This window comes from Podarcis tiliguerta (genome assembly GCF_965153285.1).
Source record: "Podarcis tiliguerta genome assembly, chromosome: 5".
Classification (NCBI taxonomy): Eukaryota; Metazoa; Chordata; class Lepidosauria; order Squamata; family Lacertidae; genus Podarcis; species Podarcis tiliguerta.
In genome coordinates, this window is record NC_139538.1 from 293,137 (window position 1) to 421,189 (window position 128,053).

A 128,053-nucleotide genomic window follows, 5' to 3' on the forward strand; every position below is an offset into this window, starting at 1 on the left:
ACAGCCCGCTTGCGCCTCTGGAGCCAAGGCAACCGTCCTGCAGTGACAGCTCTCCCAGGAGGGCGCGTCTGTCTGCCACCCGCCCCTCCCCCGGCTTGCACTTGCGCGATATTTTTAGCCCGGGCGCTTCTGGAGAGCGGCCAGGTCCCGCAGAGCCGCCCGCCTGGTTTCCTCTTCCTGCAGGTTCCAGATCTGCAGGAAGTCGCGGGGGGCGGAGCGGAGCCCCACGAAAGCCTTGCGCGATGGGGAGAGAGAGAACTGGCCTGGCTCTGCCACACGTTATGGGGAAGTGGAGGGCGCAACTGCACCCCCCCCCCGGGTACAGATCCGCAGGTCCCTGTGGGGTTCCGGCCTCCCTTGGCAGGGTGCAGCTCCTGGCGCGGCCCCCGTGGCTCTGCAGAACCCACGTCGACCCCATAATGTATGGGGCAGAGAGGAGGAGAAAGAGCGAGCAGGGGGCAAGGCTGGGTGGTGTGTGGGGCCTCTCAGCCCGCCTCGCCCTGTCAATCTCTTGTCACCCCTGAATCTCCAGCCAGGCAGCTGAGCGGAGTGGCAGCCCCCCCTCCAGGTTCAAGGCATATGAGAAGCCCCCTCGTCCCCCGTTTGTCGCAGCAACGGGTCTCGCTGCAAACTTAGTCTTTAAGGTGTTGCGAGGGAGCGAGAGAAAAGCTTTTCTCCACCCGCTTTCTCCGGGCCATGAGAAATGCTATTCACCTCGAGCGCGGCGGCTGCGCCCTTTCCTCAGCAGGGAGTCGCTCCGACCCTCCATCACTCGGACTGCCATTCTCATTTCCCAACCTGCCGCATCCTTTTTGAGGCGAGGCGACCAGAACTGGACACACATCTTGGCTGCGGTCGCGCCAGGGAGCTGCGCGCGAGATGGGCAGTTTTTTTCCAGCTGTTCCTGGCGCTCAGGCTGCCTGCTTTCAGGGCCCCGACACACAAACCAAGGTGGCATCTTGCCCAAGGGCTCTACCGGGACCCCCAGAGGCCTCTGAGACAGGCTGGGGGTTGGTGCCAGGGGGCCCCCCTTCTCGGCCTGCCTCTGCCCTTTCATCCCTCTCTGTGAGCCTCATCCTGCCCAGGATAAATCTGCCGGCTGGAAAGGAAGCTCTGGTCGCCTCTGCTGCCCACGGCAGCCCGGGGGGGGGGGGGGAGGCGGTTTGCTGTCGCTGCTGCGAGACTCCGCTCCCCTCGCCACCCTCCCGCAAAGGGCAGAGCCCCCTCCCCGCCAGTCCCGCTGACGTGGCTCCCCAGGGTGCCATCGGGGGGCCTGGCTCTTGACATTTCCCGCTGCGCTCAAAATAGCTTTGCCTGAGCAGCTGCTGCTCCCTCCTGCCCCCCGCCCGCCAGAGAATGCGATGCGCCCCCAAGGCGGCTGCTCTGGCCTGGCGGGTTGCAAAGCCGGCTCCGCTTCCTCGTGGCCGCCTTGGCAGGTCCCCGCGACCCCGGAGAGGAACGAGCGGCAAGCTCAGGCCCCAGCGCGGGTCCGCCAGCTTCGCTTTCCTCGCCTGCCTGCCCCATTTCCAGGGGGGTATCGTGAGCTGCGCCCCCTTCCCAGGCCGCGAGAACAGATATCATTCAGAGGACGCTTGTTTCATAGGTTGATCTGTGAAATGGGCACCTCGCCGCCTTCCCTGGCAAAGGGCAGGAATAGACTCTATAGGGAAACTCAGCAGCGAAGGGGCGCGCGGGCTTCCGGCAGATCAGGATCCTGACCCTGCTGTGTGTTGAGGGCCGAGGGCTCCCTGAAACTGAGCTCTGCCCCCTTATTTTCTTCTCCTGGTCAGGGAGACCCCCACTCGGCAGGCAGCAGCTGAGCTCGGGATGCTGTCCATGGTACTTACTTATTTTATTTACAAAACTATTTGTATGCCGCTGTGCCATAGAAATAGACACAAAACATAAAACTATACACTAAAATCACGAAAAGCTAAAAACAAGTTAAAAGCAAAAGAATTGAAAGCAGACATCAATTAGCCACCGGGGAAGGATGCAGTCTTCCTCTCCCGCTTAGGCCTGACAGAAGAGATTTTTTTTCAGCTAGTGGACACAGAAGGCACCTGCTGACTCTCCTGTAGCAGGGAGTTCCACAGGCTCGGCTCCTCCTGGTCCAGGAGGGCTCCCTGGTGCTTCCAGCTGCCCGTGGCATGCCTCAGAGGGTGAGCAAAAGAGCTCAGGGGCAGAACAGCTGCTTGGCATGCAGAAGGTCCCAGGTTCGATCCCTGACACATCTCCAGGAACAGCCGGAAGAGACTCCTGAGTCTGAAGCCCTGAAGAAACGCTGCCAGTCATACAATCCTAGAATTGTAGAGTTGGAAGGGGACCCCCAAGGGCCATCCAGACCACCCCCTGCAATGCAGCAATCCCTGTCCCTCTGCTGCTCTTAAACACACATTTTCACACCATTATATTTTTCAAAGGAAATCTGCAGATAGTCTTGACATGACCTGCAGGACAAAAAAAAAAGGGGGGGGGAGGAAAAAACAAACAAACAAAAAAGCAATACAAAATAAACAGAAGATTGAAAACAAGAAAAAGCACCCAAAATCATTATAGACGAAACATCAGGCAGAAATGCAGATTGTTATAATTTATTCCATTTATATCCTATCCATGCCTGCAAAGGAGCCCAGATTAATGCAGTCCTGATATGGGGAGGGGGGGTGAGACTTATGAGTGGAGATGGGGGGGGCAAAGGGGCCTGGGAGGAGATTCCCCCCCCCCGCTCCCTGCTAGAGCCCAATCCCCCCAAGGGCAGCTGCCTGAGAGAAAGCCAGGGCACTCTCCTCTTTCCAGAAGGACAATAGTCCTTCTCTGCGATCTCGATGGCTCACTGCTTCCTGTGGCTGCTGCTCCTGAGAGGCAAGGGGGGTGCGCAGCTAGATTGCTATGTTCCCATCTCAATTGCAGCCTCCAAATCTCACCCAAGGGTCAGGTTTATTTTTAGGAAAGGTTCCTTGCAGAGTTCTCTGCTTGACAATGAGTTTGCTTTCTGCTGCCAACCCTGGCCGGTATTCTTTTCCCAGGCAATGTGGTCCTTCAGAGAAGGTGCTCTTTTTAGGGGGGTGGGGCTGTCATGGAATCGCAGGATTGTAGAGTTCGGACCCCCAAGGGCCATCTAGTCCAACCCCCTGCAATGCAGGAGCCAGAGCTGAAGAATCCCTGATGGATGGCCACCTGACCTCTGTTTAAAGGCCTCCAGGGAAGGAGAGTCCAGCCCCCTCAGGAGATGGACAATCTATGAAACGCACAACTAGAGTTGCTGCTCAGTCAATTCAGGGCACGCCAGACCCTCGCAGGGGGAGAAAGGAGCCCCCTCGCCTCTTCTCACTTCCTGCAAACTAACTCCCCCAACCGCCCTCTTCTTCTGCCCATTTGAGAGGAGCAGAGGCCAGAGATGCTTCGGAAAGGTTGGAAAACAACAAGACAACAGGCAAAGCGTGGCATGCGGGGGGGGGGGCAGGGAGGGACGGCTGCCCTCCTGAGTTTTATATAAGTCCCAAAATCAATTTGTTCAGCTTCTTGCTGACCCCTTTAATAAAGTTTATTAAAACAGACAATCCCTGGATCATGGAATGAGGCAAGAACTATTGCAGTTACCGAAGTCACGAAGGAGGAGGCCCCAGGGCTCACTCCCCCCCCCCCCCGCCAAAACAGAGAGTCAGGATCTTCACCAGCCAAATGCAAGTCAAAGGAAGTGGATGTGAACCCCTGCATTTAGGCTCAAGGGGGGGGGGAGGCCTGGCTTGGCAGAAAAGGATCCAGGGGTCTTAGTTCCCAGGAAGCCCCCCCCCCACGCCTCCTGATGGGACCCCTCCCTTCCACCCCCCCCCGAAAGAGCTCCTTCCTGCCCCTCACTCCTCCCCCCTTTGGACTTGTTTTCTTTCTTTGTGGGTGGCAGAACAACTGGAAGAAGCAATGGTTCATTTCATCACCCCCACCAATATCGTTACTACTTGTTTTCTGGTTTGCCTTGGAAGAAACAAGTCCCAACCTCCAGCTGTCCGATAACAAATTTCTGATAGATTTCTGCTGCCTGTGAGAGATTTCCGGCCCCTGAAGAGACTCTGAAACTCTGAATTCCTAACTGATTTGCTTTCTTGTCATCGGGTTAAGGTTGTGTTTTTGTTTTAACATATGAATGATATATTGTGGCGGTTTTGGGGACTGGACATGGCTTACAGAATTTTGAAATATTGTTGTTGTTGTTTAGTCGTTTAGTCGTGTCCGACTCTTCGTGACCCCCTGGACCAGAGCAGGCCAGGCACTCCTGTCTTCCACTGCCTCCCACAGTTTGGTCAGACTCATGCTGGATGCTTCAAGAACACTATCCAACCATCTTCGTCTTCTATCCAACCATCTTGAAATATTAAGCAGTTTATAAATGCTTTTGAGTGATATAATACAAATGAATGAATATCTGGCCTTAAAGTGTCTGGTCATAAATGGAGGAATGAAGGCAATGGGAAAGCTCTGAATTATAATTCATCAAGAAGCTCAGGGCTCTTACTTAGGGACTGAATTGGCCTAATGCATATTTATATTTATATTTATATTATTTATATTTATATTTATACCCTGCCTTTTTTCCTGGTGGAATTCAAGGTGGCTTACAGATAAAGAAGAGAAAACAATTACTTAAAAAAATAAACACTGATAGTATTAAAACTCTCCCTCTCTCTAAAAAAATGTGTTAATTGGCCTAGCAATGCTGGGATCTCTGTGTTATCAACAAACAACATTTTCTGAATAGTCACTATTAATTACTTAATTATTACTTTCCACCTTTCATTTCCACCTGCCCTCCCGGTTTACGCTTCTGCCTCCACCTGGCAAATTGCAGAGCCGGTCAGGATCTGGTGCAGCTCCACACCTCCCTCTGTTCCCGCCTGCTCTGAATGCCTCGTCTGCGCTTTCTCCCAAAGAGCAGCAGGCACCTCCGGGATAAAGCCATGCCATGCACAATAAAACAAAAACCATGAAAAAGCAATTAAAATGTCTCAAGCAACCACTGACATTTGTTCGTCTTTGAGGTGCCAAAAGAGTCTTTGTTGGTTCTGCTGCAATTTCAAGGTTGTAGCCAACTAAGTTCTACTTGTGAGTAGGCCCACTGGAATTAATAAGCCTGGTTAGCCAGGTCCATTCATTTCTGTGGAGCTGCTATGGCGGAGGTGGGAGGCAACTTTCTCCTGCAGAGGCAGGGCCCTTTGGCTCTCAGATGTTGCCCAATTCCATCTCCCCTCAGCCCCCAGGAAGGATGACCAGGAGGGAGGCTGGGAACTGTAGCTCAGCGGCACCTGGGAGAATGTCGATTCCAAGGGAAAGAAAGGCCCTCTGGCAGAGCAAGCAATTGAAAAATGTTTGACCGACATCTTTCCACATTTGACGTCTCTTTCAGTCCATATTCCATGCTTCTTTTTCATATTACAAACATTCAAAAGCTAAGCAACAACATGCTTAAAAACGACACACAGAGAGAAATACTATCCTTTTCTAAGGAAGAGGAAAGTGAGGCGCAGCGGAGGAGGAAAGGGCGAGGTGCCTGGGCTCTTCCTTCCTCACTAGCAAATAATCAGAATTCAGCAGCACAGCAGAGAGGCAGGAAGGGGACATTTTCACATGGTTTTCATCAGTCTGCTCCAACAGAGAGCGGCTGGCAACACCTCACATTCATGGCTTGACTCAGACCAGGTGGCCAAGGAAGGGATCCTCAGAGATCACAGTATTTGCAGGGAAAGCAAATCTGAGCTTGCCAGAAACCGCAGGAGGGGAGAGGGCTGCTCTGGGCTCACCAGGTTCTGCTTGCTGGTTCCCCACAGGCACCCAGTTGGCCACTGTGAGGAGAGGATGTTGGGCTGGATGGGACCCCTTTGGCCTGATCCAGAAGGCTCTTTCTATGTCCTGCAAGAGCTCGCCTATGACGCCCGCAGAAAATGGCAGCCAGGCAGGGAGAAGAGGCCTGGAGCGGCAGAGGGGCAGAGGGAGGGGGCAGGTGGGACTTCTGGCCCTAAACCTGCCCATTTGTCTTTGGACAGTGACACATTTACACCAGCCCCCTGCTGTGCTTGTTCTCCTCCTCGACCTTTTAATGAGGCCATTAATATTTGTCTGATTGGCCCAACTTCCCTTTTCTCATGGGCTGGCGTGAGAAAAACGGTGGATCAGGCCAGCAAAGGTGTGTCCAGGGGCCCTGAGACCACGGGGGCTTCTGTCCAGCAGGTCACCCTGTTAGTTGGTCAAGAACAAAATCCCGCCGTGGGGTGCCCCACTGTCGGTCTCCTCTCTCTCTTCCAGATGGAGCAACATGCCAGATACGTGGGCTGCTTCTCAGGGTCTTCAGCGGAGAACCACAGCACAAAAGCCTTCCTTCTCTGTGGTTCCATCGAGGTTCAGTCAGAGAGGGTTCAGTGTGTGCCAGGCGGTGAGGGGGGCAGTGAGGACGGGTTTTTCCTGCAGCAGGAAAGGATGGAGCCAGCCGGGTTTCCTCTTTGGAGAGAAGAGGCTCTGCTCTCCCAGGGCTCCTGCTGCTTCTGCGGAAAGTGCAGAAACGGCTGCCTTGGCACCAGGAGTCTGAGTCCACAGCCCCCTTCCTCAGGCCCATAAAGAGCCCAGACCCCCTGCCTCCTTCTGGCTGGGGGGGGGGTGAGACAGTTGATGGGGGGAATCCTGGGGTGTGGATTTACTCCACTGCCCAGCTCCTTGGGGTGCCACTCCCCGTGGGTCCCTCCAGTCAGCCAAAGGAGGAGTCTCCCGCCAAGTTAGAGAAGCAAAACAGCAGTCAGTAGACCTGACCAAGGTTCAAACGCAAGAAGAGTAGGAACCCCGAGAATGGGGTGGCCTCAACTTTTAAGACTTCCTCCCCTTTCCCCATAGTACATTTCCAGCGGCAGCATCAATACATCACAGATATGTCACAGAAGAGGAGTCTTCGGCATGAAGAATCATGAAACTGTCACCCACCCCGTCAATCACCCCAGTTCCCAACGCCTTTTAACTACCCTCTTGCCCAAAGAACAATGGCAGCATTTACACATCCCCTGCACTTCTCCTCTGAAAGGATCAGGATTCAATCCACCATCCTGGTGGGTTTCCACCTGGGGTATGTGCTGCCCTTGACTGGCTCCTGCCTCCCATTGTGTGGCTAAGTTCCCACCTTGTGGAGGGGAAGGAGAATGTTACGCTTAAGGGATTATGGAGGCAGGTGACACCTGGCTTCCCCTCTTCCAGAGGAACCAAGGAAATCAGTCAAACCGTTGAATTCTGGAGATTATTTGTGAAGTTTCTACAGTTTTCTATATTGGATAGTCAGAGGAAACAGTTTGATACCTGGTATCTGCTTATGGCTACAAATTTAGACTGCTTTTCTGAGCCTCTTTGCTGTTGCCTATCTATGGTGCCTGTGTCAATGGTCATTGTCCTGGTCTTAGTTCGAGGCTGTGGTGGGGACCTGGGTTTTTGGGGGAGTCGTTTAACACAGCTAGGCCTCCTAGCTGAGCAGGGAGCTGGAACTGGGGGTGGGGGAAAGCTCTTGCAAGCCTGGAGTGAGGCAGGAGAGCCCTTGTGGGCAGCGTGGGTGGAGGGGAAGCGCCACCAGCCATGCGCCCAGGCCAGGCGCGTGACAAGGAGGCCTCCCCGGTCTTCCTCAGCCCCAGCGCAGCCGGCCAAGCAGCGAGCTAAATATAGCCTGGCCCCAGAGGGAGAGACAGAGCCAGAGCAGGGCAGGCTGAAGGAGGCAGCAGGAGCAGGCAGGGAGCAGCCTCTGTCGCCAGCCCCCGTCAGGCAGAACAGGCGCTTCCTCAGATGGGGAAAGGGGGCTCCCCCCCCCCGGCAGGCACCCAACCTCCTTCCCCTGCCTTCCTTTGGCCTCCCTCAGCATCTGGCTGCCCACAGAGGAGTCTGCCCTGGTGGTTGTCCTTTAGCACCAGGCTGGGCCAGATCCTGCACCTAGCGGGTCTTCCCTGGGCTCCTGAGGACAGGGTCTGGGCCGAGGGGACCCTTGGGGTCTCTTGCTGCTCTGTGGTTCTATGAACTGTGGGGCTTCCTGCAAACAGAGAGAAAGTCCAGAAAGCGACGTCTTAGTCTTGCTGGAGCCACATGCCAAAAAGGTTCCTTTGCCAGAGAGTGACGGAGGGAGCAAAGGAGCAGAGCAAAGGTCTGCACCTTGGTGCCCTGAGGCTCCTGACTGTCCCAAGCAGGAAGGGCCTCCTCCTCCTCCTCACCCACTTCCCCAGGATGCTGAGCCCCCCCCCACTAGCAGCAACTGCATCAGACATGGGGGGGGGCAGCAACGGGAGAGAGGGGGGGCTGCAGGAGGGGTGATGTGCTCAGGTGCAGGGGGGGGGCTTGTTCCTCTGGCTGCCAAGGTGCCGTATCCGCAGCTCCTGGGCCCCTTCAGAAGGGAAGGATGGCAAGCCACAGGGAGTTACCTGGCTAAGGCAGGATGGTGTGGGGCTGTGAGGAGCCCTGGCCTGGCCAGAAGCCCCTCTCCTTATGCTCCCAGCAGGGGCTGAATGGCTGGTCTGCCCCCCCGCCAGACATTTCACACACCCCTTTGCTTGAGTGATGTGCGCCAGGAGGCAGCAATGTGTGCAGAGTTCCCTGCTTGCGCTCCCTGGCGACACGCACGCACGCACTGCTGCGCAAGATGGATCTGTGGGTGTCAGAGGTGCAGCCAGAGAGAAGAATGGGCAACTCCATCCTCCGGCAGGAGAGAGAGCGAGCTGCTGATGCAATGAAGTCAAACCCATCATGGAGAATATGTTCTGACTCTGACTCTCCCTCTGCCGCCTCCCAAGCGCTTCCTCAGCCTTCCTGTGACACTTTCATTTTGCAATGCCTGGCCAGGCGGTTGGGGCTGGCTGCGGCTTCGCGGCTTCCTCTGGCGCTTTCCACCAGGCCTTTCCTCTCTGCTGGCTGATGGGATGAAGGCTGGGGAGGCTGCCCTCTTGCAGTGGCAATGGGGGCGCAGGATGCTTGTCTAGCAAGAAATCCGTGGAGCGCAGCCTGCCCTGCTCAGGCCTGTGCAGTGCTTGTCTGAGGGCCAGGGAGGGAGTGCCCAGTCAGCCGGGAGGCACTGGGCATTCTGGGCATGACAGCAAAAGTCCAGTAGGGCCCTGGCAGAGCTCCCTGGCCAGCTTGGCCTTCCAGGACCCCCAGCTGCAGCCCCCTCTGGACTTGCCTTTACTCAGAGACACAGGGAGAGCAGCTGGCTGGTGAGGAGCTGGTTTCCTACCAGCATTAAGGCCGTCAGAAGACCCCAGGAAGACCCCTATGATCCCACCACAGTAAGAGCTTTCCCTCCAAAGGGGAACATAAGAAGAGCCTGCTGGATCCGGCCAATGGCCCATCTAGTCCAGCATCCTGTTCTCACAGGGAACAACCAGAGAGCAGGAGCAACACTCCTCTCCTGTGGTTTCCAAACGCTGGATTCAGAAGCCCGGCTGCCATCGATAGCTGCCTCCTCCACAAATGTGTCTACGCCTCTTTTAAAGCCACCCAAGTTGCGGGATGTCTCCACCTCACTCTGAGCACAATGCAAGCATGCTGAGCCTTGCCTCTTCCACAGCGGCAGAGCATTGCGCACGGCCACCAGAGCAGCCTTTGGACCCCAGAGAAAATAAATGTGCGCCACACAGTACTATAAACAAGGATGCCTTTGTCCTGCGGCCTTGCATTCCCAGTGACATAGAACCACATAATTGCAGAGTTGGAAGGGGAATCGAACCTACAACCTTGGCGTTATCAGCATCACACTCTGACCAGGGCAGAACAGAAGAGTCCTGCAGCTGGATCAGGCCAAAGTGGCCCCATCTAATCCAGCACCATCTCTTCACCATGCCTTACCCGATGCCTCCAGGGGAAGCGCAGAAGGCCTGAGCAAAGCAGCAGCCGCAGCCCCCTCCCCTCCTGGGGTCTCCAGCAGTTGGGACTCAGAAGCATCTCTGCCCGCAACTGTGAAAGAAGAGCTTCTTCTTCTTCTTCTTCTTCTTCTTCTTCTTCTTCTTCTTCTTCTTCTTCTTCTTCTTCTTCTTCTTCTTCTTCTCCTCAAAGCCGAGTCAGATTGTCTTCCATCAGCACAGTCTTAACAATGAGTCCGTAAGTGACTGTGGAGGCCAATTCTGGATCCACACGTCCTTCCACAGTGGGGACATTGGTTCCTGGGCAGGAGTTGATCACGGTGTGGATTTGCCAAGCCTGCCTTCCTCTTAGCACATTTCTCCCTTGCATCCTGAGTTTGAGTGTCTTCAAAGCCCACGGCACCTTTGGTCAAGGCTGTTCTCCAACTGGAGCGCTCACAGGCCAGTGTTTCCCAGTTGTCAGTGTTTATACTTCATTTTTAAAGATTTGCCTTGAGAGAGTCTTTGAACTTCTTTTGTTGTCCACCGGTATTTTGCCTTCCAATCTTGAGTTGGGAATAGAGTAGCTGCTTTGGAAGATGATAATCAGGCATCTGCACAACAAGACCAGTCCAACAAAGTTGATGTTGGAGAATCGTTGCTTTGACACGGGTGATCTTTGCTTCATGGCCATCCTGGCCAGGAGCCCTCGGTAGCTGGTTGGTTGCTGCTGGCAGCCTGTGAGGAGAATACTGAGCAAGGCAGACCAGCAGCCCGGCTCCATATAAGGCTTCCTGTGTTCCTCTGGCTTGAACCTAATTTCCCTTTCTTTCTTTCTTTCTTTCTTTCTTTCTTTCTTTCTTTCTTTCTCAACTCTTTATTGCTTGAATATAAAATTGATTCCATCATGATAACAGAAGTTATTGCAACTAGCACACAAGTTTAGAGAGGCAGATTGCAAGAAGTTTGACCAGAGTAGTGGTATTACTAGTTCCAAGTTGGCACATTTAACACAAAGTTTCTGTGCAGATTCCAGGTCCCTCTCCTTCACTTCCATATTCACCAGACCCACAACAGATTGTAGGTCACAAAGTTAGAGAAATGAACAGACTTTCTGCGGCCTCAATGGATTTGTTCTTGAAGAAACTCCTGTCCGCAGGGGATCGTGATGCGTGTTCTGCAGGCAAAACTGCTTCAAGTCAGCTGCAGCTTGTGAAACCTTCACGCGTCTCACTCTGGCCTCCAGGTGCAGCTGCTGCACGACCTTCTTCATGGCCGCCACGTTGGAGGAGCCGGACACGGTCCCCTCGCTCCAGGATCCCGCTTGCTTTATGGGGCAGCCAAGCCAAAGAGGCTCCTGGCAATTCTCCCAATCCGTGAACCTAGTTTCTGACGGGGCGAGGACTGGAGAGATGGAGTTGTGCTGAACCGTCCTCTCAGCTCATTTCCAAATATAAATTGTAATTGGGAACTGGGAGCTGCAACCAATAATATTGACATGCTGCTCAGCGAGGTCCCCTTTCCAGGACTTAAAGGCTCCTGAAGGGCTCAAATGAGTTCACAGCAGCCAGACAGGCAGTGCTCCAAGCACACCCACCCTCCGCTGTCCTGGGCATGGGTGCAAACTGCCCCTCCTGCCCCCCCTGCCCAGACGCACCTCTGCCGTGGGGCTGCTGCTCTGCCGTGCAGAGAAATTAATTCATCGGTGCTTCCTGACCTCCTTGTGTTTGGCCCCCTGCCTGGGCTGGAGAAACCCAGATCGAAATTCAGTTTTTAGAGGACAAGAACCAGCAGGTATCCTGCTAATTTTTGAAGCCAGTTTTTTTGCTGGGGGTGGAGGGGGGGGGGAGAGGCAACTCATTATCAGCCCCACCAGGAAGCTTTCTGAAGAAGGCTCCTCTCTGGACCGGGAAGAATCCACGCCCACCAGAGGGGACTTTGTTTTTCTGCAGCATTACAGACTCTTAATTGATAATAAGTGACAAATACTAACTGCCACCCAGCTTTAAGAAGGTAATGGACAAAAAACCAAATGCAGTTGCGTAAAAGCATCAGAAACTGAGGTCCATGCACAGGCCCTGCCCCAGAATGACTCAGGCCCCAAATACCCTACGGCTGCCTCCTTCCCTCCAGGCCCCCTTGGGAGCAAGACTGGCAGGGGGACCTCCTGGCAATCCATCCACCCTCAGAGGTCCATGGGGGGTGGCCCAGGGGGGAGAGTCTGCTGCTGGGCTCTGATGTGCCTTTGCATGCACAAGCCCAGTTGTGAGACTTTTAGTGATTGTTTGGAGTGGCTCCATTTATCTACAGCCACGCAGCCTGTCTGTGTGTCTTTGTGTTCCAGAAGTCTCCTTTGCTTTGCGATTGCACAAGAGGAAGTTGGGCAAAAGGCGAGGATTAAATGGCGTGAGAACTCCAGCAGAGTCTGGAGACTGGGAAGTCCAGAGATAAATGTGTCAGCAGCAGCAGCAAGCAAAAGGCAGCTCTCATTTCCAGGCGCCCACAATGCCCCAGAGCCAAAGGAGGAGGGCCTGGTCTCCGAAGCAGAGGGAGCCAGGGGGCAACTGGGCACCAGAGTCAGACCGTCTGCTCTACTGCCTGCACTGTTGCCTGCACTGACTGGCAGCAGCTGTCCAGGAAGGCGTGGGACTCTGTGTTTAGAAAAGTATTAAGAGCAGTGGCTGGCGGCTTTCCTCACATGCCAGCTTCCCACTCCAATTTCCCCCTTCCATAGCTGCTGCTCCTTGTCCTGGGGGGAAACTGACCACAGTGGCTGCAACACAGATATCTGGTGGGAAGGAGTTTCCCCGGTCCAATGAAGCAGATGCAAGTTGAGAGGTGCCCGTTTTGTAGGGTTTGAAATAAAAAAATTAAGGTCTTATGTATATAATAAAGGTTCATAAATGTACCAGGCAAACACGTACATAGATATATAGGCCACATGTCTGAAGCTCCACAGGAGAGCAGCCATGGAGCCATTTTGACTCCCAGGCTGACCAGGTGTTTTCTCTGCAAGGTCAAATGGAGGAGCCTCCCCATTGCCTTTTCCTTCACAAATCCTGTCTTAAGGGTATGTCTGTGTATGAATAGGGTGAGCCTGTGATCTGGCTCAGGAACTAAGTAGTTATCATTACAAAAGACTGGCCAGGCTCCCCAGGGTATCCCATCCAGTAAGCATTAACAGGTAACTTGCCAGACAGGAGGTAAACAACCCACTCAGATTTCTGCTTTAGCCCGCCCTTTCTGTGATGTAGGTATGATGTATCTGGGGGTGGTCTTGGACTCCAGGGTGGGCAATTTAAAATGTCTATATGAGGGCGGACACACTTTGGTTCTGGGTCTTCCTCCTTCTCCTGCGTGTGAAGGGGGCACCCTGTTGCAACAGTTCAATAAAGATCAGGCTTACAAGCTGCTTGGCTTCTCAATATTCTCTGCTTAGCCTCTGTTTTTTTCCTCCAACCGATGGAGAACCTACAAAGGACTCTATTAGGGCTCTTGTGCCCCCCATAAGGGAATAAGGGCAGATTTTCGTTTATTACATTGGGTTGCCATATTTCCTCTTTTTTGAGGACATACCCTCTTTTTCAGGATTTTTAAAATTTGGCAAAATGTCTGAGTTTTGTTTGTTTGTTTTTGTTTACAATAGCTCAAGAATTTTTTTCTAGTGCATTAGACTCAGATCTACGGCAGCCAGCTAAGCTAGTCTGCAGCAGAGAATCACAACGGAGCAGCATCTTAAACCAGCTACATCCTGTATAAATGCCTTCTCTGTGGCTGAACTAAAAGTCTGCTGGCTCAGCTACAAGATCTTGGAGAAGGAGTCTGGGAGGGCAAGAGTTAACATCCCTCTGCCCTTAAGGAGAGTCCATATGTGCATGTTAAACAGTTTAATAAATTGTTCTGTGCACACTGATGTTCACAAAGATGTGAACATGAGCCCAAATGCTTTCATGTGGCAAGTGAGGGAGCAATAGGTATTATTATTATTATTATTATTATTATTATTATTATTATTTTGAAAGTTAAGAACATTGCTGCTAGCAATATATCACAACTTCTATATATATAAGAGGGGTATTTAAAATGGGAGTCGTCATAGCGATCTGTAGCTAACAGTGGAAGTCAGCAAATCTTTTTTGCTCTTTGAAATATGTTTGGGTCACTGGTGGCTGTTTTGCTCTCAGGCTCCCTTCCTGGGTGATGCGGCCTCAGGCGGCCCAAAGGCTCAGGCTGCAAAGACCCTGAAACACTGAGCAGGGACAGGTGCCCAGGTGCCCAGGGTGGGGATTCAGGTATTGGCAGAGATGCAGGAAATGGACTTGAAGGCGTTCAGTTCCTCTCTGGGAAGGCCAAAGCAGCTGAGTGGGGCAGAGAGCCTGTTTTTCAGGCCGAAGGTCCCTGCTTGGGACCCCCTTCCTGAATTCGGGAGAGCCACTGCTGCCAGCCAGTGTGGGCAACACTGGTCTGGCTCAGGATAAGGCAGCTGTTGGATGGTCTCTTTAAATTTGAAGGTTCATTATTGTTCCACAAGATGTGTATTTCTTTAAGGGCCAGAGCAAATAACGTGACCTGGTTCTACAGCTGTGAAGCAGTATAGCAGGTGCTGTTAAGTTATGTTAATTAAGCTGTTGGGTATAGTATATAAAGAGCAGCATGTCACTCTCTCAGTACCCTGGTGGTGGGGTTATGCTTATTGATTATAATTAATGTAAAAGGAGTTTTTGTTTTTGTTATTAAAACCTAGCTAAAGTTATTTTGCGTTCCTTGCAATGTGCGGTCTCCCCAGCAAGCTCTCTGCAGCGCAACTAATCTGCAAATAGCCAACAGCAGCTTCCTCACCTGATGGTCCAGCTGAGGGAAGCGGAGGTTGTGGCCGAGGCTTTTTGGCCTGCCCTGCTCAGCGGGTGCAAGGAGCTCCTTCCTGTCTATCCAAGGGGCGTGGAAGCCTTTTGAGAGGTTGGGGAAGGAGGGAGACAGCATCGCCCTGGACTGATGGGGGCGCAGCTTCACAGCGCCCTCCTTGCAGGAGCACAACAGGGGAGGGAGCAGTGATCCACCAAGACCACTTGGGAGACAAAAGACCTCGACGGGGATCAGAACCAAGGCCCCCCCCAGGAATGGCAGGCGCAGGTGGGAGATGCTCCAGGAAAAGCCCCCCCCCCACCTGCCCCGTCTGTTTGCCCAACCGGAAGAGCAAAAGCTGTTCAGATACAAATGCCTTTGATGTTCCTCCTCTGGGATCCTGCCATTGGCATTACAATGAAGCGATATTTCATTGTACAAATAAACCTGACAAGCAGACATTTGAAAGGACTTACCAGGCAGGCAGGCTGGCCTCTGTTTACAAGTCCTTTCCGCTGGAGATATTCCCCCCCCCCCAACTCCTATGCTCCTGGGTCATGTTTACAGCAGCCGGTGGCTTCTCAGGGAGCTCAGAAAGGATGCAGAAGTCTTCCGCGAAAGGACCTGCATGGGCGAGGAGTCTGGCTGTTGCCCTTCTCAGTCCTGTGCCGGGGAATCCATTCCACAGTGCAGAGAACTCCATGGAACTGTGGAACTCCCTCCCACTGGAGGCAGTGATGACACCAACTCGGATGGCTTTAAAAGAAGATTGGCTAAATCCATAGAGGTGCAGAGAGCCAGGATGGCTCTGCCTGTTCTGAATGTCTGTGGCTGGAAACCACAGGATGAGAGTGCTTTGTGCTCAAATCCCACTTGTGGGTTTCCCTTGGGATGCGCCATGGGCCTGATCCTGCAGGCTCTGCTTGTGTTCTTACTCCAAGTACGGGGGGATCCGAGGGGTGCACCCAAACGAGGAGCCAGCAGGGCCTGCAGGATGCGGATCAGCCATCACCCACCTGCTGCCATCCAGCTGTTCTGCACCACAACTCCCAGCCAGCGCAGCTCTGTGACGGGGCGGATGTGAGCTGCATCCCGGCATATCTGCCTGGCACCTGCCACTCTGGGAGTCAGGAGGCTGGAATGGCAGGCAGCTTCTCTGACGCAGGCTGGGCAAATTCCAGGTGGCATGGGCGAAGGCAGTGGGCCTTAGCAGAGACCCCTGCTGTGGAGAGAGATGGCTGTGCTTCCTCCTTTCATTGCCATAGAATCACAGAACTGTAGCACTGGAAAAGGTCCCAGGGCCATCTAGTCCAACCCCCTGCAATGCAGGAATCACAGCTAAAGCATCCCTGGCAGAGGGCCATCCACCCCCTGCTTAAAACCCCCTGGAGTTCTCTTTCAGTGCACCCAATTGCACAGTTTTGTGTTGGGATTGTACGCAGCTGCCTTTGCCAGGGAGGCTCCTGGGGGTGGCAGGGGCTCACCAGGGACTGAACCTGGGCCCTCCTGCAGGCGAGAGAGAGGCTTCGCCACGCAGACAAGGGCCAGCGCAAGGCAGTGTCCTCTGTGACTGACAGGCTTGCCAGCTGCCTGCGTTTCCAGGTTGGCATCCCTGAAAAGGCTCATGTCAAGGGGAGCAAAGGAATGCAGTGTTTCCTGGGGCTGTTTTTTGCTCCAGCCTCTCTGGAATGGCCAGGCAGACTGGCTTTCTGCTTGCTTTATTCATCATCCCAACATCTGCTGTGATGAGGCTTCCTGGCGGTTGCCACTGGGGGCCTGGGGTGGGGGGTTCAGGCATCCCCAGGGCTTCCAGACTGCAGAGGATCATGACAAACAGGCCTGGTGGCCTCCTGGGCACCATTCAGCAAGGCCCAGAGCCCGGGGGCGGGGGGGGGGGCGGGGGGCGGAAGGAGTTACAAGGAGAAGGTGGGACGGCCCAAGGCAGAAACCCAAAGGCAGCCTCCCCAGGGGGGCAACTTGGAACATGAAGCATCCCTGATGCAACAGCAGTGCTTAGCGTGGGACTTGTACTGGCCACCCACACATCATTCCCCTTGCTGTGTGTGCTAAATAGGGGAGGGCTAATTTCCTTCATTCCACCCCCCCTCCCACAAGCCCAAGGGGTCCAGCTCAAACCATGTTGTGTCTTCTGCCTCCTTCTTTCCTTCCCTTGCTGGGCTCTTCCTCCTCTGGCTTGACAGCCTCTGTTCCCTGGAAGAGCTCTCCTTGCACAGCCCAGGCGCTGACGCCACTTGGCCTGCTGAGAAGGGGCTGGCCTTGGCTTGAGAGGGGATCTCATGCGCTCACCTGACCGGTGCCTGGAGAGCATCCACCTGGGCGACTCACACCTGGGTCCAGGCAGCAGAGTCTTTGAGAGAACAACACGTCCCAGATCAACGGCAGAGCAGCCGCCTGCCACTTCCTTGTTGACCATCTATCTCCCACTCTGAGTCAGCAAAGCCCTCGGCCAGAATCCTTTGTTGTGCTTTCAGATCAGGACTCTCTGCGTTCCCTTTATTATGAAACTGTCATCTGGAGGAAGAGATTAAACTTGGAGTTCCTTGGGAGAGGAGCCAGGATCAGGGGGGGCGAGGCAAAGGGGTGCGTTCAGCCCTGGGGAAACAGCCTCCCCCTCCCCACACAGCTTGTCCCTGGTGGGCTGGGGGTCATTCCTGTTCTCAGGTATCCAGCACCCAGTTTTTGATCCTGGGGAGGCTCTGGCTAAGGGTTGAGAAGGCAAGGAGGTCTTTAAGCAGAGGCTTGACAACCATATGTCAGGAGTGCTCTGATGGTGTTTCCTGCTTGGCAGGGGGTTGGACTCGATGACCCTTGTGGTCTCTTCCAACTCTATGATTCTATGATTCTATGATTCTATGAAAGCCCCCTCCTCCTGGACCAGGGCAAGGTCTGTGGCCCTTTCCTGGGGTCGCAAAGGGCTATAGTCCTATGGGGCAGGACTGGGTGCTGGAAATCCAGGCTCCTGGCCCACAGGGCTCTGCAGTCCAGAGGGGCAAGGAGGTCCTGGGTGTATCCACAGCCCAAGCGGGAGGAAAGGGGCTGCAACCTGCCGGGGCCCCCCAGCCCCACTGCTGCAGAACAGACAGGGAGCGTGGGCGAGCTTGCTGGGTCAGCCCAAGGGGGGCCCATCTAGTCCAGCGTCCTGTTCTCACAGTGGCCAACAAGGAGGAGCTTCCAAGCCCAAGAGCCCCCTCCCCTCATGGGGTTTCCAGAAAATAGTTTCCAGAAGCATCACTGCCTCCAACTGGGTGATCCTGGCTAGGGGCCAAACAGAGCCATCCAGAGCCCTCTCCTCCTCCTCCTCCTCCTCCTCCTCCTCCTCCTCCTCCTCCTCCTCCATGAATTTCTCTGCTCCTCTTTTCAAGCCATCCAGGAGAAGGGAGTTCCATAGTTTAACTGCAGGCCGTGTGAAGAAACTTTTTCTTTTCTCTGTCCCGAATCTCCCACCATTCGCCTTCACTGGATGGTCCTGACTTCTGGTATTACAAGAGAGGGAGAAATGTTTTTTCTCCTCCTACTTTTTCCACACTGCATGTCATTTTACAAGCTCCTCTCCGTCGCTTTTACCCTAAATTAAAGCCCCGCATTTCTTCCCTGGAGAGTCGCTTTTCAAGACCACCAGGACCCAGACCCCTGAGCAGGCACAGGCGCTCTGCTGGTGTCCTGCTCCCTGTTCTGCCCGGGCCTCTGCCTCCCTCTCCTCTGCTCCCTGTGGAGCCAGAGATGAGCGTCTGGCCTTCCTGCAGGGATCACAGCGGGAAACTGGAGCGAAAACAGCCAGGCTTATGTAACCAGGCTCCCTGCCCTCCGAGAAGCAGCAGCAGTACAGCCTTGGCTGCTTAAATAGGGCAGAGCAAGGACTGGAGCAGCCAGTCGGTTATTGAATACACACACACACAAAGGAAATTGACATTCGACTCTTGCACAAGCCTCTCCAGAAATTTGGGGCAGGTAACATTTTTTTGATGTAATATAGAGCCTTTTATTCTCGGTCCTCCTTGTGCCTCCAGTGGTTTCAGTCACAGGTTTATGTTTCTTGCAAGACAGGTGTGCCTCACCTCTTGCTCTCTCGTTTCTTAGACGCTCCTCTCCACTTACCTGTCTGCATCTTAGCATGACTAAGTGAGGGCCATACATTTCAGTAGGTCTACTCTGAGCAAAATGTGGCTGACTGCCACCCACAGAGGGTTGTTGTTGTTGCTTCTGTGACGCACTTTGCACATTCCTAAAGCACAGGCTCCAATAAGAAGCAGCATGGCATAGTGGTTAGAGTGCAAGACTAGGAGCTGGGAGACTCGGGTTCAAATCCCCACTTGGCCACAAGGCTCACCGGGTGTGTGACCTTGGGGGGAGAGTCATTGCCTCTCAGCCTAACCTACCTCACAGGGTTGCTGTGCAGATTAAATGTGGAGGGGGCAAAGTCTGTTCACCACCTTGAGTGTCTTGGAGGGGAGGGGGCGGAAATGGATATAAATGCAAATAAATACATAAATACCTGGTCTTGGATCCTGCGTCCTGACAGCTCATACTTCTGAAACACAGAAAGCCACCTGGTGAAGAAGGCTGGGAGGGGGCTGGGGGCTCCATCCTGTGATTTTTTGGCAGGGGGGGCCCTGCTCCATGGCTTAATCTCCAGCCGTTTAAGTGGGTCTTCCTGTTTTGAGCACAAGGCAGCACTTCCTGCCAGGAAAAGGCATCTGGCTGTGGAAAAAAACGCTCAGGAAATCTCCTCTGGAAGAGTTGAGAGAAGCTGGAGCAGAGGCTGCCAAAAGGGGCTGGAGCTGCAGGGAGCCCAGCAAGGATGGAGTTGGTGGGGGGGGGGAGAACACCCAATGGATGAGGCGCAGTGGGGAGATGAGGCCCCCCAAGCAGCCCAGCGCAGCAGAGAGACCCTGTGGCAGGAGGGGGGGCGAGGAGAGGCTGCTCACGTCCTTCCCAGAATCATAGAACTGTAGGGGTGGAACTCGGAGGGACCCCGAGGCTCATCTAGTCCAACCCCCTCAATGCAGGAATCTCAGCTAGATCACACATGACAGAGGGCCACCCAACTTCTCCTTAAAAGGCTCCAGGGAAGGAAAGTCCACCACCTCCCGAGGAAGTCTGTTCCACTGTAGAACAGCTCTTATTGTCAGAAAGTTCTTCCTGATGTTGAGTCGGAATCTCCTTTCTTGGAAGCCATGGGTTCGAGTCCTACCCTCTGGAGCAGGAGAAAACAAGCCTGCTCCCTCCTCCATGAGACAGTCCTATCAGTCTTCTCTGTTCCAGGCTAAGCAGACCCAATTCCCTCAGTGGTTGTTGTCCCAGGAACGCCAAGTTGTGCCCAACATTGGGGGAGGGGCCATCACCTGTGCATGACATCACACAGACAATGCCACCCCCCCCAGCCGCCTTACCTTTTGGGAAATGATGCTCGGGGCAAAGAATCTTCACTCTGCGCATCTCTGATATAGATCTCCAGAGCACCTTCTAGGAGGGCGTTCTGGCCATCTTCCAAGAGATGCACAGGGCCCGCCACTCGTCCCACCCTCACCTGTCTCCTGGGCACCCACCTGGTGCCAGCAGGGGATGACGGCCCCTTCAATATGGTGGTGGGGGGGTCCTCAGTCCCCTGAGCACCAATATTGAGGGGCCTGAAGCACCGTCTGCCCCCTATACTAGGCACCCCTGCCTGGGACTCCGGGGCCACTGGTGCTGCTGGCACCCTGGGGAGGCCCCCTCCCCCGTGTCCCTGATCTGAAGATCCCTCGTCACCCACAGGCCTCATTAGTGGATCCTGTTCTTCTGGTTCTGCATGAAACTGGCTGTGACGGACTCCCCGAGATCCATGGGATGGTTGTGGAGCAGTGACACATCGGCCAGCCTTCTTCCTCAAGAAGCCAGCCCTGGCGTAGACGGGTCAAATGTAGCTGCTTTGAAAACCTCAGGGAGGCCTGAGGGCAGGTGTCAGCCTTGATCCTGGGCATGCCTAGACTTAACACTATTTTCGGGTGGGATCCAGTCACATACCAGCAGATCCGGGTTGTGCAATGGAAGCGGATTTGCAGCTCTTGTGCCCCAGAGCCCCTCCCTTGAAAGAGCAGACTCTCTTTTTTTGCCACAAGGACTGTGATGGGGAAATGCCCTGGGAAGTGCGGGGGTGTGGTGTGTATAGAGAGTGTTGGCTTTGGTGCCAAGGTCATCTCGCCTCCTTAGCCCAAAGGCCAGCTTGGGCAGAGGGCTGACCTGGGCTGAGGCAAATGAGTGGCTGGCAGCATCTTCATTGGCACCATCCTTGGCGAGCCACAGCTGCCAGCCAGCCAGTTCTTCCTGGGCCAGCTTGGCACTCTGGCGCACAAACCCGGGCTGAGCCAATCACAAGGCAAAGGGAGGCCTCAGGCAGCAGGATCCACAGGAGCAGCAGGTCCTGAGGTAGAAGATCTTCATTCCTCCTTTGCTCCTGAGGCAGATCTTCCTCTGCCGAGGGATTCAGTTTGCCAGAGTGGAAGCAGCAGCCTCTCTGCCTGGCCGTCCTCTGGCTGTGTGGGGAACCGGTTGTGCTTCCACGCTGGGGGAAGAGGGTGGGGCAACCTACATACCAGCCAAACACGTCCCTCCCAGAGCCAGCTGGGCAGAGCGGGAGGCGTCATCCAGGGCTGCGGTGTCCCAGAATAAGAAGCGCATCAGAAGAGTCTGCAGGATCAGGCCAATGGCCTGTTCTCACAGAGGCCAACCAGATGCCCGAAGGGGAAACCAGAAAGCAGAGTTTGAGCGCAAGAGCAGCTCTCTCCTCCTGCCGTTTCCAGCACCGGGGATTCAGACCCTTTGCTGCTTCCAGCCGTGGAGGCAGAGGGTGGCTGTCCCGGCTAGTAGCCGCTGGCCGCCTTGTCTAATGCCCTTCTAGAGTCAGGCGTGTTGGTGGCCCTTTGAGGGCAGGCAGTCTTGTTCCCCTCCAGAGAGGGAAGGGATCCCATATCCCACCTGGCTGTGCTGTCTCACTTCCCCTCCCCTCCTGCTCTGCTACAGCCCCCCCCCCTCCAGAGCCCCACTTTGTTTGTCTGGCCGCCTTGTGTCTCCTCCATGAGCCGCAGAAGGAGGAACTGGGATTTCCTGTTTTGACAGCGATAGTCCCAGCTTTCCCTCTGTTATCGAGAGAGGCAGATAAAACCCAGGGCAGCCTGGAGACTCCATCCCGGAGGAAATTCCATTCCTCACCTGCCGGCCTCTTGGCGGCTGCTCTGCTCCCCTGAGAGTCGCTTGTGGGGCAGGAGAGAGCAAGCAGCCAGCTCTGAGATGTGGAACTGAGCTCAGGGCTGGCCATGGGGCAGGAGGCCAAGGCCCGGCTGCAAGCGCCACCAGCGAAATGGGTCAAGGGCCAAGGTCTGCCTGTGGAGGAGAAGGCAGCGGGGGCTTTGGGAAGAGAGCCCGGCAAGTGGCATTGGCACCACCCTGGCAGAGCTCTGCCTTGACGGTGGCTGGCGAAGGGCATCCTTCTGTTTTCTGGTTGCTGCCTGTGAAGACGGCCATGATCTTGGACACCCACCTGCCCCAATCTGTGAGACTGCCTCCTCTTCCTCTGTAAGGCTCAATCTGGGGTTGGACGTAGCCCGTCCACACGAGAACCTAAGATGAGCCTGCTAGACCAAAGGGACCCATCAGGTCCAGCCTCCTCTTCTCACAGGGGCCAAAGGGAAACACGCAAGCAGGATTCGAACACAAGAGGACTTTACCCGCATTTCTGCTTACAGCCATGGAGGCAGAGCAGAGCCATCCTGCCCTGCGGCCCTCCATAGCCACTCCTCCTCCGTGAATCTCTCTAGTCCTCTTTGAAAGCAATCCAAGCTGGTGTCCATCCCTGTCTCCTGTGGCAGGGAGTTCCACAGGTCACATCAAAGGTATCTGAGGAAGATTCTCGGGGCAAGAGACCCTCCAGTTCAAGGAGCTCCTTCTCCTCAGATCCTGCCCTTGGCAGCATTTCTGCAGATCAAGGGGCTTTCTGGGGTGAGGGGGGAAACTGAGCTTCCCAGCTGCCTGCCCAGGGCAACTCGGCTGAAGCTGCCAGGGCTGTCTTTGTCCCCGGAGGAAGGGGGCGCATTCCTTTTGCTGCAGGTCAAGGCGGGGAGGGAGGCAAAAGGTCAATGGAGCCAGCAGAAGGAGGAAGAGGAGGAGGAGGAGGAAGAGGAGAAGCAAGCTTGCTTAACAGGATCATCGCCAGAGAACAATTAACTCTGGAGGATCAAGGCCTAAGCTCATTACCCTTCCCAGGTGCCAAATTTAGCTCTGAGCTGCCTCAGGAACCCCAAGGCAGAACAGAGGCTCTCCTAGAAGAGGGCTTTGCCCAGGGACGGGCTGGAGCAGGCAAGACTATTCCCAGGGGGAAGAAAGCGGGCAGAGGGGGGTTTTCCTTCCTCTCTTGTCATCCCCCTCCAGGGAGATTCAGGACAGGCCAAAGGGAGGAGCTTGTTCCCAGCTGAGAGGGGGAGGAAGGGGGCACTGGCTTCCAGAACTTGACTTAGGGATGGGAGACATTCTTGCAAGAGGAAAGTCCATCAGAGGTGGTGTGGAGCCTCCATGGCCAGAGGCACTCTATCACTGAGAACCAAATGCCCCCCCGGGCATCAGTGGGCAGCTCTTGCCTTTAGGCACCTGACCAGCAGCTGCCACTTGGGACCACTAGATGCGCAGATGAGGAGCTTTAGCCTGACCCTGTGAGACGGCTTCTCTTCTCCTTCATCCTCTCCCCCCCCCCCCCATGGCTTGCCTTGGCCTTCTGCTCCCTGCTAAGCCAAGGGGCTGGCAGGGCAGGGGCTGGCTGAGGGTGCTGCTTCCACCAGGGGTCCTCGCCTGCCAGGCTGCATGGGGACCACATTATGCAAACTCCCCCCCCCCCCCGCTGTGTCACATCCATGCATCCCCAGGAAGGCTAAGGAGATCAGGGGACTTAAAGGCGCTTTGTGGCAATGGATGCAAATGGCCCTTCAGGCCCCTTCTGCTCAACTCACAGGGCGGCTGGGGGCAGAGGGTGTTTCTGCCTCGCAGGCGGCAGAAGGCTGCACCTGCTTGCCAGCCGGGCATCAGAAGCATGGTGCTGGCAAGCTGCCGGGCACATTGATTCCTGTCCCACATGGCAGCCTGTGACTCAGGGCTGCTTCAGGTGTTGTGTTTTTCTGTCCAGGAGTAGAAAACACTGGATTTTTCAAAATGGGTTTCTGGGTGAGAGAGGTGCCACCTGGGTCTGAGTGGGTTTCCAGTGTCATGTTCCCTGCGTGGAATCTTTTTGCATGGAATAACTGCAGCACCAAAAGCGACTCCAAGCTTCTGATCGGTCCCCCCCCCCCCCCCCCGGATGTCCCTATCTGCCCCAGCTTCCCTCCTCCTGACACCAATTCTCTGTTTACTCAGGAAACTCCCATTTAGTCTTGTGTTGCACATTCCAGAACTGGAGTCACCAGCCGTGTGTCCTACTTAAGAGAGGCTGCTCCGTGATTTGAAGGTTGTGGCGATGGAGACACAGCCTCCTCTGCAAGGGGGAGATGGATTTAAATTGCAGCCGCTCTTTCTGAATCTGTATCTCTGCATGCAAATGTTGTTGTTGTTTAGTCGTTCAGTCGTGTCCGACTCTTCGTGACCCCATGGACCAGAGCACGCCAGGCACTTCTGTCTTCCACTGCCACCCGCAGTTTGGTCAGATTCATGTTTGTAGCTTCGAGAACACTGTCTAACCATCTCGTCCTCTGTCGTCCCCTTCTCCTTGTGCCCTCCATCTTTCCCAACATCAGGGTCTTTTCCAGTGAGTCTTCTCTTCTCATGAGGTGGCCAAAGTATTGGAGCCTCAGCTTCACGATCTGTCCTTCCAGTGAGCACTCAGGGCTGATTTCCTTAAGAATGGATGCGTTTGATCTTCTTGCAGTCCATGGGACTCTCAAGAGTCTCCTCCAGCACCATAATTCAAAAGCGTCAATTCTTCGGCGATCAGCCTTCTTTATGGTCCAGCTCTCACTTCCATACATCACTACTGGGAAAACCATAGCTTTTACTATACGGACCTTTGTTGGCAAGGTGATGTCTCTACTTTTTAGAATGCTATCTAGGTTTGCCATTGCTTTCCTCCCTAGAAGCAGGCGTCTCTTAATTTCGTGGCTGCTGTCACCATCTGCAGTGATCAGTCTTGAATGTGCTGCAAGATGGCAAAGGTGTGACTATTGGAAGGGTTTCTTTAAGGCAGGCATGGGGAGCCTCCATCTTGGCCCCCCCCCAACCCAAATGGCCCCACTGGCCTCTTCAGGCAGCAGCCCACCCTCCCTGCCATCAGGAGGGCTCAATGTTCGCCCAGCCCCCACTGCAGTGCCCTTTGGAACAGAGGGGAGAGAAGCCATGCTGTGGGGCAGATCAGCGCCTTTCCAGCCTGGCAGGGAGGGGGCTGAGTGCCCCCCACCACCTGGGCCAGGGTGGAGATGCAAATCCTCCCTCTCAGCTGAGGACAGGGATTAGCGGAGGAGGCCGGAGGGTGTGAGAGAAAGATCCTCTCTCTGGGTGTCCGGTCTGGGTGTCCTGCCCTCTCCCTAGACCAAGTCTCTCTCTTCCCCTGCTTCCAAGGGTCTTCAGGGTCACAGGGGGGGACCATTCCTCTCTTTCCTGATGCTCAGCACTTCACCCAAAGCTGCCCTTGCCAGGCTGTTGCCCTAAGTCTTCCCACAGCCACCCAGAGCCCTGGCCCCTTCTGGGGTCCTTCAGTGGAAAAGATTTTCCTGCCAGGGGGTCCCTGGACTGTGCTCTTGTCCAGCCAGGGACCCCCTCCCTCCTCCGTTCCAGCACTCGGCTGCAGTGACACTCGACTGACCTCAGGGACAAGCATTGCTGCTGCTGCTGCTGGCTGGCTTTGTTCCTATTTTTATCTCATCTTTATCTGTTTCTTGTAGGTCTCACCCCTAAATCCCTGCTCCTGCTCTCAGCCGCTCTGACGCTGGCAAAAGCACAATCTCAGCCTGCACGTTAGGAGCCCCCCCTCGCACCCCCCAGGCCTTGCGGAGGTCAGAAATGTCCCAGGAGTCTTATTCCTCTGGGAAGGAGAGCGGTTATTGAGGCAATGCTGTGTCCTGCACACATAAATGCGACGGAAGCAAAACACAAATATGTGTGAACGCAGCACTGGAGAAAAGTATTCTGGAAAACCAAAGAAGGGATCCTTCTTTGGGTGGCATATAAATAAAACACCAAGAACAACTCTATGGGAAGAGCTTGCCAGGACCGTTCTCTGAGCCCAAGGCTGCCTCTGCAAGAGGAGAAGGGAAGCCCAGGGAAGCCGCTCCCAGGGGGGTCAGAAGAGCAGGGGCCCCGTCTAGTCCAGGGTGGGCAGCCTGGTGCCCCAAGGAGAAGCCCAGCAGGGGCACCAAAGCCACACAGCTGCCCTCTTCCTCCTGCACATCCCAGTGACGCCTCTCCTAGGGGAGGCAGAGCATGGCCTGCAGAGCTGGCAGCCTCCTCTAGCCCTCTCCTCCTCCTCCTCCTCCTCCCAGAATTTGTCACCATCCCTGCCTCCTGTGGAAGGAAGTTTCTTTCATCTGTCCTGAACTGCTATCACACTGCCCAACATTCAGCTTCACAGGATCACAGAATCCTGGCATTGTAGAGCTGGAAGGGACCTGTGGGTCATCTAGTCCAACCCCCTGCAAAGCAGGAACAGGCAGCTGCCCCAGATGGGGATCGAACCTGCAACCTTTGTGTGCGCCACGCTCCAACCAGCTGAGCTACGTCCAGGAATTGTTATGAGAGAAGGAGAGAAAAAATGCTTTTCTCTCGCTGCTTTCTCCTTGCCAGGTATGATTTTATGAAGTTGTCTCATGTCGCCTCTACTTGTCCTCAACACACGGAAACCGTTCCTCATAGGGGAGTTGCTCCACCCCCTGAATCACGGGGGGGGGGGGGGGGCTTTTCTGCAATATCCTTTTAGAGGCGACCAGAACTGATCACAGAATTCCCAGAGTGGTTTCACCCCAGATTTGCATAGCATTTGCAGCTTTGGTTTCTGTCCCTGCTTCCAGGGCCTGGGCGAAGATTCCTCCCAGCTGCTCTTCTCCCCCCCCCCTCCCCAGCCAGCTGCCTCTGCAATATCCTGGGTCAGCCTTGGCTCTGACGACAGCCGTGTTCTTTTTCTGCCTTCCAGGGCTTCTCCGAGGCGGGAGCAGCGAGAAGGGTGCCAGGCAGGCCTGATTCCAAAGGCAGAGAGCTGGGCTCACACTTCCTTCCTCTGCTGTCCTCCCTTTGTTCAATCCAGAAATGTAAACCAGGGAGCTTAGGCGTAGCCCCCTGGCCAGTTCAAACTGGGTGGGCTGGACTGGTGCACGGCTGCCCCGTGTCTGCTTCAGGGTCCTCAGTCCAGGGAGCCCAGGATGGCCTGTGCCAGCCTTTCCCAATCTAATGCCCTACAGATGTTATCACATCAGCCTCTGGGGTCAGGGGAGTCCAACGCCTTTGGAGCTTTGTATGGGTGCAGGTGGAAAATGGTTCCCTTACACCCACGGCTCCTCCAGAGAAACCCTATTCAGCAGCCAGCCCTGATTTGCTTGCATGAAGCTTGTGAGATGGTCAGACAAGCTCCAGTGGTTGCTGAGTCTTCTTTGGTAGGACAACTTTGGTAGGACATTTGTCCTGAGTTGTTTATGGGGTGATTATATGTCTCCCCATTAAGTCTTCATTCCTCCCACACTTTCAATGCATTCCCCTCCTAACTGCAGAAAGTCATTTTTAAAAAAGTGGGTATGTTGTGTTGGGGCGGCAGGGGGCTTCAATCCACCTTAAATGCGTCAGCCTAAATTTCTGGGAGAGAGAGTTGAACAGACACGGAAATCCCTACTTCCGGTCATATTTTTATTACATGTGCAACATTGATAGAACATGGTCATAGGCCATGGGAGAGGGAGACGCTGGAATCCGCCTGCTGCCTCCATCACTGTAGTTCTCCCTGACACCTTCTGTGGACCCTGGAAAACCTGCTGGGGGGTGGGGAGGCCCTTCCTGGCTAAGAAGAACCCCCTCCTGTGATGTGGGGGGGGGGATAACCAGCCTCAAATAAGCAACATGCTTAAGTCTAATTAATGCATGAAAGAGTTAAGACCATAGAGGCAGCTGTCCTGACAGGCTTAGCTCACTTTCCCCTCCAGTCTCCCTGATGAATTCAGCGTGCAAAGAGGCTCAGCTGGTTGCTCCAGCTCAGACCACATGGCTCTCACAAGCCACTCTTAAGTTCCCATACCAATAATTTAGGGACTTTTACCACTTTGAAAGTAAGCCAAGTGTTCCTGCCTGTGCAACCTTTCCTGAAGCACATGAGCCGGACCTTGAGACAGTTTGTAAGCAAGCAGTTCTTAACTTACCACATGTGGGGTCTTTTTCTGTGCTAGAGGAAGAGGGAAACTTGGAAACTCCCTGGAAAGGGCATGTTTTAAAGATCTGTCAGTCTATATTTCCACATATATTTTTTGACTTCAAATCTCTGCCGGAATTCTCTCACCGAAGAATATTCATCGGTTTGTTGGTTTTATTAAATTTCTATACTACCTGTCATCCGGGGATCACCGGGTGGGTGTGTTACAATATAAAAACACAAAAATACATAACATAGTAACAAACAAAAACAATATTTCCCTCCCCCACATAATTTTATGTTGTTTACTTGCCCCAAACTTCTCTTCTTATATCTCTTCTTCTCTTCTTATACCTCTTTTTTCCCTTGAATCAATGGGGATGGGGTATGTACACACAGTATCCAGCATGGGAAACAGTCCAGTGTGACTCAGAAGCTTGCCTCAGCTGTTGAAAGGACACTTGCAGCTGCGTCAGGGCACTGCCCCCCTGCCTTTGTCATTTGGACACGGATGCCGGGATGCCCCTCTTGCATTTGAGACCTTCCCTACCCGCGAGAAATCTTATTTCTTTTTTTTATTTTTATTTTTATATAATATTTTATTGGATTTTACATTAAATACAATCTTCTTTCTCCCTTAGAGCAGCCAGCCTGCAAATAGATCTCTCCCGGGCCCCACCGTGAAATTGGCCACATGCACATATACACACTGCAAACTGGATTTCAACCCTGCAAATTTGACCCTGTTTGGAACCCGCAACCCCTGCCGCCTGCCTGGAGTCCCAGGAACAGACCATATGGGCTCAGCAGTCCTGCAGCTGCCGCCATCCGTCCGTCCAAACAGATCAGATTTCCTTGCTGGAATGAGACTGTCTGAGGAGGGTGAGAGAGACACCTTCTCCCCCACCTGAGCTGCCTGCAGGGAACCAGGGTGCTTGCAAGAGGGGGGTGGAGAGAGAGGGGGGCCTTTTGGGGGAAAGGTGCAGGTTTTCAGCGCTTCTGCAAAACCAAGACACTTGCAAACTCTCCCCTTCCTTGTCCTGCAGCTGCAAGGCCTCATCCTGCCTGGCACAGAAGACCCCATGCGGCCCCTTCAAAGGAGTCCCCCAGGGGCAGACACTGAGCACCTGGCCATGTGCTCAGGGTGAGCATGGCACCCGAGGCAGCCACACTCTCTGCTCAACACCAGCCAGTCCAGGGCAGAGGGGCTGCCAGCAGGGGCTGGGAGAGGCACTCGGATGTGGGGCGTAAGTGGGGCACCCTCCACACTGTGGGAATGGGAGGGGGGCTGGCATCATGCTTCCCACATCTGTCTCCTGCCTCACCCTTGAGTTCCTCTCTGTCTCTGTCTCAGGGGTTTCTCCTCTGAAGCAGCTCTGCTCCTGGTCCTTGAAACATCCAGGAGCATGAGAAGAACATCGGAAGTGCCAGCAGGATCAGCCCAGAGAGAGCCCTTCAAGGCCAGCATCCTCCCAGTGCCCCCGGGAAACCAGCAAGCAGGATTTGAACCCAAGAGCCCCCGCTCTCCCCTCCCGTGACTTCCAGAATTTGGGATTCAGAAGAAGCTGTGAATCTGGCTAATCCTCTTTTGAAAGCCGTCCAGCTTGCAGAAGGAGAAATGTCTGTGTGTCTGTCTTTCCCTGCCTGGGCAGCAGTTTCCTGACTCCTTCCAGAGGTGTTTCCTGTGAGCAGGCCCAGATCTGGCCCCCTCCTCCTCCCTCCTCCTGGCCCAGCAGCTGCATTCTTGACTGGAAGAACATCTTGTTTTTGTTTTGAAAGGGCAGGGCGGGATCCTGCGCCCGCCCGGGAGGCAGCAGCAGCACCGTCATCCCGAATGCTCCCCAGCAGCCCTTTCCAGCTGCAGGGCCAAAGCTCTCCGGTTTCACAGGGCCAGGAGGTGGACCTGCTAGCAAACCCATCCAGATGCTGCCTGCTGTTTTGCCTCTGGCGGATCCAGGGGGGAGGAGGGCGGAGAGGAGCTCTGGGTCCAAGCACCCCCCTTCCTGCCTCCTTGGATCACAGCACCGTAGAGTTGGAAGGGAACCCCAAGGCCATCCAGTCTGACCCCTGCAATGCAGGCATCACGGCTAAAGCATCCAGGACGGAGGGCCACCACCTGTCATGGGAGACCCTTCCCCTGTCAAACAGCTCTTACTGTCAGAAAGATCTTCCAGATGTTGAGTTGGAATCTCCTTTCTGGTCAGTTGAAGTCATGGGTTCGGGTCCTACCCTCCAGATCAGGAGAAAACCAGCTTGCTCCCTCTTCTTTCCCATTTGGGGCAGGGGGATAGGGGCTAAACAGCCCTTTCGGTCTCTTCCAGCTCCACCATTCTAGGATTCTGTCATCCTTTGCAAAGGTTGCAGAGGGGCTGGGAAGATCAGGCCGTGTTCCTGGAAAGGAGTTTGATCCAGGAAAGGGGAAGCCAAGAAACGGGATGACAATGGCTGTGGGCGCACGTTTCAGACACTGGGAATGGCCTTCCCTCAAGGTGACCGGAGGACTCCACAGGGTGAAGGTTTTCTCAGTAACCAGCCAAAACCATTTCCCCATTTCCCCTCCTCCAGGAACAAGCACCAAGGAAGGCGGGGAAGCCCTTGCACAAGTTAGAATGAGGAGTTGGCTGTGCATAGGGCTGACTGGCAGGCATCAGAGAGGTCACTAACTCCCCAATTCCCATGCAGGTTTTGTCTTGAAAAAATAGCTTTAGAATTTTTTTAGTAATATATAAACAAACAGATGGATGGGTGCACATAAAGGGTTTTCACCCCCCCAAAGGGGGGTGGGCAAGACTGGCAGATGAGCTTCTGCCACCACGAGTGCCTGCCATTTTTCTGGGGAAGCCAGGCTCTGCCTGGCAGCTGATGACTCTGCAGAGAGCGCTCCTTCGATTCCTGCATCTGAAACCACCCAGTTGGAAAACCACAAACGTGTAGCTGAACTCGACAACTTGATAAGAGAATTAGACAGATTCATGGAGGAGGAGGGGGCTACTGACAGCTACTAGCCCCCAAGGCTGTGCTGTGACTCCCCCCTTGAAGGCAGCAATGCCTCTGCCAATTGCAGGAGGGGGGAGGGGGCTCTTGGGCCCAGGACCTCCTGGAGGGCTTCCCAGAGGCCACTGTGGGAAGAAGCTGGTCTAGATGGGCCAGGGCCAGATCCAGCAGATGCTCCTAGAATCCTAGAGTTGGAAGAGACCACAAGGGCCATCGAGTCCGACCCCCTGCCAAGCAGGAAACACCATCAGAGCACTCCTGACATATGGTTGTCAAGCCTCTGCTTAAAGACCTCCAAAGAAGGAGACTCCACCACACTCCTTGGCAGCAAATTCCACTGTCGAACAGCTCTTACTGTCAGGAAGTTCTTCCTAATGTTTAGGTGGAATCTTCTTTCTTGTAGTTTGGATCCATTGCTCTGTGTCCGCTTCTCTGGAGCATCAGAAAACAACCTTTCTCCCTCCTCTATGTGACATCCTTTTATATATTTGAACATGGCTATCATATCCCCCCTTAACCTCCTCTTCTCCAGGCTAAACATGCCCAGCTCCCTTAGCCGTTCCTCATAAGGCATCGTTTCCAGGCCTTTGACCATTTTGGTTGCCCTCCTCTGGACACGTTCCAGTTTGTCAGTGTCCTTCTTGAACTGTGGTGCCCAGAACTGGACACAGTACTCCAGGTGAGGTCTGACCAGAGCAGAATACAGTGGCACTATTACTTCCCTTGATCTAGATGCTATACTCCTATTGATGCAGCCCAGAATTGCATTGGCTTTTTTAGCTGCCTCTTATGTGCCACTTGCCTTAACTTCCTCCCTCAGCTAAAACGAGAGCCGGCCCTCTTAAAAATGGACCGCAAGGAGGAGGAGGAAGGAAGGACCTGCCCAGCGCCCCCCCCGCCTTGTTTGTGCTCCTTCCTTGGCCAAATTTAACTCCCTCGCCATCTCCACCGGGAGGATTTCATCATCTCCAGAGCCTGGACTTGAGTGACGCTTGTGGGCTGGCTTGTTTTCTGACGGGGCTTGCACACCCTTGCTCAACTTAGAACTCCTTAAAATAGAGGCCACGGCTATAAATGAAAGGCCAGACAGACAAAATGCAGGTTTTTAAATTCCTTCCTGGAGGGGGGGGGGCCTTCAGATGAACCAACGGGGAAGAGCAGAAGAAGAGTCTGCCGGATCAGGCCAAGGATATTGTTCTGAGGCTCAGAAAGAACTGCGACTGAGAAAGGGTTTTCTGTCTTGCAAGTGTTAGTTTTCTGAAGAATCTACTTGTAATTCTGAATTGTTGCGTGGCGCCCTGCGTGGTGCAGAAGTGTCAGCAGAGTAAGGCAGAAATCTGGAAATAAAAATGAATCCTGAAGCTGTGATGCCTGGGGGGTTGGACTAGATGACCCTTGGGGTCCCTTCCAATTCTGCAGTTCAGATGTCGAGGAAATAAACAACTATCTGACTTTTAGAAGATATCTGAAGGCAGCCCTGTTTGGGGATGTTTTTAATGTTTGAAGTTTTATTCTGTTTTTAGTGTTCTGTTGGGAGCAGCCCAGAGTGGCTGGGGAAACCTAGCAAGATGGGCGAAGTATAAATAATAAAACTATTATTATTATTATTATTATTATTATTATTATTATTATACCACAATTGAAACACGCTAGGAGTTGTGGTTATCAGAGGCAGAGAGCAGTGTGGGGTGTGGAAGGAAAACCTCCCTTACTGCACAGGCTGCTGCCTGTGCAGAGAGGAGGGTGGCCGGTTGGCCTCCTTTATGGAGAAGAGTCCTCTACCCGAAGGGCCACCTAGTTGAAAGAGGGAGCCCACCGGAAGGGAGTGGCTGGGGGGGAAGCCCTTGAAGTTGCCCCCCCTCCCTGGGCAGCCCCTGGCCAAGGGGGATTCCACTTCATTTGGCTCCCCCCTCCATGGGTGCTCCATTCACACACTCCCCGTGGCCTCCTGGGTGTTCCCCACAAGGAAGCACTTCGCCCCCCACTCCCCCCCCACGGCTTTTTCTCTGGCTTAAAACATGGGGCAGAGGCAGTTGGGGGCAGAGGCTTTGCTCATATGCACAGACAGATAAATCCTAAAAAGAAGCAGACCAAGATTAAGCGGGATAATCTCTTGGCCATCTCAGAGAGAGGGATCAGGAAGGGAGCACAGCCCTGGTTTGGCTCCTCTGGCTGGCAGCAGCTCCCCAAGGCACCAAGAGGAGGGCACAATGCCCCACCCACAAAGAGGCCTCTGGATCAGAGCAATGGCTCATCTGCCGTGGCATCCTGTTCTCACAGGGGCCGAACGGATGCCCAGCTGGGGATGCGAGCGCAAGAGCCAGCTCTCCCCTGCCTGTGACTGCGGTGAAATCTCTGCAAGAGCTTTACAACAAATAATAAAATTGCCCCCCTACCTCACAGGGTTGTTGGGAAGATGAGCACCACGGACGGCACGCTGACGTCCCCAGATGAAGGGGGGATTTAAATGGAAATAAGAGCAGATTCCCTGCAAGCCCCAGCTGGCTTCCCTTTGAGCCTCCCTTCCCGCCCTTCCTGGGAGCAACAAGGGGGCCGCCTCTGAGGCTTCTCCTGTGCAGGAGGCAGACAAGGCAGGGCCATCAGTGGCTTCTTTGGAGGCAGGAAGAGGAAAGGCAGGCACTTGTTCCAGCTTCCCTCCCTCAGTGCAGGAAACTTGCCATCTACTGAATCTAGACTAATGGGCCCATCTTGCTCAATACTGCCTACACTGACTGGCAGCAGCGGCTCTCCAGGATTGCAGTCAGGAGTGCTCTGCAGGGAGATGTCCGCAGGAGTTGAGGCTGGGACCTTCTCAGCTCTGCCCCAGAGTGACAGCCCTCCCCTGGGTGCCAAGTGGGGCTCGCCAGAACTGCCCAGGACTCACTCTGGTGACACAGGCCTGGTGGCTGCTCCTCTTGCTTTTCCTCCAAGAGGCAGTCCTGGCTCTCAGAGGCTTAGGAAGTAGTTTCTTGCTGGGGGCCTGGAAGAAGCCCACGTGAGCTGATGAACTAGCCCTGCTCACAAGGAGACTCACCACACATAACCAGCTGATGGAGTCTCTGCCACATGCAGGCTAGAGCAGAAGAGCTCAGGGAAATCCCAGGTGGGTTCAAGTAGTCACTGCAGAACCCCTCTCGCCACAGGGCAACCACTCAGTCCTGTTTCTTGCAGATCCTGCCACCATGGAGGGCACATAATGGATTTGGATTTGATATCCCTCTTTATCACTACCCTAATGAGTCTCAAAGAGGCTAACAACCTCCTTTCCCTCCCTCCCCCACAACAAACACTCTGTGAGGTGAGTAGGGCTGAGAGAAGTGTGACTGGCCCAAGGTCACCCAGCAGCTGCAGGTGGAGGAGCGGAGACGTGAACCCGGTTCCCCAGATTATGAGTCCACCGCTCTGAACCACTACACCACACTAATATTTAGTTTGAATCACTGGTGGAGAGCAGAACCGCAAGGAGGATGGAAAACCAGGGACCCCAGTTCCTGACATTTCCACGCCCCAGTCTTGTGACAGGAACTGCCTGATCCCCATTTCTGCTCCCTGTTGAGAGGCAACAAAGCAGCCCATGCTCTTTTGGGGGGGGGGTGAAGAGGGAGGGAGGAAAGTTTGCCTCTTGGGCAGGTGCCAAAAGAGGCAGGAGCCCGTTCAGGGGGGAAGCAGCTACCCAGGGACTTTCTCTACTGGCTCACCATCCCCAGAGGATCCCTGCAACCCCCTCTCCCTTGCCTGGTATATTATAGCTGAAGAATCTGCTTGGCGGAGGGGGAGAAAGGGGCCCCTCTCCCCACTAAGGGATCTGTTATATTGGGGGGGGGGTGCCTGATGCCTGATGACCGCCTTCTAAAGCAACTACTCTATTCCAAACTTAAAAATGGAAAGCGTAATGCTGGTGGTCAGCAAAAGAGGTTTAAAGACTGTCTCAAGGCAAATCTAAAAAAATGTAATATAAACACTGACAATTGGGGAACACTGGCCTGCGAGCGCTCCAGTTGGAGAACAGCCTTTACCAAAGATGTCATGGCTTTGAAGACACTCGAACTCAGGACACAAGGGAGAAATGTGCTAAGAGGAAGGCATGCTTGGCAAAACCTCAAGGTGATCAACTGCCACCCAGAAACCAATGTCCCCACTGTGGAAGGACGTGTGGATACAGAATTGGCCTCCACATTCACTTACGGACTCACTGTTAAAACCGTGTTTATGGAAGACAATCTTACTCGGCTACGAGGGATCACCAGAGAAGAAGAATCTTGGGGGGGGGGTGTGCTCCACAAACAGTCCCTCCTGCCTTCTGCTGTCCCCCTTGTTGCACTTTGAACATGTTCCTGCCAGATCTTTGAGGCGGCAGCCATAATCCCACAGGACTGGGATCTTGAATTAATCATGGGCTTTTGTCACCGGAGCTGCTTTGCCTGCCAAGGGAGCATTTCTCGCTTCAGGTGACTTTCTGAGCTACTTTCCTATGAAATTCAAAACTCTCAGCTCCTGATTCACACTCCTCCTGCGGTGTAGGGCCTGAACCCTGGAGGCTGTGTGCTGGGGAGGAAGTGGAGTCCTGGCCTTACATGGGGGAGGCCTGGGCTCAAAGCCCACCCCCACCCTCTCTCTTGGAAGTGGAGAGGGCCTTGCAGGACATCCTTCCCAGGGACTCTGTGCAATGGAGGCTGTTTGGGTCCGGACAGCTGCCCAGTTGGACCTGAAGAGCTCTGGCAAGGGAGAGGCCACCCCTTTCCTATTTAGATTGCTCTTACCCTTGCAGAGCTGATCACTCTTCTCCTGCAAAGGAAGCCCCCCAGGCCTGGCCCGGCATTCTGCTTCTGCAACAAAAGCAAGCCAAGGAAACTACCTCTCAGCCTGGTCTTCCTCACACGGTTGTTGTGAGAACAAAATGGGGTGGAGGCGAAAACCCTGTATGTGACCCTTGGAAGATGATGGCAGAATAGGAGCGCAAGAGAGGGAATAAATCAGTCCCAGCTGTTGCTTGAGCTGCAGCCCGAATGACCCTCACTTGGAACCAGACCATTTAAGGGCTGGTCACCAAACCTGCAAAATCAGAAGGAACCAGGCCTGGTGGACGAGACGGCAAGGCCTGGGAGAGGCGAGCAGCCAGGCTGCCCAAGAGCCCAGCGGTGGCAGGGGGGAGGCGGTGATGCCATTCCCAGGGGGCCAAAAAGTGGGGCAGCTCATGAACTCCTTCTTGTAGCATCACGGAGGAGGCAACAACAACAACAATGATGAGGTAGGCAGGGATGTCAAGGAGCAGCCAGCCGCCCTGGCCTGGCTGGGCAGAGAGTGCCTTGAGCATGTGCAAAGGTGCTCTACTGCTCCAGAGGGCAGCTGGGAGGGCCAGTGCGGGCAGAGGTCCCTCTCCCACTGCTGCAAGCGTCTCCCAAGAGGATGGGGCTCTTGGCGCTAAGCCTGTGGGGTGGGACCGCTGCGGTGGGCAGGTTGCTTTGCAAATGGGTGGGGAGCCATGCGGCTAAACCCTGCCCTCTAACCACTCTCCTACTGAACCCAGCCGCCCCTTTCAGCTGCTGTTGAACCAGCGGAGGAAGGAAGGGCAGGTAAAATCCTGGCACCTGCTTCTCTCTGCCAGCACCAAGAGGAGGTTTCTCATCCCTCCTAGTGCAGTTACAAGCACAGAAACCCACCTGCTTTTGGATGTCAAGAGAAGGGTGCTGGGGGGGGGGGCAGTGGTGAATCTCCCCATCCAGTTGGGCCAGGAGATCCTTGCTTGGCTGGATAATGGAAGTGGGGAGGGCTGAGCCGTAAAGAGCCTGTTGCCCCTTCCCACATTTCTCCCCCCAGGATACCAAAGAATGTCAAGCAACTCCAGCCAGAGAAGATGTGACTGGGCTGGGGGGGGGCACAGGCCTGGGGGAGAGCCATGGGGGCAGCACAAAGGCAGGCAGCCTCCTGCTCAGCCTGCAGCAGCAGCAGCTTCCGCTGTGACCATTCCCAAACATGGGGAGCAAACCCAACCCAGGAGGCCAGGCTCCTGCTCCAGAAATTAAGAAAAATAACAACAGCAACTAAATGTATTAGATATACATTTGTGTTTTCCATGGGTTGAAGTGAACATCCACATGTACAGTTTCCTTTTGCACAGCAAAAGATATAATAATAATTATAATATATCTATACATATCTATAGAAACACTGAGACTGGAGAAGAAAATGGATTTGTGGAGAATAAAAATAATATTCGCCAAACCTCATAATTTAAAAAAAAAAACACCCCAAAAAGGTCTCCATGATCTTCACCACAGTGCAAAAGAAAGAAAAACAAAAACAAAAAATCTCTTAACACAGCATGGAATGAAAGGAACCATGGAGGGAGACACACGTTTTTTCAAAAAAGGGGGAAGGGTAGAAGGAGAGTCCGGCAGGGAAGGAGGGATGAAGACCCCCCTCCCCCCTTGGGGATCTGTAAACAAGACACACCCCTCCCCCACCCCCAGGGTTACGGAAAAGCATTTGGCAAGTCTGGGGGTCCCGAGAAGCTGGGGCGTCATCCCACCGTTCGGGAGCGGGGTGGTCCTACCGGCGAGCGGGCGGGCGGCCGGACGGGGCTCCTTCTCTGAAGACCGGCCGCCGGGCGGAGGAGGAAATGTGCCGGGGCTTTTCTGCCTGGAGGGGGAGTCTCGCGTGGTGGCCCCGGGGGGCAAAAGAGGGTCCCACCTGGAGGGCGCCGGCAAGCGTGGCCCGTCGTCCGCCCCTCCCCTGCCTCCCGCCAGCCGCCCCTCCGACGGCTCCGTCAGCCGCTGTCTCCTCCGGGCTCGGGGCTGTCCGGTCCGCGGCACGGCTGGAGCGGCGGCGGCGGGGAGCCTCCGTCGTGGCCGTTGCTCTCGATGGACGACTCGCTGCCGGTGCTCTCGCCCGAGAGGAGCCGGGTGACGCGCAGGTCGGCGCGCAGCAGCGCCACGTCGTTGCCGATGGCCAGCTCGCCCAGGTCGCAGATGAGCTGCCCCAGGCTGGGCGCCGCGTCCGCCCCGTCGTCGTCGTCGTCGTCCTCGCCCAGCGGCGCCAGCAGCTCGTCGTCGTCGCAGTCGCCCTCGTCCTCGCCGTCGGGGCCGCCTCCGTTGGCCAGGCCTCCGGCGCGCAGGCCGGCGGCGCGCTCCTCCAGCTCCTCGCCCAGCGCGTCCTCGGTGATGGAGCCCAGCTTGGGCGCGCTGCGGCTGCGCTCGACGGGCGGCTTGTAGCAGCAGCCGGGGCCGTGCAGGAGCAGCTTGCGCAGCGGCACCAGCGGGATGGCGCCGTCGGCCGCCGCCGCGCCCGCCTGCTGCAGCTGCTGGTGCCGCGCGTCGGCGCGCTTCTTCAGGCGGCGGAACTCGGCCAGCGCCGCCGCCGACGTCTGGTAGAGGAGCAGCGCCATGGCGCGCGCCTTCTCGGCCTTGGAGACCAGCACGGCGTGGCAGCGCAGCAGCACGGCCTTGTGCTTCACCTCGTGCCGGTAGATCCAGGCGAAGAGGCGCGGCAGGCGCGGGTCAGCCACGCAGTAGGTGACGCGGTGCAGCAGGTAGAGGTGGCCCGGGCGAGAGGCCGCCTCGGAGGGCGCGGCGGGCGCCATGCGGATGCCCTGCGGCCCGATGGTCAGCTTCATCTTGGTGCCGTGGCGCCCGGCCTCGCTCTTGGCCCAGATCTTGCCCACCGCCACGTCCGTGCAGCCCTCGCCCTTGGCCTGCAGCGTGGTGGCGTTGCCCAGGTAGAGCACCGTGTAGGTGGGCGCCTCGCTGCTCACGCGGAACTTCTTGCGCTTGCAGCGGAACAGGTTGCCCATCCTGCTGAGGGCGCCCTCGGGCGGGCACGCGCGAGCCAGGGAGCCCAGCGCCGCCGAGCAGGGCAGGCTCCCCGCGCCCGCCGCGCAGCAGCTGCCCTTGCCCTTCCCCGACGGCGCGCTTGGCGGAGGAGGCGGCGGCGAAGGAGGCGGAGGATGCCGCCGGGGCTTCTGCTGCGTCTTCTTGTGCTGCTGCTGCTGCGTCAGCTGCTCGTCGTCCACGGCCAGCAGCTCGAACTTGTGCCTCTTCCAGGGCAGCATGGCGTCGCCGCCCGACGGCGCGGCCGGCCCGGGGCGCTGCTGCTGCTGCTCCTCAGCTGGAGGCGCCCGCCGCAGCCCCGGCCGCCCGCGCATCCCGAGGGCGCCCGAGGGGGACAGCCGGGCACGGGCCCCCCGCCTGCCACCGCCGCATCGGCGCGCGCGCCCGCCGCCCCTCGCCGCGCCGCCGCCGCCGCTGCCCGACCCGCCGCCGCTCCGTCTCCATCGCCGCTGCAGCGCGCTTCACATCCCGTCCGCGGCCGCTGCTCAGGGCTCCGCGCGGGCGGCCGCGCCGCTAAATATAGGCCGGCGGCGCCCAGAAGCCCCGCCGGGGAGGAGCGGAGGCGGCGCCGACGGAAGCGGAGGGAGGGACCGAGCCGAGGCGGGAGGAGCCCCGGCGCCGCTGCCCGCCTCTTTTGCCGGCCGGGGAGCGCGCTCGGCGGGGAGGGGAGGCGGGGAGATGCGCGTGCGGCCCCGGATCGACGCCGCGGCTGAAAACGGGGAGCTCAAGGCGGAGGGAGCGACCACCGGGGGGGGGGGCGGAGGGGGAGGCTTGGCTGGCGTTCCCGGCTGCGTTTGCGCGCTGCTGCCTCTCCGCCCACCGCCGGTCGCATCCTCTGCTGGGCAGCCGGAGAAGCGGCAAGGACGGGGCGCAGTGGCGAAGCAGAGGCACAAAAGAACCGCGTCGCAAAAGGGCGAATTCGGGCAAAATCCCGGCGGGGGAGGACGGGGGGGGGGAGCGAGCCGGAGGACGGGGCGCAATACGGAAACGGGGAGAAACGGGATAGCAAACAGAACTACACATCTCTAACCATCTTAGGAAACGGAGCTCCCTCCTGTTTTCTGTTTCTTTATTTCCATGTTTCTGCATTTATGTCCCAGTTTCCCCCCCCCCGTCCAAGGAGCTCAAGGTCTCTCTCTCTTCCCGTTTTATTCTCACAACACCAGCCCTGGGAGGGAGCTCAGGCTGAGAGGCAGGGACGGTTCCCAAGGTCAGGCAGGAGAGTTTCATGGGTGAAGTGGCCACTTGAACCCCGGTCCCCCAAATCCCAGTAGTCTGTCACTGTAACCACTATTCCACACTGTCTTTTTAGGCCTTTGATGTGAGAAGAAGAATGCTGCCTCTCCCTGGCCAAAGGGTCCATCCAGGGAACATCCCAGCATCTTGACTCTGGCAAGGTGGCTTTTCCGTCTAGCAGAAGCCCCTCTGGCGGCTGCTCCCCTTGCCAGGGCTGACTGAGGGGTAGACTGCTTTGGAATAGGGAGGTTGCACCGAGCTGCCACAATAATTACTGCCCCTCCCCTTCTAAGCCACCAGGGCTAATGGTCAGGAGAGCATTGTCTAGTACGGCTTCACATTTAGGTGATGTGTCAAGGAGCACTTTCTTCCATTAGGTCTGCTGGCTTCACGTTTAGGTGATGTGTCAAGGAGCTGTCTGCTGGCAAGGGCCGTAGCTCAGTGGCAGGGCACCTGCTTGGCATGCAGAAGGGCAGTGGTTCCATCCCTGGCAGCCTCCTCAGGGAGGGCTTGAAAAAGACTCCTGCCTGAAACCTTGAGAAGCTGCTGCATGTCAGGGTAGTGCAGGCAGTACTAGGCTGGAAGTGAAAAGCAGAGCTTCCTGTTTTCCGCTCAGCACGGATTCCAGCTGCTTCCCCCCTTTCCTTGGCTTCACGGATTTCTCCCCACAGCCCCAAGATCCCTCTCCCGGTCAGCTGCTGCCAACACAGACCCTATCTGTGCACATCTGAGGTCAGGATTCTTTGCCTCCATGGGCATCACTTGACACTTATCGTTTCTTAAATATGTATCCTGCCCTTCATCCGAAGATCTCGGGGTTAGGGCACAGCAAAAAGACACAGAAATAAAACCACAAAGTACGGTACATAATGAAAACAAGAATGAAAGCAAAGCAAACCAAGAACCCACCCAGCCTTGGACATGTTGTTGCCCAGTTTGGAGAACTCCTTACAATCTGCTCAAGTTTTTGCTGCCCCAAATGCTGAGTTTCCCCCTTATACCATCCTGGCGTGGGCAGTGCAGAAAGAATCCCCAATATAATTTGGTGTTACGCAGATGTGAGCAGCAGGCCTTTCTGATGTGCCATTACTCACTTCCCTCCATTGTTCGGGGCCTGTTTACTCCTCCTCCCTTTCTCTCTGCCTCCGGTTGTTTAACTGACAACAGTCCCCAAGAGTTCCTGTCTGTCTTTGTCTGCCATGACTGCTGAGTTTTCCCTGGAGGCAGAGATACGGTGGAGTTGGAAGAGGGTTCAGAAAAGGGCAACCAAAGAGTCCCCTACAAATAAAATCTGCAGCATTTGGGACATTTTTGTTTAGAGAAAAGTCGAGGCCCAGCCACACTTCCCCTTAAGCCCACACCTCTTTGCCCCATTTTCCATTTGGTCTGGGGCACGGTGATTCCACGTGTGTTTTTTGCCTCGGACCCCCGAAGCCCCATGTTTTCCTGTTCATACTTCCTATAATCAATAGTCTGCTTTTTGTGTTGTCTCTACCTTCAGCTCTCCCCCTCCCCCATGGCAGAGAGCCAGAGAATCAGAAACCCAGAAAATCAGATTATCAGAAAACCAGGTTTTCAGAAACCTGAATAATCAGACAATCATTCAACATATACAAAAGGAGGTCCGCCCAATACACACGTTTTGCGCATACAGTATACTGTTTGCTTGCGATTTTTGTAAGAATGGTAAAGAGAGAAAAGTAAAATAAAATTTAAAAATTAAGCATGCTGAGAAAACTGGGAGTGTGCTGCTGGAGAGAAGGAGAGAAAATGGGAGCCGACTGCCCCCAACATCGCTTCCAGGAAAGCACAGGAAATCTCATTCAGGAGCTATTTTAGGACCACTTCAGAAGAGGGACAAGTGTTCCTTTGGGTTTTTCACAGCTTGATGTTTGTACCAATTCAGCAGCAAACACGGGGTTTTTCCAGGGAAAGTGGTGGGCCCAAAAGACAAAAACAAAACCATCTTGGACCCCTAATAACATATCAATACAGAATACTAGAAGGGCTTGAGGGTTCATTTTGCACCTTGGTTTCCTTCCTTGAAGCCTGCGTTGAGGTATAATAATCTTGATATCCATCGTGGAGCGTATTAGTCTGTAATCTGTCCAGGAGTTGTCAGCAAAGATCACCAGTGTTGAAGCTGGACTGGCCATGTTGTGTGGATGACTGATGATCGCCTTCCAAAGCAACTACTCTATTCCCAACTTAAAAATGGAAAGCATAATGCTGGTGGTCAACAAAAGAGGTTTGAAGACTCTCTCAAGGCAATTCTAAAAAAATGTAGTATAAAAACTGACAATTGGGAAACACTGGCCTGTGAGCGCTCCAGTTGGAGAACAGCCTTGACCAAAGGTGTCCTGGGTTTTGAAGACACTCGAACTCAGGACGCAGGGGAGAAACGTGCTGAGAGGAAGGCAGGCTTGGCAAGCCCTCACCGTGATCAACTCCCACCTGGAAACCCATGTCCCCACTGTGGAAGGACGTGTGGATCCAGAACTGGCCTCTACAGTCACTTCCGGACTCATGGTTAAAACCGTGTTTATGGAAGACAATCTTACTTGGCTACAAAGAATCAACAAAGAAGAAGATCAGAATACTATTAGTCATAGGACAAGCAGTAGTTATGGCTTTGCCCTGAAGGTGATGTGATAGAAGTTTATAAAATTATGCCTGGCAGAGAGAAAGTGGATGGGGAGAAGTCTCCTCCTCTCTCCTGTCAGTAGAATTTGTGGGCATCCAATGAACCTGGCAAGATTCAGGACAGCACAGGGCAAAAACCCCAATTGGTAAAAGTAGACAACAAGAAGCGTTAAATACTTTACAGATTGCAATGTTTAAAAGTCTGAGAAAACCAAAGGTCTCCTGGCAGCACAAGGATAACAAAGCAGGTGCCCGGTGAGCCTCCCGGGGTGTTGGGAAGGGTGTTCCATGTGCAGGAGACGCCACCAAAAAGGCTCCACCTGCTTGCCACCTGTTGTCCTTCCAGTGGCCAGGATTATTGCCGCAGGTGCCAACCTCAGGAAGAAGTGGGGAAAAGGATACGGGACAACACTAGAATCAGGCCAAAAGTGGGCAATTGCCTGGTTCTCAGCCCACCTCCGAGATCTCTGTGGAGAAGTAAATGAGTTGTTACTAAAGTGTTCTCATTGATTTGTTTAGTCGTTTAGTCGTGTCCGCCTCTTCGTGACCCCCTGGACCAGAGCACGCCAGGCTTCCACTGCTTCCCACACTTTGGTCAGACTCATGCTGGTGGCTTTGAGAACACTGTCCCACCATCTCGTCCTCTGTCGTCCCCTTCTCCTTGTGCCCTCCATCTTTCCCAACATCAGGGTCTTTTCCAGGGAGTCTTCCCTTCTCATGAGGTGGCCAAAGTCTTGGAGCCTCAGCTTCACGATCTGTCCTTCCAGTGAGCACTCAGGGCTGATTTTCTTCAGAATGGAGAGGTTGGATCTTCTTGCAGTCCATGGGACTCTCAAGAGTCTCCTCCAGCACCCGAATTCAAAAGCATCCATTCTTTGGCGATCAGCCTTCTTTATGGTCCAGCTCTCACTTCCATACATCACTACTGGGAAAACCATAGCTTTAACTATACGGACCTTTGTTGGCAAGGTGATGTCTCTGCTTTTTAAGATGCTGTCTAGGTTTGCCATTGCTTTCCTCCCAAGAAGCAGGCATTTTTTAATTTCATGACTGCTGTCACCATCTGCAGTGATCATGGAGCCCAAGAAAGTAAAATATCTCACTGCCTCCATTTCCTCCCCTTCTATTTGCCAGGAGGTGATTGGCCCAGTGGCCATGATCTTCGTTTTTTTGATGTTGAGCTTCAGACGATATTTTGCGCTCTCCTCTTTCACCCTCATGAAAAGGTTCTTTAATTCCTCCTCACTTTCTGCCATCAAGGTTGTGTCATCTGCATATCTGAGGTTGTTGATATTTCTTCCAGCGATCTTAATTCCGGCTTGGGATTCATCCAGCCCAGCCTTTCGCATGATGAATTCTGCATATAAGTTAAAAAGCAGGGAGACAAAATACAGCCTTGCCGTACTCCTTTCCCAATTTTGAACCAATCAGTTGTTCTCGTTGATACTATACTGTAAAAAAAAAGTATTAAAATTCTTATCATTCTCATCATCTTCATTTCAATTCATCTGTTGCCTGAGGAAGGCCCTATGCAACTTACCCACAATAATTAATTTTTAAAAAACCTATAAAATGTTGTCATGTCCCAGTCATCCACTGAAGAGACAGATTTTTGTAATACTGTGCATGTATTTGTAAGGAGAGTCTCTCTTCAACAGTAAGAGACACCTGAGATGGGAATGGGCTGCCTTGGAAAAAGGTGGACTCTCCTTAGTTGGGTTTGCTCAGCAGAGGTCAGGTGGCCATCCATCAGGGAAGCTTCAGCTGGGCTTCCTGCATTGCTGGGGTTGGGCTAGATGACCCTTGGTGACCCTCGCAACTCTAATTCTGTTTCACATAGGAAATATTTATGAATGGCCTGGTGTCCATCTGGACATGGCTATTGATTCAATTTGTCATTTATCCCCAGAACTTCCCTTCTTGTTACTTCCATCTGACCCAAAACAAACATGGTGGCCAGTGTGAGTTTCTGAAGACGATCTTTCACAGTTAAGACCAATGTAAATGATTAAGTCAGCTTCTCTGCACCCTTTGTTGAAAACATTTCCAGTAATCTGTTCATTCTTTTGTCACCTAAACAGTCTAATCATCTTCCTTCCTGGCTGCCTTCCTGCTTCTGATTTCTTTCTTTCTTTTCAAAACACTTGTATTGTTTTTAGTGATACCCAGCTCAGTGTTTTCTTTTAGCCAGAGGATGTGCTCACTTTGTTCCTCTCATTCTGGTTAGATTTCCAGTTTGCAAGGAAAGCCTTTGGGTGGTCACTCTAAAAGCAGGACTTTGAAGTATACTTGTCTTTTACGGCTCCCCTGACTCTGCTGACATCCACTTGGAGTTGAGGATGCCTTTTCTAACCTGTGGTCTGCGTTCTCAAACTGAGTGAAGGGGGAGCAGGCCAATGGGGGTCCGGCTGGTTCATCCTCCTGTTCTCCCAGCAGCAAAGCAGATGCCCCAGAGGGAAACCCGCGAGCAGGATTCGAACACAAGAGCAGCTCTCCCCTCCTGCGGCTTCTGGCAACTAGCCTTCAGGAGCATCGCTGCCTCTGACTAAAGTCTAACCTCTTTTAAAGTCATTCAAAATAAAACCATCTCCTTGATCATTTGGGTTGCCATCTTCTGAATCTTTCTGAAATCCACAGTATCTTTTGGGGGGTGAGGAGACCAGAACAGGACACAGCATTCGAAACGCAGCGGCACCATCAATTTGTTTAATGGCCCCACGATGACCGGCAGTTTTGTTTTCAGAATCATCAGCTCACTGCGAATTCTAGATAATATATGAAAAAAGGTTTAGAAGCCCAGATCTCAATATAGGAACATCCCCCCCCCCCCCGGCATCTGGTCAGCCACTGTGAGAACAGGGACTAGAGGAGCCACTGCGATTTTAAATAGCCTCCAACTGTCCTGAAGAGATTGTGTGATCCTCTCTGCTTTCCCTTTCATCTTCCTTTCATCTAATACTCTCATCATGAGATGTTTCCTCTTTTGTTAGCAAATGTGGTGACCAGACTGGGCTATTCAAGCAATGGTCCAATTAGTTATCCATCACTGGAATAACTTTCTAATGGGAAGAGCCGTTCAACGGAGGAACAGGCTCCTTTGGAAGGTGATGGGCTGTCCTTCACTAGAGGTTTTGAAGCGGATGTTGGATGGCTGTCTGTCAGGGAGTCCCTAGCCAGGACTCTGGCATTGCAGGGGGTAATACCTTGGGGGTCCCTTCCAACTCTGCAGCTTTTGTCCAGCTGCTTTGATTACATCTTGCACTAGCTTCAGAGAGGATCTCTGGCAACCTCTGCTCTAGTCAGTTTCGTGGCTCTCTGTTCTAAGGCAGCCTCATCTAGGGGATCTGCCTAGTGGTTGGCTCTGTTGCAAGGGCACTGCTCAGGCAATCCAGGGGAAGTCAGAGTCACCAAGTATTGCAGCACTTGGTTCCTGGGTGCTCTCTCTCTCTCTCTCTCTCCCCCCCCCCCCCCGGTTTCATTTATATTTGCAGAAGTTTTCATGGCCTATTTTCAGAGCCCCCTTTGCCAGGTGCACAAAGTGTTCTTCTCGCTTGGTGGCAGCATGTAAATGAACCCGCCCAGAGACACAGCCAGTGCTGGATTTACATATAAGCTAAACAAGCTCTAGCTTAGGGCCCCACTCTCTTGGGGGGGCCCCAAAAAATTTAAAGGAAGAAACAACTGGATGTACATTTCCAAAATATAAGATAAAAAAAATGAAATAAAACCTACATCCAGCAACAGTGTTTTGTATTGTGTAGGCTCCTATGATGTAAGTCATGGGCCCCGCCTGCTAGCCTGTTCCCTCAAATAGCCCAGGTTTGCTCATTTCTATATATAGGGTGCCTACATTCTGCACGGCCTTTGCATTCTGCATGGACTTTTCAACAATTACTTTGATAAAATACATATTTTGTTATGTGCAAATGGCTTTAGATACCTATTAGGTCCATAAATTACCACAGAGCATATATTCACCACAAAAAAACAGTGACCATTTGTTGTTGACAAAGGACAGCTGGACATATAAATGGCTCCATTACCTTCAGTAGCTTAGGGCCTCCTCAAACCTAAATTTGGCCCTGGACGCAGCCCTGGCGAGGGGGCTCTGCATTATGTCCCTTTCTGTTGCCTTGAGAAGCTGCGCATCACTGAGCTGCTCTGTAGTGTGCTCAAGGCCAAACAACGTGTGTCACTGGGAAGTTGTGTAAAACTTTTTGCAGCTGCAAACAGAGGTTGTGTGTGCCTGTGACCAAGACTGGAGCCACTATGTGTAAGAAGGGGCGTGGCCCTTTATTTCCTCCTCCATCCTGAAGAAAATCTGTCTGTAATGCTTGCTCAAAAAAAAGGAAGGCACATTCATTTAAGTAATTTACTAAGCTCACATGCAATGCTCTGACACATGATGTGGTTCTGTGCTAGAATCTCAGTCTTTGGCCAGAGGTCAATATGGCTTTGGAAACTTTAATAATAATGATGATGATAATTATTATTTATATGCCACCTGTCTGACTGGGTTGTCCCAGCCACTCTGGGCAGCTCCCCACAAAAAAATAGTAAAAACGCAATACATCAGACACTAAAAACTTCCCTGGGCAGGGCTGCCTTCAGATGTCTTTTAAAAAACACAATGTTTATCTGTTGACATCTGCTGGGAGGGCGTTCCACGGGGCAGGCACGACTACAGAAATTGGTATTTACAGGTGTTGATGTTGTACTGAGTTATTCACCCGTCTTTTAGAACCTGGAAGAAGAACAATTTGACTGGCTTCTAAGGAAACACAGTGGCTACACTTCTCAATTCATTGGTTCTCAAAGTGGGTGGTTTTGCCCCCTGAGGATTGTGGTGGCATCACCTGGGGTGTGTGTGTGTGTGTGCTGAGGTAGGGGTGTGTGTGCAGGAGAGCACTGGAGGTATAAATAACTACCAGACTTTGAAAAGCTCATATTACTGGATCAAGATCATCAGTTTTGTTCAACTAATTGAATAGAACTGAATAGTTTAAACTGGATATTTTTTTTTGGGGGGGGGGAGTGCAATTAATTGTTACTGTTCTGACTTTTACTTAGTGGCCATGCAAACCACTATTCTGGATAATGCTTTCTATAGGGTGGGGGCACTTTAATAACCGGATGCACAAATATAGGATGGGGGACACCTGGCCTACTAGCAAGATATATGAAAAGGATCTCAGAAACTTAGTAGACCACAAACTGAACATGAGTCCACAGTGTGATGCAGCAGCAAAAAAAGTTAATGCTATTCTAGGCTGCATCAGCAGTCTAGCCGCCCAGAGTGGCTGGGGAAACCTAACCAGATGGGCAGGGAACAGATAATAATAATTAATAATAATAATAATTATAATTATAGTGTCTAGATCAAGGGAAGTCATAGTCCCACTCTGTTCTGCCTTGGCGAGACCATACTTTAAACACTGTTCAGTTCTAGGCACCACAATTTAAGAAGGATGTTCATAAACTGGAACATGTTCAGAGGAGGGCAAACAACATGATCCAGGGTCTGGAAACTTTTATGAAGAATGATTGAAGGAGCTGGATATGTTTAGCCTGGAAAAGAGGAGACTGAGAGGAGAGATGAGAGCCATCTTCAAATATCTCAAGGGCTGTTACATGGAGGAGGGAGCAAGCTTGTTTTCTCCTGCTCTAGAGCATAGGTCAGTAAAAGGTATAGGGACCCCTGACCATTGGGGTTGCAGTGCTCATCTTGCTTTACTGGCCAAGGGAGCCGGCGTACAGCTTCCGGGTCATGTGGCCAGCAGGACTAAGCCGCTTCTGGCGAACCAGAGCAGTGCACGGAATTGCTGTTTACCTATTTATCTACTTGCACTTTGACGTGCTTTTGAACTGCTAGGTTGGCAGCAGCAGGGACCAAGCAACGGGAGCTCACCCTGTCATTGCGGGAATTCAAACCGCCGACCTTCTGATCGGCAAGCCCAAGAGCATGGGTAGTCAACCCAAGGCCCTGGGGCCGGATGCGGCCCAATCACCTTCTAAATCCAGCCCGCAGACAGTCCAGGAATCAGCATGTTTTTACATGAGTAGAATGTGTGCTTTTATTTAAACTGCATCTCTGGGTTATTTGTGGGGCCTGCCTGGTGTTTTTACATGAGTAGAACGTGTGCTTTTATTTAAAATGCATCTCTTGGTTATTTGTGGGGCACAGGAATTCGTTCATTTCCCCCCCCTTCAAAATCTAGTCCGGCCCCCCACAAGGTCCGAGGGACAGTGGACCGGCCCCCTGCCGACAAAGAGGCTGAGTGGTTTAGCGGGCGGTGCTGTGGGACAGTGGAGGGGCTGGACTCTCCTTCCTTGGCCGGCCCCCTGTCCTGCCTTGCCGGGGCTGGACTAGATCCCCCCGGGGTCCCTTCCCCTTCCCACGTGGCGCTGCTTCTCCTCCTCCTTCCCAGGCCAGGCAGGCAGGTCACGTGGCCCCTGGCCCTCCCCGCCTTTTCCCAGCGACTCTGGCGCCCCCTGGCGGCGCGCGGAGGAAGCCGCCGGAACCGCAGGTCGCCGCCCGAGGTTCCCGCCGGAGCCTCCTCCGCGACGCGTCCGGCCGCGCCCTCCTACTGGCTCAGCCCGGCCACGTGACGCGGAAGGAGTCCCGCCAATCGCAGTCCCCTTCCGGTTGGTGGCCGAGGGGCCCCGAGCACAGGCGGCGGCGGCGGCATCATGGGCAAGAAGAAGGCGGCGGCGGCGGCGGGGCTGGGCCGGGCGCTCATGCGGGAGCGCAGCGGGGGCCGCGGGGGCCGCCGGGCGGCAGAGGGATGGGTGAGTGCGGGGAGCGGGCTCTCGCCCCGGAGCTGCGATTCCTGTCCTGCAGGGGGCTCGACTAGATGGCTCTGGGGGACCCTTTCCAGCTCTGTAGGGTCTGTGACTCCCTGCGAGGTGGGCTGAGGCTGCCCTGGGTCGGGCTGCGGCCAGTGTGCCTGAGCAGGGAGGCTCCGCTGGGTGTGATCGCCCACCTCCCTGGAAGCTCCTCTGCACTAGGAGCCTGAGAAAGTCAAAGTCCATACAAAGTCTGTGTAAACGAACATGGTCAAAAGGTCAATCGGTTGGCAGGTAATGATTGAGCTTCTGTATGCAAATAGGATAATTTTACAAAATATGAAGTAAGTTAAATAATATGGAGAAAATAAAGTGAGGTGCGTATTCAAGAAATCCAATTGGAGAACATAATGGGAAGATCTGCGGTCATGTCAGAAATAGCTACACAATGATGTACAAAGCAAATACAGTATCAATTTAGGAACGAATGATTGTTTATTTGGTATTCTTTATTTTGTTTTTAACCATTACTGCTTATTTCTTTTATACAATGTTTCAACTAATAAAGCATAAAAAGAGAAAGTCTCCCTCCCCCCCTCCCCTCCCCCTGCTCCCTGCAGCTCAGCCATGAGTAGTGGAGGCTTGAGGAGGAGGAGGTGGGGATGCGAGCCCTGCTTGCCCCCCTCACCCCCTGCCACTCCCAGGCCCCCTTTTCTGCTCCTGGGCCACGTGCATGCAGACTGCCCCAGGCTCAGCCCCCAGCAGCATCTCCAGGTGGGGGGGGGGGGAATCAACTGCCCCCCCCATCTGAAACACTGAAGAGCTGCTGCTGCTGCCACCCCTTCGCAGTGGGAGGCAGCTTCCCGTGTCTAGAAAGCAGCTAAAGCAGAACCTCCTTGTGCCAAGGCAGCACTGGAGAACAGGCGGCGGTAGCCATCTTGCCCTGCCCAGAAGCTTCTTGGAAAAATCTGGCCAGGTGTTTCTGGTAACATGATGCTGGCCTAGGTGGGCCCTGCAGCTGGCCTGGTGAGGGGATTCAAATGCTCTGCTCTTCCCTCACAGCTGCACACCAGCGAATTGAACGACGGGTACGACTGGGGACGGCTAAACCTTCAGTCCGTCACCGAGCAGAACTCGCTGGAGGAGTTCTTGGCTACTGCTGAGCTGGCAGGAACCGAATTTGTGGCAGGTGAGTCCTTGGCGAGGATGTTCCTGTGTTCCATATCCTGACACCTTTGCTGCTCTTGACACTTCTGTTGCTCTGCAGAGAAGCTGAACATCAAGATTGTTCCTCCTGAGGCTCGGACTGGTTTGTTGACAAAGGAGGAGACCCGGAAGATCCAAGAGTTGCATGAGCAGAACAAGCACTTCTTGTGCATCCCGAGAAGGTGAGTCTGTCGCAGAGTTCAGGGTGCTGGTGACCTTTCACATTCGGTGCTGCCACCCACATCCCCTGTGTTATTTGCAGCCTGAGGGTGCTGCTGGTTTAGTAGCATTTCTGTGCCACATAAAACATGAGAGTGGAAAGGCCAAGAGCCAGAGAGACACAACCTGTAGTGTGGCTGTAATGGCAAGAGATCTCTCTAGTTTGAAAATGGTGTTTGTGGTCAAAGCTGTAAAAGAGTACATAATATTCATAGCTTTTGATATTTCTGTGCTAATGAGCAGAGTATGGAAAATATGAGCTTGACCACTTACTACAAGAAAGTAAAATGTGGCTTGCTAAGCTAAGCTCAGGCTTGGTGGGATGACTCCTGTGATTGGGATGTAGGAATTGAATCCTGTGACTTGATCAAAAAGAATGGGTGCAATAGAAAGGGAAACAAGGAAAGAGTGACTTACTGTAATTATCATTTGTTTGTTTATTACCAACCCTTCACTCTTCGGTTGCAGGGTGGGATACAGCTGTATAAACAATATTAAAAACAACTTAAAACAATAGAAATATAAGATGTGTCCTTACATGCACCTGTACAGACTTCTGAGAGAGTGAACATGATAGTTCTGTGGAGAGCAGTTGGCTCAATATAGAAGCAAAAGTAAAAATACACAAAAAATATTATGTCTGGAGCCTACCACAGACCAAACTAGGGTGTGGGTGTGGGTGTGTGTGTTGCTGCTGTCCTGAAACAAACTGCAGATGCTTTAGGGAAGCAAGAATTTATGGTACCGTGGAGTTTCACTATCCTGATATCCGCTGGGAGGCAAGCTCTGCAAAGCATGAAATCTCTTTCCCTCCACCCCCCCCATACTAATAAAACCCATAATCTGCCTTTGCTGATGACTTCCCCTGTGTCTGGTGAGAGCAGGCCACGTTGGGACAAGCGGACCAGTCCTGAGATGCTGAACCAAGCAGAAAGAGACAGCTTCCTGGAGTGGAGGAGGCGGCTCGCCCGGTAAGTGGCCCCTGCTGCTGCTTCCTCTTGTGGGGCCTGGGCCTCTGGGGGCTTGCATTTCCCCTGGCACCACCTGGGAGCACAACATCTCAGGTTTCTTTCGGTCGAGGGTTTTCACAGGGTGGAGCCATGCGCCAGTGTGGGCAGGGATCAAGAAGCCCACCAGGGCAGCAGCAATATTCAGCGGACGGTTCAGTACGCCTTACTCTTGAATGCTGTTGCCTCAGTTAGAAAGCTGTTAGTTCAGATCAGAAACCTCTGACCTGGGGAATCATCCTGGCCTCTAACACTCTCCTGCTTCCTCCTTTCCCGCCTTCCCTTCCAGTCTGGAGGAAGAACAGAAACTCATTTTGACCCCATTTGAGCGGAATCTGGATTTTTGGCGTCAGCTGTGGCGAGTCCTTGAAAGAAGGTAAAGCTGGTCTCTTGCCCTGTGGCTCTCCCTCGCTGGGAAGCCGCTTGCTGGTGCTGGTGGGGGGAATGGGTTGGAATCCTGTTCCAGAGACATGGGAAAAGGTTAAAGAATATTGGGAAATGATTTATAATGAGTTGAGAAGCATGTTTAAAACAGCATTCCCAAAAAGTCCAGAGGCCTTTCTGTTATAAATAGTTCAGACTGAAGTTCCCATGTGTCAGAAAAAAATATTTATGTATGCAACAATGGCGGCTCGAGTTTTGTTAGCCCAAAGATGGAAAGTGAGGGAGGGCCCAAATACGGAGGACTGGCAGCTTGAGATGATAGAATTTGCAGAATGAGCAGGTTTAAAATATAGAATAAGAGAGCAAGAAGAACATCGCTTCAAAGAGGAGTGGCAAATCTTTGCTGAGTACTTGGAAAATAACTGTGCACAGCTAAAGATGCTGTCAGCATTAAGATAAATTCAACAGTGTGGTTAACGTTTGAATGAAGTAAGTTGGAGAATTGACTAAAATGGTTACAGTAAAATATGCAGGAATGAAATAAAATGAACCATGGAAGGAGAAGGAGATAAAAGTCATAGGATATATGGTATTATGTAAAATGTTTAGTTTGAGATGTATAAATTGAAAATTTAATTTAAAAAAACTATTAAAAAGAAAAAGAATCTTGTTCCAGAGGCCTCAGTGTGAAGGCAGCCAAGATGCCTTCTGGCCGCAAAAGCCCTTGCCAGTGCCTGAATTGCTGGAGCTGGGATTCCCCCATCTGAATAGCTATATGCTATTGCTATGGTTGTCTCTCCAACCTGGGCTGCTCCTCTCTGATTGAGGCGAGGGGGGAGCTAGTGGCCAGTGAAGCAGCCGCCCCTTCCCTTTCCTCTTGCAGTGATATTGTGGTTCAGATTGTGGATGCCAGAAACCCCCTTCTCTTCCGATGCCATGATCTGGTAGGTGAAGCGAGCCGGGGAGCGGGATTTACTGGGCAGCTGCTCAGGGTGGGGGGTTGTCCTGTTCCCTGCTCAGTTGGCTCCTTGCTCTGTGCTGCAGCTCCCAAGTTAGATCGCCGATGGCATCTCCCAGGAGGGCTGGGAGAGAGTCCCTTGCCTGGCGAGCCGCTGCTGCCAGTCAGTGCGGGCAATACTGAGTTAGATGGACCAGGGGTGTGACTCAGGATAAGGCAACTTCCTATGCTGTTGTGTGCCAAGCAAGCCCAGACTCTGCCCAGACTCTTCAGGAGCACAGGAGACTGTTTTATCCTTGGTCCATCTAGTGTCTACACTGGCTGGCAGCAGCGGCTCTCCAGGCTTCCAGTCATGGCAGTCCCAGTCCTTATGCGGAAGGAGACTGTTGGGACCTGGGAACTCCTGGTTGCAAAGCCAGTGCTCTGCCTCTGAGCTCCTTTCTTTCCCCAGCACCTGGGGGTAGGGGAAGGTGAGCATTCTGGACCTGAGAGGCCCATCTAGTCCAGCCCCTCTTCCCACCCCAGGAAAGGAGACTCTTCCAAACACAACGCACCCTCCAGGGTGGACAGAGGGGCCCACCTGTCAATCGCCGGACGTCCCAAGGATGCCCAGCCAGCCGCTTTGGCCGGCCACTCTGCCTGGGCATTCCCTGCATCTCCCATGGGCCCGGTTGTTGTGGAGTGTGGGGCGGGTGGGGCTTGGCCATGCAGGGAGGCCTCAGGAGGCCCCTGGGACGGAGGTCGCCCATAGTGCAAAGGGAGGGGACACTCTCTGCCTTTCTTCACTGAGCCTGGAGGGTGATTCTGCTGCCTCCCCGCCCAGGAATGCTACGCCAAAGAGATCAGCCCCGAGAAGGAGAACCTCCTGCTGCTCAACAAGGCCGACCTGCTGAGTGAGGAGCAGCGCTGTGCCTGGGCCCGCTTCTTCCAGGACGAAGGAGTCCGCGTGGTCTTCTGGTCTGCCCTGGAGGAGGCCAGGCGCCTGGCGGAGGACAGCTCTCAGGTAGCAGACGCCGGGGTGAGGGAGCAGCTTCCACAGGGGCAGCGCTCAAGGCTTTGGCTTCTTTTTCTAAGACCCTTCCTGCCCCTGGGCACGCAGGAGCCTTTCCTTGCAAATACTCCCAGAATCAGAACACTTTCTGTGGAAGAGAAGTGCTCAGGCTCTTAGAAAGCTCCCTAGACATCCTGCAACAGAAGAGAAGCTCAGCCTTCCATGGGGCATAAGCAGTGAGCCGGTTCTGTCACAGTCGGCCTCCAGTCCAGCAGCCAGAAGATCTAGAGGGCACCTCGATGGGGGAGGTGGCTCTGTAGCCCCCGTTCTTCTCCCTTCCAAGCTGGGCTTCATGTACCTGTGGATTTTCCTTTGGCCTCCAGAGGGAGGGGATCAGGCAGGCATTAGTTGGGATTTCATAGAATCAGAGAGTTGGAAGAGAGGGATCCCAGGAACCATCCTGTTCTGCCCCCTGCAATGCAGAAATCTCAGTTGAAGCACCCCTGACAGATGGGCACCTCAGCTCTGCTTGAAAACCTCCAGTGGAGGAAAGTCCGCCACCTCCCCAGGGAGACTGTTCCACTGTCAAACGGCTCATACCACCAGAAAGTTTTTCCTGACGTTGAGTCGGAATCTCCTTTTTTGCCGTTTGAATCCATTGATTTGGGCCCCACCCTCTGGAGCAGCAGGAAACAAGCTAGCTCCACCTTCCAGGTAGCAGCCATTCTGTGTTTCATGCTTCTACATTCCAAGTGTTTAATTCTGATAGCCAGCCTTTTTGTTGCCGCTGCAAGAGGTGCGATTCCAGACTTGTTTAATGAAAACCAGTGTCTGGCTGTGTTCTGCTGAGCCTGCAGGCAGAGGCGCCTGCCCTGAATTCTGTCCCATTTGCTCAGGGGTCAGAAGCTGCGCAAGAGCCAGGCCTGGATGAGGACCATTCCAGTGAGGAGGAGATGCAGACCTCAAGCCGCCACGTGGAAAGGGGACCCGGCGCTCTTGCGTGGCCTCCTGGGAACAAAGAGCCCGGCAGCAGCGAAGAGGAAGACAGCGATGTCTATGAGGACTGTGCGGAAGAGGAGGAGGAGGAGGACGCCTGGCTGACCTGCTCTGAAGACGAGGAGAGCAGAGCCCCTGTTGGGTCCGTGGGGCAAAGCAGGACTGCTTCCCCCCAGAGCCCGGGGGCAGCAGGACCCCCTCAGGGCCTGCCCCTCAGGAACAGCAGCCGCTTAGTGCAAAAGGAGGAACTCCTGGAGATCCTGAGGACGGTTCACTCCGGGAGGAAGGTCAGGGAAGGCGAAGTCACCGTTGGGCTGGTGAGTTGGGGGACCGACTTGGAGCCGGGCTGCTTGTCCCTCCTCTGGTGCCGCAGGGAGGAGCCGGTGTGCCAGGCCTGCCTCTGTGCCAGCCGCTTCCTCCCTTCCTCTCCCTAGGTGGGCTACCCCAACGTCGGGAAGAGTTCGACCATCAACACCATCCTGGGCAAGAAGAAGGTCTCTGTGTCGGCCACGCCAGGTCACACCAAGCACTTCCAGGTACTGCCTGGCTGACCGGCTGTGGAGGGTTGGCTGCTGCTGCTGCTTCCGCTGCCAGGCCGGGAGGGGCAGGGGTGAGGGCTGGATCAGTCCTGCAGGGCCCCCCGCTTCCCTGGGAGGAAGTTTTCTGCACCTGCCAGGTCAGCTCCCTCGCCTTCGGGGAAATTCCATCTGTGGCAGAGTAGACGTGGCCCCAGCTGCCTCTTTGGCCCCAGCCCCACGGGCCTCCCCATCTCCTAGGAGCAGGTTAGGAGGGCAGGGGGTGGGGTTGGGGTGGGCCCCAGAGTCTCTGCTCTTGCCTTCTTCCTACACTCCTGCGGCTGTGCCCCCTCCTGCAAGGAGTCCGGAGTCCTGCTGGCCTCTCATCCTGGCCTTGCCCTCCTCCTTGATTGCTGCCTTGAAGGCACTTCCCAGTTTTTGATTTTACCTTAAGAAGCAGAGCAGGAGCTGGTGGGGAGGCCAAGGAGAGCCTCCGGGGAGTGGCGGGCGCAGCATGGGAGCCGGGCCAGGAGCGTCTGGCAGCCCCAGCTGCTCTCTCCCTGCTTGGCACTGGTCCTCCATAGCTGCCTGCTCTGGGCTCTAGGGGGCCGGTACCTGAGGGGAGCCGGAGCTGAGCGCCTCTGCTGTTCCTGCCCCCCTGTAGACGCTGTACGTGGATCCGGCCCTCTGCCTCTGCGACTGCCCTGGCCTGGTAATGCCCTCCTTCGTCTCCACCAAGGCGGAAATGATCTGCAGCGGGATCTTGCCCATCGACCAGATGAGGGACCACGTTCCCCCCGTCTCTCTCATATCCTTTGCTTTTTTCGGGGTGGGGATAAACTCAGTCAGTTCTCCATCTGGAGAGCAGCCAAGTCTGGCCAGGGGTCCTCAGCTTCAGCCCTGCCCCAGACAGGAGTTGGCTGTGTTGGGGTGGGGGCTTTCTAGTCGCCTTGAGTTCCCCTCAGTTACCTTTGGGTAGCTTTGCCGGGAAGGGCAGGGTTCAAGGGCAGGAGATGGGCAGCTGCACCTGCTCCACCTCACAAAGACAGGGCATCTCCTGACTCGCTGCTGTTTCAGGAAACTGCCCCCCAGATGCAGCAGAGGGGCAGGGCAGAGAGGGGCAGCCTCAACTGCAAGGAAAAGAGCTGTCTTGGGAGGTGAGGCGGGCAGCTGCCCAGGTGGGGGGCCTGGTCTCGCTTTGGGCACCCTTCTCCCCCCTTCCCACCGCTTGCTCCTTCACTGGCCCACGTCTGCCAGCGCATCCCCCGGCCGGTCCTGGAGGCCACCTACGGGATCAACATCATCCGGCCTCGAGAGGACGAGCCGCCCGATCGGCCGCCCACGTCCGAGGAGCTGCTGACGGCCTACGGATGTGAGTTGCCGCCCTGCGAGGGGCTGCCGCTGGGGTTTGGCTCCCTCCGAGGGGCTGCCTCCGAAGGGCTGGCTTGATTATGGATTGAGAAAAATAACTTCTATATAGTGTTGTCTCAACAAAACATAAAACGGTACACTAAATATCCTATTACAAAGTTAAAAGTGGACAACGGGATGTCTTAGCTGCCTGCATAGGCCTGGTGGAAGAGAACCCTTTTCAGCAGTGCTTAGGCGTTGGCACAGAATCCCCTGGTGCAGAGAGCCCTTCGTCTGCCAGAGCTGCTCTGGCTCATTTCTGTGGCAGCCTGCCCTGTCCTCTCCATACAAACATCAGAAGAGCCTGCAGCTGGATCAGGCCCAAGGAGACCCGTCTCACCCAGCAGCCTCTTCCCCCAGGGGCCACCCAGATGCCCACAGTGGGGAGCCAGGGAGCAGAACGTGAGCACAAGAGCAGCAGCAGCAGCAGCTGGTATTCAGAAACATGGCTGCCTTCAGCCGTGGACGTGGCACATTACGGCTGTGGCTGGGAGCCTTTGATAGGCGTCTCCTCCATGAATTCATGGAATCCTCTTGTAAAGCTGTCCAAGTGGGTGGTCATCGCTTCCTCCTGCAGCAGGGAGTTCCAGGGTTTCACTCTGGGCTGCGTGAAGAAGGAGATTGTTTTATGGGTCTTGAACGGTCCTTTCAGTTTCATGGGATGCCCCTGAGTTCTCCTGTCAGGAGAGAGGGAAGACACCTTTTCTGTGTTCTGCATGCCATGCCTCATTTTATAGATTTCTACCTTATCGCCTGATACTTGCCTTTTCTCTAAGCTAAAAAGTTCCTTGTCTCTTTCCTCCCTCCCTTCCTCCCGCCTGGCCCAAGACATGAGAGGCTTCATGACGGATCATGGGCAGCCCGATCAGCCCCGCTCGGCCCGCTACGTGCTGAAGGACTACGTCAGTGTAAGTGCTGGGGACTCCTGAGCCTCAAGGCTCTCGGGAGGAAGGGGGGCGTGCTGGAAACGGGGTACATAAATGTGTCCTGGGGGGGAGATGGAATCCTTACCATCTCATGTCTTGACTTTCATTTCTCCCTCTCCTGGTGCCTGCTTCTTTCCCCGCCCCCCATTTTCTCACAGGGCAAGCTGCTCTACTGCCACCCGCCTCCTGGCACTGACCCCCAGGACTTCCAGTTGCGTCACGAAAGATGCCCCTTGCAGAGCAAGGCCAGGCAGCGTGAGGCCGGGGGGCTGCCTGGCAGGAGCCCCAGAGCAAAGCAGATCGAGAATGTGGTGGACTCTGCCTTCTTCCACCAGGTCAGGGGCTGTGTGCATGCATGCGGGGGGGGGGGGGCAAACCAGGCACCCGCTCTGCTCCAACGCCTGCTTGGGTGAAATATAGTGCACCTGGTCAAATCCTGCTTGGCCTCTTGGGCTGCCCCCTGCCCTCCTCTTTGCCCACACAACTTGGCCTCTTGGCTCCCCAGGTGGGCCTGTGCCCCCCATGTCAGCTGGAGGCTCCCCCTTGACACGGCCTGCCTCTTTCTCCCAGGAGAACGTCCGGGCCCTGACCAGAGGCAGCCAGTGCCTGATGGGCAACCGGGCAGGAGGCCCCTCTTCCGCGCCCGGCGCCGAGGACGCCCGAGGCAAGCCCTGGAAGAAGCACGGCAACCGGAACAAGAAGGAGAAGATCCGCCGCATCACCAAGCACCTGGAGGCTTGACTCTCTGGGCAGGATCTCACCTCCACCAGAGAAGAGAGGCAAGAAGAGGCTGAGCCCACGGGCTGGACTCCCCCTCCCCATTCTGGGAGACTGTCCCTTGGCGGGCCTGACCAAGGAGAGGCGCTCTGGCCCTGTGAGGCCCTCTGGTCAAAGCGCCTGGAAGAGGAGGAGCTGCTTGGCACCCACGTCACTCGTGGCCCCAGCCTGGAGCAGGAGGCCGTTCTCCACTTGCTGGCAATAAATTTTTCTTACCTTTGCCATCATTGTCTTTCTGCAAGTGTGGCAGGTAGATCGAGATGCGACCCTGTCCTGTCCTGACCATTCAGGTGCACTTTCTGACACCTCCCCCCCCCCCATGGCACCAGACCCCCCTCGCAGCCACTGTTTCTGGAACCCTCGACAAACGCAGTTCCAAGGCTTCTCAGAGGGAAGCTCTGATTCTGCTTTGCCAGCCTGAAAGGGCTCCTTTCTGGGCACTGCCCATTCCTGCCTGGCTTCCGGGCAGGACTTCAAGATCTTTTTGGCCTGTGAAAAGGGCCCTCTCTGCCACCCAGCCTTTCCCCCCAGGCTGTTTTGCAACCTGCCAGGGGTCCTGGGCCCTCCTGGGAGAGGGGCATCTCCAGAGCCAGATGGTTTTCTCCCAACGGATTCCAATGGCAAAAAAGGAAATTCCCACTAAACACCCAGAAGATATTTCTGGCTGTGAAAGCTGCACAACAGGAGAACAGTCTCTCTTGGAGGTTTTAAAGCAGCAGTGGGATGGCCATCTGTCAGGGCTTCTTTAGCTTGCAGGGGGCTGGACTAGATGGCCGTTGGGGTCCCACTCTGCAATTCGGGGGTGATGGGTGCTTTGGGCAGCAGCAAAGGAAGAGGAACGATGCATCTCTCTACGGCTCAGCCCTTCTCCGGCCGGAGAGGGTCTGAAGGCCGAGGCTTGTGCAGTGGGGGGCTTTGGGCACACAAACAATCCTTGCAGCCCTGCTTGAATTTGTGGGCATCAGGGCCCCACCGTCGATGCTCAGGGCCCAGGAGGGCAGGAGCAGAGACCTGGCCCTCCTTTTCTTCCTCTCCTTCTTGCCAGCCCGGTCGTGACCTGCAAACCCGCCTTGGAAGCCCCCTTCCTTCCTTGCTGTGGGGGAAAATGCCTTCTGCAAATTCTCCTCTCCTTGGCTGCCTGGCATGGGATATGGAGGGGCATCAGGGCTTGTGGCTGCTGCTGCTGCTGGCAGTTCCTTTCCCTTTTCAGCCTAGTGAGAATTTGTGGGGTGGTTGTGGTGACGGCATGTTACTGAGGTCCATCAGAGGGGGAAGAGCATTGCGTTTTTCAAATGAGCAGGGTTTTTTTTAGGAGGTGCTCCCAGTTGCCTTTGCAGGCAAGACTGGCAGGGGGCTTGTCCTGGGAAGCCGGAGGTTCAGTCTGGGTGGGAGCGGAGGAGGGAGCTGGTTCTGGGTCCCCCTCCCCAGGGGGTTACATACGCCAGGCTATTTGGGGGGCAGTTTTAAGAAGCACTTTTCTGCAGGCGAGGGAGTGGCAGTGCAGAGGGTGGGGGCCCCAAATAGATGGGGGACTGAGAAGCATTGCCCCCTTTTCAACATGTGCGGGGGGGGGGGGAGGAGTTCTGTGGGGAAACTGATGCTTCCATTTTTAAAAACAGAACAATCTAACAGCAACCTTGGAAATCTCTTCCCATTTCTCACTTGTGGGCAATTCTTTGTCTAAATCACATTCCTCCTGCAAAAACTGTGGCTGCCTATTTCAGCCCCTAGGAAGCATCTGTGGTTCTTCCTTTTTCACCACACGGGGGCAGCTTTATTTAGGTATTAATCAGGAGAGAACTTCAGCGATCTGCAGTGTTACAGGAATGCTTTGCGAATGAGCCTCAAAGCTAACTTTTGTAAATCGATCTGGAGTAAAATGATGGGGGTTTTTTTGTTAGCTTCCAGACCCACCCCCACTTTATGACTGTTAACAGACACCCAGAGCAGGAGGAGCACTTGACCAGAGCTGCTTCAGGGATCATTGAATAGTATCCTAGAATGGTAGATTTGGAGGGGGTCCCAGGGGTCATCCAGTCCATCCCCCTGCAGTGCAAGAATCTCAGCTAGCAGGATGACTCTGTGCTCCTTCCACGATGTGCCAGTGTGGACCTGTTGTGCTCCAGCTCTGGGCTTTTCCCCTTGGGAGCGTCTGCCTGGACACTGTAACCGGAGGCTGGACTGGATGAGGTCCTGCTTGGCCCCATCCTGCTGCTTCAGGGCTCTTTTTGGAGGTCCGCTCCCTCCTCCTCCTCCTCCTCCTCTGCACCCGCAGCAGCTGGGTGGGCGAGAAGCCCATCGATCCCTGCCGGATGCCCTCCTGGGAGGCCGGGCTGATAAGAGGCCCCTCCAGTCCGCACGGCGGAGATGGATGTCCCGGCCAGCGCCTCCCGGCAGCAGCAGCCGCAGCAGCGAGGGCCAGTGGACAATGGAGCAGCCGGGAGCCTCTCTGGAGAGAGGAAGTTCTCCTCCTGAATTGGCTTTTCCTATTGCGATAAGGGAGCGCACAATCCAGCCAGCGGCTCCAGGCAAGGCAGCCTCCGTGGCGGAGCTGTGGGGGGCTCTCTGGAAGGGGTGCAGGTTGAGGGGCGTGGGGGGGGAGGCCTTGGGGGAGGACTTTGCTTGCAGCTCAGCAGAATCTTCACGTTGTGCCTTGCCTGGGGACTGTGAAACAGACAGAGCAGCATGTTGGGTGGCATCCATTTTGCTAGTCATACAATGATGGAGTTGGAAGGGACCCCCAAGGATCATCTAGTCCAACCCCCTGCAATGCAGGAATCTCGCCTCAAGCAGTCAGAAAGTCGAAATAAATAAAAAAATTGTCCAGTAGCACCTTAGAGACCAACTAAGTTTGTTCTGGGTATAAGCTTTCGTGTGCATGCACACTTCTTCAGATACGAAAGCTTATACAGTGGTACCTCAGGTTAAGAACGTAATTTGTTCTGGAGGTCTGTTCTTAACCTGAAGCACCACTTTAGCTAATGGCACCTCCCGCTGCTGCTGCGTGATTTCTGTTCTCATCCTGAAGCAAAGTTCTTAACCCGAGGTACTACTTCTGGGTTAGCAGAGTCTGTAACCTGAAGCGTCTGTAACCCGAGGTACCGCTGTACCCAGAACAAACTAATTTGGTCTCTTGGCTTGTAACTTGAAGCCATGGGTTCGAGTCTTACTCTCCGGAGCAGGGGAAAACAAGCTTGCTCCCTCTTCCTTGTGATAGCTATTGAGAGATTCTATCTCCTCTCAGTTTCTTCTTTTCCAGACTAAACATTCCCAGTTCCTAGATCACCTTCCTTGCCCTCCTCTGCACATCTTCCAACTTGTCAACCTCCTCCTTAAATTGTGGTGCCCAGAACTGGGCACAAAATTCCAGGTGTGGCCTCACCCCGCAGAATGGGGTGTGACTGTTAGTTTCCTTGATCTGGATACCAGAAGCCTGTGGATGCTGTCTCGGTCATGTGTTTGCTTTTTTGCTGCTGCTTGAATTTAACCTCCTGAAAAACAGGCCTCTGTGCCTCCTTGCTGACCTGGACTTCCCACCGGAGATGGGAAGAAGTTTCTGAAGCCCCCTTCTGCAGATCCAGGGGCTCCACAATGAAGGCCTGCCCCTCTCGCTCCCCACTTCCTCCCTCTTCCAGCCGGGGCTCCCCAGGCAGCCTCTGCCCCTGAATGGGGGGTGTGCATGTGCAGAAACTGGTTTGTTCCAGGGGAGCCTGGCTGGGGCAGAGCTCCACACCTGTGCAATGGCAAAATGGAGCTTTGCTGGGGGGGGGGGCAGAGCTGGACCAGGGGAGGCTGGTGCCTGTGATGTGCAGTTGGGGAGGTGGACAAGTCAGCCAGCCGCTCTTGCAGGGGGAGGCCAGAAGGGGCCCTGCTCCCCTCCCCAGTCCAGAAGGGGCCCTTTTGATGCTGGACAGCCTGGAAGGATTACGATCTCTCAGCCGCATCACAAGGGTCTTATCAGCTCTGCAAGGCTGGTGATAACTCACCGCCCCCCAAGCCTGTGGCCTCAGGCCATTGTGTCTGCCCACTGGACAATGGGGCCGAGGGAGCCAAGGGAGGGGTCCCTGGTTTGCCCTCTCTGAGAGTCCACACGGCTCCTGCCAGGGGAGGGGATGCACATGGCCCGGGACAATGAGCAGTTCTTGTGGGGGGGGGGCAGCTGCTGAGAAGTCACATGCTGTGCTGCAGTCCGTTTTGTCTCCCCTTTGTGGGGTGGTTTGTTTCCCTCCTGATAAGATACAGGCCTGGGAGCCAGATAATGTTTTCCATGAGACAATGCTCACCCCCTTCTTGTCTTTGCCCTTTGCAGAGTCCAGTGGGGACTTGAGGCTGTTGGGATCCCGAGGGGGGGGGGCTCCTGGGCTGGGGGGGGGGTCTTGGTGAGATCCCAGAAAAAAGAAACAGGCAAGGAAGCAGCCGGGTGTTCCCCAATGCCCTGAGCAGGAGAGGAGGAATAGATGAGTCCCTGAAGTCCAGTGGGGTGAAAACAAATTGGGAGCTGGGGATAATCTAAGGAAAATACTTGATCAAATTCTCCTAACCCAAAGTTACCGGCAGAGTGTTGAATTTGGAGAAAGAGCTATAACTCTGTCAGCAGCCGGTTCCCCCATCAACTACTCTGCTATGGGGCAAGAGCCCCCCCCCCCCCCCAGCTCTGATATTTGCTCCACTGCAAGAGAAGCTGGCTCTGCATCAGGGCAAGGCAGGCAAAGGGGAGGGATCCACCAGATCCTGGCAGATCCCTTGCAGCACTTGCTAAATGCAGAAACCGGCACTGTCATGCTCTGAAGGATACACGGACCTGTGTGTTATCAATGAGTGAAGCATGAATGGCTACAGATTATTTTTAAAAAGGGGATTAAAAATATACTTCACATCCCCCCACCCAATTGAGAATGAGACCTGCCTTGGATGCAAGAGCCTCACAGCCTTTGACGGCTGGGGCCCTGGAGGCTGTGGCAAGAGGGAGCCCCTTGGAAGCCCAGGGCTTGAGGGCATTGGCTTCTTCCCTTTGCCCTGGCTTCCTCCTCTGCCTCCTGCTCCCTCCAGCTGCTGCTTCTTTGGGCAGGGGTCTGCTGAGACACATCAGGCAGTTCCTCAACCAAGCCCGGATCCTGAACCGAGAGCTGCTTAGGAGGAGCAATGGCAGAGCGTGTGTCTCTCGCCTGCTCCTGGATCAGTCTGTTGGCAGGTGGCGGAGGAGGCAAGGTGGTGGGAGAGCCATGGCCTGACTCTCACCTCTGAGAGGAGGGCATCCTACCCCTGGCTCGGAAGTGGCATGGCCCTGAACACCTACAGCAAGGGGCCCAGAGGCAGCCGGTGGGCCTGATCCAGCTGCTGCTGCTGTAGGGCCATCCTTGTCCTCCGGAGCCTTGAGCAGGCAGCACCCACGTTGCTGCTGGTGCCCCCACAGCTTCCATCCCTGTGCCACGGGGCAAGGGGGCAGCAGCTGTCCATCAGCACTGGCAGAAAACCCACTCACTGTTTGCTGTGGCTCCTTCTCCCTTTCCCTCTTGGGGCCAAACTGCGCAGGGAGCAGCCCAGTTGGTGGCTGGGCACTAGGGGGCGGGGAAGCCCACAGGGGGAGTTTGCTGGCCACAGCGCAAGGGAACGTGCATGAGATGCATCCCTGCTTGGAGTCGCCTTCACTGCAAAGACATTTCGATGGAGACTTGGCGTAGAATAAGAAAGCCGCTGTTTGTTATTGGAAGTGCGTTCTCGGCTAGGCAAGAGGACCAGGCTGGCTAACGGGCTGGAGAAACAAAGGCCGCTGTGTTTGGCCACTTCGTTCCCCGAGGGAAAGGGATCTGAGGTGACCTCCTTGCCCCTGGTGCTCCAGAAGAGAGCAGGAGGCGGAAGGGAGAAGGATGCCCCTCAGCCGACCAGCCTCCACTTTGCAGGACAGGTCAGCGCGGAGACTAAAGGGACAGGAGAGGCAGCTGAGGAATGGGAGTTCCCTCCTCCAGCTGCTATTTCACCCAACCTTCCCCTGCAAGCCGAGTTTGCTTCTCACTTTCAGGAGAAAACCCCCAGGTGGGACGCAGCACCACCTTAATTCTGGAAGTTCGGGTGCAGAAGCGCCACTTGTGGACCCAGCGGGAGATTTCCTCGTGTTCTGAGGTCCCTTTTTATTTCTCTGTGAGAAAAAGGCAGCATCAAGGAGCCCCTTCAGAGAGAGTTTGGAACATCAATTAGCAGCCCAGCAACAAGGACGTCGTTTGTCCAACTCCTCTTTGCCGCGGAAAGACTTTGAGGGGAAGCAAAGAACTGTCCTGGAAAAGGGGAAAAACAACCACCCCAGATTTGCTGGTTGTAGCACGTCAATGGCCAGAACCATGTGAAGAAATATTGAAGCTCCCCATGGAAAGCAGGCCCTGCAGGGGGCTGGGGGGGCACTCACAGCGCACTTGGATGCCCCTGGGGGAATCCTTCCTGGGGCTTTTTAAAGGGTCCCTGGAGGGATGCCAGGCAAGAGGCCAGAGAGAAAACATGACTCTCCTGAAGACCCCGGGGGGGGGGGGCGGGAGGAGGAGGCAGTGGCTGGAGGGTGGGGAGCTCTTGCTCCAGGGGACAGGAGTCCATCCGGGGAACTGGTGCAATGCTGCAGGCCGAGCGGGAGGGATCCAGCCTGAAGCAGCTCAATAGGCAAATTAATTCTCCACCGCTGCTTAACCTGCACATCAATTCCCTACAGTTTTAATTGCACATTACCTTCTTTGCTCTCAGACTGATTGATTTGGGGATTTGTGTATTCTTCATTTAAAAGATTAAGATATCACCCTCTCCTATGCACGAGATTGCTTAAAACAATTAAGTTCACAACCAACAGCAACACTCTCAGAAAATGCCCAGATCTTCCAGGATACCTCTGGGAAAGTGTGAAGTTTGAATGGAGGCCTCCAGTGGCGAACATGATCCCTGTCTCCTTGCCTGAATTCCCAGGACGAGAGAAGAAAGGAGGGCCTGTTGTCTCTTCTTGCTGGGCATCAGGTTCCCCGGAAGAGGAGGTGCCTGATCTTCAGCTGGTGTTCTCCCTGGTCTCAGTTGTTGTTTAGTTGTTTAGTCGTGTCCAACTCTTCGTGACCCCATGGAGCAGAGCACGCCAGGCACTCCTGTCTTCCACTGCCTCCCGCAGTTTGGTCAAACTCATGCTGGTAGCTTCGAGAACACTGTCCCACCATCTCGTCCTCCGTCGTCCCCTTCTCCTTGTGTCCTCCATCTTTCTCAACATCAGGGTCTTTTCCAGGGAGTCTTCTCTTCTCATGAGGTGGCCAAAGTATTGGAGCCTCAGCTTCAGGATCTGTCCTTCCAGTGAGCACTCAGGGTTGATTTCCTTCAGAATGGAGAGGTTTGATCTTCTTGCAGTCCATGGAAGCTAATCTGGAGCGAGTCCAGCATCCTGTTCTCACAGGGGCCTGTGGGAGACCAGCAAGCAGGATTCAAACTCAAGAGCAACTGGTTTTTGGAAGCCTTGCTGCCTCCATCTGGGCAGGCAGAGCAGAGCCATCCTGGCTAGTAGCCCTCTGTAGCCCTCTCTTCCTCCGGGAATCTGTCTAATCCTCTTTTAATGCCATCCCAGTTGGTGCCCACAGTTAAACTATGTGCTGTGTGAAAAAGTTCTGTCTTTTATCTTCTCTGAATCTCCTGACGTCCAGCTTCATTGGACGTCCGCCAGTTCTCGTGTGTTGAGAGTGCGCGGTCCAAGATTTGAAGGTGGAGAGTGGGAATGGGACGGACCGCTTTGTCTTGGCTGCCCTCGGAATTGGCTTGCTGAACCCAACGGCTATTTTCACGGAGCCGTTCTCGACCTGCCTGCCCCAGGAGCCTTGGCAGAAAGAAAGGCGGCCCTTGTGAGACGGGCGATGCCCTCCTTCCGACGCCAAGGACATCTGATTAACGGGAAGCGGCTCCCATTTATCAGGCCAGATTCTGTTTCGCCTCAAGGAGAGACCCGAGAGCTAACCTGGTCAAGAGGGGCTGAACCGGGTGAGGAGGAGCCGATGGTGGGAGAAGGTGGAAAGCCTTTGAGACTGGTAGGCCCCTCAAATGATGGGTTCCCCCCCCCCCAATAACAACCCAGAATGTCCGATGAGGATGCAGTCAGGCTTCTCTTATAGTGTTTCTATTGTTAACGGAGAAATCTGAGGGCTCCCTTGGACAAAAAAGCAAGGACACCAACCAGGAAAATTGGAGCAAAACAGCAGCCAGTAGGCTTGGTCTTTTTTGAAACTATCGTGACAGGACTCCAACTCACTGCAAGACGAAGCAAGATGGAATCCCTGAACAAAAGAGCCCCCAAACTTTTATTAGCTGCTAATCCCCATGTTACACCCCCCAAACTACATCGCTCATACATCATGGTTACATCATGAAAGGGGAGGTCTGGTGGCAGTAATCTGAGCATCCTGGACCCTGCCCATGGTTCCCCTTGCCGTCCACCAAACACCCATCAAGTGGAACAAAAGAGACATTTCCATTTCCCAGCCAAGTTCATCACACCCTTTTGTCTTCATCTGGGTTTGTTATTTCTGGAATGGCTACCTGTCTGGCACTCAGGTATCAGGAGGCCAGGAATTATCACTCAGGCAGAGGGGCTACTGAGTAGCTGAGCTCACATGTCTATATGAATTTCTGAAGTTTTCCCAATGAGCCAGTACATAGATACATCATTGATCAGTGAATTGTTTCATTTGGTATCATGCAGCAAAGGCCCTTTGAATAGATAGGAAGAAACTGTGTGTGGGGACAAATCACAAAAGTCACAAAAGCGATTGTGCTGATTTTGGTAGTGGGCTGCATGTGCATGATCTCTGCTGGAGGGGCAACCCCCCCCCCAACCTATACATAAATTCCTGCAACACTATCCTGTCAGCTGAGCAAGGGACTGGGTGGGCCTTTGGGTGGGTTGGTGCAGATCTGCCGCTGGGTGAGCCCTGGCAGAGCGAATGCCTGCCCACCCCCAGAGCCCAGAGATCCTCCCCCAAGACTCTGCCATGGAGACAGGAGTTTGCAGCTGGCGGGAAGCTGGTTGGGCTCCGTGACTCCAGGGTTGGCATCCATTATTCTGCGATTCTGCGTACCACGGTTGCCGTTGTGCCAGCGAGAAAGGAAGCATTCCGTGATCCTTTTATATACTCCATAAAATTGCTTATGCAAGGACCTGTTTATGTGACCTGCTTAGCACAAGGACAGTCCGTTCTTCTGGGTCAGACCACAGCAGGCCCTCCTAGCCCATTGTCCCGTTTCCAAGATTCCCGCCGGGCGTCCCAAATCTTCACCAGATGCTGCACATGGAGCTCCATGTTTGGAGAGCACAGGGAACCCGCGTGGTGTCAGCCCAAGGCAGGTCCACCCAGCCGGGCAGCCTATCGCCTCCCGCCTCCCACCTGATGCTTCCAGGGAGCCTGCAAGGCAGACGAGGCCACAGCGCTTGCCCCGCACACAGCTGGTGTGCAGAGGGACAGGCCGTTCCTGAACATGGAGGATGCACTGGCTCACGGCTGAGAGCTGCCACCTCTTCCTCCTCGGGGAGTTTTTCTCATGCCCCTTCCAAGCCCTCCAGGGCATCGCTAGGCCAATATTGGGTGGCAGCAACTTGTTGAAACCTGTGGGGCAGTGGCATAGTGTGGGTTGCCAGGATCCTGGGGAGGCCAAAGGACAGGGCGCATGCGCCCCCAACTGCCGGACAGTGTCCAATTCACGCAGGAGGCGGCAGCCTTCCCGGGAGAGGCCGTCTGTTGTCCGGAGAAGCCACTCTCTGGTTTGTGTGGAGGCATATTAAGGATGTAAAAGGTAAAGGTAAAGGGACCCCTGACCATGAGGTCCAGTCGCAGACGACTCTGGGGTTGCAGCACTCATCTCGCTTTACTGGCCGAGGGAGCCGGCGTACAGCTTCCGGGTCATGTGGCCAGCAGGACTAAGCTGCTTCTGGCGAACCAGAGCAGCGCACGGAAACACCGTTTACCTTCCCACCGGAGTGGTACCTATTTATCTACTTGCACTTTGACGTGCTTTCGAACTGCTAGGTTGGCAGGAGCAGGGACCGAACAACGGGAGCTCACCCCATTGCGGGGATTCAAACCGCCAACCTTCTGATCGGCAAGTCCTAGGCTCTGTGGTTTAACCCACAGTGCCAAACAGAAAATTTAATTGAGGAAGGTGGCTGTGTTGTCTGACGCAGTTGAAATGAATAATAAAATAAGAAAACTGTTCCGTAGCACCTTAGAGACCAAGTTTGTTCTGGGTATAAGCTTTTGTGTGCATGCACACTTCCTCATCTGAAAGCTTATACAGTCATACCTCATGTTACGTTTGCTTCAGGTTGCACCCTTTCAGGTTGTGTCCCGCGGTGACCCGGAAGAACCGGAAAGGGTTACTTTTGGGTTTCACCACTCGTGCATGCGCGGACGCGCAAAATGATGTCACATGCACGCGCAGAAGCGGCTAATCGTGACCCCTGGCAGTGCCAAAGGACCCCGGGCAGTTCAGTCCACTCTCAGGCGACCCCGGGGCAGCCTGTTCCGCGCCCCCCCCTTGCGCGCTTCCCCTTGCGCGGGTCCGACTGGATGCCCCCGGGTTCCCTTCCGGCTCGGCCATTCCGGGGCGGGGCGAGCGTTGCCGGGCAACGGCGAGAGGGGCCGCGCTCCTCCCCGCAGCCGGCGGGCGAGCGGAAGTAGGCGGGGCCGGGCGACGTCGCATCCGGCGCGGCGGGGCTGAGGCGCTTCCGGCGGCCGGGGGCGCAGGCGGAGAGCTGAGGCGAGGCCCCCCCCCCCGGCCGGTCCCTCCGTCCGTCGCCGAAGGGGAGCCGGGAGAGGAGGCGGAGGAGGAGGCCCGGCAGGGACAAGGCGGCGGCGCCGGCGCAGAGGGGACCCGGCCGGCGGCGGGCGTCGCGTGGGAAGCGGCTGACACGTGGAGGCGCCTCGGTCCCCTCCGGGCGGAGGCCGCAGGTGGGTGTCGCGGGGCGGGGGTCTCGGGCGCCGCCTCCTGGGTCCTGGCCGGGGCTCCTATCTGGGCCGCCGCCTTCTCCGTCCTGGCCGGGGCTCAGGTCTTCCCTCCCCGCCCGTCCGGGGCGCCTGTCTCGCACGTGGCCCCGCTCGGGGACCCGAGCTCGGACGCCGCCGCCGCTTCCTTCCCTCCGCCTCCTCGATCGCTGCCTTCCGAGCCCCGGAGGAGGAGGCGGGGAAGGGGCCGCGGCTTCGGGGGGAAGCGGCTTGGCTCTCCGGCGCGGAGGGACAGGCGCCCCTCGGGCTTCCCGACCCGGCTTCCCGCTTGCCTCTCGGCCGCGTGTCCCTTTGCCTGCCCCACGTGCCCGAGCAGGCGAGGAAATCTAGCCCCAGGCCAGGTCGGAAGATGGCTGCGTGTTCCAAATACCTGGCCTCATCCGCTGTACTCGCATTCAAGGGCAGCAGAGCAGCAGCTGAACGGGGCGATTGCGCAGGTGGCAGGAAAATGAATAAATAAATAGCTAGATGGAGAACCCGGGAGGGGTACCCTCGGACAGAGGACTTTTGAGTTCGCCCTGCCCTAGTGTGTTTGCCCCCTGGGGCTTTGCCAGAGAGGGCATGGAAGGATATACAACATTGCAGAACTTGGCTGGCACAGATCTGCTGCTTTCCCTAGATCTTGCCGTGTTGGGAACTCATACATCTTCGTATGCAGAGTGTGCACAATGAATCACAATTAAACTGCATGATGGTGAGATGTGGGAGCACCAGTGGCTCAAAGTGTCTGGGTAGAGAGCCCAGAGTTGCTGCTGCTGGTCCCCATGAAGGGCCTGCATGGAAGGGGTAACTGTGGTGGCCCTTCAGACATGGCCAGAGGGCAGCTCCCATCATCATCCCTAGCCATTGGCCACCTTGGCTGGGAGTTGGGAATCCAGCCACACCTCTGAGCGACATCTTTCTCTCCCGCCTTGGCTTCAGGGGGAAGGGCGGTAGCTCAGTGGCAGAGCTCCTCCCTTCTCAAGGTGTGAAGGGCGCCAGGCTCCCCAGTATGGCGTGGGGAGACCCCCGGCTGAAAGCCACGGCATCCTAGAGGTAGCCGGACCAATATAGAAAGAAGGCTGTTTCCTTCTCTCCTTGTGTTTAGATGGGCAGCTGAGGAACCTAGCAGGTCTCCCCAGAGAGGGTCTTCCACAACCCGGGTGCCACCAGAGGTTGGCACCGCTAATGAAGAGGGCAGTTCCAGAACCAAGGTGGGCACTGAAATACTCTGTTTCATCCACTTGTGCCAGGGCTGCCACAACAGGCTTGATCACCTTGACCTACAGCAGCCTGTTTGGCACCAGACAACCAGAATTCACTGAGGACCATTTGGAGCAATTCTGTTTCCCCCCACTGCAGTCTTACTAGGATCCTTCCTGTGGTTTCAGGAAGTGCCCCTTCCCTTAGGGAGGTGCTGTCTGCTCCCACCACCCCCAAGAGCCAAGGGCTCCCATGGCCAGCCTCTCGCCCCCAAGGATTCTGTAGCCAGGCAGAGTGTTTGCAGTGGGTCGCAAAGGGGAAGGGCCCCCGCCTTGCACACGAAAGGTCCAGTGGTCAGGCCCCGGTGGCAGCATCCCCAGGCAGGGCTGGGAAAAGGCTCCCTGGCTGAAATCCTAGAGAGCTGCTACCAGTCAGTGTAAGCAGTACTGAGCTAGATTGTCAGTGTAGCTGCCTGTGTTGATTTGCAAGAGATTTCAGAAGTATGTTGTGTTTATTTTGCTCTTTATGACACTGTGAGCTGCCTCCGGCAGGCCCTGTCCAAAAAGGTGGCAGAATAAATGATTTTGTACATACATAAAGCATTTCAGTCAGTGGAGGTGCAGTTTGGATAGAATACCAAGATTCCTCGCAGCTTCGCATGTACGCCTTGGGTGGTTGTCTCAGCGCCAGAATAATCAGCACCAGCCCTCCAAGCAGCCACTGCTGTGGAAAAAGCTGCTCAGAGAGGCTTTGGAATCTCTTCCTTAACCCTTTCAGAGGCTGGGGGAGAGAGGCTTCAGGATCTTGGGGATTGTGTTCCTGAGCACCCGGCTGGTCTAGGTGGGCTCTTGAGTCCCCACAAGAGAAGCATCCCTCCCCTGGCTCCCACCCTCCCGCCAGCCTTCTTTGCACCCACACGATAGCACAGGGCTTTCCCTTTGCTTTCTGCCCAAATGCACTTGCAGCAATTAGAGGTGCTTGTTAGGGGCGGCCGCTGGGATCCTGTCCAACGGGCTCTACTGGGAGCTTGCAGATCCTTGCCAAACTCCCTGGAGATTTTCCTCATTATGGGAGTTAAATTTACAAGGAATGGCAAAATGCAGAGGGAGTGATGACATACTGGGAGCAGGGGCATTCCATTAGGCTCTGTGAGAACTTCCCCCTGTTGCTAAAAGACCTGCTAGTTCTCAGGGCGGGGGTCAAGTTATGAAATAACTTCTGAAGCCGATCAAAGTTTACTGGATTTCTGTGACTCACAAGTGCTAAGTGCTGCTTGGCCTTGAGTTGAACCTGCCCAGGAACAACCGGGGTAAAGTGCGGGCTGAGGAACGCGGGTGGCGCTGTGGTCTAAACCACAGAGCCTAGGACTTGCCGATCAGAAGGTCGGCGGTTTGAATCCCCACGACGGGGTGAGCTCCCGTTGCTCTGTCCCTGCTCCTGCCCACCTTGCAGTTCGAAAGCACATCAAAGTGAAAGTAGATAAATAGGTACTGCTCCAGCGGGAAGGTAAATGGCATTTCCGTGCTCTGGTTCACCAGAAGCGGCTTAGTCATGCTGGCCTCGTGACCCGGAGGCTGTCTGTGGACAAACGCCGGCTCCCTCAGCCTATAGAGCGAGATGAATGCTGCAACCCCAGAGTCGTCCGCGACTGGACCTAACGGTCAGGGGTACCTTTACCTTTAAAGTGTGGGCTGAGTGTAAAAGTTTGGGTTGCCTTCCTGCAGAGCATTCACAGTGCTGGACCACAAGTGGCTTTCTTTTTAAAAGAAAAGACAGATTCATGGAAGAGGAGGGATGTCTGGCCTAGTGTACACCGTGGATATGATACCTGCCAGACATCGTTGTGGGTGAAGAGGACGTGGCAACACACCTGCATAAGAGCTTCCGGGCGCATCTGCTTGCTGGAGTTGGATCTGGGGCAGGATGGGCCTCCTGGGTCCGTCCAGCAAGGCGGCTGTTGCACAGGTCAGCAAGGCAAGCGCTGGTGCGCCTGTTGGTCGCATGTGGCTAGCAGATGGTGCAGAGGACATTTCCGTGGCTCCCTGGAGTGTAAGTAGAAGGGGGCATTATGCTGTAGTTATAATTTGCATGGGAAAACATGGTGAGGACACCCTGTTAGGTTTTGGGGGCCTGCCGGGGCTGTCGATTCAACCCTTCAGCGGTAAGCAAAGAGGGTCTCCTTTGCACATGAGCAGTTCCATCCTTGGGTGTGTCATTGTGCGGAAAAAGGTCCAGTCAAAATCTCTGTGTGTTTTTCCCCCGTCAGAAGTGAGTTAGAAGTGAGCCCTGCCAAGTCCAATGAGGGCTTGCTCCCAAGTGTCTGCTGGACTGCAGCCGTAACGCGCGACCAAGGATCACAGATCTCGGCACCAGCAGTTCCTGGGATTGTCACAGTCTTTGCTTTCAAATCCAGCTCGGTCAACCACCAAATGCGGCATGCTTTTCTCTACAGAACATATATTTATGTAAAGAATCCACTTTTTACGAATGTAAATACCATTTTGGTTTGGTGCTTGCTAGATACAATGGTCTTCCTTAAGCCTAAACTCTGGAACAAAAGCCCGCATTATACCAGAAAGCCCAAGATGGGAAGTGATAAAATGGGCATTGAGAGGAGGGCTTTGTTGAACCGATCTGGTATGCTTGCAAGATTTCCAGGTATTCACTGAGCAGTGATGTCATGCTTATTGTACCAGGTTTGTTAGTGGAGTAAAGTGTGAAGCTTTGTTTGCTGTTCAGCAACTGAGCCATTCTAGCAGCAGAAGTAGTTTCTTGGGAGGAGGGTGGGGGGCTTGTCTGTACCAAGGCCAGGCAGAGAGTCAGGGAGTATAAAGTTGGCCGGGCGTGGGGGTGGGATGGGGGCTGGGAGCGGCAGCAGCGGCAGCACCTCCAATTTGGCTAGCTAGACTCCAGCTGGAGGAGTCATAGAATCATAGAGTTGGAATAGACCACAAGGGCCATCGAGTCCAAGGCGCTGGGAGGTCACTTGCCCCAGGCAAGAGCTCCTTTGCACCTTCTGTCCACAGGAGCCTCTTCAAAGGGCACTGGAATTAATCTTTGTTCGCAGGTACAAATAGTAACTTTTCAGAGACGTGCTTGGGTGGAAATTCAGTAGTCTCTTTGTATATACTGTACAGGATCAATATTTGACGTTTCAGGCAAAGCAGAAATCCCGAATAGCAGCACCCGGAGGCATCAGTTGGGTGATCTGCTTAAACTGGAAAGGTCCACCACCCTTTCCCCTCATTCCTGCACTCTCAGCATCACGAGGCCTCCTGACGACCTGGGCAGGTGCCTGCTCAGGTGGCCAGGCGTCTTCTCAGGGGGTTTGTCCCCGTGCCTTCCAGCACTCTGGGTGGAGGTGGAGCCGTTGGTTCCTCCTGGAGCGTTCTTTTTGGAGAAGAACCGCAGGAAGAATAATATCAGTTACTACACAGCGAGATGGACAAAGCCTTTTGGGCCAACAGCTAGCATAGCAGAACGAGGGAGGAGGAGGAGAGAGGCACCAGCCGAGTAAAGGGGGTGGTAATCAGCAGCAAGCCCCATGGGGTGTTTCAGAAAGGCCATCTCCCTTGGTGGCACCGCGTCACTTCTGTGAGCGGAGCAATGCTGTGTTGGAGCATGACTTGCACATGGATGAAACTTTTAGTGGTGTTCAGGGAGCTTGGAGCCAAACCGGCTGTTGAAAAGCAGAACCGAAGATCCAGGCCATATTTCAACTCATCCCCAAACGGTTCTAGTTGTTTGGCTGGCTGACTGCAGTAGCAGAAAAGGTGCTTATGGAGTTAATCCGGGCTGGACTCTTGATGCTCTTTCCTCCTCTTGACCAGGCGATGGAGTCCACCACCTGAAAGGGATCTGACCAGGGAGCCAGTGGCTGCTCAAGGAGGATAAGGAGATTGTAGAAAAGCTGCGTCTGTCTTCACAGCAGAAGAAAAAGGGCAGCTCCCAGTTGTGAACTTGCTTGTGCAGGAGGGGAGTCTGAGGAACTGAAGCAGGTGGTGGTTCAGGCTAGTGGTGAGCTGGGGAGGACAGGTGTAAAAATTGGGGGAAGTCTGCTTCTTGTGTTATAATAACCCACTTGGTGTGTCATTCAGTGAAGCTGAATGTGGGGAGATTCAAGAGAACGGACTCATTCATGCACAGGACCTGCAAGATCACTTAGATCACCTGGGGAGAGTCTGCTTGCAGTACTGCACCCCACAAAAGGTCACAGGGTGGTGACCCCAAAACGGTCATTTTGTGCTATTGCCCATTTTCCTTTTTCTTCCTCGTTGCTTCAAGTGCCTTGTAGAGACAGCTGTTTCCCCCCAGGCCCTGTTTTAATCTGTAGGAATTCCCTGAATTCCTGTTTCTCTGTGCTTTTGCACAACTTCTTTACTGGTTTTGTGTTGTCTTTTTGTTTTATTGGTGATGCTTCCTACTTTTACGCTGTATACCCCTTAGAGATACTAAGCCATTAGAAGTGTTTTAAGTAAATGAATATAGCACGTAGCTGAACTACCAAGAAGTGTGATGATGTACACTAACGTTAAAGGGGCTTTCGCAGAAGTTTAGACAAGTTCATGAAGGAGGAGGAGGAGGCTATCCAGGACTGCCAGGTATGACGACTCCACCTGACCCCCTGCGCCAGAGCCGCTTTCTGGGGAGTGTGAACAGGATGGAGTTGTTGTTTGGATGTGTGTCCTTGCTGTGGCCTTGGCTTCTGGCTGGTTGTGGTGGGAGATGCAGCGCTGGACCAGTTGGGCCTCCTTGCGTCTGACTCTTCTTTCTTAATGTGCTTGTATCACGTCCCTCTTTATGTGACTCCCCGTAGCAATCTAGAAAGATTGTGAATTCTGGAGATATTGCAAATGGAGACCCTGGAATCCTCGTGACTCTCTTCTTTCTCCTGAAAGTCACGAGTCCAGGCCCTCGGTTCAAGTTCCTTGCCGCCGTTGACTCTTGGCCTCTTCCAGGAGGGTTGGTTCTCCAGCACTGACCGTGCGGGGCTTCATATTTATTCCACAGAGCAAATGATAACGGACAGTCGGGCTGACTTCATCTGCAAAGTGCTGGCGCCCGTTTCACCATTTCTGCGTCTTGCATTGTGTGTTTACTCCGGTTCCGAGCACAAAGCTGCCCATTGTGTGAGCGAGGAAGGGTTTGGTCGGCTGCATAATATCCTCAATGCTTTTGGCGATGGAGATAACATCGGGGCGAATGTGCCTTGTGCCGGGGCCGGGGGCTTGGCCCCTCGCGGGCCGTTAGGGCACTTTGAATAGAGGGGGCTGTGCCGTCCGTCTGGGGGCTGCAGACACGTCCTCCACCCCAGCCCCAGACCGCCTTGCAATTGTTGTGGGGGATGTTTTCCTTTTTCCAAACAACCCTCCAGGGCGAGGGGTGCCAAAAGCGCTCTTGATAAGGCAGCCCAAGCTGCCCTCTGGATGCTTTCTTATTTAAGGGTTGAGACAAAATAGTTCATTGGCGGGGCTTCCCTTGTAGATAGGGGGCTGGCTGTTAAGAAGGGCTTCACGCAAGCCCCACTGATAAAAGCAGCTGCAGCTCCAGTGAGGCCAGTCCTGTCTCCTCTGGCTGCTGGTCCAGCGAGGCACAGCCTGCCTGCCTCTGGCCCATCTTCTCCCTGGCAGGTGCTGTCCGGATGCTGCCCAAGAGAGGAAGGGCCCTGCTGGTGGCAAGAGAGGCAGCCAGGTGTGTGTTGTGTCTTCTAGACCTGGAAGCAGTGGGGGTGGCCATGTGCTCTTGCTTCACCCTGAAGGTCTCGTGAGGTTTCTCCCGCCTTGTTGTGCAAAGGGCCTGGCTGTTGGCCAACAGCGGCTCCTGGGTTTCTGAGGTCCAAGAGGTGGTGGGATTGTCTTCGTTTTTGGGGGTGGACTGTTTTCTTCCAGAGCTCAAGCTTACAGGGAAACTTTGCTTTCATTTCTCCCCTTCAGCCTTTCAAGTTCACAATTTCAAAAGTTGGTGCACTATTTAAGAATACTCAGCGGTGAAGCCCTGTTGTTTATGAGGCAAGTGTAACGTTATTTCAGGAGGTGATTGAAGTGTTATTAATTTCCAAGTATTTTCTCTCCTTTCTCTACCAGATGGTGATGATGATGATGATTTTAACTTCCTCGTTGCTTTCTCACTTGTCCTCTGGGAGCTTGTGGTTCTCTTAACTTTGAGTGGATCTGGGGAAATGGCATTCCGTGTTACGGGACAAAGCAGGGCTGGCAACAAGTCACTGTCTTATGGAATTCCCCTCTTCCCTGTGCCAGCCAGTGAACTGCGCCCTCCTTCATTCCATTCCTTCTTTTCTGTTTCCCATCCGACAGTCAGCCAGAAATCTGTGGCTCAGCCTTTTTGGGCCGCTTTGGGGGCATTCTTTTGTCCTTCTGCAAACCTTGGGGTTCTCCACCACCCGCTGGCGCCTCTTGCCATTCTAGATTCATAAGGCTCAATTGGCACTTATGCCGGAGGAGGACATTGTTCTGTTGGCCTCGGGTGGCCTGAGGTGGGAGCCTCTGTCTGTTCTTAAGTGCTTTGTCTTTCCTTTTCCGGTTCTCCCCTTTTAAGGGTCAGGTGAACTCATATTCTTCGTTTTCTGTTCCGTTAATGCTCTTGTCAGCCTTTGCAAACAGCTGTGCTTGCTGTGACTGATGGAACTGCAGCCCAGAGCATCTCTGGCTGGGGGCACCGGGCGGGTGAAGGCTGGTTGGGGAATTCTCCGTCCTCCAGGCAGTGGAGCTGCTGCTCTCTGGCTGGCTTTAGGGGTGACTTCTGCAGGGTGCAGAATGAGGCCAGGAGTGCTGCTGCTACCTGTCATTTGTGTGGTTGCAGCACCGGTGGCTGTTGCTCTCCTGGAGCGGCTGGCATCCGTGAGAGATGCGGGCTCCTCTTGGGCTCACGCTGCCCCTTTGCTCCAAAAGCCTTTCCTCCTCTTTCTCCTAGCCAGTGTTAGAAATGAGCCAGATGCCAGGCACGTCTACTGACTGGCGTGGGACCACTTGCTGTGCCCAGGTGGAGGTCTCTGGATGCCTGGCTGGCAACTGGGGAAGGCCAAAAGTCACTGAGAAATTTCCCTCAAAGCTTTGGAATGGTTGTCTTCTGGACTGTTTGGCTTGATGTTTTCATGTGCTATAAACCACTTTGAGATTTCTTTAAAATAGAAAGTGCTATTGGAATGAAATGGATAATAATAATAATAACTCCATCATTCCACTGTGGTGACAGCAACCTGGGTTTAAGGTCATTTGGGGATTATATATCTGAGTTTCTAGCCTTGCTGCTCGGTCCCGTGGCCTCCCCTCGACTGTGCTGGAAAAGGAGCAGCTGAGCTGTGGCCGGGTGCAGAATAGTTGGTGGGTGAGCCCTTGGCAGCCGGGAGGGAGTGCGGCTGGTTGGGAGTTTGTGCCCCTCTGGAGGCCTTGCTCTCGTTCTCTTGAAGAACTTCTGAGGGTGGGGATGTTCAAAGAGCTGTGGGCAACTTGGGAACGGAAGCGGAGATGTTCTCCTGCCGGCTCTGTGAGTCCTGCAGATGTTCTCAGTGAGGTTTGCCCAGGAAGGCATCGCTGGGCACGCAAAGATATACCCGGGGATGGAATGGGTTGACTCTGGTGCCCTTCTCTGAGCTGGCTGCAAACTTTGATGTCGCTCTTGATTCTTGAGGTATCTGAAGCCTTTGATTTGCAGAGTGAAGAGAGGGACATTTGCCTTGGCTGGGGAGCGTTTGAGCCCAAAGGGCGGCAACTCACGCATCCTGTGCAGAAAACCCTTTCATATATTGAGGGCAGTCAGCAAGATTTATAGAGCTATTTCATCTGGTGGGGAGAGAGGACCGTGTGACCCTTTGATTCCAGTGCAAATGCCTGCTTACGAGATGACTTCACTCTCAAAAGGCAAAACCCATGTTGACTATAGAACATAGTACACCCTCCCTTTTATAACATCACCTGCAAAGAAACTCTTCACTGTTTGAAGCTAACAGTTAAACACTGGAGGCTTCCTTCATGGGGGCGGCGCCTTGGGCCACTTGAAAACACTCAGCCATAGGTAAGTAAGCGCAGGAAGTCAGCTATTTCCCATGGAGGCATTTTTTGCCGTTTGGATCAGCTTGTGGACGCTGTGCCAGGTTTCATTCTGAAAACTCTTGTCTTTCGCAGGAGAGGAAGTTGTAGCCTAAAATGAAGGTATGGGTGGCCTTAGGCCTGTTCAGCATTTTGTACATATTCTGAGCTTGGTTTTGTGGTGTAGCAGAAAGTGGTCATCCCAGGGATTTCTGTGCACCGATGGTGGCTGGTCTGATATATTCGTAAGATAGAAATTCAGCATGCATTGCGGAAAAACTGTATGAAAGCAACTCTCTCTCTCTCTCTCTCTCTCTCTCTCTCTCTCTCTCCCCCCCCCCCCCGACCCACTTGCAGCTCCAAGTATATGTGGAGCCCAGCTGAGCTCTTGAGATGTTTCCAGAGGGGGGGAGGAGTGAGAACAGGGATTTGGCTGAGTGTCTCTCAGGGCAGTCTCAAGTTCTTCATAACTATTATTTATAAAGCACCTGAGATTAGGAGGCCCTATACAAGAAATTAAAGTATACAAGCAACCCTTGCCTGCAGGTTCCTCATTCCCCTCTGTCTGGGAACAGCTTTCTGCTCTTCTGGAAGTGTTGTGCTGCTTAGCGTTAGCTGATTAGTGATGGGGGTGCATAGTTAAACCCTGGAATTCACTCCCCCAGGACCACCATCTCAGATGGCTGGAAAAATGTTTTGGCAAATGCATGGGGGGCAACTCCCATCTCTTGCGGGGGTGCAATTAGTGCCAGCACCGTCCGTTAAGAGTTTGGGTGTAATCTTCGACACCTCCCTTTCCATGGAGGCGCAGATTGCAGCTATAACAAAGGTGGCATTTTTTCATCTCCGCCAAGCTAAGCAGTTGGCTCCTCACCTCTCTCGCCCTGACCTAGCCACTGTGATTCACGCGACGGTCACCTCCAGACTGGATTATTGTAACTCGCTCTACGTGGGGCTGCCCTTGAGACTGACCCAGAAACTCCAGCGGGTGCAGAATGCCGCGGCAAGACTCCTTATGGGGTCTTCGCTGCGAGATCACATTCATCCGGTACTATACCAGCTGCACTGGCTCCCGGTGGAGTACAGGATCAGGTTTAAGGTGCTGGTTTTAACCTTTAAAGCCCTACACGGCCTAGGACCCTCGTACCTACGGGACCGCCTCTCCTGGTATGCCCCACAGAGAAACCTACGGTCTTCAAATAAAAACATCCTGAAGGTCCTGGGCCTCAGAGAGGTTAGGCTGGCCTCAACTAGAGCCAGGGCTTTCTCGGCTGCGGCTCCAATCTGGTGGAACGCTCTGTCACAAGAGACTAGGGCCCTGCGGGACCTGACATCTTTCCGCAAGGCCTGCAAGACAGAGTTGTTCCACCAGGCCTTTGGTCAGGGCCCAGCCTGACTCCCTCCTCTGGCAACCTGCACAGAATTTTGCTTAACAGTTGCCATTAATTTGATTTTAATTAATTTTTATAATGGACTGTTTTTAGAATGTTGGTTTATTTGATTGTTTGATTATTTAATTGTTGTTAGCCGCCCTGAGCCCAGCTTCGGCTGGGGAGGGCGGGATATAAATAATTTTATTTATTTATTATTATTATTATTATTATTATTATTATTATTATTATTATGGAGCATAAGGCTGACTGAGGCTTCCAGGCCCGGTGGCTGTGCTCTGGCTCCCTAGTCAGGGGCAGAGGGCTCTAGTGCTCAGTTCTGCTTGCAACTTTCGCACACGGTTAGAGCAGGGTGCTGGCCTAGGTGGGCCACGGGCTTGATCCAGCCCCAGGCCTCTTCGGATGCTCTTGCGAAGATTGCTCATGCAGTGGGGATGCAGAGCTATGCAACGTTTATGGACAGACGTGAAAATAATTCAAGAGGTTATAGGAAATGTTTGCCACAGGTGGAAAGATTAACTGAGGTGTTGATGGGGAATTTGCTATGTGAGCTGGAATCCACGGTGACAAGAAACAGGAAAAGTCCTGTGAAACCCTCAGCTGAAGAACTCAGGCATTAAAATGTGGAGAGTCTGGGTTCTGCTGCATTAGCAGGGTGGTCAAGGCATGTCAAGAAGGAACGTGCTGGCCACTCTTGTGTAACAGCTCTGGGTGGGCGGAGAGGAGGAGAGTTTGAGCTGCTTTGCCTCATTGGAAACATCGCTGGCTAATATTTCACCTCTTGGTGTATTTATATATCTATAGACAGATAAAGATATATAGATATATTTGAAGAAATGCTTGTAAGTATCATGAGCAAAGCATTACAAGAACACACAGAATTCAAGGTGTGCTTAGAGTTTCACTCTCAAATTCTGCTGCATCAGTTCTGTTGGGATCTAGCTATAACCCTCCAGTTCTCCTGCCATGGTTTTTCTTCTGGGTGGGGGCTGCAGTTGGCAGCTGACACTTAAGCAAACTTGTGCACAGAGCTTTCCGCAGTGTGTCACACAAGCGCTCCTCCAGGGTCTGGAAAGGGGTTAGTTTGACCTCCGGTTTGCTCGTAAAACTGAATTACCGTGTCGTGAAATGATTCATGTCTGAAAAGTTTGGGAAGCTGTGCTTGGTGTGCGCCCTTTGGTCGGGGGGGGGGCGTCCTTGGAGAAAGTGTTGGCAGTGGCTGCAGGCTCCGCAAATCTTGGTGATATGTTTCTTAAAGGCTTCTTTTCCCCTTTCTTTCTCAGCGCAGGTCCGCTGGTGTCCGATCCCGTCACGCTGAACATGGAGAATGAGGAAAAGCTGGTCAACAAAGGCGAGGAAGATGAGATGGTAATTGGCTTTATGGCTTAGTTGCTTCCTTTTCAAACAGGGAGCGGAGCCTTTCCTTGCTCTCTGGAGTCCTCCTTGTGAGGCTTCTCTGTCTGCAAGTCCAGGAGGATAGAATTGCTTTTCTTCCTTGACTGAGAAGATGCCAGGAGCCCCCTGCACAGAAGACTGGCTGCCAAGCTGTGGTGTAGTGCTTAAGAGCGGTGGACTCGTAGTCTGGTGAACCGGGTTCGCGTCTCCGCTCCTCCACATGCAGCTGCTGGGTGACCTTGGGCCAGTCACACTTCTCTGAAGTCTCTCAGCCTCACTCACCTCACAGAGTGTTTGTTGTGGGGAGGAAGGGAAAGGAGATTGTGAGCTGCTTTGAGACTCCTTAAGGGGAGTGAAAGGCGGGATATCAAGTCCAAACTCTCCTCCTCCTCCTCCTCCTGGTTCCCACCCCCACGGGCTGCTCTTGAGGGTCTGGGGCATGGCGCCCGCAGGGCCTTACCCCTGCCCCTCCCTCCATGGAAAGAAGCCTCTTTTCACCATAGACAACTTTAGCCTGCTTTTGGCGTGTGTGATTTTGGGGGCGGGTGGGGTTACTGGCTGGGGGGGGGGGGAGGTTGTGGCGTGTGTGTGTTTGTTCCCATAAGAGTTTCCCTGGTTTGCAAATGTGCCCACAGATCCCACAGGGTTGTTGACCCCTGGTGTGGGGTCTTCGCAGCAGCTTTGCCCACACAGAAGTACTCCCCCTGCCTCTGTCCTCTCCTGAAGGAGAGTCGCTTTGGTGTTGGGATCTGAAGGATCTGGCCAAGCAGGGAGGAGGGCGATGACAAGGCCAGGGAGGGAACCCAGTCAGATGGGCAGCGTATAAGGAAGATGGTGGTGAGAAATGATGTCTTTAGTGTGGCTGACCAGGAAAGGCTTGGCAATGTCAATCCCGGCTGCGGCAGCTGCAGGAAAGGCAGATTCCACCTCCTGGATCTTCAGGGAAAGGGGCCGGAAATCAGGCTGCCAATGTCATCATGTCGTTGTGCGCATCTGTGGTGTGCCCCCCCCTTGGAGTGCCATTCATTGCGCCTCAAAAAGGAAACTGTGGAGCAGGAAGAGCTTTTGAGCAGGGCAACGGAGAGGGGCTGGAGCAGCTGCTCTAGGAGGAAGCTTACGGCACGTTGGGCTTTGGGGTGTTGAAAGAAGGAAGGGGGGCCTGGCACAAGTTTATAAAATGAAGCCTGGCATGGAGAAAGTGGGCAGGGGGATTCCCAGGCCGCCCTCTGGAGACCCACGGGGGCTTCTGGTCGGCATTAAGGGTTTGCTTTGCCAGGACTGCCCCACCTTTCCCACACCCCCCCTCTGTTGCTGTCGGAGCTCACAGAGCCTCCCTGCAGCTGCTCCGGACAGAGTTCTGGCCCCGATTTCTTTCCATCTTCCTGTGGGCTCCCGCTGCTTCTGTTTCCTCTGCCGTGTGACAGTGGAAAGAAGCCTCTGGCCGCCCTCCAGGTACCTGCCTGCTTGCCTCCCTTCCCTGCCACTCCCCCCCCTGGCAGTTGCGCCCTGTGCCTTTACTGCATGTCTCTCATGTGCAGAAGTCTTTCACTGGCCTGGTGTCACAGCCCTTGGCAGAAAGCTCACCGTCTTCTGACAGTCTGCCCACCTGTGGGTTTCTGGGGTTGAGCGCGCAAGCTGGAGCTTGCGAGTGAGTAGGTGTGTGCTTAGAAATACAGTTGGTGGAGAAATCTTGAGGGCCCTTTGTCCTGGGGAATCAGCAGCACTTGAGCACAAAAGCAAACTCCCTTCTTTTGCCAGAAGCGATTTTTCCAAAATGTTCTCAGTTGCCCCCCAGTAACTCTGCTTTGGAACTCATGCGTAGGCTGGAGAGAACTCACTAGGGACAAGTTCCTGGTCACATTTTGCTGTTGATTTTATCCCCGGCTGTTTTCCCCTCCTCTCACCCTGGGTGCTTTCCCCCCTGTCACTTGGTCAGCAGCCGGACAGGGTGACATGTGTGGCTTCTTTGTCCTGCTCTCCAGTGGCCAGCAAGAGTCTCTTGCAGCAGAGGGTGTCCGTGTGTCTCGCAGTTGCCCTTTCTCCTTGGCCTAGATAGGTGGCTGCCCCTGGGCTCCTGCCGTGAAGCGAGCGACCTCCAGGAACCCCCCTGGTCCTGCCACAGGGAGGGAGAGTGGAGGCGTCCTGAGGCTGCTCTGCCCACGCTGCCAGCTGTGCCATTGCCTTGGTCTGATTGGTTCCCCTTCTTCCTTGCAGAAGATCTACGGCTACACGTTTTGCCGGTGGAAGATGGTCCTGGTGGCCGTGGGGGTGCTGTGCACAGGCGGCTTCCTCCTCCTCCTCCTCTACTGGATGCCTCAGTGGCGGGTGAAGGCCACGTGCAGGAGGACCTCCCTCCGAGGCAGCAAAGTGGTTCTGCTGCGGACAACAGTGAGTGTTTGGCAGGAGAGACGTGGAGGACCAGGCTGGCCGTGGCCTCTGGGCAGGACAGGCTTTTCCCACAAAGCTTTCTTTGCATGGCAGGAGGAGCGTCTGATCCTGAGGGTCATCGCCCTGGTTTCTGCCTCCCCGCCCTGGCTTAAAAACTGGCAGGAACTATTTAATTCTTGTGGAAGCTTCTGAGGGGTCAATCAGGAGTGTTTTGAGCAGCCGCTCTCTAAGCCTGGACCCTCAGTAGCCCCAGTGACCCTGGGCTTTGGACTTCACATGTGATCTGTGCAGAGATTTCCTCAGCTCAGGGACTGGCCACCACCCAGAAATGACCAGTTGCACGTCTGTCCAACTTCGTGCAGTTCTGCAGTCTGGCCAAGCGGTGCCTTTGCGGGCCGTATTCACAGCCTGGAGCTGTTTTTAAAGAATCGCCGGGTGTTATAGAAACACAGAGTGGCCTGGCCCCTCCTTGCAGGCTCAAGAGGAGAGGGGAATGGGGCAGACTTTGCTGGGGGAGATGGGAAGAAAGCAGAAAGTAAATTCTATGCAGAAGCCTGCTAGAGGTGCTAAAAGGCATCTCCTCATTAAATCTCATAAAATCACAGAAATGTAGAGGGGACAGCAAAGGTTGCTCATGCACAGAATGTCTCTCTGCCTTCTGCATGTGTTTGGGACTCTACAGGGTGTGGAGGAAGCTGGAAGCAAGAGGTCTTGCAGACACTTGGAAAGAAAGGCGAGTCCCTGCGTCTGTATCACAGGGCCTTGGTGAACTCTCAGCGTCTGGGGACAGTCGTCTCCTGAAAGTCCCCCCCCCCTTTCCTTAGCCCAGTGGTGTCATCCTGCCCCCCCCCCCTTGAGAGGTGCAGTCTGCCCCCCACTTCTGGGCTGGGGCTCCCTTTACACACATGCCTAGAGTCATGTATAGTTAAGCACCTGCTTCGCAGATATCAAATTGCCAGCGATGTTTGTCAGATCATCCGAAGGTGCAGAAGCTCACTGTCAGACTTTTGTTCTGAAAGCGCTCTCTCTCTCTCTTTCTCTCTCTCTCTCTCTCAGGATGAATTCCAGACATGGTTTTGTGCAAAGGTTCGCATTGTGCTTTCTTTGGGGCCCAATCTGTTGCAGACACCAAAATATGCATCGGAGAAGATGACAAATGGCTGCAGTGGTCATTTGGACATCAACCTGGCTGAAGAGGGCGAAAATGATTTGAACAGATGTTCCCAGGCTCACCTACAGGAGGTAGGAAAGTTGTGGGATCGTCCTCTGCATGGCAGCCGCCAGTGGGCAGCGTTTATCCGTGTGCCTTTGCCTCCGCCTGGTGGTTACTTGGGAATGGCTGCTGTGCACAAAGGCAGCTTGGGGGGAGGTGGTGGGGCTCTGGTGTGTGAGCAGACCCTGAAGAGGCCTCCCCCTTCACCTCCTCTCAGCTGCTCCACCATGTGGGGCTCCGATTGGAATGCCAGCATGCTGCAAGGGGTACCAATGAGCCGGTGCCCCAGGCAGGTTTGTGGCCACAGGAGTGTGAGGACCTCTGATTTGAGAGCCAATGCAGTGGGCATAATTAGATGATTAAGCAATAAAAGTGGCAGTGTGGGGCAGCTGGGACTGCACACATTTTTTTCATTTGACTTTCAAAACTGTCAGCAGCTCAGTTTGCTTTTATGAAGAGTCGCTGTCAAGCCACACACTCTGACGGCCTCCTTGTATTTATGCGTCTTCCAGATCCGTTATTTCACCCACCACAGCGTGAAGTATTTCTGGAATGACGCCGTGCAGAACTTCAGCTCCATAAAGTAAGAGCCACCGGCTGTTTTTCATGTCTCTTTGCCGAAAGGACTTTGGCTGGCGACACCTGTTTGTGTGTGTGCGTGTGCTCATGCTCCGTTTGTATTCTCCCTTTCCTATAGGGGTCTGGATGACTCCACTTCCTGTTCGGCAATCCATAATGAACACAGCGCAGGGCTGACCAAGGGGATGCGAGATTACAGGTACATTCGAACAGAAAAGTTGGGGGGGGGGAAGGTGTACTCTCAGGCAGCCATTTCTTGAAAATTGAGCAGTTACTCTCAGTAGTGGTTTTGTGTATGACAATGCACTGTGTTAAGAGTGGTAGACTCGCAATCTGGTGAACCGGGTTCGCTTCCCTGCTCCTCCCCCTTCAGCTGCTGGGTGACCTTGGGCCAGTCACACTTCTCTGAAGTCTCTCAGCCCCACTCACCTCACAGGGAAAGGAGAATGTTAGCCGCTTTGAGACTCCTTAGGGTAGTGATAAAGCGGGATATCAAATCCAGACTCCTCCTCTTCTTCTTTGAAGCGCAAAAGGGGTGTGTGTGTGGAATCTTTTCAATTAAATCTCTTCCCCTGCCCCCGATGCAAGGCCTGCCCTGCCTTGAGCCCCTGGGCCTGGGGGCCTCCCTGCCTGCCCTTCAGGTGGGGCTGGGGGAGCCATTCTGGGTCGCTGGGTTTTGCAAAACACCAAGCTGCCCTCTCACCATTCTCCCACCAGCTGCCGCTGCGGCTGCCCCCTTCTTAGTAGTTTATAGATTGCTGTTCATGTTAGCAAGCAAAACGCTTCTGTTTTTTTAGAAATATTATTTTTATTTATTTGGCTTCTGTTTTTCATACAGAAAACTATTCTACGGAGTAAATGAAATTGCCGTGAAAGTGCCTTCCGTTTTTAAACTTTTGATTAAGGAGGTAAGAATTGCGTGTGTCTTTGTTTGTGAGAGAGAAGGAGAAGGGGGCTCCCACCTGCTGCTCTGTGGGATCTGGACTGGGGATTAACTGTGCATGAAAGGGTTAAAGGCTATGGAGGGGAAACCTGCCTGGATTTCCCCTCTGGTTCTGGAGACTTGCAAGTGCAGCTCTAGGTTTCACCAGATAGGTTGGAGCAGGTGTGGCAGTTTGTCTGCCTTGGGGGGGGGTCTGTCTGTTTCTGTGCTTTACGTGGGCCCTTTCCTTCTCAACTGGCAAGTGTCACGTCCGCTCTCCGTGAGCCGCAAGCCTCTTAAGGAAAGCCAAGCAGACGGCAAGGCTGCCGTCTTGCCCAGGCCTGACATTACGCCAGGGCATTCAAGTGGCAGATGGTTGTGTGCTGCAGTCGCCAGGCCTTGATGCCACGGAAGACCCAGGGCAGGTGGTGGGGATGGGCAGCGTTGGAGTGGCACCATTTGACCGAGGTGGAAACTCTCTTGGGGGCCCAGCAGGTGGTGCCAGGGTACTTGGCCTCTTGCTTAGACCACTCCTGTGCCCCCTCTGTGGCTTGTGGTCCCCACTTCCCCGCCCTCCACTCCTCCGTTGGGGACACATTTGAAGGGTAGTCAGAGCTCTGCTTGCACAGCAACACTTCTCTTCCTCCTCCTCCTATCCCTGCATGGCCCCCAAATCTGCTCCAGAGGAACCCTCAACCCCCTGGAGCAGATTTTGACGGGGCTGCAGGGGAGTCGAGGGGGAAGTTCCATTGCACAAGCGGAACAGCCGCATTGAATGCAGCCTTTCGATCTTTGCATGCGCGCAGAGGTGTGTGTGAAAGTCAGATCCAGTCAAAATAGCCTGACCCTCAAAAGAGGGTGTTCCTCTTCCAACTTCCTTCTTCGGTTCTGCGTGCTTTTCAAGGGAGAAGCACCACCTGATGGCCAAGGGGAGAGCAAGGGGGCGCAGAGGCTTCTCGGGCGAAGTCCTCAAGGGCACCATTTGCGCCCACTGAGCTGGCCTGCCCTGCCAGGAGAGGAGGGGAGCTCTGAATCCTTGCCATGTGCTCTTCTGGCACACTCTTCACTCCCCTCCCACGCAGACCAGGATGGGTCTGAATTCTAAAAATGTATGCAATGGGAGGCCATGAAATTCTTGACCTTCAGCACCAGAGAGAGGAGGGCGGCTCCTTCGTGCAAAAGGCATAATCCCTTGCTTTGTTTTGTTTTCTCTCTCTCCCCAGGTCCTCAATCCTTTTTACATTTTCCAGCTGTTCAGTGTGATCTTGTGGAGCACAGATGAATATTACTACTATGCAGCAGCCATTGTGATAATGTCTCTGATCTCTGTTGTTAGCTCACTGTATACCATCCGGAAGGTGAGTTCCAGGGCTGTTTTTGAACGCCTGCCTGCTTACCTGTGGCAGGTGAGCTGCTGCCTCGGTGCTCCCCTGGGGCTGGCAAACTTCCGCTTCAGTGGCCTGTTAAGCTTTACTGCTCTTGAGTGCAACTTGACCCCCAACGGGTGGGGCTGTAGTCGGATGTTGACTCTTCTCCTTCCCAGCTGAGGGTGCGGCTCTGGAAACGCTTTGCAGCCTGCAGAGCTGAACCGGCGTAGCTTGAAATCTCCTCACGTGTTGTGACAGCTGCACATGGCAGCTAGCGGAGGGTGGGAGGGGGTCAGAAGGGCAGCCGGGTCTTCTGAAGGATGTGTGACTCTGGTGGTGCAAAGTGCTGGCTGGGGGTCAACTAAGGGGCAGAGGAGGCCTTGCCCAATTCTGCCCAGCCCTCTCACAGGGCGGCATCCAGGAAAATAGATCCGTCAGTGCAAATCCATAGCCGGGCAATACCTCTGTTAGGGCAACCAAAATAGGGTGGGAGCTTTTGAGGGTCCCAGAATGGAGCCGGGGGAAGGGGGAGGGGGAGGCAGGTGCCACTCGATGGCACCCCGGGCCCTGCAAGCCACTCTGTGACATTGGGTTGGCCTAGTGCCGGCAAGGCTGTGGTGAGTGTGTGGCAGAGGCGAGGGGGCTGGAATCTGAGCCAGCGACTCCTGGGGTTCAGTGCCAGGGGGCAGTGCTGACCGGCGGGGGTTCAGGAGGCAAGACCACTTGGAGATGGAGGAAGAGGCTGATCAGGTGGGGGGGGGGGACCGCTGCTTCAGGGGGAGGGGCATTGGCCCCTTCCAGAACAGGCTGAGCTCCTGCAACTTGCTCGGCGTTTCTGCCAGCCACAAATCTCTCTCTTGCCCAGGATAGGCCTCCTGTTTCTTGCTGCTGCTGCCTGCAGGCTGCTTTCTTGCTCCGGGGCTCCTCTTCCTCCACAGTGCTTGTGGGGTGGGGGGCAGTGATGCAGCTGGGAGTCACTGGCCTATTCCCTTAGTGCCCCTTGTGCTGCTGACTCTCGCCCCCCCCCTTCTCTCCCCAGCAATACATGATGCTTCATGACTTGGTAGCTGCTCACAGCGTCATCCGGGTGTCGGTCAGCAGAGCAAACCAAGGTAGGTGGGGGGACGGGACACTGTGCTTATTTGAAAGGGAAAGTGGATCTGCCGCCTTCCTTCTGGGAAGGGGGGGCTTCCTTGGAGGGAGGGGCAAGTTCTCTCCGGACTTCTCTCCCAGGGGACTGTCCTGGCTGGGCCCAGGGGTGGGGTCTGGCCATAGTGGGCCCTCCAGGAAGCACCAGGGGAGTCCAACAGACTGCAGACCCATTTCTCCCTCTATAGGGAAGTTTTTAATGTGTGATGTTTTACCATTTTTTGGAAGCTGCTCAGAGTGGCTGGGGCAACCCAGTAAGGTGGGCGGCAAGTAAGTAAATAAGACTGCAATCAGTGAAGTTTTACTTGCTGGTAATGCATTGAAATGAATAAGCAGGACAAAGCTAGGTCTGTTGATAGCAGGAGGTCTGTTCCGAGTAATACTTCCTTGCTCACCTGCCGGGGTCTCCAGGCAGAAGCTTCGCAGCCCCCCCCCCCCCCTGCAAAGGTGTTTTCAGTCTGCAGCCAACCTCCCACCGTCCTTTCAGACTACGGTCTCTCTCTTGCATGGGCCCCCCTCTCTCTCACTCTCTCTCTCCTGCCCCTTCTCCTAGCTGGGGGGTGTCTTGCACTCCAGCCTTGGATAGCTCTCCCTGTCCCAATCCCTGAGGGATCTCCCGTGGGCCAGAGGTCGCTCTCCTAGCAAGTAGCTCCCTTGGAGAGACGCCAGCCAGCCAGCTATCCTGGGCCCTTGGCTGAGCAGACGAGCAGCCAGAGCAGCTGCCGGGCCAGGATCTCATCCTTTGCTTCTCCCCGGCCTCCAGGCGTGGAGGAGATCCTTTCCACGGAGCTGGTGCCTGGGGACGTCATTGTGGTCCCTCTGAACGGGATGATCATGCCTTGTGACGCGGTGCTCCTCAGCGGGACCTGCATCGTGAACGAGAGCATGCTGACAGGTAACGGGGAGGGCCCGGCGGGGCCCCGATCCGCAGCTGGGACCTGGGTGGTGCTGCTGGGGCTTGGGATCTCCGCCCTGTCAGCTGTGCCCTCGTCTCGTTGAAGGCGAAAGCGTTCCCGTCACAAAGACCAACCTGCCGAACCCGACTGAGGAGCCCAAGGGGGGCCTGGCGGACGAGGTGTACAGTCCCGAGGGGCACCGGAGGCACACCTTGTTCTGCGGCACGACCGTCATCCAGACCCGCTTCTACACCGGGGAGCTGGTCAAGGCCATCGTGGTCAGGACAGGTGAGACAGAGCCTTCTGCGCAGGCAGCAAGTGTGTGTTTCCCCTCCGTCATGTTCCCCTGGGGATCTCCGCAAATATCCTGCACAGCATCTGAAGGAGGCCATCCTGGGCACTGGGCCAAGCTCTTTATTTGATTGATTTTGGGATTTCTCTCTCTCTCTTGCTAAGCTGTGATGGCTCATGACAAGTTGCAGCATCCGACCTAGTCTGGTGCTGGCAGCTTTGTGCAGTGCTGAGGCTCAGGTGTCCCTCTGGCCTCCTCCCTCCTGCCCCTCCGATCCTGCCCTCAGGAGTCTGTGCAAACACCAAAGGCAGCCTTTTATTGGCCCGTGAGCTCAGGGTTGCCTGCCCTGCTGGATCAGGCCCACAGTGGCCCATCTAGACTGTGGCAAGCAGGATCCAAGCCCAAGAGGCCTGTCCCCTCCTGCAACCAGTTGGCAGAAGCATCGCTGCCTCTGACCATTGGGGCTGGCAGCCACCCCTCGCCCTCTCCTCCATGGAAGCTGGCAGCAGGGTCTCCCCAGGGCTTCAGACTTGGAGGTCTCTTCCAGCCCTACTTGCAGGTGCCATTTGGGACCAAACCTGGGACCTTTGGCACGCAGAGCAGGGGCACTGAGCTGTGGCCTGGGGCCTGATCTCTCCAGAGGGCACGTGCTTTCTCCCTCCCTCGCCTCCTCACTCGAAGGGCTCACCTTTGGAAGATCTGCATGTCTCCGTTAATGAAGCCCTTTCTTCTCCGTTGTAGTTCTGAGTCACTTGCTTGTCCTCGAAGGTGGGCTTCTGCTGCCTGCCCAGCCTGCCCAGAGACAGTCATAAACAAAATGCTGCCTTGGCTTGTAGCTGCTGGGACTTGCAGGTTTGCGCTTCCGATCCCGTCTCTGAAAGCCTCCTTGCTTCCTCCTAGGCTTCAGCACTTCTAAAGGGCAGCTGGTCCGCTCCATCTTGTATCCAAAGCCAACGGATTTCAAGCTCTACCGAGATGCCTACATGTTCCTGCTCTGCCTGGTGGGGGTGGCAGGGGTCGGCTTCCTCTACACCATTGTCATCAGCATTCTCCACAAGGTAGGAGGAGTCCCACCCCTTTCATCTCCTTGCCAGGTCCATCACAGGCTGGGGGGGGCGGTTGCTTCAGCCCCCTCCTCCTCCTTCACGGTCTCTAGGCAGAGCCGCATCTGGCCAAACTCCAAGTGAAGCTGTCTGGGGACGTGGCTTGTTCTTTCCCCTTGCCCAGACACAGACGCAACACACCTGCCTGCCGCGTGGTTTTCTTGACCCAATCCGGAAAGCTCTCTGAGGAAATTGCCGACTCACATAGTTCCCAGTTGGTTGATTGTCAGCATAGATTGTCAGCTGTAAGTTTTGCTAGGGCTTCCTTTTGAAATACAGTGGTACCTTGGTTCCCGAACAGAAACCAAACAGCTCCCAAAGGCTGCAAACCCAGAAGTGTTCTGGTTTGTGACCGTTTTTCAGAATCTGAACGTCCGATGCAGCTTCCGCTTGAGGGCAGGAAGCTCCTGCAGCCAATCGGAAGCCACGTCTTGGTTTTTGAATGGTTTCGGGAGTCGAACAGACTCCCGGAATGGATTAAGTTCTAGAACCAAGGTACCACTGTACCAGAAAGCAGTGCTACAGCCCCTGGCCCTCGGATGCCTGCGGTGTGCGCAATGCTTGCTGCAAAACCTGCGTCTCTGGAGCATGGGAAACGGCCTTCTCCCAGGTTTGCATAGCTGCCTGTCTGCTCCGGCAGAGGGTGCTTCCACAGGACCTCTGGCAGAGAGAGGAAGGGGGGGGGGGGGCTTCGTGCCAGCAGCTGCCTGGTTCTGGGACATTCCGCGCTTAAAGGAACGCTCCCCATCCCAGCTCCCAGCTCCCCTCCTTCCCCTGGTACAAGGTCTTGCCTGGGTGAAACTGCTAGATCAGCAGGCTGCAGGTGTCCAAAGGCAACGCAAAAGCGGAAATGCCTCTGGCGAAGGACGTGGGGGCTTCCCATAGCACCTGCTGCAGGAATCTCTCAGCGCAAGCGTTTGAAGGGCTGGCTGAACGGGACCCAGACTGGCCTCTGGCAGCCAGCGGTGAGTGACCCTCTCACTCATGGGTAGGCAAACTGAGGCCCGGGGGCCGGAGCTGGCCCAGTTGCCTCTAAATCTGGCCTGCGGACGGTCCAGGAATCAGTGTGTTTTTACCTGTGTAGAATGCGCCCTTTTATTTAAAATGCATCTCTGGGTTATTTGTGGGACGTGGGAATTCGTTCTCCCCCCCCCCCCCCAAATATAGTGTGGCCCCCCACGAGGTCTGAGGGACAGTGGACGGCCCCCTCTGCTGGCCCCTGCTCTCACTCATCTTCCTCCTCTCCTCCCGCAGGTCTCGGCCGACATCATCATCATTGAGTCTCTGGACATCATCACCATCACGGTGCCGCCCGCTCTTCCTGCCGCCATGACGGCGGGGATCGTTTACGCACAACGGCGGCTGAGGAAGATTGGCATCTTCTGCATCAGTCCTCAGAGGATCAACATTTGCGGCCAGCTGAACCTCGTGTGCTTTGACAAGGTGCAGATCATTTGCCATTTTTCCTTGAGACACTCTGAGCTGAGTTCAGGATGAGGCTTCTGACATCCTCCTGCCACAGACTTCAAGGGGGGGGCTCGTGATGCTCAGTTGTGCGGAATGACGCAGGCAGATGTGTTGTCCTGAGCCGAGGCCAGACCCAGAAGGGCAAAAGTTAGACCCTGGTGTTTTTCTCCTTGCTTAGTGCCCCTCGGGAAGGTTCTGGGCAGGAGATTCATTCAGTAAGATCCCTTAAAAGAAGCAAGTCACAGAGAGAACGCACTTGTCTTGGGCGGGGATTAGAAGAGTTTCTTCAGTTTCGTTGCCCGACAGATGAGAAAATCTTTTAATAAGCATCAGGAGAGTGTTGATAACTTTTTGGGAAGCTTGTGCAGAAAGTAGCCGGGGAATCCTGACGTCACCCAGTGAAGAATTCCTTAGCGCATGTCTTTGGCCAGGGCCCAGATTCCCTCACAGCCTGTATATGCCTGGTTCTGCTGAGGTGGGTGTTCTGTAAAGCTGCTGGGGGGCGGAAAAGGCTGGAATGGGAGGAAGGAAGGAGGAGAAGTTGCTGGTCTCTGGTGGAGAGGCCCTGCAGGCCCGTGACTTCCTCTGGGGTGGCTGCTGTAGGCGACTGGAACCAGCCAATAAGAGCCTGAATAGCTATTGCATGTAGAATGGCAGCGTGGGAAGGGACCCCGAGGGCCATCTAGACTGACCCTCTGCAGCGCAAGCGCTCCTTCCCCGCTGCCTCCGCGTGAGCTTGCCTCGGGGGGGGGGGGGTTGCCACGTATGCAGTCCCTCAGAGTCAGCCCTCCCCTTTCCCTGGGGCCTGCAGGTGTTTGGCTTCCTCCTCTTCCCCTTTAAGCCCAATCCTTCTTCCGCTTGAGCGCGCAGGCGGAGTGGGAGGAGGACGGAGAGACCACAGAGCCGTCTTCCTTTTTGCTGGGGGGAAAGAAGAGCGGAGGGTGAAGTGGCACAGCTCAGAGGGAAAGGTTTTCGGTGCTTTTGTAAAACTCTTTGATGACTCCTCCTCTGAGGCTGCTATAGCCACAAAAGCATGGCTTTATTTTTACTTTTCCTACCCTGCAGGGTCAAAACAAAGCAGGAGCAGCCCGGCCCTCTAATCTCTGAATGCCTTGCTTTTTGCTTCTGAAATTGTTTTTCCTCCAGAGCTGATCACAGACCTCCTTTGATTTAGGAAAAAACAACAAAGCGAGCCGAGGGGCAGGAGATGAGGGAGCCTTGGGAAGCAAATCCTGCAGGGAGCTTGAATTCCTCTGTCTCTTCTTACGCAAGGCTAATTAATTTTAATGAGTTGCACTTGCGTGTTCTGAGGGGCTCAGAGCTGGGCAGGTTGCCTGGGGCAAGTGCGGCGATGTCCAGGGAAGCCTTCCCTTCTGCTCTGCAGAGCCTCTCCCTTCCTCCCGCTGCTGCTTTTAGGGGAGGGAGGGAGGGAGGGGCAGGCCTTGCCAGGCTGACACATTCACTGCCCACCGGTGCCAGGCGGCAAGGCCTTTGCCGCAGTCCTGCTCTTGGCCTTCTGTAGTTGCACAGGGCCAGCATGTGGAATTGCAGCTGCTGCTGCTGTTGGCATAGGGCGATTCCTGGGCATAGATTGTGATCCCTCTAAGCCCAACTTGACTGGGGCAGAGGGGCGTCTGTATGGCTCCCTCCCCTCCGAGGGCAGGGAATGTGTCAGCCTGGCAAGGCCTGCCCTGGCTAGTAGCTTCACAGCCTTGCAGCGGGGCGCGAAAATAATTGAAACGGAGGTGTGAGGAAGGTGAAGTATTTGCGGAAGCTCCCCTCTTCCTTCTCTTTTGGCTTCCCGCTAGGTTAGCACCCAGGGCCAGGGGCTCCCTTCTGGTTCCCAGGTCGGCCTGCTCCCTTTGGGGTCAGTCCTGTGCCTCTCGACGCATTTTGAGACTGCGCTCCCTGGGCTCAGGCCAGTGGCCAAAGACGTTGCTCAGTATCTCTGGCTCTGCTTTTCACGTGTTCCTTCTCCCCTCCACAGACAGGCACCCTCACCGAAGACGGCCTGGATCTCTGGGGAATCCAGAGGGTTGAAAACGCTCGGTAAGCTGCTTCCGTGGAACGTCGCCCGCCTTGGGGGCTTTCTTACTGTTAAAACAGGGCCATCGGGCCAAACCAAAAGGGTCCGCGTGCGCTCTCCTCTTGGCAAGCCCCCAGTTCCTCTCCCAGGCTCCTCATCTGGTCCTGCTCTGCTCTGTCAGGTGCCAGGGCTGCCCATCAGAGGATGCCAGGGGAGCCCCGTGAAATTGTAGGATACAAGGCAGTTTGCAACATGAAAAAACAAAATGAATACACAGAATATGTAATGTAGTAACAAAAAAGCACCCCCCCTGGCCAAAAACCCCCACAATTAAAAAGCCATCGATTATTTAACCAGCGCAAGGCCTGTGAGAAGACAAACATGTTCCCCTTGCTCCGAGGTATGTAGTGAAGGCTGCAGGCAGGCCTCCCTGGGGAGAGCATCTCACAAGTGGGGAGCCAATGCAGAAAAGGCCTCCTCTTGCCACCCCATGGCCCCTTGCATCTAAACCAGTTGTGCCCATAGGGGGTGACAGTACTTCCTGGGGTGGGATTCCCTAGGGGGTGCTAAGCGGCAAGGGGGCAGCTGGAGGTGTAAATTACTCTCAGACCTTGAAAAGCTGGTAACCCTAGATCAAGTTCATCAGTTTTGCTGACTTGAGTGAACTGTATAGCTTTAGATGGCTTTTGAATAAATGTGCAATTAATTGTTACTGTTGCAAATTTTAGAGTGTTCATCTCTTCCTTAGTGGGAATAATGCTTTTTATTGGGTAGGGGGCACTGTAGATGAGTCTGTGGAACGGAGGGTGTGGCGGCCCCAGAAATCTCAGCAACCAAACTCCTCTGTAATGCTTGCGTTATCAGTTGCTGGAAGCTGGAGGAGGGGGGGGGCGCTGCTCCTGTGCTAAATCCTTCCTGTGGTTTTCCCTGGGGGGCTTCTGTCTGGCCCCTGAGAGAGCAGGATGCCAGAGAATGTGGGCCTCCTTTGCCTGATCCTGCAGGCTCTTCTGGTGGTCTCAAGTTCAGCTGGTGCCCTCGCAAAGCTCTGTGTTGGTTCCAGATAGAATTTATCCAGCTTTTTTGCTGAGTGGAATTTGGCTTTTCTATCGGTCTAGTCTGGAGGCCTAGGGAGGGAATCGGACCTTCCCAGAACCAGCTCACCTGGCTTGTGAATGACGCTGTCTTCCCAATCTTCTTCTTTTTCGGCATCTAGTTTCCTCTTGCCAGAGCAAAGCGCTTGCAGCGAGAGCCTCGTCAAGTCGCCTTTCATTGCCTGCATGGCAACCTGTCACTCCTTGACCAAAATCGATGGGGTCCTTTCAGGAGATCCGCTTGACTTGAAGATGTTTGAAGCCACTGGATGGGTGAGAAGCTGGCAGTGCTCCTTTTGCCTGCAGTTGGGTTTGGGGTTTCAGACTCCGCAGGTGCAAATGAGGCATGGGTTTCAAGTGTATGTGACGCATCAAGAGGTCTATGGCTAAGGGGCAAGATGCAAGTAAAATGAATAAATATGCAGCCAGTTCTCCTTGCGGTCCACTTCTTGGGATGCCCGAAGCTTTGCAAGGCAGCTGGGCCACCTGAGCAGTTGATTCCACTCCTGAAAGGTCATAGGGTGGGATTCATCTTAAGGAAGTGGACTCCCACACCTACCTTGGGGGGGGGGGCGGTCAGGAGAACCCGCAGAGGAGCACACAGTGGGAGGAAGTGGTGGGTTGTTCCATCTGGCAAGAGGAAAGGGGAATTCCATTCCACCTTTAGTTGCAGACATGGAACTGTTGCATGTCACAGCTGATATAGTGTGCCCTGGCTGTGAAGCCTGGGTCACTGATTTACGTTGGAGCAGAGGCTGATGGGTCTTCGCAGCAGGACAGCTGGAAGGAGACGACCCGGCTGGGGCTAGCCAACTGGCCTTGCAACCCTCTGCATGCCGACACTTTCTTCATGCAGCACAGAGTTAGGCTGTGGAACTCCCTACCACAGGAGGGAATGCTGCCACCAACTGGGGATGGCTTTAGAAGAGGACTGGACCATGACACGGAGGAAGGGGATTCCTGGATGGCTCTGCTCTGCCTCCATGGTGCTTCTGAATCCCGGTTGCTGAAACCCCTGCAGGGGGAGAGAGATGCTCTTGGGCTTGGCCCACTGCTTGCAGGTTTCCCACAAGAGGCACCTGCTGGGCCAGAACAGGATGCTGGGCGGGAGCCCCCCCCCCCTTTGGCCTGATCGACAGGGCTCCTCTCTTGCGCTCCTCACAGTTGGAAGAGGGCATCTCTCACATGGGCGTTTCCTTCCTTCAGATTCTCGAAGAAGCGACGGAGGAGGAAACCGCCCTCCACAACCGCATCATGCCCACCGTGGTCCAGCCACCCAAGCAGCTTCTTCCCGACCCAAAGCCGGCAGCCGACAAGGAAATGGTAGTTCTGCGCAGAGCTTTCCCCCACCTCTCCCCCTCCTCCCACAAAGCGGGGCTGGAGCCAAGAGGCCTTCCTGGGCCAGGGAGCTGCAGTCGCCCAGCAGACCTGTGGCCTCTTGCCACACGGCTGACCAGTCCAGTTGTGGGGGGCGTTATCGGGGGGAGGGGGTGTGTGTCCCCTGGGCCTTTCCCTATAGATGTCTCTCAGAGGAACCCGATGGTTGGAAGATGGGGGGGGGGGCTGGGAAAATGCTGGCTGGGCAGTAGGGCAGCTGATAGGAAGCTGCTTTGAGCGTCCAACGCTGGAGAAGCTGAGCTGCCTTCTCATTCTTCTGGAAAGCAGTTGGCGCCTTGTTTAGGGAAGCTTTTAATGTTTAATCGGTTATTGTATTTTAGTGTTTTGTTGGAAGCTGCCCAGAGTGGCTGGGGAAACCCAGCCAGATGGGCGGGGTCAAAATAATACATTATTATTATTATTATTACTGCAGATAGTAATGATTTTATTTTTTCTCTTCCCTCTCCTCCCACCCCCTTTGCAGGAGCTCTTTGAACTTTCGGTGAGTGTTCTCTCTCCCTCTCTCTCTCTCTCTCTCTCTCTCTCTCTCTCTCTCTCTGCTTCCCTTTTTGCCCCCTTCCCTTCCTCTCCCCCCTTGTGCCTCTGAGCAGGCCCTGACTCCCCCCTTCCTCTCGCTCGGTTAGGCCAGTTACGAGATTGGCATCGTGCGGCAGTTTCCCTTTTCCTCCGCTTTGCAACGGATGTGTGTGGTGGCCAGAGCCCTCGGGCAGAAGAGGATGGATGCCTACGCCAAAGGGGCTCCGGAGGTGGTTGCCGGACTGTGCAAGCAAGAGACAGGTAAAGGGAGAGAGGGCTCCTCTCCCCCCCAACCTTCACTTGAAAGGTGCTTCTTCTGATCCCTTTCCTTCCATTCCCCTTCCAGTGCCCGTGGATTTCGAGAGGGTGTTGGAAGAGTACACCAGGCAGGGCTTCCGTGTCATCGCCCTTGCTCACAGGAGGCTGGAATCCAAACTGACCTGGCACAAAGTCCAGAATGTTGCCCGGTAAGTTGGCATCCCAGAGCAACCCAGTCCCGCCTGGCAGGAGCGCTGGGAGTGAGCGGGGGGGGGGGGGGCAGGTTCCCATTTGAAGCTGTGTGACTCCCTAGCCCTGCGGTGGGTCACAGGCGGCCTCTTCACTCTTCCTTTGGGCTCGTGGCCCTGGTCCCTCCAGGCTTGGCCCTCCTTCCCCTTTACACCTTCCCAAGCACCTCGTGGGCAGCCTCTGATCCCTGAGATTTCGCTTTTAAGCAAAAAGCCACCAACAGAGCTGCTTCCTACCAATTTGTCCAGTTAATTCAGTTTTTGAAAGACGCCCAAGCTAGTGTTGAGTGATTTGTGCCTTTTGCAAGGAAGTTTTTCTTGAACCTCCTTGCGGCTCCCATGGCCCATGGGGTTGCTTTTGTCAAGAGCCATCACAAGGCTCGCCTCAGGCATTGGCGGGCAGCACTGCTTTGCATAACACCCTGCTTGTGGGATTCGCACCCACGGCCCATCCGCTTCTAGGCCAGGTTCAAGGTTTTGGGGTTTAAGACGCACGTCCCTGCGCAGGTTCCTTAAGGGACCTCCTTTTCCCTCGGCCATCAGGTCCCATGGGGGAAGGTCTGACCTTGAAAGGCCTAACGTGGCAGAGTCCCACTTTGCAGTAGCTGGGAGGGGGGCTTTCCGATGCACATGCCCCTGGTCTGTGGAACCCTCTCCAGAAACAATGGGAGACACGTTTGTTCTGTCCACCTTGTCTAGCTCAATGAAAAGGTCTCTGCCATTTTTGTATTGTTGCTGAGTCCTTAGGGTGGTAGTACTACTTTTTAAACCGCCTTTTGAAATCTTATGATATACTTGTAGATCACAATGAGATGCATGTAAAAGGGAATTCTATAATAATAATAATAATAATAATAATAATAATAGTAGTAGTAGTAGTAGTAGTAGTAGTAGTAGTAACAGGTCTTTACTGCCTTTTCACCCAGTTTGGACAGAGCCTTTGGAGCTGTTTTTGCTGCCATGAATAATATGTTGGCATTTGCAAATTGTCCCCCAAGTGACTTTTTCTTTGCAGTGCATCAGTTTTCCTAATGGTGTTTGTCTTCTTTCTTTCTTTCTTTCTTTCTTTCTTTCTTTCTTTCTTTCTTTCTTTCTCTCTCTCTCTCTCTCTCTCTCTCTCTCTCTCTCTCTCTCTCTCCCCCCCCCCCCCCGTTTTGCTGCAGAGATGCCATTGAGGGCAACATGGATTTCCTGGGTTTAATTGTCATGCAGAATAAGCTCAAGCAAGAAACCCCAGCTGTGCTTGAAGTTCTGCACAAAGCCAATATCCGCACAGTCATGGTGACAGGTTGGTGAGCTGCTGTTATGAAGCCATTTTGGGCTGCCAGGGCCTCAGCCAGGCCAGGGGCTCTGCGTTGTTCTTGTTGTTGATGATGTTGTTGCTGCTGGAGTTTCTATCCCAGCGCAGCCCCCTGCAGCCGAGCTCTCTGGGTGGCCCCCTCCCCGCGCCAGACTCAGAGCCCCTCCGCCCTCCTCCCCAAGCCTCTCCATCTTGAGCAGGGCGGTGTCCTCCCAAAGGGAGGAGTTGCACTGAGATGAATGGAGCAACCTTTTGAAGAGCAGAGGTTGGGCAGCCATCTGTCAGCGGTTCCTTTCCTGTGGTCCCTGCATTGCGGCGGGTTGGGCTAGATGACCCCCAGGTCCCTTTCAACTTTGCAATTTTGTGATCCTTCAAGATTGCAAACGGAAACGAGGAAACAGCTGATCCAGAAGGGGGGGGGAGGGATGGCAGAGCGTAAAGAATTAGAAGGGCGAGGAGGGGCTGGCCAGGAGGGGAAACCGAGGCCCAGCAAAGCATGCCGTGCTTTTTCTCCGCAGGTGACAACATGCTGACGGCCATCTCTGTGGCCAGGGACTGTGGGATGATTCTACCTCAAGAAAAGGTGATCATTGCTGAAGCCCTGCCCCCCAAGGACGGCCAGACCGCCAGGATCAACTGGCATTATGCAGATGCCCTCGCCAAAGGCACTGATTCCCCACCAGCCATTAACTCAGAGGTAACGGCAGAGATCTGTCAGTCACGGGGGGGGGGGGGGGGCAGGAGCTCTTTCTCCCACCCAACCCATCTTGTGGTTGCTTGGAGCCCAGAGGTATTTATTCATTCATTGATTCCACAACATTTAAACACAGCATGATTGTAAAAAGAACTCAAAGCAGTTTACAAAAAACAGACAGACAAAAAGATCAAGGAAAAATGCAGCGGTACTTTAAAATGTACAAAAAATTAAAATATTGAAACAAGATGAAAATGTGATCAGCTTTCTAAGTATATCTGGGTAGGCTTGCCTAAGCAAGGATGTTTTTAGTCCAGTGAAGGCGTCTGCCTGAGGTCCAAAGTGTAGGAGCTGCCAGACTAAATGATAGGTTTCTTGCAAGTGCAAACTACCGGTAAGTCTAAAGTGCCCCGGTAGAGCTGCCAGGTCTGTGGGTCAGGCGGCTCGAGGGGCGCATGTGGGGTCAGGCCATCTCATAGGTGAACTGGTCCCAAGTTGTGAAGGGCCTTCTATGCTACTTGTAATGCCGTGAACTTGGCCCGGTAGCAAAGGGGCAGCCAGTGCCGATCTCTGAGCCCAGGGGTTCTCTGCAGACAAGGCCTCCCTCCTGACAGCAGTGGTTCTGCAGCATTCAGCATGGACGGCAGCATGGAAGATGAAGGCCTGTTTTAAGACGGCCCCCGGCCCTTGCAGCTTCTCCTTTTCCAAAGGTGTTCCTCGTAGCATTGCTTAACTGTTTGCCAGAGGAAATGGCAAGGTGAGCCTGCGAGCTGATGACCCTTGCTGTTTTGTCGCAGGATATCCCCGTCAAATTGCCCCCCGAGGACCCCCACGTGACCAAGTACCACTTTGCGATGAACGGGAAGTCCTTTGCTGTCATCCAGGAGCATTTCCAGGACCTCGTCCCAAAGGTCTGTATCTGGAGCAGCTCTGGGGGTGCCCAGAGTCGGGGGCAAAACTCCCATCGCCGGGAGATGAGCCGGAGGGGAATCATGAAACGTCTCTTCTAACTTCCCATTTCACTCTGTCACGGTGCAACCAGAGGGGGCATTTCCCCTGCTCCCCCCACTTTTCTGATGTCTCAAATAGAAAGAAACAGATGAGATGATGACTTTTGCAGAAGAACACTTAATATTCTGTTTCCTTCCAGGATGAGCAGGAGCTTTTGAGAGCTCTGTGCTGCTGTTTCTGCCAATTGCAGCGTCGCGTGAACCTCAGTATTGCTCTGACAGCCTTTTTGGCTGTGTAACCAGAGCTGAATGCTAACTAAGTTCCTGTTTCCTAACTAAAAGGCAAAGTTTAAGTTTGGGAGCTGCTAAGAATAGCCTAACCATGCTGCATAAAAAAACCTGAAGTTCCCATGTCTCCACCATGCGTCCCCGTGTATTGGGTGTGTGGAAGGCAGGCTTATCACCTTCAGGAAGCTTCCAGGCGAAGTGGGTGCATCACAACAACACACTTGCCAGGCCTCCTGTGTGGCTTGCCGCTGAATAGCCGTGTTGACCAGTAACACTGATAGCCACCTCCCACCCCCAGTTTGTCTCACTCTTTAAAAAGCCAGCAGCGAAGCCGCCAGCTGGCCTGTGGCAGCAGCATCTGCAAGTCCAGGATGCATTTTGCTTGTAGGAAATTCCTCTTCTCCCTCCTGAGTCTCCTGCCAGCCCCATTGCATTGGCCAGCCCAGAGCTCCTCGTTCATTCATTTATTTCTGCCCCACCTTTTCCCCCAAGAAGGAAATAATAATAATAATAATAATAATAATAATAATAATAATAATAATAATAATAATAAGCCACCTTGAGCTCCTTGGAAAATGGGTGGGGTAGAAATGAAAGAAATAATAATAATAATTTTACTATTTATATGCTGCCCACTCTGGGAGGTTCCCAACAAAATATTTAAAAACACAATAAAACATCAAACATTAAAAACTTCCCTATACAGGACTGCCTTCAGAAATTGTAACAATTATTTTATTATTTATATGGCACATGCTCTTCCTCCCCCCAAACAAAAATTAACAGAACAACCCTGTGAGGTGGGCTAGGTTGAGAGGCCGTGGCTGGTCCCCAAGGTGGCCCAGTGAGCTTCACGGCCGAGGGGGGATGTGAACCCTGGTCTCCCAGCAGGTCCTAGCCTGACCCTCCAGCCTCTACACCCCACAGAGACTCTCTTTCCCTAAACGAAAATGCCTTAGTCTTTCCTCCCTGGGATAGTTTTGGTTCTCCTTCTCTGCACTTTCCTTTGGAGGCACCAGGGAGGTGCCCCGTAGTTCGAGAAGCATTGCGGGAGTTTCCCAGAGTGTGAAATGCGTCCCTGCCCTCGAAATGCTTGATCTGTGCCCCCCCCCCATTTTAATTACGTTGCTGAGAGCCCCCCTCCCCTGTTTTTCAGCTTGTGTTGCATGGCACAGTGTTTGCCCGCATGGCCCCGGACCAGAAAACTCAGCTGGTGGAGGCTTTGCAAAACGTAGAGTAAGTATCCCTCTAATTTTGACGCTGCTGCCGCTGCTGCTTTGACCCGACTCTTCAGGCAGCCCCAAAGCCTCTTAAAACGCTGAAGCCGCAGTTCTCTGGTTTAAAGGTGAGGGCGGCCCTTCAGGGAGAACCACGCACTGAGTTAGGGGTGTTGCCCCTGCCCTCTGGGCCAGGGAGGCAGGAGCCGGTCTCCAGAGGTCAGCCCAGGCCACACCCCTGACCTCTTCCCAATTGGGGATCAAGCTTCAGCCTGCTTGGGGGCCGGTTGGACAGTCTTCTTGGCACCAAAGGGCCACTTTTTAAGAATCTGCCTCTGCCCTTCTCCACAGTGCCTGCCCCCTGAGTTGTTGGGTCCTGTCTCTGGGGGGTGGGGGGAGACAAGCTGGAGCTGCTCTCCCCTGGACAAGCGCAATGCGAAGAAGAGGGCCGTGGGTCTTTCTCGAGTCAGAAGGGTCAGGCAGAACACCTTGCCCACCACCAGCACGTGGTGCTTGGTGCCATGCAGAGCTCTCTGGCGCCCTCTGATGAGCACAGCCCTCCCTTGGGGAAAATGCATCCAAGTTTCACTTTCTTACTGAATGAGTCATTACCCAAACTGTAAGATGACCTTTTTGTGAACTGGAACTTGCTGTGGAACTGATGTCAGAAGCCCATTTCAGCTCAACTCCTTAAGAGCGTAGTGAGAGCCTCCAGACACCATTGAGATTGGCAGCCATCGCTGCCTCCGGGGGAAGTGAGTTCCGTAGTTGAAGTCTGTGCTGTGTTCTGAATCCTCCAGCATTCGGCTTCATTGGACAGAAGGAGAAAACTTGTCTGTATCCACTTTCTCGATGCCATGCATAATGTGATACTTTTGGCCCCCTCAAACACTGTAAAGGCTCCTTGCTGTGAAGAGGGGGGTCTGGGGGCCTTGCGTGTTGCAGAGAAGGCTTGTCGCTCTGGCAGTGGCTGTGCCAAGCAGCCGTGCCCCCCTTGCCTGGCTCTGTGGGAGTCTGGAGCAGGACTGCCAGCGTGGAGGCCTCTCTCTCTCGCTCCAGGGGGCACCGGCGCTCTTCCTCTTCACCATCTCTGGCTGCCCGGCTGCCCCTCACCCAACGATGCCAGGCAGCCCTGCTTCTTCATCACAGCCAACAGCGGTGATTTGGGCAGCAGCTTCTCGTCTGCTTTCTTGCATGTAAATGTGATTTTAAAAGGCGCTTCTCTGGATGTGCCCTGTTCTGAGGCCCTGGAACCATCATTGCTGCAGCTCAGGATTCCCAAGCCCCGGTCCTGGTCCCCAGCCCAGATGCCCAGACACCAGGCAGCAGAAGCGGGCTCGCGGGGGGGGGCTTGCCTTGGGCCAAAATGCCTCTGGATCCTGGCTCTCCCCTGCTTCTTCACACAATGCATGGTGAAACTATGGAACTCCCTCCCACCGGAGGATGAGGCAGATTCCTGGAGAGGGCTACCAGCGGCCCCTAGCCAGGAAGCCAGCGAGGGGAGAGTTGCTCCTGCTTGCGGGTTTCCCATTGAGGCCCTTGTGAGGACGGGGGGCTGCCCTGGGCTGGCGCAGCAGATTCCTCTTGCCTTCTCATGCTCTCCCTCTCTGCTCTTGCAGTTACTACGTGGGCATGTGTGGCGACGGGGCAAACGACTGCGGGGTGAGTAGCCTCTTCCGTTTCCACACGGTTCTCATCCGCGGCTCATTCGCTGCACCAGGAGAATTAACCCTTTCCTTTCTGCTCCGTTTGCAACTGGGCAGGCACTGAAGAGGGCGCACGGTGGCATTTCCCTCTCGGAGCTGGAGGCCTCTGTGGCGTCTCCCTTCACCTCCCGGACGCCCAGCATCTCCTGCGTGCCAAGCCTGATCAGGTAAGGGCCGCTTGGAGGGTCTTTCAAGAAGAGGGCCTGGTGGAGGAAGTCCTTTCCCTTTGGGGAGGGATGCCAGGTCAGGGTGCTGCGTAGCCTCTCGCCAGCCTGAAGGGCGGCAGCAGCAGCAACCGAAGCCCAGCACAGAATAGCCATGGGTGGTCCTGTGTCCAGTTCTGGGCACCTCCATTTAAGAAGAATATCAGTGCAGCTAAAGGATCCTTGGCAGGTGGCTATCCAGCTTCTCTTTAGAAACCTCCAGAGAAGGAGAGTCCAGCCTTTCCAGGGAGTCCATTCCCCTGCCCACCAGGAAGCTCTTCCTAAGCTCTTACCTGGCCTCAGGTATGCAGTTCTTGACTCACCTGGATTTACCATGTGGATTTCTTTGTCTTCACAGGGAAGGCCGGGCTGCTTTAATAACCTCCTTCTGTGTGTTCAAATTCATGGCTTTGTACAGTATTATCCAGTACGTCAGTGTCACCCTGCTGTATTCTGTGAGTATTTGAGTTCCCCCCCCCCCCCGCCATGGTGGGGCTTCACAACATTGAGTGTGTATGTGAAGCTCTTCTTCTCTCCCTTTGATTGGCTCTGAGGCACGAGCTCCCACTCCCTTCCCTCCTCCACTCTCACCTGATAGGCCCTGAACAGGTGAGGAACAGGAGGGAGAGTTTCACGGCCATCTCCCCCCCCCCCCCCAAATGGCTCATCCCTTGTGCAAAGTCTGTGGCATTCTTGGCTTCTCTCTCATCTCCGTTTCAACCAGAAATGCTTCATGGCAGGTGGTGAAATGGGTTGGGGGGAAATCACCTTGCAGAAGGCCTCTGAGCAGGTTCCCGGCGGAGGTGGGACATGAGCCCCCGAGGTTCCAAGAAGCCCTTTAGCTTGCCTTCGGGGCATAAAAGAAACCTGCTCTCATCCCCTCTGAAATCCCCCTTGTGGTTCCTTTGCAGATCCAGAGCAACCTGGGAGATTTCCAGTTCCTCTTCATTGATCTCGCAATAATTTTGGTGGTGGTCTTCACCAGTGAGTATCCGTCTCCCCGCCTCAAGCTTCACCAGCCTTAGCAGCTTGCAGAGTTGTGAGTTCTGCAGAATTCATTGTGAAGCTGATGCACAGGAAACAAGTGATGCCCTTAGAAAAGGGGAGGCAACAAGCGATTTTGCAGCTGTAGATCCCAAACCCAGAATCCCGACTCCTTGCCCAATTCTGGTGTGTGGTTTCAGGGGGAAAGGGGGGCTTCAAAATTCAAGTTTCTACGCGCCACCATAGCTCCTTTCCAGCCCCCTCCCTTGCAGGTAGCCTTGTGCAGAACGAGCAGCTCTGTGCTCCTGAGTTTGCCTGGTTTACTTGGGGCAGAGCTTTGCTGGGGGGCTGTGTGTTGGTTCTCCCTTTGGGTCTCAGCTCCTTCTCTCTCCGCAGTGAGCCTGAATCCTGCCTGGAAGGAGCTTGTGGCTCAGAGGCCGCCCTCCGGCCTCATCTCGGCTCCCCTCCTCTGCTCCGTCCTCTCCCAGATCCTCATCTGCCTGGGCTTCCAGACCCTGGGCTTCCTGTGGGCCAGGCAGCAGCCCTGGTATGAGACCTGGACCCCTCACTCAGAGTAAGTTGCCCCAGGGGGCAGGAGAGTTTCTCTTTGGAACCTGTGGGACCCCACCTGCCCTTTGCGGACCACGTCCCTTTTGGCGATGGAGGGTGGGGGGGGGGTGTGGTCCAGGAGGAACCATCTCAAAAGTGTCTGCCTCTTAATTTTGTTTATTTCTTATTTCATAAAATTTATGTACCACTTGATTGTATATATAAGAAAAAGCCTCCAAGTGGTTTACAGAAAGAGAAAACATTTATTTATTTTTTACGACTCCATGCTAGTCTGTCTCAGGAGATAAGGGAGGAGTGGGCCTCTGATTTAAAATACTCAAACAGATTAAAATGACCACAACTTTCCAGGCATCTGGACAGGCTTGTCTAAGCAAGATGGTTCAGAGTCCAGCAGAGGCGCCTGTTTGATCTCCAGAGGCAGGGAGTTCCCAAGGGCAGCTGCTGCTGCTGCCACACTAAGTGATCTGTGTTCTTGCAGATGAAGAGTGGGGCCCCTGGGGCCCCTCTAGCAGCACCACCTTCCACCGAGCGAAGCGATGGAGGGGGTGCAGGTGGGGTCAGGCGACCTTGCAGGTAGACTGGTCCCAAGTTGTTAAGGGCTTTATGTACTAATAGCAACACACTGGGTCCAGTAAATAGTAAAAGTAGCAATCATAGTATTAATAATTATTATTTTTGCCTTAACTAGTTGGGGCATCTTTTCACTTTCTCAAAGTTTTTTGGCTTTTTTTAATTGGTTGACCTAATATAGTTAATTGCAGCCCTTGAAATGATAGACTTCCCTTCTCCAAGGACATTTAGGGGTGAGTTTGAGATGGACTTGCTGGCACCTCTCTGGGCCCTGCTGGCCTTGTCTCCTCTTGCTGGAGAAGCACCGAGAGATAGATACACAGACAGAAAGACAGACAGAGTGTGTTAGGTAAAGGTAAAGGGACCCCTGACCATTAGGTCTAGTCGTGACCGACTCTGGGGTTGCGGCGCTCATCTCGCTTTAATGGCCGAGGGAGCCGGTGTACAGCTTCCAGGTCATGTGGCCAGCAGGACTAAGCCGCTTCTGGCGAACCAGAGCAGCGCACGGAAACACCGTTTACCTTCCCGCCGGAGCAGTACCTATTTATCTACTTGCACTTTGATGTGCTTTCGAACTGCTAGGTGGGCAGGAGCTGGGACCTTGCAAGCTTTGTGTATACATTGGTTGAATTTTTAAAAGTCTCTTGTAACAAGATGAATATTGGACTGTTAAGAATGTAAGATTTTATGGATGTGCCTGAACAAGCATAAAATAATGGAACCAGGAGGGGGAGTGGAGGGAATTCAATTAAGATGTGTGATTTCATTTTTGATTGTGATGTTCTTTTTTTGTTATTATGAAATTAATAAATTGTGTGTGTGTGTATTCCTCCCCCTGCCCCGGTTTTGCAGCGCCTGCAGTGTTTCTCGGGGTCCCTTTGCCAACGCCTCTCAGCACAAGAACAAGACCCTCCACGACGAGCACAACATCAGGAACTACGAGAACACGACCGTCTTCTTCATCTCCAGCTTCCAGTACCTCATTGTCGCTGTGGCCTTTTCCAAAGGGAGGCCCTTCAGGCAGCCTTGCTACAAGAACTGTGCGTGTGCCAGAGTCTGGCCTTGGAGGGAGAAGGGGCCTCGAGCAGGATGGGAGGGGGGCTCTGGAGGGGGGCATTTCCTGCTGGCGCCCCCACCCTCTGTGGGGTGCAGCTTCCTTGCAGAGGAGGAGGTGCTGCCATTCCTTGATGCCCCCTGCCCTGGAGAGAGAGAAGCAGTCCGGCTCTTGCCTCTCTGCTGGCGGAATTGCTTGCAGAAGGAGGGCAGAAAATGCCTGGGATTACAGGGGCAGAAAGGAGCTATTAAAGGGCCTGTCAAAAGACCCTTCTCTCTTATATATTGTGTATATTAAAATGGATAGCCGCTTTATCTTTTCAAAGGCAAAAAACAGCAACCTGCAGCCAGCCAGCCAAGACCCCACATAGATACATTAGAAGCAAGGGGGGCATCTAAGAGGCCACAGATACAGACTAAAGGCCTGGTTATAGAGTAATTTTTTCTCCTGGCGTCTAAAGAGAAATAGTGACGGTGCCAGGCAGGTCCCTGGGAGGAGCAGCCCACAAGTGGGGAGCCACTGCAGAAAAGGCCCCTTCTCGTGCTGCCACCCTCCAGACCTCTCACGGAGGGGGCTCTTCTACACAGTGGTGGGTGTTCTGGGAAGATTCTGGTTGGGCAGCGAGGGAGAGGGGGGCTTCAGGGCTGGCAGTGGCGGGGGGGGGGGGCTCCTTGACTCGGAGGGGGTCAGGATTGGGAATGGGCTCCGGGAGATGCAACCTCACAGCCTCCAAATTAGGGCACAAGTTTTGCCAAGCGAGACTGCAGGGCTTTGCATGCTCAGAGGTGTCTCTCTTCTGCCCCTTCTCCCTCCCTCAGATCTCTTCGTTATCTCTGTGATCGTTCTGTATGCCTTCGTCCTTTTCGTCCTGCTGCATCCCCTGCAGCCCATCGACTGGTTCCTTGAGGTAAGCCCAGAAGAGGCCGCCCTTCCATTCCCCGGTGCCAGTCCCAGGGGCGCCCCCCCCCCCAGGGCAGCGCAAAGAGCCCCCAGTCACTCCCCAGGGTGGGGCAGTGAAACCCCATTGCTATAGGATCTTTGGCGGTTTTTACACCATCTGAGACTTCACACGCATCAGGAATATCTTCTCCCTGCAAAATCAGATCAACCCCTTGGTGTGAGTGAGGGACCAGCTGCTCCTTAGAGGCCTTACAGAATCCCCCCCCCCCCCGACTTCTGTCCCTGCTGGCTTTCCAGTTCCTCCTGCGCCAGTGACTGTGCCACAAACTGCCATGTAAAGGCTACCTTCTGTGAGAGATCTTTATAAGCAATTATGGGGTGTTCTGAGGCAGCGTTTGAATGTATATTAGTCTCTCCCACTATTTAAAAGATCATCCGCCTGGGAGTGCTTTCTAAGCTAATGCGAGAAAACGGTGTAATCCCCCTCTTGGGGATGTTTTCTCCTGCCAAACATCTATTAAGACTTAAGCCCTAGTTTGAAATAATACCTGAGGGATCCTGCTGTCGTCATGTGGCCTCAGAATCATCCCCAATTCTCTCCATTTGCACATTCAGAACACGCTCAGGATCCCACCAGGAGCCTTTCCATGAAGTCATACCATTTTTTAAGAGTAGATGGTAAACATTTGGCCGGGCCCAAGCCTAGGGAAGCACAGAAGCTGGATTCTTGGGCCTCCCATTGTGTGCATCGTCTCTGCTCGCCCTTTTCACACGCCTGTCTCTTCTGCTTTGCAGCTGGTCTGCGTGCCGTATCCGTGGCGAGTCCGGATTCTCCTCATTGTTGTCGTCAACGCCTTTGTCTCCCTGCTGGTGGAGGTGAGTCCTGGCAGCGTTTGGAGCGCTGTCTCTGGCCAGGTTGGAGGCAGTGGCTGCGTGTTTTCTGCTTAAAATCTCGGTCCAGCAGGCAGGCTTCTGATTTGCACAAAGCCCCACGAAGGGAGGGGGGCGTTTCTTTCAGACCCTCCTTTGTCAGTGCCAGTGTTCTGGGATGGCGGGTGGCGGTGGTGGACCCTGTGAGGTGTCTTAAGTATGTAACATATGCGTATTTGCTCCATTATTCTGCCCTCCACTATTTGCTCAATAAGGGTGTGGGGGGGGGAGCAGGGCATTTGAAATCCTTCAGCCCCCACCTCTCTCTGGCTTCTGGATCCCAAAACATCTAGCATATCTGTGCAGCCACCGTGACAGGAAATTGCCCCAGGGCCCTGCCCCACACGTCACCTTTCTTCTGCCCTCCCAGAAGATGCTGCTCTTCCCTGTGCCCACTCCCGGCTTCACCAGAGCCCCAGTTCTGCCCACGCTCTGGGACTGGGAACAGCCAGCCAGCCCCTCCCCATGAGTTGAAAGCCCCTGGCAGATGGAAGCGTTGGACGGATCTCTGCCTGATCTCTCCCAGCACAGTTGTCGGAAAACATCAGGCCAATCAGTCAGGAGAAGTGCAAAGAAGGACACGGTTCTCAGTCCAGATCTGACCAACCGAACTGAAAGGATAGTTTGGGGTTTGCCCCATAGCGAGGGGGAGAGTGTCGCTCTGGGGCTCAAATCCCACTTGCAGGTTCGCCATTTAGTTGGCCACTGTGAGAAGAGGATCCTGGGGCAGGTGGGCCGTGGGCCCGATCCAGCAGGCCCTTCGGGTGTCCTTCCCTCTTTCCACGAGGCCTGGACCAGAGACCCCACCCAGGCACCCCCCCCTTTCCCAAGAGCCGAGCGTTTGCTAGTCCTGCCCTGAGAGAGAGAGAGGCCTTTGTGCTGCTTTCTTCTGCCCCCACTGTGCTGTTGTTGTGACCTTCTTCTCGCTAACCTGCAATGATGGCTGCTCTTCTTGATTCTTCCCCTTCCCCGGAACACACCACAGAATTTCCTCCTTGACACCATCCTTTGGAAAGTTGTCTTCCACCGAGACAAGCAAGGGGAAAACCGCCTAGGCTCCTCCTCCTCCTCCTCTTCTTCCTTCTCCTCTTCCTCCCACCCATCACAGGTTGGAACACTGTGCTTTACTCTCCCTTGTCCACGCATGACACCCTCATGGCTGGGGGCGGGGTGGGCTTGTATGCTGGGGGGCGGGAGGGCCCACAGAGTTTGCCAGCCCTTGGCTCACAGCTCCCACCAGTCCCAGACACGCTGCGCTGGCTGGGGGGAGTTGCAGCACAGTGCCTGCTCCAACCCCTCTCTGGAGCCCTGCAGAGCCAGGACTGCCAGTCGGGAGGCCAGCCTTCCTCGCCCTCGGGACCCCAGAGGTGGTCGGACTACAACTCCCATCATTCCCGGCCAGCGTGGTCAGGGAAAACTGAGGCTGTAATTCGGAAACATCTGGGGATCCGAGGCCCAGAAAGGCAGGCGTAGGGAAGGCGGAGCCCAGGGTCTGACTCTGTGTCCATCCACTTCTTCTTCAGAGGGTATCAGGTTGGGCAGGTCTGGGGGTCTCCCTTTCCCTAAGCCCGTCAATGTCTTGCCAGTGTCCTTAAAGGGGGGGGGGCTTTAAACAGCCTCCTTGTGATGCTCACTGAAGGCCAGGGGGGTGCAGGGGGAGGGGGGCTGTTAATTTGCATCAGGGTCAAGTTTTGGGGGTTGGGGTTCTCCTCAGGGTCTCTGCCGCCGCCTGCCCCTTCCCCCCAAAAAGGTCAGGATGGCATATGCGTTCATCACAACAACCCTGTGAGGTAGGTTAGGCTGAGGAGAGCAGACCGTGACGGAGGGAACGTTTCGAACCCAGGTTTTAATGATGAAGTGGGGGAAAGCTCAGGGCTGCCCATCTCCCGCCCCAAGGAGAAGAAGGAGGGGTGGGATGGTCCCCAAGGAGACCCCTGAAGGGGAAGATCTCCTGGGCTCAGGAGCAAGGAAGCTCCGCCCGGGTCAGGCTGGACCACAGCTGCTGCTGCTGCTGCTGTTCTGGCCGCAGCACAGGTTATGTGACCCCCGCCCTCCATGTCAGCCACAGGCCTGAAATTCAGCCAGCCTGGGAGCTATAGATATATAGAGACGGGGGGGGAGGGCATGGCGGCTGGGCAAAGTGTGTTTGGTGGCACCAGGCGGGCACAGAGAGTGATGCTTGATGCCATGGCCTGCCACCTCCAGCCCTGTCGTGTGGCTCCCTCGGGCGCGTGTTTCTGGGGCATCTGGCACTGCACTGCTGCCACGGGGCCCTCCTGCCCTGGGCAGGTGGGGGTGCATCTGGCCTCTGCCCTTGGCTGTGGGGTCTCACCCTCTCTCTCCCCCTCCAGGAGGCCTTGGGGTGCTGCCGCGGCTGCGCCCTCCCCTCGGTGCTGGGCTTCCGGAAGAGGAAGAAGCCCCCGAAAGCCAAATACGTTCACTTGGCCCAGGAGCTGCTGGTGGACCCCGAGTGGCCGCCCAGGCCCTGCACCACGACGGAGGCCAAGGCCCCCCCGGCCCACCAGAACGGCGCCTGCCAGGTCATCACCGTCACGTAGCAGCGGCCTGGCCGGGCGCGTCCTCTTGCCCTCTCCGGAGACTCTTCCGCCTGCGGAGCACGTGTTCAGGGCCCTCAGGCCGCCCCCTCGCCCCCCTCCATCCCTGGAGTTCAGTGTCCCGTCGAGAGAGAACTTTTCACAAGCAATGCAAAACGTTGGGTGTTTTTCCAGGCGGCTTCTCCGAGCCTCATTCCGCCGGCCAGTTCTGGGCTCAGGCTCTGCTCCTCTCGCCCCTGGGGGGGGGGTCTGGGCTCTGGTTCCTTCCACCTCGGAGGCTGGCCGGGGGGACTTTCGGAGCCCAGCAAGGAGGGGGTGAGTTGCCCTTACCAGAAAGTGTGGGTATTGTGTGTGTTTGCCAAACTTGGTGCTGGGTGCCACTGGTCTGCAGTGCGCTGCAGAGCCTGACCCCGGCCACCTTGCGCGGAGCAGAGGGTGCCGGACGTCACAGTTGGTTTCCAAGTTCCCTCCTGGCACCCCCCGCTCTGTGCCAAGGCTGGCAGTCCCTGCGCCCGACTCGGCTTCGCTACAGGCTCCGTGCAGGAAGCAGGCAAAGAATCAGCCATGCTGGCTCAGCCATCTTCTTTACTGAGAAATAGGTAACAGAATTGCTCCCGGCCTCCACCACCAGCACCAAGTGCTTTAAATCTGCTGAGGCCACGCTAGGTCTCTGGCCTGTTTACACACGCCTGTGCGCACACACCGAGTTGCTCCAGGGCCCAAGGATCATCCGGCTACTCCTGGCTCCTGGGTGCCAAGGGCTGACCGCCCCTCCCTTCCCCAGGCTCTGCCTCCGTCCTCAGAGGCCCCTTGGCTTCTGTAGCTGGGCCTCCCTCCGGCCGTGGGGCACCCACCCCATCTGTTTGGGGGGGGGGGTCTTTGCTTTTGAAGTTCAAGCCCAGGGGTCCTGATATGCCCTGGGGCTTCTGATGCCCATGGCAGAGAGGAGCCTTGCAGAGGAGGCAGCCCATGCCCTGGGAGGGGCACCTGCAAAGCCTTCAAGGAGGAAATGACCCTCTGTGGACAGCGTCTCTTGAGCGGCAGCAAAACAGCCGGGTCCATTTCCTGCCGTTTTATACCTCAACAAAAAGGTGTTGTTGGAAGCAGAGTCTGGGAGGCTCCTGGCCCCGGAGTTGTTGTCCTCCTCCTGCTGCTGCCATGTCTTGCAGGGGCCTGGCCCCCAAGGGGGCAAACGCCTTTGGCCTCTGCCGCCTGCTTCCCTCCCCGGCTGCGGGGCTCCTTCCCACCGTGGTGCTGCGTCGTGGAAGGTGGTTGGGATCCGGCACTGTGCGAGCCGCCTCCTCTCCCTGGAGCAGGCTGACGGAGCTGGCAGCAGCAGCAGCGACCTTCTCTCTCTCCCTTGTTCAAAATGCACGGTTATTTTGCTTAAAAAGAAGGAAGAGATCCGTGAAGCTATGCATCTTTTGACCTTGGGACTGTGACTTGCCAGCACTTCATCTGACTGTACAGTAGCTCCGTTTGCGTGTGAGAGAGAGGCAGAGAGAGCCTGCTGCGTTTCAGGAGCAATGGAGGGGAGGAAGGGAATGTGCGTCTGTTTCAAGGAGTCTCGCTTGCTGCCCCCAGTGGAAAACCGCTGGGAAGCAAAAATCGGGGACTGTCCTGGGCAGCCAGGTCTCACTAAGGATCTTTGGGGCTGGGGAAGCCATTTGTCAATGTGGTGGCGAGAAGTGATCTGGCCTGGAGTTTGGGGCGCATTTGCTTTTGGCCTCCCTGAAATCTGGGCTGGGGTTTAGCCGCTGTTCCTCTTGGGGCGAGCTTGAAAAAGAGGTTCGTCTTCTGGCCTCTGGAATCCAGCTTGCACGCCAAAATTCTGAGTTGGTATTTTTTAAAAAATTAATAAATTGAGGACTCCTTTTCTTGCTGAATCTTCCTCAAAAGCTTGTGAATTCAGGTGAACAAGATGGTTTAATGGGGGTGCCCTCCAACACTCCGGAAAGTTGTTTTGCCTTTCTGCAGTAAAATCCAGGGTCACGTCGAGAACTTGGAATCTGAGTTCCTTATTAAATTATTTGCGTCTTGTGGACCTAAAGTCTAAATTTGTCCTTCTTTGTGTCAGGATTGTAAATATGGCCAATTAAATATTTTTAATTTAATTTTAATTATTATTATTTATGCACATATCTAAAGGACTAGCTCAAGAGAAGAATAACCAGATTTTAAAATGATATATATAGATATATATCGGTATCCCTCAGGGTTATTTTTAAAGCTTTTATCTTCTTCCCTTACCAGGTAGCTAATGATACGGTCATAGGATCTCTGGGTGCCCCCTTCCATGTGTCTGTATGTCTTTGGGGGTAGCGATGGGGCACCTCTCTCCCCAGTCCAGGCTTGCACATGCGACTGGGGACGCCTCCCTGGGGCTCCAGCATTCACGGTGGAGCCTGAAAACTCTCTCTCTATGTGTGTGTGTCTATTTGTGCGTGTGCCCTTCCGGTTATTAGTGCTAAAATTCTACTGTAGAATACAATGCAAAAAAGCCACTTGATTTGAAAGTGGAGAATCAATTTCTTATTGCAATCTTCACATTGGATACTTTTGAACAAAATTGCACTCATTTTAAAATTTATTTATTTTTAGTAGAGAGCATTTATGAGGATTGCCCTCCTAACTGGATGAGTTAATCTACTGTAGTTATCAGGACTGTGTCTGCACAGGGTCTGAGTGAAAGAGATGAAGAATCCTTTTTCTTAAATGCTGCAAGTTCCTTCTGAAACGATTTCCTCCGTTGTCTCAGGCCTCGAGACTTGAGAAGAGCTCCATGACTTTATCCCTCAAAAATCCCCGTTCCGAAATGAAATGTTTGTATATTAGAATACAGGTTTTATTTAATGGTTCCGTCTGACATGCTAGCTTTATGCCACATAATGTCAGGCTTTTAAAAACCCCATTTCCAATGAACTTCTCAACTCTGGGGTCGATGACGCAGCCCCACCGCCAGCTCCTCAGGTTCAGTAGATGGACGAGACCCGGCGGTCTCAGAAGGTTCCAGAAACCGGCCCCTTCGTTCCAGGGGCGCCGGCCATCTTCCTCCAGGAAATGTCTGTTTGTGCTGCTTTTATAATGGTACCGGTTGTAATAAAGGCATTTTGTGTCATTGTACATAGTCATAGCCCTGTAAAATCTTTTGTGTGCGTGTGATTTAAGCTATTTGAAATAAAGTTCTGATTCGCTTGCCCTTTCCATCCCCTGCCCCTTCATTTCCTGCCCACCACGGAAAAGGAGTTTGCTCCACTCTCCCGGGAGTCCTGTAACCCGGGACTCTCTCAAGCCGTTCTCCTCGAGAGGAGACCTGTTGGTTGGCCTTTCCGGCAAGCTGAAGACCACGGTGTCGCATGGCTCCATTCCGGGGAAAAGAGATGAAGTCATGTGAAATGGTCAACACGGAGCTTGCAGAGGAGGGGGGCGAAGGCGAAATGAGCGCGGCCGATGAAGTCACTGCAAAAAGGGCCAAGTGATGTGATTGCGGACAAATAAAAAACCCAACTTTGCCTGCCTTGAGCTGGGGGGTGGGGGTGGGGGAGGCTGGTTTGGCTGTTGCTCAACCTGGGAAGGAATCTTGTGCTTGTGAAAATTACACCCAAAGAACACAAAGTTTGAGGTTTGCTAAAAAGCCTCAGCGAGCCGTTTTTGGGGCTTGTGCAGGAGAGAGTGGTGGTCACCACAAACTCATGGAGGGGGAGGGCTATTGGTGGCTGCTGGCCACAGTGGCCCTGCTGTGCCATCATAGATGTGCAGGGTTGGAAGGGCCACCCAGGGTCATCTAGTCCAACCCCCTACAAGGCAGGATCTCCTACCAGACGCTGCTCTGCAAATGTGCTAGCACTTCTACTGCTCCACAACTAGATGGGCTGGAGGCGGCCGATGCTTTTCTGGATGCTTTGCCAATGCTGCTGCAGTTTTCAGAAGACCTTTGTGGCTTCTTCTGTCGGCGGCTGAGTGGAGCCAGCTTCAGATTTGGCCTGGCAGGTTGCTGACCGGGGGGGGGGGGAGATTTGTGGACTTTGGGCTGGCTTAATATATTCTACCTCTCCCCACCCAGCAGAATTTGGGTTTAATGACTTGCCAGTTCCTTTCCACCTTGTGCCAAAGACCAGCTTCTTGACAATGCTTGGGCTGAAGGGCAAATGCAGAAAGAGCCTTGCTGAGAAAGCGCTTTTTGTCAACTCTCACACCCCCTTCCCCACAAATGGCCAACCTGGTGTCCTTGGGAAGCCCCCCAAGCAGGAGGCGAGCCACGGGGGCCTTCCCCCCCAGGCTCTGGAGTCAGAATTGTAGGGTTGGACGGCACCAAAACGGTCATCAAGAGGGGGGTGACCCCAGAGAGCTGGAAGCCATGACCAGGTTGCTTTTCTTCCTCTCGCTTGTCTAGGTTCATCCAACCCCTTCTAAACCCCACAGAGTGAGTGGCTGCTGCCCCATCTTTGGCTGAGGGGTCCCATTGACCGGTTGAGGCTTTCAGGCTTTTGTTTCGGGGTTTATTCCCAGAGCTGCTTCGTAGCTAACCTTCGTGGAAAGGGAAAACATGCCTGGAACTGGCCGGTTTTGGCCCAGCGTGAGAGGCCATGTGGGATCCTGTGGTTCACGGCTGATTCTTCCCCCATGATGCGATTCCTCCTTTGTATTCATTTCTGGGTCTTCAGGCAGAGCAGTTTATAAGAAGGTTCACTTAAATGAAACCTGAACCCTCTGAGCTGAAAATCTGAGGATGTTTCCCTGCTGGGATAACTTGGCCCTGGCATCACCCGGAAGGAGGAAGTGTGCTCAGCAACCTTCTGAGCATCAGATTAGCCCAGTGCTTCCCCAAGTGGGTGGTAGCACCCCCTGAGGAATATGGGTGCTTAAAGGCAAGGGGGGCAGGGGGGCGCTGGAGGTGTAGGTGTCTAGCAGACCTTGAACAGCTGGTATCACTGAATCAAGCTTAACAGTTTTGTTGAATCAATTAAATAGTTTTATTCCTGCATTGCCGGGGGTTGGACTGGATGACCCTTGGGTCCCTCTCTGCAATTCTATGTATTGGACTTTGAATAAATGTGCACTTAATTGTTTCTGTCTTTAACCTTAGAGTCATGCAAAGTGCTGTTCTGAATAAAGCTTTTTATCGGTTAGGGCTGCGGGTGCCAGGGAAGAGTTTATGGGGGAGCGAAGGGGGCAGGGGCCAAAAGAAGTCTGGGAACCACTGGCTTATCCTGAAGGAAAGTCAGCGCAGGTTGAAGGGCAGTCCAGGAAGCCTGGGCTTCCCCACTCCTTTTCTCCATGCAGACATGTCGGCCTCCAGCGCCAGCAGAGTTACAAACATCCTCAGCTCTTTCCAAGAGGGATGAGTCCACTTCCGAGCGTGCATTGCATCAGGCGAGTGGGAAATTCCAGCGTCCTGCTAATTTTTTATCTATTGACCTCTCAGGGCAGGATTTGGCCCCCAGGGCTGCTCCTCTGCTCCCCCTTTCAGCCAAGAGGGTATCGCAGGGCTACTGTGTCCTTAGAGACGCTGCTCCATAATGAGCCTTGCTGGGCACCCTCAGCAACCGGACCCAGCAGGAACCAGAATCACAGAACTGGCGGCTGGGCTTTTTGTTTCTTGCTGATAACTTGCTTGTCCTTCTTTCTTCCAAGAGACTTTTCCAACAGACCCTTCAAAGGTTTTGTAAATCTAAAGACCCTGAAGAACAAAAAGTTACGGCATCTGCCCAGAGGTGAGCTTGAAGAGCTGCAGTGCAGAGCAGAAGAGTAAGGCCCACGTTCTTGGGATCTGCCTCCTGGCAATGCTCTCTTCGTGGCTTCCTGGGAGGAAGCGCCACGGAAATCAGGGAGGCTTCTGAGTGCAGGAAACACCACAGAGGTAGAGTGAAAGATCTTCAGGCACCTGAAATGCACCCGTTTGCTTTTAATAATACAGTGGCACCTCAGGATGTGAACGGGATCGGTTCCGGAGCCCTGTTCGCATCCTGAACAGAACCTCATTTTGACCGTCTGCGCATGTGCGAGCGGCGAAACCCAGAAGTAACGCACTCCGTTACTTCTGGGTCACTGCGGAGCGAAACCTGAAAATACTTCTCCTGAAGCATATTTATCCCAAGGTATGAATGTAATAATAATAATTTAATAATAATAATAATAATAATAATAATAATAATAATAATAATAATAATATGTTATTTATACCCCGCCCATCTGGCTGGGCTTCCCCAGCCACTCTGGGCGGCTTCCAACAAAATATTAAAATACAGTAGTCCATTAAACATTAAAAACTTCCCTAAACAGGGCTGCCTTCAGATGTCTTCTAAAAGTCAGGTAGTTATTTATTTCTTTGACATCTGATGGGAGGGCGTTCCACAGGGCAAAACCTCCAGGGAGAAATCTTTGGCCAACTGGTCAGTTAACTGCTATTATTATTTATACATTTATTCATGCCCCACCTTTTTCCCTGACAGGGACTCAAGGCGGCTTACAGACAAAAATAAGAGCTCAGAAGTGAGGAACTGGCCTGGGAAACTGAGGCAGATTGTGGTGACAAAACACAAAGCTCTAGGCCTTTTATGACAAAGTAAAAACTGGCAAATTAACAACAACCATTCAATGAATGTGTTACTTGCTTTATCTTGCCCAAGGCAACCCAAAGCATCTTAACACCAGCCAATCAATAAATCAAGGAGACAGAAGAGACAACCCCTGCATAGGTACATTAAAACAAAGGGGAATACAGTGGTACCTTGGCTTACATAAGCTTCAGGTTACATACACTTCAGGTTACAGACTCCGCTAACCCAGAAATAGTACCTCGGGTTAAGAACTTTGCTTCAGGATGAGAACAGAAATTGTGCTCCAGCGGCGCAGCGGCATCAGGAGGCCCCATTAGCTAAAGTGGTGCTTCAGGTTAAGAACAGTTTCAGATTAAGAACGGACCTCCAGAACGAATTAAGTTCTTAACCCAAGGTACCACTGTACATTAAAAACACCCTGCCCATTTCTAATAGGCCACATATAGCCATAATGGAGGAATGTTTCCGTCTGCCTGTAAAGGCAGGCCATGACAGGGCCGGAAGAGCCTCCCTGGGCAGAGCATCCCACTCCTGTGAAATGTGAAATGGCTGACCTTCTAAAAAGACCTAAGTCACTAGTCCCTTGGATCAGCCTCCGTATCTGAAGACTGGAGAGCAGCCAATGCCATCCTGGGGGAGGAGATGCTTCACACCAAAGAAAGCCCCATCCAGTTGCCAGAACATTGGAAGGATGGCAAGTAACACACTGGCAGATTCAGGGTCCACATCTGGAGTGACACTGGTGCTCTTGCACAGCAGATGCGCTCTGTTTCCCCCTCCGTCAAACCTTTTGTGGTAAGGGAACTGATGGCAAAGTTTGACACGACTTCTTCAACCTCCCTGGACACAAATCAGAATGAATTTTCAGCGATGGGTGTCATCTGACCTCCTGCACTGCTACAATCTACAATTCCAAGAGAGCTGTGGGTGGGATCCGGCACTCTCCTAACAAGCCCCTGTTGCCTGCACTGAAGTAGGATTCACCTGGCTGCCCAGCTGGCATATGATGGGATGGCACAGGAGAGGAGAGACCCCCATCCTCAGGCATGGATGCTTGCCTCCTGGCCTGGCCTGATCCTGCTCTATGGGCTCCCGTTGTGCGTCCAGAGGAGCCCTGCTGGCCATGCCTGTGTGGTCAAGGCAGTGTGCAGCCAGCTCTCTCCCCCGGAGGCTGATTTTCGCAGCTGTTCTCATGCAGAAGGCAGCTGGCTCTCCAAAGGGGTGGGGGCTGCTGGGAGGGAGCCAGGCGCTCCCTGGCGTGGGAGGGTCCTGATGGGAAGCAGGCGGGTCAGCTGGCTGATGGTCAGGCTGCCCCAGACCTCTCTTTTCAGACAGAGAGAGGAAGCACGAGAGGATTGCTCATCACTGGGCCGGCTGGGCACGCGGGATTCTCCTGAGCAGAAAGAGAGAACACATACAGGAAAGTCCTTCCTCATGCAGTTCAACTGTGGAACTCCCTGCCACTGGAGGCAGCGATGGCCACCAACCTGGATGGCTTTAAAAGAGGATTAGGCAAAATCAGGGGGGAGACGAGGGCCAGGATGGCTCTGCTCTGCCTCCCCAGCAATGAAGGCAGTGATGCTTCTGGGTACCAGTTGCCTGAAGCCACAGGAGGGGAGAGCTGCTTGTGCGCTGGGATCCGGCTTGTGGGCTTCCCTTTGAGGCGTCTGATTGGAAGGAGAGAGAAGACATCTTGCCAGTGTGACCCCTCCATCTTGAATGAACCCCAAAGAGGTGGATGCCATAGCTTTGCTTGGCAGCCCCGGGCAACACCTGGCAGGGGTCTTGTGGCTGAGGGGGCACCTGGTGGGGTAATTTCGGCCACTTAGAGAAATGCAGCTGAAGAATCCCTGGCAGATGGCCGTCCAACCTCTGCTTCAAAACCTCTAAGGAAAGAGAGTCCACCAGCACCTCAGGGAGTCCCTTCCCCGGTTGGCCGGCTCCTGCCCTCAGAAGGTTCTTCCTGGTGTTCCTGCAGAATCCCCTTCCTTCCCATTTGATCGGGTTGGTTCAGGTCCCGTCCTCTAGCAGAGCAGCAGAAAGCAAGCAGCCTTTCAGGTCTCCTGTCGCCTCTTGGTTTTCCCCAGGCCAAACATCCCCCCCTCCCTCAAGCATGAGGGTCCCACTCTGTGGTTCTTTATGGGTCCTGGCTACTCATCTCACGAGTAATCTGGCAGCTGAAGACATCTCCAGAGCACTCTGATCTCAAGCGCTGCCGGAGGGGATCCCCTGTAGGCAGACCCCTCATGGATTATTCTTTCTCCTCCTCCTCCTCGCAGTCTGCGCTTTGCACAACTCCAGGACACTCCTGGTAGGAAGTTCTTCCAGAGCTGGGCCCTCTTGCTGGAGGAGCACGTAGCTTCATCCTTGGTCAAACAACGGCTTGGCAACATGACACAGAACAGAGCTGCTCTGGAGAATGTTTATTTCCTCCCCCCCCTAAGTATCTCCAGATGTTCCTGTTCCTGACGTGCCTGGACCACCTCCCTCTCTGCTGAAGGGGAACAGGGTCCTTCTGCGTCTAGGGAAGGGGGTTTGGGGGCTGCCCTCCTGTCTCCCCCAGTCACTGGCCCCACTTGCAGCTCCCAAGGGGAGGCAGGTGAACAGAGGCTCTTACAGAGAAGGGCAGGGGATGTCTCACCCTGAGCCGGCCTGGCCCTTCTCAAAGCTGTGTTTCGGAGCCCAAGGCGCAGTAGTTGGGGTGCAGCCTGGGAAGGAGTGCAGCTCACTCTCAGAGCATATGCTTCGGATGCAGAAGGCCACAGGCAGCATTCCCAGGCAAGGCCGGGAGAGAGGCTCCTTCCTGAAATACGGGAGACTTACTGCCAGCCAGTGTATATGCCACTGAGCGAGAATCACAGAACTGTTGAGCAGTGGCGTAGCGTGGGTTGTCAGGACCCGGGGCAAGGCAAGTAATTTGTGCCCCCTAACCCGTGGATTTGCGCCCCCTAACCCTAACCCCCAGATGTTGCGCCCGGTGCGGCCGGCCCCCCCTGCACCCCCCACGCTACGCCACTGCTGTTGAGTTTGAAGGCACGTTAGGGGTCATCTAGTCCAAAAAAGCAGAGACATCACCTTGCCAACAAAGGTCCGTATAGTTAAAGCTATGGTTTTCCCAGTAGTGATGTATGGAAGTGAGAGCTGGACCATAAAGAAGGCTGATCACCGAAGAATTGACGCTTTTGAATTCTGGTGCTGGAGGAGACTCTTGAGAGTCCCATGGACTGCAAGAAGATCAAACCTCTCCATTCTGAAGGAAATCAGCCCTGAGTGCTCACTGGAAGGACAGATCCTGAAGCTGAGGCTCCAAGACTTTGGCCACCTCAGGAGAAGAGAAGACTCCCTGGAAAAGACCCTGATGTTGGGAAAGATGGAGGGCACAAGGAGAAGGGGACGACAGAGGACGAGATGGTGGGACAGTGTTCTCGAAGCTACCAGCATGAGTTTGACCAAACTGCGGGAGGCAGTGGAAGACAGGCATGCCTGGCGTGCTCTGGTCCAGGGGGTCAAGAAGAGGCGGACATCACTAAACAACTCAACAACAACAACAGTCCAACCCCTCGCAAGGCAGGAATCAAGCTAAAGGGTCTCTGATGGACGGCCATCCAACCTCGGTTCAGAAACCTCCAATGAAGGGAGCCTGTTCCACTGCCAAACAGCTCTTGCCCTCCGAAAGCTCTTTCCTGATTTTGAGTCAGAATCCCCTTCCTTGCCATCTGAATCCCTGGGTTCAGGTCCTGAAGACAAGCTTGCTCCTTCTTCTGTGGGGCAGCCCCACGGTTACCTAACGGTGGCTCCCTTGTCACCTCTCCTGGAGGTGGACCATTGGTCTGACTCAGGACAAGCCCTCTGCTCTCTTCACCAGCTCAGGCCGGCAGAGCAAGGGGTGCCTGGCCAAGCCCTGTTTCCACTTCCCAGTCCCCTGAGGGTGGAGAGAGGGGTGGGAGAGACAGTGGTGGTGGTGTGGTCAGAGGGGCAGGCTGGGACCTGGGAGACTGGGGTTCGAATCCCCACTTGGCCGTGATGCTCCCTGGGTGTGACCCCAGGCCAGTCCCTGCCTCTCACCCTAACCTCCCTCACAGGGCTGTTGTGGGGATTAAATGAGGAGGGGGAGAAGGGAGAAAGGTGGGAGATAAATATAGCCATGAATGAAGGAGCCTCTCCACCCCCATCATTCTGCCCGGACACTAAGGTCCAGTGCTGAGGGCCTTCTGGCGGTTCCCTCCCTGCGAGAAGCCAAGTTACAGGGAACCAGGCAGAGGGCCTTCTCGGTGGTGGCACCCTCCCTGTGGAACGCCCTCCCAGCAGATGTCAAAGAGAACAACAACTACCAGACTTTTAGAAGACATATGAAGGCAGACCTGTTTAGGGAAGTTTTTAATGTTTGATGTAGTACAGTATTTTAATATTTGGTTGGAAGCCGCCCAGAGTGGCTGGGGAAGCCCAGCCAGATGGGCGGGATATGTATGTATGTATGTATGTATGTATGTATGTATGTATGTATAAATAAATATTATTATTACTGTTGCTGCACTGGCAAACGGCGACCTGTTGAGCATCATTCTGTCTGAGCACTTTCCCTCTGTGCCTGGATTGCGCCATCATTGTGGTGATGGCGTCTCCTTGCATGGTTTGTCACATGCCGGCACCCCCATTTGACCTGTGTCAGTCACCAACGCCCAGTGAGAAATGCGTAGTCACATGAGGAATTGCTGCCTTCTGCTCCTGCTTCAGCAGATATTAACTGCAAGGGTGGGGCGGTCTGTGGGTGACACAGCAAACCCTCCAGGAGGACCTTTGTTCTGTCCCACAACCCCAGCGACCCCAGGGTCACGGTTTCCAAAAAGGGCTGAGATGGGCCAGTCTCAGAGGGAGGGGATTAACTGCCTCCAAAACTCACACAGAGGAGATCTGGCACAGAGGTTAGAAAATCAGAGAACTGTAGAGTTGGGAGGGACCCGGAGGTCATCTAGTCCAACCCCCTGCAATGCAGGTTGAGGGTCCAAATTTCTTCTTTGACACTGGAAGCCCACAGCCACAAAATCAGGCCTTTAAAAGTGCCCCTCCGCCTGGAAGAGATGTAGCGCCCAGGCTGTGGGTGCATCTTAAACTGAAAGCACCCCACCAAGAACTCTGGGAACTATAGTTTGTTAAGGGTGGTCAGATGGCCACCAGTCCAGGATTCTCTAGCTGTGATTCCTGCAGTCCTGCGGGTTGGACTAGATGAGCCTTGGGGGTCCCTTCCAGCTCTACGTTTCTATGAAAGTAGAGGTAGGTGTCTGAGGCTTCCTCCAGGCAGGCTTAACTCCTGCCTCCCCCATGATCTAGCAACCAATTGCAGATTTGCGTTACCACTTGGTCACTTCACACACACACACACACACACACACACACACTTTTATCCAATTGTAGACACTGATGAAGACGGCCAGGCAGAAGGAACAGCCTCAAGGACGTGGGCTGGCAGGAAGCAGCAAACAGATGGCTTAAAGTTGTGCAAATATTTTCAGCAAAAGAACAAGAAGAATTTAGCACTAATTAGATGAACATTGCTTCTGAAATGATGTGACAATGTGTCAAAGCCCAGGCAGCAGCCATGGGCTCCCCTGCCGAAAACAAAACTTCACTGTGCAAGTCCAGGCCCTGCGCTCAGGTGATCTCAGGTGATCTGCACCTGGGGGGGGGGAGCAGGGCAGGTCAGGCTGCTGTTCCCTTCCCCCAAAAAGGGAGTGAGCAAAATGTGGCTCTTTAGGCTCTCTGAGCTTCTAAGGTCCCTCTGGGGGCTCTTGAGAGCTCTTGAATGGCCTGAAGGAGCCAGGGAGGGTTCCCCTTCCTTGGGCATCACAATAGTTGTAAGAACATGGAAGATGGAGAAAGGGGGGAACTCTCCTTCGTGGGAGGTTTTTGAAGAGAAGTTGGCTGGCCACCTGTTGAGAATTCTTTAGCTGTGATTCCTGAATTGCAGGGGTTGGGATAAATGACCCTCTGGCGGCCCTTCTAACTCTACAATTCCCTGAGTCAACTATTCTATGCTACAGAGACACCTGGTTTATTCCCCCCGGCCCACTGTGGCTGCCGGACGGTCCGGCAGAAGTTCTGCAGCATAATCACATTTGGAAAGGCGAGCTCCCAAAGCCATTTGCCTCTTGCAGAAACCAAGAAAGTCTGCAGAGCCCTCTTTTCAGCCTTCGCCTTTGCTCTGCCAGTCGCAGGGTAAGCAACATGAGTGCCATCCTTAGTTGGGTCTCGGTTAAGCCGTGGCCTGGAATGGAATTCAGCCCTGCTGGACTCCCCAAGCAGAGAAGTCCTGGGAGATCCAGAATCAGAGGATGATGGTTTGCCAAAGATGAAGAGGTTAAATGTGCAATGATTAGGTGGGTGCAAGATTTAGGACATAAAATACAAAGGGAAGACCGGGGAAAATTATGGAAAATGAACCTAAAGTTCACTGATTGCATAATGCTAAAAAAGAGAATGATATGAAAATGATGTATCGATGGTATATTATGCCTGTAAAAATGGCAAAAATGCACAGAACAGGCTGTAACAAATGTTGGAAGTGTAAAGAAAAAGAAGGTACATTCTTTCATATGTGGTGGAATTGCAAACTAATTAAAAACTATTGGGAAATGATTTATAATGAAATGAATCTTTAAAATGACCTTTGTTAAAAGACCAGAAGCCTTTTTGTTAGACATTAGAGGACAAGACTTGCCAAGGGAACAGAAGAAACCATTCATGTATGCTACAGCAGCGTCTAGGATAACAACAACAACAACAACAACAACTTTTATTTATATCCCACCCTCCCCAGCTGAAGCTGGGCTCAGGGCGGCTAGGATATTACTAGCCCCCAAATGGAAAGATGACAAGATACCAACTAAAGAAGAATGGCAAGAAAAACTGATGGACTGTGTGGAAATGGCAAAACTAACAGGAAAAATTAGAGACAAAGACAATAGAGACTTTAAAAAAGACTCTGAACCATTATGTTGACTTTACAGAAATATTGTATAGAAGTGGACTCACTAGCAGGGTTTGATTAAACACAACGTACAAAACAGATAATCTGAAAACAATTATAATATAAAAATGACAGAAACGGAGGGCGATGGGAAGGGAAGGTGTTTGGCCTCTTCCTTGTTGCCTCAAGGCTTTGTGCAAAACCAGCTGCCCCCATGGATCTTCTGAGGGACCTCTTACCTGGGACCCTGGGTGCCCAAGCACCCACATCATTCCCCACGAAGGGGTTGAGCACCCACACATTTCGGTGCCAGGGCCATGCATGCTGCATGACACCCACGGCCTCGGATCCCCACGGTTGTGGGGCCAAGCTGGCCCTCCTGCATGATGGTGGGGCTGGTCCTCCAGGTCATCCTGCAGGAAGTGGGGCTGGCCTTGAGCTGTCTTGGGAGAACAACTCTGCTTTGCCTGCCTGTTCTCCTCTGCAGTAACATCTGAACCTTTGAGCTAACAAGTCCTATCACTCGGCTCACGTGGGGTTTGGGGTGAGGTGGGGAGATCTCCCCCCCCCCACTTCTGTTATTCATTCTTGAAGACAATGACTTTGGGGTGGCCAGATTCGGGAGGAGGGTTTTAAGGTTCCCGGTCCTGCTTGGCTGTTGGCTAAGAGGTGCTTTGCAGCTTGTGAATTCCCTGGAGGCCCCGTGTCCACTGGGTGTGAGGGCAGACCTGGGCCAAGAGAGAAGGGCCACCCACTCCCCTCTGTCTGACCTTCACTCCTCTCCATCTTGTCAGAGACAGATAACAGCCACAGGAACAACCTTTGCTACTTCCTCCCCTCATTGGAGGGGAATTTGCGGAGGAAGCTCTTCAATGGAATGACTGGGCTGCAGGAAAGCCTGTTGCAACACAGCCCATATCCTGAGATTTGGGCTGCATGGAAAGGTTGCCGACGTCAACATGCCTAGCCAGGAAGAAGCCTGGGGAAATCCAAGGTGGGCTGGAGGTGACGGGGGCTTGACAACTATTCCTGATGGAGCTTGTCATCGAGTAGCCCAGTTCATTTGCAACTCTGCACATGCCCCAAAAGGGGATGAGTAATCTGGCTCATTTGCTGGGTCAGACTCAGTGAGAAAAGTTCCCCTTTTGCATTCAGGATGAGACAATCAGATTTTCCTATCACTGGGTGAACAAGGCATCCCTCACTTTAGAAGAACATAAGAAGAGCTGGCTGGATTCGGCCAAAGCTCAGCATCCTGTTCTTCCAGTGGCCATTCAGGTGCCTCTTCGGGGGGGGGGGGGGGCAGCAAGCCGGGCTTAAGCACAAGAGCAGGTCTCTCCTCGTCCGCAACCCCCTGCAAGTTACTGCTTCCGATCGTAGGTCTCCCTCATAACTGGTAGGCAATGCCAGCCTTGCCTGCCATTGTTATGAGAATTATAAGGTCTAAGATATAAAATAAATGTTCACAAATGTACCAGGCAAACACATACATATATATTTAAACCACATGTCTGCAACAGCACAGGAAAACAGTCCTAAAGTCATTTTGACTGTTTCAGTGACCTCAAATATTCCTCTGCAGTTTGGATGGAAATGGGAAAAGCCTCTCGATTGTCTCTGTGCTCACAAATCCTGCCTTTAAGGGCACATTTGGGTATGAATAGGGTGACCTGGACTCAGGAATCAAAAGAATGGTCAGGCTATCCAGGTAAACCCATCAATAGGTTTCCTGCCAGATAGGATTCTGCTGTAGACCCGCCTCCTTCTGTG

The 128,053-nt window shown here is 54.1% G+C and overlaps 4 protein-coding genes across 11 annotated transcripts; 2 read left to right on the forward strand and 2 right to left on the reverse strand.

Moving 5' to 3' along the window:
* Positions 1 to 8,577: 8,577 nt before the first annotated feature.
* Positions 8,578 to 15,869, reverse strand: LOC310677854 (uncharacterized protein; the record flags this gene model as incomplete). Its single annotated transcript, XM_083441037.1, has 2 exons — positions 8,578 to 11,228; positions 15,698 to 15,869. The coding sequence occupies 2 exons, from the start codon at positions 15,867 to 15,869 to the stop codon at positions 10,933 to 10,935; spliced, it is 468 nt and encodes a 155-aa protein (XP_083297163.1). The 3' UTR covers positions 8,578 to 10,932.
* A 21,205-nt stretch (positions 15,870 to 37,074) lies between these two features.
* FAM43A (family with sequence similarity 43 member A) lies at positions 37,075 to 39,298 on the reverse strand. Its single transcript, XM_083439506.1, has one exon. The coding sequence runs from the start codon at positions 39,170 to 39,172 to the stop codon at positions 37,799 to 37,801; it is 1,374 nt and encodes a 457-aa protein (XP_083295632.1). The 5' UTR covers positions 39,173 to 39,298; the 3' UTR covers positions 37,075 to 37,798.
* Positions 39,299 to 49,373: 10,075 nt separating this feature from the next.
* Positions 49,374 to 59,133, forward strand: LSG1 (large 60S subunit nuclear export GTPase 1). Of its 3 annotated transcripts, none has more exons than XM_083441291.1 (14): positions 49,374 to 49,526; positions 50,586 to 50,712; positions 50,791 to 50,911; positions 51,833 to 51,919; positions 52,245 to 52,331; positions 53,223 to 53,283; positions 54,121 to 54,300; positions 55,185 to 55,601; positions 55,719 to 55,820; positions 56,464 to 56,606; positions 57,047 to 57,171; positions 58,038 to 58,117; positions 58,294 to 58,470; positions 58,706 to 59,133. In XM_083441291.1, the coding sequence occupies exons 1-14, from the start codon at positions 49,428 to 49,430 to the stop codon at positions 58,874 to 58,876; spliced, it is 1,977 nt and encodes a 658-aa protein (XP_083297417.1). In that variant the 5' UTR covers positions 49,374 to 49,427; the 3' UTR covers positions 58,877 to 59,133. The 3 variants fall into 3 exon arrangements, with proteins under 3 accessions (XP_083297417.1, XP_083297419.1, XP_083297418.1); XM_083441293.1 differs by lacking the exon at positions 49,374 to 49,526 and adding an exon at positions 49,732 to 49,801; XM_083441292.1 differs by lacking the exon at positions 49,374 to 49,526 and adding an exon at positions 49,776 to 49,817.
* A 10,582-nt stretch (positions 59,134 to 69,715) lies between these two features.
* ATP13A3 (ATPase 13A3) lies at positions 69,716 to 115,965 on the forward strand. 6 transcript variants are annotated; one of them, XM_083441277.1, is made up of 33 exons: positions 69,716 to 69,858; positions 81,819 to 81,898; positions 84,140 to 84,313; positions 85,370 to 85,555; positions 86,039 to 86,109; positions 86,224 to 86,304; positions 86,944 to 87,013; positions 88,251 to 88,385; positions 89,434 to 89,506; positions 90,307 to 90,438; positions 90,545 to 90,727; positions 91,632 to 91,789; positions 93,089 to 93,277; positions 95,289 to 95,350; positions 96,541 to 96,691; positions 97,625 to 97,741; positions 98,280 to 98,297; positions 98,440 to 98,593; positions 98,679 to 98,799; positions 100,002 to 100,126; positions 100,657 to 100,835; positions 101,630 to 101,743; positions 103,227 to 103,306; positions 104,907 to 104,949; positions 105,051 to 105,160; positions 105,555 to 105,651; positions 106,108 to 106,180; positions 106,577 to 106,754; positions 108,173 to 108,360; positions 109,193 to 109,281; positions 110,070 to 110,150; positions 111,190 to 111,312; positions 112,556 to 115,965. In XM_083441277.1, the coding sequence occupies exons 2-33, from the start codon at positions 81,851 to 81,853 to the stop codon at positions 112,760 to 112,762; spliced, it is 3,810 nt and encodes a 1,269-aa protein (XP_083297403.1). In that variant the 5' UTR covers positions 69,716 to 69,858; positions 81,819 to 81,850; the 3' UTR covers positions 112,763 to 115,965. The 6 variants fall into 6 exon arrangements, with proteins under 6 accessions (XP_083297403.1, XP_083297400.1, XP_083297401.1 ...); XM_083441274.1 differs by having other exon boundaries at positions 69,767 to 69,837; positions 81,814 to 81,898; XM_083441275.1 differs by having other exon boundaries at positions 69,841 to 69,858; positions 81,814 to 81,898.
* Positions 115,966 to 128,053: the final 12,088 nt, after the last annotated feature.

What these genes read in the sequence shown, in the direction of transcription:
- FAM43A (XM_083439506.1), bottom strand. Translation starts at nt 39,172, where the DNA reads ATGCGCGGGCGGCCGGGGCTGCGGCGGGCGCCTCCAGCTGAGGAGCAG.
- LSG1 (XM_083441291.1), top strand. Translation starts at nt 49,428, where the DNA reads ATGGGCAAGAAGAAGGCGGCGGCGGCGGCGGGGCTGGGCCGGGCGCTC. An exon ending in TGGCGAGTCCTTGAAAGAAG is followed by an intron (nt 52,332 to 53,222) that starts GTAAAGCTGGTC and finishes TTCCTCTTGCAG; the next exon opens with TGATATTGTGGTTCAGATTG. An exon ending in CACGTTCCCCCCGTCTCTCT is followed by an intron (nt 56,607 to 57,046) that starts CATATCCTTTGC and finishes TTCACTGGCCCA; the next exon opens with CGTCTGCCAGCGCATCCCCC.
- ATP13A3 (XM_083441272.1), top strand. Translation starts at nt 76,736, where the DNA reads ATGCTGCCCAAGAGAGGAAGGGCCCTGCTGGTGGCAAGAGAGGCAGCC. An exon ending in GAGGCTTTGCAAAACGTAGA is followed by an intron (nt 103,307 to 104,906) that starts GTAAGTATCCCT and finishes CTGCTCTTGCAG; the next exon opens with TTACTACGTGGGCATGTGTG. An exon ending in TGCGTGCCAAGCCTGATCAG is followed by an intron (nt 105,161 to 105,554) that starts GTAAGGGCCGCT and finishes TTGTCTTCACAG; the next exon opens with GGAAGGCCGGGCTGCTTTAA.